This window comes from Gouania willdenowi, chromosome 17 (assembly GCF_900634775.1).
Source record: "Gouania willdenowi chromosome 17, fGouWil2.1, whole genome shotgun sequence".
Lineage (NCBI taxonomy): Eukaryota > Metazoa > Chordata > Actinopteri > Blenniiformes > Gobiesocidae > Gouania > Gouania willdenowi.
This window is the reverse complement of record NC_041060.1, coordinates 23,924,652-24,030,617: the sequence shown is the minus strand read 5'-3', so window position 1 is coordinate 24,030,617 and position 105,966 is coordinate 23,924,652. Positions and strand designations below refer to the sequence as shown.

The 105,966-nt window shown below is 40.0% G+C and overlaps 3 protein-coding genes and 1 long non-coding RNA gene across 8 annotated transcripts; 2 read left to right on the top strand and 2 right to left on the bottom strand.

Annotated features, from left to right (window-relative positions):
* Positions 1–7,653: 7,653 nt before the first annotated feature.
* Positions 7,654–32,389, top strand: amph (amphiphysin). 3 transcript variants are annotated; one of them, XM_028473512.1, is made up of 22 exons: positions 7,654–7,795; positions 11,852–11,932; positions 13,651–13,705; positions 13,888–13,982; positions 14,861–14,956; positions 15,031–15,138; positions 15,218–15,303; positions 16,433–16,508; positions 16,677–16,759; positions 17,017–17,161; positions 20,319–20,429; positions 21,380–21,463; positions 21,682–21,708; positions 21,827–21,850; positions 22,370–22,528; positions 26,203–26,244; positions 26,347–26,613; positions 27,697–27,741; positions 28,433–28,483; positions 29,739–29,927; positions 29,995–30,096; positions 31,599–32,389. In XM_028473512.1, exons 1-22 carry the CDS (start codon positions 7,727–7,729, stop codon positions 31,701–31,703), a joined length of 2,100 nt encoding a protein of 699 aa, XP_028329313.1. In that variant the 5' UTR covers positions 7,654–7,726; the 3' UTR covers positions 31,704–32,389. The 3 variants fall into 3 exon arrangements, with proteins under 3 accessions (XP_028329313.1, XP_028329312.1, XP_028329311.1); XM_028473511.1 differs by having other exon boundaries at positions 20,310–20,429; positions 27,700–27,741; XM_028473510.1 differs by having other exon boundaries at positions 20,310–20,429.
* Positions 32,390–34,144: 1,755 nt separating this feature from the next.
* Positions 34,145–44,347, bottom strand: cyp7a1 (cytochrome P450, family 7, subfamily A, polypeptide 1). Its single transcript, XM_028472762.1, has 8 exons — positions 44,218–44,347; positions 42,101–42,341; positions 41,816–42,025; positions 39,919–40,113; positions 39,633–39,832; positions 36,754–36,884; positions 35,488–35,666; positions 34,145–34,509 (listed from the first exon to the last, which is right to left on the bottom strand). The coding sequence occupies exons 1-8, from the start codon at positions 44,298–44,300 to the stop codon at positions 34,207–34,209; spliced, it is 1,542 nt and encodes a 513-aa protein (XP_028328563.1). The 5' UTR covers positions 44,301–44,347; the 3' UTR covers positions 34,145–34,206.
* Positions 38,738–41,453, top strand: LOC114479206 (uncharacterized). Its single transcript, XR_003675967.1, has 3 exons — positions 38,738–38,858; positions 41,030–41,124; positions 41,192–41,453. It is a non-coding gene; the product is annotated as an uncharacterized LOC114479206 (long non-coding RNA).
* A 17,647-nt stretch (positions 44,348–61,994) lies between the features above and the next one.
* LOC114478778 (cadherin-18-like) lies at positions 61,995–103,438 on the bottom strand. Of its 3 annotated transcripts, XM_028472054.1 has the most exons (13): positions 103,370–103,438; positions 93,028–93,150; positions 89,867–91,049; positions 85,973–86,267; positions 82,299–82,418; positions 72,004–72,171; positions 71,506–71,693; positions 69,208–69,461; positions 65,686–65,819; positions 65,374–65,498; positions 64,891–65,008; positions 64,048–64,317; positions 61,995–62,816 (listed from the first exon to the last, which is right to left on the bottom strand). In XM_028472054.1, the coding sequence occupies exons 3-13, from the start codon at positions 90,719–90,721 to the stop codon at positions 62,338–62,340; spliced, it is 3,006 nt and encodes a 1,001-aa protein (XP_028327855.1). In that variant the 5' UTR covers positions 90,722–91,049; positions 93,028–93,150; positions 103,370–103,438; the 3' UTR covers positions 61,995–62,337. The 3 variants fall into 3 exon arrangements, with proteins under 3 accessions (XP_028327855.1, XP_028327857.1, XP_028327856.1); XM_028472056.1 differs by lacking the exon at positions 93,028–93,150 and having other exon boundaries at positions 103,370–103,396; XM_028472055.1 differs by lacking the exon at positions 103,370–103,438 and having other exon boundaries at positions 93,028–93,213.
* Between the last annotated feature and the right edge of the window lie 2,528 nt (positions 103,439–105,966).

The following is a 105,966-nucleotide window of genomic DNA, read 5'->3' as shown; positions in this document are numbered from 1 at the left end:
GAGGTATAGTGTGAAACCAGGATGGCCAGTTGCTATAGTTACTGCAGACGATGAAACCGGAAACCGCATCGTTACACATCTATTCGAAGGAATTAGAAAATAAATCAATTAGAAAATATAGTAAATACCTCAAATAGTGCAGATTTAATTAACTGTTATAATGAAAGATTGGAGTTATTTTCGGTAAGTCGCATTACAAAGCTAATAAACGTGGAAGGTTGTCTTTGTTGAAATCATGTATATTGTAATTCAGTGATTCTCAATTAGCGCCACCTTCAAATAATGATCCATATACGAGTCGAACAAAGGAAGAAATTAAACATAAAATCCAAAAAAATGAAAAATATAGAGCAGTTCATTACGGAAGCTTATTGCATTCACTTGAATTAAGAAAAAGTTTCTGTTTTTCTGAGAAAAGTTTCGGTTTTTATGAGTAAAGTTTCTATTTTCATGACAGCCTCCATCCACAGGAGGATCACAGCTTAATGTTGCGTAGGCCTTCAAAAGTGGCGTCTCTTTTCCATGCTCTTTTAACTCGTAAAAACAGGATTTATTTTACTCAGAAAAACAGGATTTATTTTACTCAGAAAAACAGAAACTTTACTCAGAAAATAGGATTTATTTTTACTCATCAAAACAGAAACTTTACTCATAAAAACAGGATTTATTTTACTTGTCAAAACAGAAACTTTAGTCATAAAAACAAAAACTTTACTCATAAAAACAGATACTTTACTCATAAAAACAGATTCTTTACTCATAAAAACAGAAACTTTTTTTTATTCAAGTGAATGCAATAAGCTTCTGTAGTTTACAACAGATAATACAGAATCTGGTGGACATGCCAGCCCCTCAAAATTGGAACAAAGTTCGTCGGGGTTTGGAGCTCCAACATGTTTGGGCCTTCAGTAAAGAACTTGGCATATGCCTCAGCTCCTTGTAATTTGATCAGCTTTGAGCTATGTACATAGACTATTCAAATCACTAATGATTAGTCAGATATATGCATTTTGGGTTATACCTATTTTTAATATTTTCATTGACTCATAACTGCATTGGGAAAATGTAGAACATGAGAAATGTGTTTATAATTGAGAGTAGAGTAGAGTATTCTTTATTCATCAGTGGGGAAAATTACTGACATGTCAGTGCAATAAAAAAAAGAGAACACCCGAAAAATAGTGCAATGTAGATAAAATAAAACATTACAGGCACATGTTGAATGTAATTGCATATTTATTTATGTCAATATCTTAATACAATTACTTGACCTTTGAACTGGTACAGTTTCACACTATAGCACTGATCAGTCAATCAATATTGTCAGCACTTCTGATTCTGTAACTGTGCATAGACTTGGTGCTGCTATGGACTCTGTTTTATCTGTAGATTAATCTGGAGATGAATCAATCTCAACGTCTTTTTTGGTAGATGGCCTATTGCTTCCCTGCTGTAGCTGCCTAGAACAGAATATGAATAGTTTTAGTAATAGCCTATTTTTAACGGTTGAATATAGCCTATTAAGGTAAATTCAAGATTACTGCAAGTCTTGTAACATAGAAATAACTTGTTGGTACAAAATAATATAACATAGCTAAAATTGCTTAATGCCTAATTTAGTACAGACAAACCACTAGAATTTAAAGGAACAGTTCAACTTTAAAATCTGAGCTTTAAATGTCCTAAACAGTGAAGATGACTCTTGACTCTGACCTTTAATCTTTATTTTCCTCTTCCTCCTTGCTGCTGCTGGATGCTTTTATCCAGGAGAGCAGAGAGCTCCTTTCCTTTCTAGCCATTATACGGCAATTGGTAAATAAAAAGAGACCAACAGTATGAATAAGACTGTTTGGTATATTTCAACAAAGCACAGGTCTACTTTTTCTGCAGGCAATTTGGAATTGCCTGTTTGTCATTTAGCAAATAAATGACTGCAAGTGTTACTTATGTAGCCTAATATAAACCTACACAACAGCCTACTAAATATTCATCTTAAGTAAGTATACTGATAGATTCACATGCTGTAGGATACCAATGACAAACTCTACAGGTGGTCATCATCAGTGTTGGGTAAGTTACTCTAAACTTGTAATATATTTTTATTACTGTTCACTGGGATGAAAATGTAATATATTTTTAAATGTAACTGAGTTACACTACTTTGAGTTACTTTTGGTCCAGAACATTATTATATCACACTGATAGTGTTTGAATAACATTGGTCTAAGCTTTGTTTCAAATACTTCTGCTATTTCAGGAGCAGAAAGCTATTTTTTGTTCCCCATAGGTTATATTTAACTAAAATTATCATCTTTTTTTCCTCAAATGATTGCAAAAAGTGAGAAAACAAAGCAAATATGCACTTAAATTAAATATGCATGTAACTTGAGTTACTTTTTTAAAAAGTGAAAAGTGGTACAATATTACTAGTTACTAACTAGTATTACCACTTTTCACTTTTGTAATGAGTTACACTGCTGAGTTACTTCAAAAAGGATTATATTACTGTAATATATTACAAAAATAATTAGTTTCTCCCAAAACTGGTTATCATCACCACGTCATATCTATTATTGATTTTTGGTAGCGTCTAGCTTGTTAAGCAGGTGAACAGTCTGCTAATTTATGCCCAGCTTTGTGGCGTTGAGACAGGCTACTTCACAACAGAGACAAGTAAATGCAAGTTATAGCTTGGCAACTGAGGCTTAGAGGGCAAACAACACACTCGACTCGATTCATTTATGTGTTACCTGGCTGTTGGGCAGGGGATGAGGTGTGTTTGGGTTGTAGCAGTGCACTGTCTGCTGCTACAACGCGCCTCTGTTTGTGTCCGCTCTGCGAGTTCACGTTGAGCAGCACAAACGATTGAGACCATTTTCAGAGTTTTGGGTGGGGTGGGGGGCCAACTTAACTTAGGTTGCGAACCGGGGTGGAGGGAATATTAATTGGGGCATTATTATCACACACTTTTAATCGACAAGCACTTACAAATGATCATGTCAGCATGGGCCACAAAAAAAAAAGAACTTTCAAAAGGGCACTTGCTTCGTCCAGAGGGCAAAGGGCAGGTGCTTTAGCACCACCTAGTGTCTACCTGTGCATGCCACTGTTGTACAGTCATTAATCTTACTAGTGAAGTGCCCATAAGAAGTATGTATTGCTATAGAAAAGTGGGAGGTTAAGTAGCTTTTTCATGGATGGCCAAATGAGGTTGTGTTTAGTCATTTGAGTTACCATGACTTTCTGTCACCATTGAGCTGTTCTGCAAAGCTGCATTCAAGACAATTCTATTAAATAATTTATGTACAGTATCATTGCAGTCCAAACAAATCTGACATTGCTCACCCTTGAACCAAGCAGCAGCCATGTTGAAAGTCTCAGCTCTGTCCCTGAATTGCAGAGATATTTGAGCCACAGACACAAAGACAGACAGAGATTCCATGCTATATCGATAGATAGATAGATAGATAGATAGATAGATAGATAGATAGATAGATAGATAGATGTTTTCAAAAATAAATGTTTTTCTGATGCAATGGTTATTATACTTATTATGTTACTAGTGGAAAAACTACTAAACAATAAATATATATAAGAAACAGAGACAAGCTACAATGACCTCATATAAATGATTTTCAATATTTGCGAGTGATGAAATAACTTAAAGTTGGGGTCCAAAATAAAAATGAAGTTGCATAAAGAAAAAAATGTTTTATATCCCAAGAACGAGTCATCTTATACTGTTAATTAAAACAGAGATCAGATTTTTTCTTATATTCCCACATGCAGTTATGGGCTAATGAAAATAGTAAAAAAAATGTTTTTCTTTTTTCAGAATTCAAGAGACTGTCACCTAAAACCAATGCATATATCTGACTAATCAAATTATAGGGAGCTGAGGCATATGCAAAGTTATTTACCTAAGGCTCAAACATGTTTCAGCCTGAAACCCCGACAAACTTTTTCCAAATTTGAGGGGCTGGCATGTCCACCAGATAGGATGTATATACTTTGTATGTTCTAAGAGGGTAGGTGGAGCTGTATTACTATAACAAATTAGATTTTCCTATGTCATGTGGTTCCTGAAATATTGGAAACTGAAAATGGAACAAAAATAGACGCACAAAAATGGACACATACACCCCTCACTAAATTGGCCATATCTCAAAAAGCATTAATCCGATCAAACTAAAAATTTATAGTTTGACAAGTGAATAATCACGGAACAATTGGTAAAAATTCCAGAATTGTTTTAGACCGAAGTGCGTGGGATGTCCTGAAATTTTTTTAAAATAACATTGAATGACCCTTTATTGTTACATATTGGATGTAAAGTACAAAATCTTGGCTTTCAAAAACTGTTAGATTTAATCCAATAAGGGACATTTTTCACAGAGAGTGCCGAGCTTTTATAGAATATATTTAGGTATTCAGTGATTTATTTATTTATGGGATATATATTTAGGTAGTGATATTTATTCATTTATTTATCAATGGCATATACGGTATCTGTAGGTATTTATTATTTTATTTATTTATTTTTAATTATCGCAGAGTTTGTCCTCCATACTCGAACAAGAATTTCAATGACATACACTTTTAAAAGAAGTGTCAGATTGGGGGTCTATCACCAGCGATTACCGGTGGTTTCTAGCGATATTGCACAAGTTACAAGTTTCGAAAAGTCACACATCTTGCCGGCCAAAAGTTTTCCAAAAGTCACTTGTAAAGAGACGGCCAATAGAATGGCCCGGTTTGATTACATACATATTCAGGTCTAAATACAGACACATGGAATGGATAACGCACAGACAACACATTTTACAAATCGTCATTCTACACACACAAATTGAAACACACACACACACAAAGATTAAAGAACAGCCACTCAGATTGTATTACAAAAATGGTCCCATTAGCGGCCATGTTTGGCCGAATGTGACATGTCATTAATTCCGGTGCAGCGTTTACATTAAGCCTGTACTATGAAACTGAGTTTACATATCCAGGATGTCTTTCTGTTAGCTGGGTTGACTTAACAAGACATTCGCAATCCAGATCAGCTGTACTACCAAGCTAGCAATCAACTCGGTAATTTAACCACACACATAAAAGGGGTGGAGTTTGCAGTGCCTGAACAAACAGCTTACTTAAAGGTTTATTTCTGTATTTTTTTAATGTCTGTCTGAAAGGCCCTGACACTCTGTTGCTTTGGCGTGAACACTCACACAAGTGTTCACATGACCTCAAGGTTAGCAGCAGGGGAGAGCTAAGCTGCACTGTGATGGATGGTTCAGAGATACCTGTACCAGCCTCCTTTTGGAGCACGAAGGGTCCAGACATGAAGATACACAGATTGAGGCAGACAGAAAGACACACAGACATGGAGGAACACAGATGTCTTCATCTGGCCACCTGCGCGTGGGCTTATTCTACTAAACTTTGCTTGTGAATAAACCTTATTAAAATAATATTACTCTTGTCATCTGTCCTCGGAGCTGTTGAAGTAAAAGATCCGGGAAGGGGGTAGAGAAAAACCTTACACTACGGTACCATGGAGGAACACCAACAACGTGCAAAGAAGTACCGAGAATGAAGGAAGAAATTAATGAATGAAATAGTTGTGTGGCTCGTTTTACGACGGATCTCACGTGGGATTATAAGACACATTAAGCCTATTTACAAGAAAAGTCTGAATCAGTACAACGACTACTGTTTTATTGATGTGCTTCATTGATTAACCTAAACCTAGGTTAAATGCACACAGTCAATGCTACGGTATGTTAATACATGACTATGATTCATTACATTTGCGACGTATGACTCCCATCAGTTGACAAATGTAGCGCAGTCCATCAGATCAAAGTCTATAGCTTTTGTATGGGACGTCATTGGGTAAATGCATGGAATGATTTGCATTCTTCCCTAAATATTCAAGAGAATTGATTGGTCAGGAGGCGGTGATTTTATACCCACTGATCATCTACCTGCTCCCGACTAGGTTAGCCTTTCAGCATAAGTTACCATGGTGATTTATCTGGTAAGAGGTTAGCCAGCAATAAAAGCTTCGTAATACAGGCCTCTTAATTTTCAGATTTTCGTTTTTATTTAGGTTTTTGTATGGTACTTTTCTCCAAATTTTCTTTAATATATTTTAATAATTTATTACAAACAACCCATGGATGAGGGATGGAGCTAGTTTAGATGTGTATGAAGCTGTTATTGTGAGCTCTTGTTGTGTATCGTAGCACCTAGCTGGCAGACGGCTTGCACTGTTTATGTACAAAACGCGACAGAGATTGCACTGCATGACACAGATGAGTAGAAGAGATCCAAAGAGAGTGGACATACTGAGAGGACATTGACGTGAAGAAAATCCGTATCGAGAAGTACTTTGGAGCCCTGAGTCAGCACTGTTAAGCATAATGCAGCCACCATGTTTTTTTTTCTTCTCCTTCTGGGTGCTCTATACTTTTAATGAAAGTTACCCATTTAAATCTCCAGTAATAAATATGATCTTTTGACATGGCTTGCCATTAAAATTCCCAATAGTTAACTTTAAAGGTTCTGTTTATGTTAATTCGGGGGGTAAGGTTATTTTTAAAAGATCCATGTGTAAATCATTCATGCATAAATTAAAAAATCCCACAACTTTGCAAATTTACATTTCAGAATCACATGAGCAGTTGTAGATTTTTCTCCTTTGATTAGAAATCTGACCAGCATTTCCAGTTTGTTGACACTCAGCAGAAAGAACAGGATCTGCTCATGTTGAACAGTTTGGTGAAAAAGTAAGTGAGACTAGGCTGAGATGGTTTGGGTTTTTTTGTAAATTTAATTTAAATTATTTATTAGTTTATTTGACAGGGACAGTACACACAATAATGAACATTTCTGTAAATGTGTCAGTGTTAGCTGCAAAGCTAGTTTTTAACTGTTGTCCATGGGCAAGGTGTATAATGCCAACAACAATTATAAAACGTATAAAAAAATGTATAAAGTTGAGGCTACATACTTACATAACATAGCATTTTTTTTACACAATTCATACATTGATAACAGCTGAATGTTCGTTCTGTGACTTGCACGATAGAATAGAGATTTTAGTGCAAGGGCAAGGTCATACAGTTCAAACGGAGTACATTATGAGGATAAATATGTATGATTAGTATTTACAACAACACCTGCTTAGAGGATCCTGACACTTAGCTCAGTCATGCACCAGGAGACCTGTAGGGTCTAATGAGCACATTGTTGATTTGATTTTAACCATTTAAAAAAATAAAAAAATAAAAATTCATTTATTTCAGGTTATGTATGTACAGTGTGTAGATCAGATGATAAGTGTGTATGTTGTATGGAGAAGAGAAAAGAAGGGAGGAGGTTATTGAGGAAGGAGGATGTTGAAGTGAAAGGAACATTTCCAAAGAAATTCAACTATTATCTGTTTATTATTGCATAGTAAAACTCTGTGTGAAATTATGGTTACATGACAATTTCCAGTATAAAATGACTTGATAATTAAATTTGGACAGTTTATCCTTGAACCACTCGCTACCATTTAGAAAAAAACGCTAAAACCAGCGCGCGGAAGGTGACTGAAGCCGTCCAATCAGAGAAACCCCGTCAGTTTATGTCCCGCCCACACTCACGCACGCACACAGACAGGCCCCGCCCCCTGCTGTCACCGTCCCTCTCTCCGTTAATCTCTCCCTCTGCTGTTATCATGGCGGAAATTAAGACGGGAATCTTCGCCAAGAACGTCCAGAAACGGCTGAACCGAGCTCAGGAGAAGGTAAGGCGGCTCATGCCGCTGCAGCCATTGCTGATGGAGGGTGGAGGGCGGAGGCAGAGAGCGCTGTACGGCGGTCCTGAGGCTGAAGGCCCGCACACCTCCTCCCTCGTCCTTCTGTCGTCTTCTCGGTCATTTCAGTCTTCAAACCGGCCTGACGACCGCAGTGACGTCTCAGCCCCTGCACCTAAACAGTGAACTCGTTTAATACATCATGGTTTGATGACCTCGTGTGACGTTGTTGACGGATTACTAGCAACACATAGGTGTGACGTCACGTGTGCTGTGGGGTATGTCACGCGCGTGTTGAACTGAAGGGGTTTCGCGAGGAATCCTCTCTCCTCTGTGGGTTAATGACGTCACACCTAATCACACCGTCATAAAAACAACCAACAGCCAAAATACTATGGCCACGTGTTTTACCGAGAGCTCGGAAACATAGATATAGTTTAAGGACAGGCAGGTGAGAGCAGGCGTTATGGTAGTAGCTAACAGTAATAAATCAATAGGAATTGTTTTCCACGTGATTCACTAAAAAAAAAAAAATAATAACTAAATAAAAAATCTGATTACCAATATAAAAAGACTGGATGCTTTTATTTTGTAGTAATTTTGTGCTTTTGAACTATAGGTTTGGTGTCCTTTTGTTGTCCTTTTTGGAGTCACTTTTGTAATTGTGTTTTAACAAGTGTGTTTTTGGAGTACTTTACTGTTCTTTTAGTCGTTTTGTGCTTTTGTAGTAATTTTGTGTATATTTGTCATAATGTGTTTTTTGTAGTCATGTATGTGTTTTTTTTTTCATTTTGTATGGTGTTTTTATTTACACTGTGTATTTTTTTGTATAACTTTTTCATTTTTGCTGTCCTTTTGTGTTTTATTAGCATAGTTTTATATGTTGTCTTGAGCATTTTTACTGTTTTTTAGTGTATTTTATGTTGTGTATCATTGTCCTTCCAAATAACCTGCATACTCAGGTGAGGGATATGGAAACTTAAAGATGCATCTGTGCTATCTTCCTCCGAGACTGTGAAGGATAAATAAATTACAAATAATAGAAAAATAGTCCTTCCTGTGATGTTGAACCAGAGCTGTACATGGAACCGAAATACTGGTCGTCATTCATGTTGTAAATAAGAACAGGAACTGTCTATGGTGCTGAAACACAGCCTTGGGGTTTTTCTGCTTTGCTGCATCTGTTTAACCCCCTTTATGAGTTTATTGAGGGAACAAATATTGAGTTTAAGTTTGTGTATCTCCAATTTGCGAAAAAATATCAAGATATGAATGTTGGTTGATTTTGTCCAGCCTGATTCTGGAGTGCATTTGGAGGCAGAGGTAGAGCTATAAATGATGCTAGTGCTGCTACATATACACCTGGCAGTACACACTCACATACACACACACACACACACACACACACACACACACACACACACACACACACACACACACACACACACACACACACACACACACACACACACACACACACACACACACACAGGGTACAGAGGGACCACACAGTCCTACAAAAATATCATACACACAATGCACAAGCCTCTAAATAGAACTTTGGCGATCTGCATAGATGGTATTAATTACCAGCTTCAAAATGTACATATATGTCACATTTTTTATATAAGTCGCACCCTCAATTTTAAATGATAAAAGAAAGTTGTGGTTTCTACTCCAAAAGTTACAGTTATCTGCATTATTTATCATGCTGCTCATGCTGTGGTTTTTGGTTTTACTAGAGTCACAGGATAAATATGATGTATTTGTTGCCATATGAGTAAAAAATTAATAGATTAATTTCAAAGGGGACCCTGCCGTTTATTGACTTTGTCATTTGTTTGAATCTCGGTCCCAACATTTCTGCTCTACATTTGTGTGTTCTCCCCAAAAATGCATAAATAGCATATTAAAGGGAAGTGGTTCTCAAACAATTTTGGATCTAGTACCCTCTTTTTCTTATTTCTGAATCCAAGTAGCCCCTTTTGTCCAGCTACAACATTTTACTCAGAATACTATGAAAACACCATTATAGAGCTTAATGATGAAATGAATGAGTGAAAACACACATTATAAATAATCTCATTTTGTATATAAGTGGAAAGAAACAGTATTTAGTGGATCCTGAATAGATTTATTTCATATATGTTTGTGCATATATATGTTTCTGTCATTTACGGTCATCTCTCTCCTGATGTGGACCAAGACTGATCCATGTATTTTCAGTTTATGTTCTAATCAAAATAATTTCCATCATCATTTTGTGTATTTTGTTGAATTATGTTTTTTATTTTATTTTTCAGTATATTTTTGGTTGTTGTTTTTGTGTGCTGTTGGTATTATTTAAATGATTCTCTCTCAGCGTGTGTTTTTGGTGACGTTTGGTTATTTCTTATGTTGTTTGGTTGTTTCCTCTGTCGTTTTCTATGTTTTTCTGCTATTTTTGTGTATTTTGTAGTGATCTTGTGCGTTTTTCTCTCATTTAGTGTGTCTTTGTTGTTGTTATGTGTTTTGCTGGTAATAGTAAGTATTTTTCTCTCTTTGTTTGTGTGTTTTTGGTGTCATTTTGTGTATTTTGTTGTTTTTCTGTTTTTTTTTTTGTTATTCAGTCTATTTTTCCACTTATTTTACGTGTTTTTGTTGTTGTTTTATGAGTTTCTGTTAATATTTAGTATTATTATAATTTTAACCAAAATAAACATTATAAAACCCCATTTTTTTTTTTTAATTAGGGATGTGAAGATTAACCGTGAGGCGGTTAAAAATTGATTCATAGGTGTCATGGTTCACATTGATACTCTGAAATTGATTTTTTTTAACAGCAGAGGGTGCTATCTATTTAGAATTTGAAAAATTGAGGACATACCACCGCGTTTTAAATCAGAAGTGTGGAATCATTTTGGCTTCCCCAAGACAAAATGAAAGAAAGAACATGTGAAATCCAAGGTAAGAGAGGCACAGAGAGGAAAGGTAGAAACAAGAGAGAGAATGAAAGCCATAGTTTTATATTATTTCTTTGATTTTATGGGATTTGTTTTAAAGTCCAATTGTTAAGGCACAAAAGACATTTTCAGTTGCACTTTTAAAAAGAAAAGGAACTATTATGTAGTTTTGCATAGTTTACTGTAGAGCCAGAATTTAAATAAATAGGCTTCTTCTTCATTTGTACTATTTCTTTATTTATTTTATTCAGGATTTATTTTTAATTAAATTGCATTCTTTTGATAATGAAAGATAAAAGAAAATAGTACAGTATTTATTTTTCGAAGAAAAAAAAAATTCAGTCCTCATTTGTCTACAGTCTCGATTTGTAAAATAAATCGTGAGAGAACCGTATCGTGAACCCACTATTGTGAATCAAATCGTATCTGGAGTTGAGTGAATCGTTACATCCCTATTTTTAATGCTTTCTTTTGTTAATTTTCCCTTCTCTCTCCCTTCTCTCTCTCTCTCTCAAGTACCCCCTGTAGTGCCATCGCGTACCACTACGGGTACATGTTCTCCCATTTGAGAAACATTGTTATTTAACTGTATGTTATCAGGCAAGTGTGGCTCAGGGGTCGTTTTCTGCTCGAGAGGTTTAGGTTCAATCCTTGGTCTGAGACACAGAACCCAGAGTGTCTCATTGTGGTGGAATAATTCCTTATAAAGCAGCTCTATACCATCGGTGTGTAAATAGGTGAATGTGGCTGATATTTTAAAGAGCTTTGGGACATCTTTCGTAGTAATTAAATTAACTCAATCCATTACAATTTAGCATTAAATGTATGTCTCTGTCTTTGTGTGTCTGTGATTTTCCTACTCGCGTTAAATAAAGATAGAGGTGTTATAAGATTCTTCTCGCTCTTTGTGGCGTATGTCTCGCGTTTGCTAAGGAATCCATAAAATACGCCTGTATGCTTTTACCTGGTTTAGTCAAGCTTGAATCTTGTTTGCTATCCTACATATCTTTATTTGACTTTTGCGAATCACAGTCTCGTCGGTAATCCAAACTAATCCCAACCCCAGCTGTATTTAATCTGAGATTATTCTGTGTTTGTGTCTCAGGTCCTGCAGAAGCTGGGAAAAGCTGATGAGACCAAAGATGAGCAGTTTGAGCAGGTGGTGATTAATTTCCGGAGACAGGAGGTGAGAGGGAAACATCCGCACACAGAGTGTTCATGTTTCTTAATGTTGTTTGAACATGTGTGATTGGGACGCGAGGAGGTCTCTCAGCTCCAGAGCATCTGAAACTAATGAAGGTGTCATCATACAGCTCTGCAGTAGGCTGACAATAAGCCATTTATTTTATTCAGGGAGAGATTTAAGGTGTACATCAGCACTATTACAACCCAGTCTCACAGCAAAATATGTAATAGCAACATTTGTCCACAAGCAATATTGTAAGCATTTTACGGATGAGGCCTTTAGAACGTAAGATGCTAACAGTTTCTTCCGCCCAGTCTTTTCAACAGTCTGACGTCAGGTCATGTGACTGCTGACTCCGTCCCCTGCCTGCAATGAAAAACATGGTATACATCTCGTATATTTTAGTGGCAAATTGCTTTATTTCAAGATAGATTGTGGCTTTAGAATGGTTTTACGACATTTCTAGTGAGAAATGTACCCTTAACTTTAAGTATCCAATCGGTTTATGTATAAGATTCGTAGTTCGGTCGTTTCGGCGTACATTCATCAAGCTTTATGCTGTTGCTATGGTTACTAGCATGATTAGAGCATACCAGAAATTAAAAAAAAATTAAAAACTGGAAGTGATGGTGAATTACGTGTTTACTTTTTAAAACCCTGAATTATGTGAATTATTTATTTTTTAATATCATTATTATTATTATTCCCCACAACAAAGTGTGAAGGGGGATTTAGTTTGAGCTCCGTCCGTCTGCCCAAGTTAAAGGGGACAGCTTTTCGCAGAAACTGTTTAAGATACAATAACCAAATTCGATGTGTGGCTTCAGGGTATGAATATCTTGATAGAGTTCGAAAATGAGAAGTGTGCAATTTTTTTTTCCAGAGTTATTGCCGTTGTGCTGTTTTTTTTTACTCTGTTCTAGGTATCTTCAAAGGGGACAGCTTTTCTCAGAAACCATTTAAAGTAGTTTGTAATTTTATACTCCGATGTGATATTCTCATGTATACATCTAAGTTCTTAGATCTAGGACATTTAGGAAAAGGTTATAATGACAACCAATCTGGTGGGGGATGTTGATGTTTATGTCTTCTTGTTGTTATTATTATTATTATTATTATTATTATTATTATTATTGTCTAGTTCACATTTGAATATATTTCCACACCTCAATGCTAAAGTGTAGTTTAAAAATGTTTTAAATGAAACCTTGACATATTATATAAGATTTTATAGCTTTTCCCTAATAAAGGACTAGTGATGCGTACAATTATGCATTATAATAAAAAATATAATTAAAAAAATGTACTTTTATTGCCAGCATATTGATTATTGTATCAAGTGTAGAACGAAGAGGATTATACCATTAGATTTTTTTGTCCCACCCCCAATCTTGAGACACTTGAGGCAGGACCTCTCCCCTTACCTGGAGTTGGCGATAAACGCTTTACCCACTGAGAACCATGGCCTGGGACTGGGAGGATCTGACTCTCATCAGAACCATTAACTGCCCCAGTGAGAGCTGGAAGTTAACGTTCAATGGTTCCTAGAGAACAACAAACAGCAAAGAAGAACTCCACTCCCTCCTTCCCCTGCTGTGTATAAATCTATGCATCAATGTGGCTCCTGCTCACAGAGAGAGTTCCTGGAGCTTCTGTTGTTGTATTGACTGACAGACACTTACTGTGTATTTTATTGTTATGGTCTTTGTGATTCTCAGTCTGAAGGAGCACGACTGCAGCGGGAGATGAAATCCTACATGGCTGCCATTAAAGGTAGGAAGATCACTGTTAAACTTCACACACATTAAATAATGAAGGAGTTAATAAATCAAAAGAAACCTAAAAAATGTATTTATCTCTCACACACCATTCTGTCTCTGCTGATACAACAAACACACTGCAGATCATAATCTCACAGGTGGTTTCAACTGGTGTGAATGTTTTATTGTTTGCAGGGATGCAGCAGGCCTCCATCAACTTGGCTCAGTCGTTGCATGAAGTGTACGAGCCTGATTGGCACGGAAAAGACGACGTCATGTGCTGTGGGAAGGTCAGATTCACCAATGACACACATTCAGTATCAGCTGTTTCAAACATACGCCTCCTGCAGGCCACAACCGATTCCATTCTGGCCTGTGGATAATTAGGGGAAAAAGAGAGAACACATTATGTGCAATCATTGAATAAAAGTACTGACGGCTTTTTCTCATTTGTGTTAGTATGAACTGTTTTAGTGAGAGTAACAGACAACACACAAAACCAAAGTCCAGAACTGACCAGCAGGTGGCAGCAAAATACAATTAATGCTTTTAAAGTATTGGATTTCACATATTACAGTATTTTTTTAATCAGTTTTCAGGGTAGTTTGTTTTTATGGGTTTGTAGCTTGTTTGTTGGCTGTGTTCATGGTTTTTGGACCAGTTTGATAATAGTTTTCACACAATAGTTTTAGACTGGTTGGTACTTTGTTTATAAACTGCTTTTAAGAATTTTCAAAAGTTTTTTTTAACCACTTTAATGATTCTTTTCACTGGTTTTGTGGTAGTTTGGTTTGGACTGGTTTGTAGCTTGTTTTTAACTGGTTTATAAAGTTTTTGGACCAGTCTAATAATGGTTTCAGGGTCTTTAATTTGAACTAACTTTAGACTGCTTACCTTTTGGTCTGTTATGATTGTAGTTTTGTGACCATTCTGTGTCTCATTTAATTACAATTTCAAACTGGTTATGAGCTGGTTTGGTTCTGGATTTGGGCCAAAAATTAAGATCTGATTTACTAACAGTTAGAATGTTCTTTGTACTGGTTTTGCACCGAAACAAAATAAATAGGTGTGTATTGTGATTAGTTGGAGGTAGTTATCCCATGATTTTACTGGTTCTCTAAACAAAGAGAAGAAAGTAATGGTCCCTTTGAATGGTTATGTTTTTCAGGAATGTGATGCATTCTGGGAAGACTTCCACAACAAACTGGTGGACTCGACGCTGTTGAACCTGGATGCGTACCTCCAACAGTTTCCAGACCTAAAGGCATCTCCTTGTGTTGATTTCAGCATATTTCCCTCTGTAGGACCTTCTTTAACTTTAAATCTGTGACGTTTTAGACACGCGTGGCCAAGAGAAGTCGCAAACTCATCGACTACGACAGCGCGCGCCATCACGTGGAGACGCTGCAGGCATCCGGGATAAAGAACGACCGTAAAATGCTGAAAGTGAGTTTATTATTCCCTCCTTTAAACTGTGATCATCCGAGTGTCTTAGATGATTCAGTGAAGCTGCTGCTTTCTTCAGGCAGAAGAGGAGCTGAGGAAAGCTCAGAGAGTGTTCGACGAGCTGAACGTGGGCCTGCAGGATGAGCTGCCCACTCTGTGGGACGGGTGAGCCCCAGCACAGGTTCACTATCAGCCTCTAATCAACACTTTAAACAACAAACTACTCATTTGTGGAAAATAAAAAGTATAGAATAATACGTTACCAATCACCGTTACCATTTCTCGATGACGTTAGACTATAATAAACAGTTTAGCAGCTCCAGAAAGATAGTGAATGCAGCTGAAAAATAAAAATGATAGGATTAAATCATAAAAAAAGGAAAATAAACTGTGAAAATAAATCAGTGTTATTAACAAAGACATTTAAGATCTTATTGTAAATATGAAATAAATCTAAAAAAAACAAAACAAACAATAGAAACAAAAACAAAAAAATTGATAACAAGCAAGCAACTACAAATAATCTATTAATACAAACAACTAATGAAAAATCAATCAATTCACAATTACACAAAAAATAGTTTACAGACATAAATCACAAATAGCTTAAATCTAACTATATTTATATCTATATCTATATATTTACACAGACACACACACACACACACACACACACACACACACACACACACACACACACACACTACCGGTCAGAAGTTTTAGAACACCACACTTTTTCCAGTTTTTTACTGAAAATTATTCAGTTTATTGTGTCGTTTCACTCTGAAATGAAAGCGTAGAACAAATTAGCAATTTGAGTTGAAAAAGAAATGATGGATCCATGAATAATACTGTTCACCTGATGCTCATAAGGGTCTGGTACCACAGTGTGTTCCAACACTGCTTTTATGCAGACAAAGGAGGTTAAAAGTAACCAAGAAAAGTTGGAACACCTGTAGGAATTAGTAGCACCAGCTTTCAAGGCTGATTCAACCTTCATTGCTGCAGAACAACTTTAAATTGTTAATCCACTTCCTGTTCCCTGAAAAAGGCCTATTTGTATAATTCTGAATGTACAATATTTTTCAGCTTTGGGTAACCAAACCTTTTTTTTTAACCTCTGTTTGTTCAGTGCTTACCTTTGTACCATTTCAAGCTATTCATTGGACTTACACGACTTGAATTGCAACAAATAACAGGAAAAATCATTGTTTTCTAAAACTTTTGACCAGTAGTGTATATAAGAAATATAAATAACTAAAATTTGAATGATTTCTCTCTCTTTTCTGGGCAGCCGGGTTGAATTCTACATCAGCACCTTTAAGAGTGTGACCAGCCTGGAGGCCAAGTTTCACCGTGAGATCTCAGTGGTCAGTAACAGACAGAAAGATGTATCATTAGTGATTGATTTGTGGCTGTCAGTCTCTCTGTGGATGTTTAAGGTTGTGACCTTTGACCTTCAAAAGCACACAAACCTCAGTCCTATGGAAACCAGTGTACGTATACAGTTGTTATATGTGCTGTCTTTATCCCTGTAGGTGTGCAGGGAGCTGTATGAGGTGATGACCCAACTGGCTGAGCAGCACTCCGACAAAATGTTCACCATACAGGGAGCTCCTAGGTCAGCTTTTAGATTTTTCACAGTATGTTGTTTATTTTGTCTGAGGGTTGGATCAGTACGTTCAGATTATTACTGTTTGCACTTTACAAAGAGGACATTTTTAGCTTTAATTTGAGGCATTTAACATCCAACTTTGTTATTTCATTCATTGACTAATTTATTTGTCCCAGTTTACAGTGGAAACAAATTTTCTAAAATCTAATAATCAATATCTTCCAGAACAATTCATCCTTAGTGTTTTCTGTTTTGGTCCAAAGTGACTCAGGTCCACTGAGGCTGGCAAGAACCCCGTCGCCTCCAGATGACGAGTCTCCACCTGACAGTCCAGACGCCCCCTCCAACCACATGCTCCGCCCAGTCTCTCCTGGACCTCCACGACCCAAATCCCCTGCACAGGTTCCGGTACGTCTCAGCCTGACTATGAGCTGAATCAGGCCTCTTATACATTCATCAGCGGACCCCAAGCGTGTAGTTTGTGTTTTAGATATAGCCACGGGCCACTTCATCAGGTACAACCTGCTGCACTTTAGCATCAAATCAATCCAGTCATCCACAGATGGCATATATTTTTTACTTGCATGTAAACAGTGGTATTGTTATACAAGTAAGTCACATCTTCATTTTGGTGCAACCAGAGGAAATGTCTCACTCACAGCAGCTCTCAGAGGTTAAAGGAGAAGGACAGACTGGTTCCTGATGGTAGAAAGTCACCAGGAACTTGTTACAAACAACAGAAGAACATCTCTGAGATAAAACACATGGATCCCAGTAGCAGAAGAACACACCTGAAGCTCCAGTTCCCACACACTCACCAAAACACACATTTTGAGGAAATTTCTAATTGAAATCCAAATAATGCAAAATATTCAAAAACAGTCACAGTCCAACATGATAGCCGATAATGCTACACCAGCTAAGGAACTGTGAGCTGTCAAGATCTTGGACAATACCATAGTTGTCATTAAAACGGCCTGAAGAAAAATTGAGACGTAGCCAATCAGTATTATCGTGAGATAATTGTAGTGATAGATGAAGATGTTAGTGTTTGATAAAGTGTCCTAATAATGATGTAATGCTAGTGATCAATGGATGTTTGCTCTTTAACTCCTTATGACTGTTTTCTTCTCGCTGCGCTCTTTTGTCTGTTTCTCGGTGAGTGATCATGTGATAGCAGACAGTAAACGTGTGGATGTATAACCCTAGTGTTTTATACAGTAGAGCAGCACCTGCATACTAACCTACAGACCCGACCCTCCACACTGATTGTGATCATATCACATCAGTGCTCACCTTTGACCCACACATCAAAGGGATTAGATGGACATACGTGTGTGTGTGTGTGATTGTGTCAGTCCCTGTGTGTGTGTGTGTGTGTGTGTGTGTCCTGTGGAGTTGTTTAGTGTGTTTCTAAAACACTGGTTCACCATTGTAGACCCCCTCCTAAATCATGGAGTTAAAACTAAACTCGGGGGCTTGTCCAGGTCACAATTAAAAAGATGAGAGCGGTACATTGAAGGTATAGGTGACCAAAGCTGGTAAAAACTCCTGCAGGTCTTTCAAGGTCATTTTTGAGTTTTTTAGATTAGGAAAGAGTAGATTACATATATTAAAATATGTATCATATTTCTTGATGTCGGGAAAATTCACTTTTCCCAACAACAGGAATGCTGACTCGCAGGAACTTTGATTAGCTTTGGTCACATTTGGTAAAATATTGTAAATAAAAGAACCTTTTTCTAATATTACATTGTTAGCACTGCATTGTAGGCAAGGCAAATCTATTTGTATATCACATTTCATTCACAAAACAATTCAATGTGCTTCACATGATTAGAAAATGCAACCGAAAAATAAGTAATTTTCAAAATAAAAGCACTAAATGCACTCTTTCTCAACAGAAATGGTTCAGCCACCCACAAGTCTTAGAGCGAGTTATTATTCCAAACCTAAAAACAAACATGAGGATTTATTCCCAATCCAAGTGAGGCGTAAATCCTGATTTTAAACATTAAATCTGATCTTAATCTGACAGGATTAATGAAGGATCTTCAATGTCTTGGAATGGGAGATTACTTCAAACTCTAGTTAAAACTCTAATAACTAATCATCATAATGATTTTTTGACCTGACTCAAGCAAGAAGTGATGTGTGCTGAGTGTCATTTGGACCTTAATGGGAGTGATGGACTTTATTTTGGGAACCAGTGTTGTAGATCCAGTCCCCCATTAATACAATTAAATAGACATCTACAGGAGATGTTTATTCTACAACACTTGTTTGTGTTTATCAGAAATATTCTGTAACATCTCTGATACTCAACCGTTTTACAGGAGAGCGGATGATGATCCATAACATTATGACCACCGACATGAGAAGCTACTAATGCAGATTGAATCTGTCATTAGTGAGACACAAGAATTCAAACTGAGGACACACACATCATCCATGCAGCTGATTCACTGGAAAGATGAAAAACAGTCTGTGCAGCCGCCATTTTATATTCCTTCCAAACGCAGTCGTTTAAGGAACACTGAAGATGTTTTTTTTCCTCTGAGAATTTTTTCTGTGGGTTTTTATAGTCATTTTATAGTAATACTGTATTGTTTTCACTATGTGGTTTCTTTGTGTGTTTCTGGGGTTTTTATTTTTGTCTTTGTTAGCGGTTTGTATGTTTTTTTTGTTGCTTTGTGTGTTTTTGTTGTCATTGTGATACTTTCTGTTGTCATTTTGACAGTTTTTATGTTTTTCATTTTGTGCATTTCTGCCATTGTTTGGTGTGTTGTTCTTGTTTTGTGTGTTTTTGTAATTTTGTGTGTTGGTTTCAGTCATTTTCTTTGTATTTTCATTGTGGCTTTATGTATTGAACCAGTGTGTGGGTCATGGATGGATGAGGCCTGTTGGTGTAATTTGCACATTTTAAGTTCCCACGGAAGAGCTGCTGGAGCTCAGACTGCTGCAGAAGTTGATCTTCAGAACATGCAGAGCAGATTAGAACCCAGTTTGAACTTCACAGGTGGTCATAATGTTGTGGCTGTTCACTGTAGGAGCTCCTTAACTATTGTGCTGTGCTTCTGTGATGGACTGATGGATGGTGCTGTTGCTCTTCTTGGACCTTTGTGGGATAAAGTGTGAATGACAGAGGTTCCATAAGGAGGATGTGAGTGAAACACTATAGTTATGTGTATAACATATACACTCTGCTCATGTGATACCGAAAAGCAAACAGTTATTTAACAAAAAAAAAGAAGAAAGAGACTGGAAAAAAGCTGCAGACTCAATTAAAGCTGGTCTGCAACCCACTTTTGGGTCAAAGCGAGTTGTTTGCTTTAAAAAAAGAAACTTTAAATCTAAAGAGTGAGGGAATATACGTTCCGACTGTGGGAAAACAAAGTGTGTGAGATGCTGAATGGCTCGTCTCCAGCTGCAGATTTGGCATTAGTGAGGTGAGGTAGTAGTTTTACATGTGGATGATTGGAATGTGAGTCGGTGTGTGTTTGTGCGGTGGCAGAAGCAATGTGAGCTGCTAACACGTCTTGATGTTTCCTCGCAGCTGAAAAAGGGACCGCCGGTGCCTCCGCCGCCAAAGGCCACGCCCACTAAAGAAGTGGCAGAGGAGCAGATCATTGATCTGTTCGGAGGAGAGTTTCTACCTGCTCCGTTGCCCTCTCAGGTAGCACCTCACAAACACACGCACGTACGCAGAATGCTCATCATTTCCATGGACAGACTCCTGTTTTCACCATGGACTGTTCAGCATTAATGCATTGACTCTTAAACAGTTCTCATAATAATTGTAAGCATTACATTATCCAAAATAACCAGTTTAGTGTTCATAATAGGGCCCCTCCGATGAAGATTTTTGAAGCCACTCACATTACTTATATTATTAATTAAATTATACTTTTAAGTCATTTATACTTTATAAACGTTTTGCTTTTTGTTATTAAAAAAAAGATTAATTCATTAAATTATCTGTTTTCAGCGTCAGCGTAGGAATTCTACAGCTGCAATAAATCAAAAAGTTAAGCACATAATTAATACATAACTATTTCATGATGGACCATCCTCTATGTCACTGGGCCTGTACTACGGAGCTGGATTACCTCTTGTCACTCAAACTTCCAGGATTTATTCGATGTGTCCTGTACGACGATGCTGGCTAACGTCTTACAGAGCTAAATTACCATGGTAACTTAGGCTGAGCGCCTAACCTGGTCAGAACCAGGTTATGACGTGGATAAGATCTGAGTGAGTTAAATAATCCCGCCTCCTGTAGGTTCTCTTGGAAAATGACCTGGCCATTGTTAGAAGATCCTGGTTGGTGCAGATCTGACAGCTGCATTTAGGAAAGAAAGGATATTAGTGTTTAAATGCACTCCTTTCATTCACCGATGACATGCTTTAGGAAAGATATAGACTCATATTATAACTCATTTTAACTTCTATAATTTCAACTCATAGTTTTCACTCAAATTGAAGTTATTTCATATCAATTGAAAGCCTTATGCGCAGCACAGATACAATAACCAATAGTACATTTTCAGCCTCAAATTCCAATGTTTGGAAATGTGGTGTTTTATTAAAAAGTCAGCCTATCTTCTCTCTAACTCTCTCACTCAGCCCAACGAGCGACCCGGGGAGTCTCTGCTCGATCTGGACTTTGACGCTTTTCAGCCTGATGACAGTGTTTCACCGATTCCACAGGTTTGACACACACACACACGCACGCACGCACACACACAAAAGCACAAAAAATCATCCATCATCCACATTATTCACACTAATCCTTGCATTACAGACATTTTTAAATCATGTTTTTTTTTAATCCTGTTGAACAACAAGAACATTAAAAATGAATTATAAATATTTGTAGATTTTGCATTCTATACCACACTAACAGGCGTTCCCTCTGCTTCTTTCAGACAGCCGTGCCCTGGGACATGTGGTCTGTGAGTATCAGATTATCTAATTCAACTCATTATTTAATGCTTTGGATTTGAATACATTAAACAATTGAATATATGTATGTAAAAGTGATTGCTTTTTTGTCTGTTGTTTTATTTAAAGGGTGATTCCCAAGCAGCTCAGCCTGTGAGTACGAACATCTTTTATCACTTTTAATGAATGAAGTGTATTCATTGATATAACATATATCATTGTTTGTCATTTTAACTGATAGGTATTCAAGACATAGTAGTAAAAAAATAAATGTGTATATAGTAATGTGGTTTATTAATTTAATTAATTAAATTTAATTAAATTAATAGGAAATGTAGGAATATTCCTCATTCTGAATCTCATTGTAAAGTGTTTTTGTGTTTTATAATATAATTTCTACATAACAATATGATTTTATTAAAATAACTTAGAAGAAACTCTGTATCATCAATTGGATACTCTGCAGCCAAAGCAGCAGGTAGACCAAGCCTACCTTTAAACCTGGTTAGGAGCCATTTTGTAGCACAGACTGTATCCATGGCAACTAAAGTGTTTTCTCTGATGAAACGGCTGTTCCAGTTACATCCTGGTTTAACTGAGCCGGACTATCAGGCTTAACCTTGAATCAAATCATCTCCCTTTAACACTTTGACTCCTCCCTTTCTGCTCCAGACTGCAGATGGAGGCTTCGTCGCTGATTGGTCGGCTGATTTTGGTTCCATGGCGGCAAATGGAGAGGCTTCTACCGAAGGAGCGGAGCCTGAGGCGGCAGAGCCTGGCTCTGACAGTGGACCTGCGACTGTACCCACGCCCCCTGAGCCAGAGGACAAGGTTAGAGATCCTGAAACTTCCCTTCCTGCCTCTGAGTCAGGACTGGACCGCAGGAAGTCCACGCCAGGCTTGGTGTTCACCAACGAGCACGGGGAGGAGATTGAGGACCTGACAGAGGACAGGCGGTGGTCCAGATCCTTGGACGGTTCTGGGTCAGAGTACGAGACGGCTGAGGAGGGGGAGGGAGGACAGGGTGGGTGGGTAAGCGCCGACGATGAGCTGTCACATGACCACCAACAAGCAGGAGGGGACAATAGAGATGGAGGTGGATGGGGTGGAGACAAGTCAGAACAACTGAACATAGAAGAAAAATTTGAAAGTCAGGGACAGGGTGTGTTTGATTCTGATCCCTTTGCTGAGACACAGGGACAGGGTGCGTTTGATTCTGATCCCTTTGCTGAGACCCAGGGACAGAGTGCGTTTGATTCTGATCCCTTTGCTGAGACACAGGGACAGGGTGCGTTTGATTCTGATCCCTTTGCTGAGACACAGGGACAGGGTGTGTTTGATTCTGATCTATTTGCTGAGACACAGGGACAGGGTGCGTTTGGTTCTCATTTACTGGGTCAGGGTGTGTTTGATTCTGGTTTGTTGGGTGAGAGACAGGCAATGGGTGCATTGGATTCAGATCCCTTTGCTGAGCCTCAAGGACAGGCTGTTTTGGATTCATATCCTTCAAGTAAAACCCAGACACAGGGTGATTTTGATCCCTTTGCTGAGACACAGGGACAGGGTGCGTTTGATTCTGATCCCTCAGCAAAAACACAGACAAAGGGTGCGATTGATTCTTGTTTACTGGGTCAGGGTGCATTTGATTCTGGTTTGGTGGGTGAAACACAAGCACAAGGTGTGTTTGATTCTGATCCCTTAGCTCATATGAAGGGTCAGGGTGCGTTTGATTCTGATCATTTTGCCGAGACACAGAGACAGGGTGCGTTTGATTCTGGTTTACAAGGACAGGGTGCGTTTGATTCTGATCCTTTTGTTGAGACACAGGAACAGGATGCATTTGATTCTGATCCCTTTGCTCAGACACAGGGACAGGGTGCGTTTGATTCTGATCCCTTTGCTCAGACACAGGGACAGGGTGCGTTTGATTCTGATCCCTTTGCTGAGACACAGGGACAGGTTGCATTTGATTCTGGTGTACAAGGACAGGGTGTGTTTGCTTCTGATCCCTTTGCTGAAACACAGGGACAGGGTACGTTTGATTCTGATCCTTTTGCTGAGACACAGGGACAGGGTGCGTTTGATTCTTATCCCTTTGCTGAGACATCCAGAGGAAGTGCATTTATTGCAGGCGGGTGGGATTCGGACCCTTTCGCCAACAGTTTCCCAGCAGATGCTTCCTGCTCCGAGGCTCACATTCCCCGAATCCCAAGAGAACCGGAACACTCAGACATGTCCGAAGACGAGGCAGCAAACCGGAGGTTGGGAAACTTGTACCAAGAAGTAGATACAAAAAAAGACGAGGTATTTAACTGGTTCTCTTTTTCAGTTTGATGATTAGACCAGAGTAGAGTAGAAAGTAGTCACAAATAGGAAAACCTTTTCCCAGCCAGTGAGAACTTACCATTTGCTCCTGAGATCCCCGTGTCCTCCTCGACTGCTTTCTCCTTTTTCATCCATTCCTTTAAATAATCATTTCACCCATCCCTCCTTCCTCCAATCAGTGATGCCCTGAAGTGGATTCTTCCAACTTTTTTCTACTTGATACATAACTGAAAAGTTGTGAAATTCTATCTCTCTGAAAAGTTTTTTTTCACATCCTTCAGAGCTTTTTCCGACAGTCTATGCAGCGGCCGTTTCATATTCCACACAAAAGCCGCTTTTGTCATCGTAATGTGTTTTTGTCGTGTGTAGATTTGTAGGTTTTTGTTTCCGTGTTGTGTATTTCAGTGGTCTTTTGTGTATTTTTTATTTTGTATTTTGTGTGTTTTGTTTTTTTTTGTTTTTGTTGTTTTACTGTTTTGTGATAGCTTAGCACAAAGCAGCACTAGCTAAGCAGGATCATTGGGTAAAGGGGCGGAGCTACATTATCTGGTCAGTAAAGAGACGTAAGAGTTTTGATGATATATCTTTTTGGAACAACTTATCAACCCATTATCTTTGCACCCTACATAGGAGTAACAGTTTTATCAGTTTTAAACCATAAACGGCTCCTCCACATCTTTAGACGCTCTTTCTGACAGTGTGTGCTGTGAATTTTCATATCCTTTCCAACACGTGTATCTTCTGAGGTAAGGGATCTTTTAGGTTTACCTATTGCAGAAGGTAAATATCTTCCTCTGAGACTGGGAAGGAACTCCATACCAGCAGTCAGGCCCGCCCCACGTTTTGGTTAGCTTAGCACGTAGCTTCTCAAACAGGAAAGTGTGGAGTTTGTTTGATTCAGTTCCTGTTGAAGTGGCTCGTTGCAGAACCCTGAAGTGAATCCCAAAGTGTTGCTTGCTGCATCTTGGACTGATCAAACCCTCAGCAGCTCCTGACTCTGTAGCTCCTTCAGTCCTGAAGTCCCTTCCCCTGATTTTCACCCGATATGACTTAATTTGTCCAAATGCTCCTCATTCAGTGGTTCTCAACTGTCCTTGGGTCCTAGTATTACCAACTGACTTAATTCTGTAATAACACCCACAGTATGTAAATACTGAATAACCCTAAAGAGAACTAAGTACAAAATTACCACCCCCGTGTTAGTGGGTTGTGGTGTCCCGAAAATCAATCCGATATCAGAACTCTGATGCAAGCAGTTCACTGCAGCAGCTGACAGAACTGAATACTGACAGTAAAAAAAATTTAATTTAATTGTTATTTGCACTTTTAAAGTGTCTATTTGTACGGTTGCCGTATGGACAACCCCCGGTGCTATTGGTACGGTTACCGAAGTACACGTACATAGGGTTAGGTTAAGTCTTAGTCACGCGACCTAAACTGGCCAATGAGGGGTTCTGCGTGTCGGTATATTGATACGGCAACCGTACGGATAGCCACTGCCTTGTTTTTAATGTTTGTTTTTAAATTATATTTCAAGGAATTTTAATTAAATGTTTGATTTATTCTGTTAAACAGTTAAATATTCTTATGTTTAAGTTAAGCTAGTGGCTATTTTGCACTTTAAAACTATATTTATTGTTGTTATTGGATTTATTGATGTTATTTTTCTGGGTTTTCAAATTTATGTATTTATTTATTTTATTCAATTGTACAATATCCTTATGTTTAAGGTTAACATTTACGTATCAAATTATTAAAAAAAAAAAATGTTTTAGTTTTTCTCATACCTAGGTCTACTGTTGCTGACTGTTGTTCTCTGTTTGAGATCAGTTGATCAAGCCTTTTCTAACATCTCACACTGCAAAATAAGTAATACATTCATGTACTGTATGATCCATGCTCATATCGTATCGGATTGATATCGGTATCAGCCAATACTTGAGTCAGCAATATCAGCATTGAATCAGAAGTGAAAAGGTTGGATTGGGACACCCCATTTAGTAGGGCTCTATGCTAGACAAATTACTACCCTTCAAAATAAAAGTCTTTTTGTAAACACTCCCATTAAAAACATGTCTCATATGCTGGTTTGGGTCCCTACCCAGCAGTTGAGATCCACTGGTCTAAATGTTGCCTTGATGTGAACGATGACCGTCCTTCTTCTTTGTTCACACATGCAGGATGGAGCAGCACCGTCGTTCTTTGCTGAATTCGACAAGATGGTGAGATCCTCCGCACGCACGCACACAGTTTAATCCTCAGGTTTAATCTGAAAATGTGCATGGAGGAACCATATTATATCTGATTATCATTTTTTGCAAAAGAACAAAGGAAACGGCGAATCAGCTGCTGAAGCATCCGAGATAACAGCTGCTGACCAATCAGAGCCTGCCGTGCAATCAGAGCCTGCCGACCAATCAGAGCCTGCTGACCAATCAGAGCCTGCCGTCCAATCAGAGCCTGCTGACCAATCAGAGCCTGCCGAGGACGGAGATGCTCCGCCTTCGCCAGCCGAGGAGCTAACAAGGGCCCCCACTGATCAGGAGGACACAGAAAAGAGCTCAGAGAGCCCAAAGGAAGAAGAGCCAGCTGTGAGTGGACAGTGCTTGAATCTTCATCCTCATGATCCTTAATTATTTATCATCAACATCGTCAGTGAAAATACATATTATATATTTTTGTATGAATTCATTACCACAAAATTCACCATCCTAAGTATCTTCATCATCATCACTTCATCCTCATCTGCTCCTCATCCATTCACACTCACAGGATAGTTAAAGGTCCCATGTCATGCTATTTTTCACCCATCTCCATTTGTTCTAAGAACCCCAAAAACATAGTATTTGAGGTTTATTTTCCCAAACTCGCCTGTTTTCCAGGATTTTAGCCTCTGAAAAGTCACTTTCTGATCAACTCTACACAAACAGGCTGATTTGTGGCCTACTTATGCATATTCATGAGTGTGCGTGTCTATAGACAGGACATTGACCTCCTCCTCCCCGCACGGTGATGTAGGGCCAGAGGACGGCCCACCCTCCTCCCACCCACTTCATAGCTGAGCTCATGCTGCTTTATAAACACGAGACAGAGCATGGGGGCGGGGCATTCACCGGTACATACATAGACTGTAGAAAATACATACATAGCACTGCGCAAATGATGCTGAAATGCTCACCTTTGTAGGCGTGTCTGTTTACATGTCAATCACAGCAGAGAGCTTCCTGGAGGCGTGGCTTCTCCAGCTTAGTACCGCGTCAAATTCGTCATCAAAGTGGGAACGCGTCATCAAATTGGTGCGAGGTGTTTGGGCTCACCCTGCAGTAAGAAAGGAGCAAATCACCCTCTAACTAACGATTGAGGGAATCAATGAAAAAAACACTTTGGGCCTGTGTATGAAGCCCTAATAACACTTTTATGATGTTCAAAGCACAAGAACGTTGATTTAGCTTAACATGGGCCATTTAAAGTGATTCTGCGTTGGGAAATGGTGCGTTGTTATGTTATGCATCAGGTTCCTTTTCTTCATGGTTTTCATCATAACCTGCAATCTCAACATTGCCATTTTTATCTCATCATCATAGTCATCATCATCGTCATCATCATCTGCATTGTCATCATCTCATCACCAGTGTTATTAAGTGTCTTTTCACTTTTCACATTTTCTCTCTCAGCAGGTCACTAACCCTGAAGCCTCAGTGAAGGAAGAACAAGCTGAGGTATGCTGTCTTTACTTTATTTACACGTCTGACATTAACTTCCATTAACTGAAAATAAGTGAATATTTTTTTTTATTGCGCTGAAACCTTATTTATTTATTGGAAACATGTTCAATGAAGTGTGGGAATAAGACATTAGTGTTTAGAAAGAAGCTGAAGATACTCTACACCTTACAGTTTTTGGGGAGAAAATTGGCTTCACTTGAATGGATTTTTTTTTAAGGCTCCAAGATGTTCAAAGGCCTTTATTATTGTACATGTTTAAAATGAATTGAATGATGTGTATTTTTAAATAAACGAACCCAGTTTCACTCTCAACTCGTCACATATTGATGTTCTGGAAGGACCCTTTAGTGTCAGTATTCGACGCACAGGGTACCCCTTTGGTGTTCATTTTCGACGCTGAGGGTCCGTGAGCTGCTTTTCAACGCAACTTTTCAAAATAAGACTTCGAACCTTAAACCATAACCCTAACCCTAACCATAAGTTATGGGTACATTTCTCACTAGAACAATTGTAAAGCCACAACCTACCTTGAAAACAGGCAATTTGCCAAGGGCCAACCCTTAGCGTCACATATTGACCCCGTGCGTTCGAATACTGACGCTAAAGGGTCCTTCCCGAACGTCAACGTGAACAAACTCTATGATGCGTTTCATTATTTTATGATGTGATTTGTCTCTAATGACAGGATCCTCCTGTTGAAGAGCCAAAGTCACCTCCAGCTGAAGCAGCTCCATCAGTAAGTTCTTGACATCATTTATTATTAACTGCACTTTGATATCAGCCATGTATCCATCCATTCACCCTTTCGTCTTCAGATCATCATCAGTTTATTATTAGTTATATAGAATTATAGATATATAAGTTGTAGACTGTGTGGAGAACTTGAATGCAGTGATGGTGGGTGGTGACCCAAAAGTGGGTTGCGTACCTGTACTGGTTGGGTCGCGGACAGCTAGTCAAAAATAAATAAATACTTAATGTCTCTAATCTTGGACTTGTCTTTACTTTCTTTTGACAGGCATGCTGTGAAATGCATGTTGCACAGGAAAATATATAGATTTATGTTTTTAAAAAGATTATATGTATATGTGTGTTTTTTAACCGTGGCAAAATGTGGGTCCCAGGGTGAGAACTCCTCCTCTAAAGGATGTTATGAAGATGATGCTTATATACAGTATTAGCTGTGTAATCAAAGTTTTTGTACTTTAAAAAAGAAAAGTCTGATTAAGGTTTATTTACTGCTTAATTTATTTTCATAGCGTTCAAAGTCAAATATTTGTTAACACTTTACTTGAAGTTTTATACATAAGGCTGACATTCTGCTGTCATTCTGTTGTCATTAGCAGGAATAAGGTGTCGTGAAGGATATTGTTAAGTGTTGTTTGCTAAATTATGACACCTTTGGAGCTGTTTTGGCATTTTTTGGGTTAGGTGGAGGGATCTAGTGGGGTTAGGTGGGGTTAGGAGTTAAGGTTAGATAGGGTTAGGGGTTAGGGTTATGACAGGGTTAGGGTTAGGGTACAAGAATAAGGCACGGGCGCAGGACGTTTCCAACATACTCATGTTAAAAAGGGTGTCTAAATAAAGAAATTAAAAAAGTAAATTTCACTTGAAGAAAATTATTTTAACCAAATAAAAAAGGCTTGGTTAATATGTTCAAAGATTATATTGGAGGTAGGTGTAAAGAAAAGAATTTCGAATGTCAGCCTTTGTGTATAAAACTTCAAGTAAAGTGTTACCAAATATTTTAAATATTAAATCAATTAAAAAAAAAATATATTTTTTTGTCTTTTAACTTTTCAAAAAATGTTGCATCGTATGTTTTACTCTGATATGCGCGCATATATATATAAATATACAAACTTTGACCATCAGATATTAATCTATTATAGAATTATGTAGATTATCTTTAATTTTTATATGCTAAAATTCAGTGCCTTATGAAAGTCATGTGATGACTGAAATGGTGATTATCTTTTGCTCTTCCACAGGAAAACATGCCCATTCCCTCGGTGGTGATCGAACCCGCCTCCAGCAACGAAGGTGACGACGACCGCGACGTCGACATCATTTCTCCATCTGCAGTCAGCGACAACGGCGTGACGGTCCCGAGTGCGCCCATGAAGCACATGACTCCGTCCGGGGGAGCATCGGGACTCCCCGATGACTACCTGTTTAAGGTGTGACTCTCAGCCAATGAGGGTGGGCGAGGTGACGGGACGGCGCTCATGGTGTCTGTGCTTTTAGGTGGAGACGCTGCACGACTTCGAGGCTGCAAACCCAGACGAGCTGGAGCTGAAGAGAGGAGACATGGTTCTGGTTGTTCCCACGGCTTCAGTGGAGGATCAGGTGAGAGTCATGCCTCCAACCTAGGATTCACTCCGTGATTGGCCGAGAAGAGCTTGATTCAGATTCCTTTGTCGGCGATACGATAAAAATGACTGTTTGGAAAAATATTTAAAGGGGACATATTGTGAAAAATTCACTTTTGCAGTTTTTTTGATTACATATGAGGTAACTTGAGTGTCCACCGGCACACAAAATGTGAAATAAAACCATCTAGTCGTTTGTTTGTGGTCTGTGTAAGTCTTATAACACAGAGAAAATTGCTCCGTTTCAAATTTTCTACATTTGTGATGTCACAAGTGAAATCGGGAAAGAAAATACCCTCCTCTCTGCTGGTAACTCCACCCATGGACTCCACTCCCAACCTGATGAAAACTTTTGGGAAAGTCCCCCGTTGTTTTTCATACCGAACGCGACTGTAGCGACTGCAGTCGCTTCAATCACCCGTGATGTGTCGCTTGAACGTGGTGGTGCTTTTTGGTCACTCCATCACTTCATGGACAGGGGAGATCACTTCTTCACTCAAATGCTACCCATGTCTGACTTTTTCAAATCAGATTCAGGCCACTTTCATATGTGGTCCTGAATCAGATACAGATCAGATCTTTTTCAGTGAGACCTCAGTGTGAACGATCAAGGAGGATTTAATGCGCATTTGATATGTTGACGTCATTATTAAAAGCTGTGAGTGCAGCAGCAGCTTCATGGAGGAGAGAGGGACAGGCACAGTCTTTAAGCATCCACTGTTGAATCCATCTTTTTTCTGCACAAGAACATGGATTATCCTTATATATTTGATACATGGATTATGTAAATAGGTGCACTCTCAAGCGCAGTGCGCCTGTGTTTGACAGGCACTCGTTTCCCCATGCGCTGATTTGATGTTGACATTAACAGTTGTCTGTTAATAAATGCTATGCATACCACTAAAACAAGTGTAAAAATGTACTTTATATGAGGAAAATAATAGGTTTTAATTGTTAGTTTCAGGTCGGTGCAGATATGAATACCTGATGTCTGTCGGACCTGTAGGTTTCAGTTTTGCTCTGTCAGGTTTGGGTCAAAGCTTGAAGGTTTATATAATAACTGGTCTGTGTTCAAAAGCAAATCGACACCACAAAAAGCCAAAACATTATTTTTCTCCCTTTTACCTTTTACTTTGAATACTATTCAATTCAGATACTTTTTATTTGTACTTGAGTATTTTATGTATGATATACTTGTATTTGCACTTCAGTACAATTTCAATCAAGTAACAGTACTTCTACTTGACTAGGATTTATCAGTACCTCTGGTTACAAATAAGTGTAGGTTACATCGAAAACGAAATCAAAAAAACACCCATTACACCACGCAAATCTAGCATGAATCATTAAACCCGGGATTAATAGAGACAAACGTTCCCCGAGTCCCCATTCAATAAAAAGACTCGACTCTTTAAGGTGGATTGGTTTTCAATGTTCAGCCTCTTGCTGAAGAAATGTCTGTGTGTGTGTGTGTTTCAGGAAGCTGGTTGGCTGACGGGGATCAGAGAGTGTGATTGGCTGACACTCGGCGTCGGCGCTCACAAAGGACTTTTTCCAGAGAATTTCACTCAACGCTTGGAGTGAAACAGAGGAAGGGTCAAAGCCATTCACTCAGCATGTAGCCATTCCTCTGTGTGTGTGTGTGTGTGTGTGTGTGTGTGTGTGCGTGTGTGCGCGTGTGAGCGTGTAAGACTCCTCAAGCTAACTGATCGTTTCTGAGCATGATGTGGTAGTGAATGTTATCCTGGGAGTAAGGTAACAAGAATTCAAATAATAACCACTGTTATTCATTCATTAATTCATTCATTCACTCATTCATCTTCTGACCCCGTTGTCCTTGTTCAGGGGTCTGCTGGTCTCCAGCTCTCATAGGGCGCTAGGCGGGGGTACACCATTGGCAGGGCAAAATTATAATTATTTTAATTGTAATTAAACTTTAAATGATTAATGAAAAAGTGACTTGTTTGGGGATGTGGTGTGAGAAAGTGATACAGAAACAGATTTATAATATATTATATTAGTATTTACTTTCAGTTGAGTGTGTTGTCATGGTAACGACACTTTAGTGATGTGCTGTATTTAAATGTTACCAAGTGTTTTTTTTCACACACGTCATCACTGTGTGGTTCTCTAGTGTCAGTGTGTGTGTGTGTGTGTGTGTGTGTGTGTGTGTGCGTGTGTGTGTGTGTATTATGACAGTATTGGCAAACAGCATGAAAACCTGAAACTCCAAAAAAATCCAACTAAGAGAAATAAAGATTATTTCATGACTCACCTCTTTGTGATTTGTTTCTGGACAAGTTGTGTGATTTTAATTTTTAATATATGTTAGATTCAGCCTTGGTCTTTTGACTAACTTTTAACCGAGTTTTAAAGGGCAGATGTTTAATTTCAGTCTTTCCATCAGTGTTTATTTCAGCACGCTTAACAAGTAATGCTTCCCTGAAATATAATAATGTTTGTGTGTGTGTGTGTCTGTGCTTTTGTAGATCACACACTGAGTTTCTAACAACCTGTTTGTCAGAGCGCTGTTTGCTCAGAGGTGGGAGGAGTCATTGTGACATGAGGGGGGGGACCAAAGTTCCAGAGTGGTTGGCCTTGACCCTTGAACCTATTGTGTGTTCAGCCTATAGTGACCTATGTTAAGTGTGAACAGGTTCTCCAGTTTACACACAAATACCCATACATCTTATATATATAAATATATATATATTTATATTATATATTCTCTAACTCTCTTGTAGTATGTATGTATGTCTTTCTCAAGCTCAGTCCTCTCCTCTTAGGGTTCTTCACTTTCAGTGTCTGAGCTGTTCCTAACACTGCACACTTCTGGAATGAGGCTTCAGATTTTGTTCCTGGAATCTATTGAAGCCATTCTTCCAGTTTGAGTGTCCTATTACCACAGGGACCACGTGAGCTTTGACATTATACATCTGATACAGTTTTCTCACCATTGCCCTTTGCTGGTGTTGGTCAACCTCCACTATGTCCCAGCAAGCAGTTCTGTTGTTCTCAACCACTTTTGGTGGTGTGTCCCACTAGGATTTGGGAGCTTCCAGTCCATACTGGGTACAAAGATGTTCCTGTACACACTATCTTAGCCACTTGGGGCCTCTCCATGCATCTCAGATGCACCTTGGGTCTGATCTGCTGTGGTAGGGCCTGGTCCTGTTGTTTTTGCAAGTTTAAAGCTAGGGTAGGCAATTTTCTCCAGATACACTTTTTAAGTTTATGATTGAAATTGTCTTTATATCCTGATAGAATTTAAGACCTTATGTGCTCCGAAAAAGGAATGAAGAAAATCCGTCAACAGTAGCAGCTGTAAATCTGTAATAACTTCGACCAATGGGAAAAAACAAACCGTTTTTTTTTTAACCAATCACGTCTCCGTCTCCCTGCACGTTCTCGATCCCTTGCATGCACGAGCTCACACTGAAAGCGCGTCACCGCTGACAACAGAGTTTTTGGTCACGTTTTTTTTAACATATACTGTATGATGGTAAAGTTTATTGTTTACTTACTGCTGAATGAGACATGAGACAATTAAGTTTCTAGACAATACGAGTGATGAGCTGAGCTCCTCTTCTACAGCAGCTGTGTGCATGTGAGATGGAGCACAGAGGGGAGGGGGGAGGGGGTAAAGGCGGAGCCATCTTTAAGGCAAAATTTCAAAATCGTGCTAGCTTTCGAAAATAACCTACCCTACCTTTAATGGTTATTGATTATCGGTTATTGGTTATTGACCATTATACTGATTCCGAGGGGCAATACTTGAGTGAAAAGCCATGTGACATCAAAGGAACTGTCCTTTGATTTGGGGAAATATTTGTGTAACTTTGAGTGACATTTTCAGAACACTGCATACTCACTTGTATTTTCTCCATAAACACAGTTATTCTATAACGTCACAGGCTGGACAAACACATAGAAAGGAAGGCTTTTCTTCTTCATTTGTTTTCAAGTAAAAGTCACATTTTATTTAGTTTTCATCCTCCATGAGTCCAAGGTCTTTACATGTCTATGTACACATATTTACACAAGCTAATAAATACACACTTTGTACAGAATTAGAGTCTCTTAGAGTCTACTGCTCTGACCGGAGCTTAAACCGGAAGTCCACGTCATAGATTGGCTGTAGAATTCCTAGTCCGGCCCTAGACTGGTCGAGGGGCGGGGCTTTGGTAGCGGGGTCCAGCAGCTCCATGTCAAAGTAGGCCAGCACAAGGCTGAGGAACTGCTTGATCTCGTAAATGGCGAAAAAGCGTCCGGGACATTTGGTGACGCCCGAGCCAAACGGCATGTAAAAGTAGCGCAGACGTCTACCGTCACGGTGGAAAACGCTCTTTTCCTGACCTTGGTCGTCAAGGAAACGGTCATACTTGTATTCCTGCAGGACAGCATAACAGAAGAGACATGTTAGCATTAAAGTTCCTCATTTACCAATTTGTTAAATCAGTTCATCTTTAAGTATATCCTAAAGTAAGATCATCTTACTCTCACAGATTAAAGACGTGAAGTCCTTTAACCTGCACAGGTTTGTTGATTGTTATGCTCACTAACTTTTTGTTTACCTAATTAATTTGATTCATTCAAATGACTATTATTTATGTCGGGGTTCTGAACTGGTTTCACCCTGGGACTCATTAAATCACGACCCACTTTTCTTTTTTTTTTTTTTTTTAGAATTCAACCAACCAAATTTAGTTTTTCAAAAATAGCTGTTGAAAACACACATATAGCATCTTTTTTTAAATGTATGTTGTTTCCTGTGCAATATGCATTTCACAGCATGCCTGTCAAAAGAAAAGTTTATTTCAAAATAAAAGACAAGTCCAACATGAGAGAGTATTTATTCATTTATTTTTGACCAGCTGTCCACGACCCACCAGTTGAGAATCATTGATTTACATGGTCATTGGTCTCTCCATGTATTTATTTTGTATTCACCTATTCCTTTATTTATATATTTATTTGTTTCTTTAGTGTGTATCCTGATGTAACATTTGTATTTATCTGTTTATTGTCTCGGGTTTATTTACCTATTTATTTATTTATTTATTTGTTTGTTTGTTTTCATTTATCTAATTCACCAGTTTATTAATTTATTTCTGGATTTATCTAATTACTTATTTTTACATTAAAATATTTATTTATTTATTTGTCACATTCACTTACAGAAGAGAACAATTATTTATCTATTTATGCTTCTACATGTATCCATTTATTAACTCATTATTATTCAAATTATGTTTCTTCCCTTTAAAAAGAAAATAAATACGTGTGTCTATTAATTCATATACATTGGGTAATTATTCATCCAAATCTTGTTACTTATTGAGACTCTGTGGAGGTGAGTGATGCTTACAAAGGGGTCTTCGTAGATCTCGGGGTCGTAGTGCAGCATGGGCGGGTACAGAGCGATCACGTCGTCCTTTCTGATGCGATAGGCTTCATTGTTGTCCAGGTGAAGCAGGAAGTCTTCTTTGGCCACGCGCACGTTCATGGACGCACTGGACAGACGCATGGCCTCCTTAATGATACTGTCTGTGAACATGGAGACACTGTCAGTTCCTGTGCTTTGTGGATTCATCTCACTGCTCTCACTTCTACCTCTGCCTCCAAACCATGTCATTTGTATATTATTATTATTATCAATATTAATCTTACTTCATTTTTTACTGTGTGTTTTTCTGTAACGTGTGTGTATCTGACCCTTATTATCTTTTACTTAATTATACACTTATTTATTCTTTCTTTCGTCTTTGTTAAACATTTTCTTCTTTCTTTTTTTTTTTTTCTTAAGTGGTTGTAACTAAAGCATTTTCCCCCTGGGATTAATAAAGAAATTATTTTTTAAATAGAATTATTATAATCATTTAATATTAGTTTTATATATATTCAATAGACTTGTATTAAATAACAAACATATACAATATTAATGTAAGTTCCATTTCTTAATATTTGTAATAACAATTATTGTAATAAAAAAAAATAAATAAATAAAATAAATAAATTATAGGAACTTAATTTTCAAACGTTTAAAGGTTTCCGGTAACACTTTACTTGAAGTTTTATACATAAGGCATGACACCTGTCAATAGCATGAATAAGGTGTCATGAAGGCTGTCATTAGGTGTCGTTCGTGACCCTAACCCTGACCCTAACCTTTACCCTAGACCTCTCCACCTAACCCAAAAAAAGCCAACAAAGGTGTCATAATTTATAGCGAGCAACACTCAATGACAGATTAATGACACCTTATTCATCCTAATGACAGATATTGACAGCGTAATGTCAGCCTTATGTAGAAAACTTCAAGTAAAGTGTTACAAAGTTTCCTATACATGTAAACATTGGTTAAAAGTACATTGTACAGTACCTTTACATGCTATTATAAACAACTCCATGTGCTCCCAAAAATCTTGCATATACACGTTATCTTCAGGTGATCGTACACACAACTTAGCAGGCTTGTTTTAGGATGCTGACACTGTGAATGCTGTGTGATGTGGAACATAGAGTGTGTCTTTATCACAATGTACTCTGTGTTTTGAAACGCTGGCCTGTGGAAATAAAGCTTCACCTCTGCATGTGATGACAATGACGATTGATGATGATGAAGGAGTCTTACCAAGAACAGGCATGTTGTCCAGCTGGTTCCTGCTCAGGCTGAGGGAGGGAACGCTAGGATCCACAGTCAGACCTGAAGCTGTCAGAATGCTCTGCACCTCCTCACGGGCCGCTTTCAGCGCGTCAGGACTCCTGTGGACACACACAAATGCACACATTTTCAGGATTTTATTGTGAAAAGATGAAACGTTTTTAAACATTTAAATAAATACACATTTTTAAAATAGATTGTTAAACTTTAAAATGTCTGGAAGTTGCTGTAAATAGAGAATTTAGAGGAATTGTGTTGCTGCAACACAAAGTAGACAGTGGTTTTCAATCAAAATAGAAAAAAATGCAACACTTTACTTGAAGTTTTATACATAATGCTGACATTACTCAGTCATTGTCTGTCATTAGCATGAATAATCAAGGCTGTCATTAAGTGTAGTGCACTAAATTATGACACCTTTCGCTAAATGATGACACCTTTGCAGCTATGTTGCCATTTTTGGGTTAGGTGGGGGGATCTAGTGGGGTTATGGTTATGGTTAGAGGTTAAGGTAACAAATGACACTTAGTGACAGTCCTAACAAAGGGTTAAGGTTAGGGTTAGGGTAACAAAGGGTGAGGGTTAATGTTAGGGTTAGGGGTCTGCAACCTGCGGCTCTGGAGCCTCATGTGGCTCTTTGACTCTTTTGCAATGGCTACCTGTAGCTAAAAAAACCCCCCCAAAATTAAATAATGAGTTATTTCTTTCACAGGGTATTGATGATTAATGCCATTAACTTCAAATTAAATTATGATAAAACCATTGGTCAACCTAAAAATAAATCACATTGTGCAATAACTCAGCCACCTTCCTACTTCAACTCCTGCAACCTCTACAGACCATCAACTGTGGCGAACCTAAAGTTTTAAATCCCTGGTAAGAAAACTAAACTAACAAATGGACTATTCTGGAAAAAAAAGAGATTTTATATGTGTGGGGAAAGATTTATTTAATTGTCAACATGCCGGCTTAATATGCATGCTTGATATGTTGCAAAAAATTAGCACAGACATCACATGATCATGTGTTATCAAATTAAAGTAATTCAAATCTATTAACTCTTGAAATTATTTGATACTATATTAATTAACTGTATAGAATTTAAAACACTATATTGTCTTCATTGAGACGGTCATTTTTTGGCTCCGGAAGGACTTTAATCCAGGCGAGATGAGGCAAAATGGCTCATTTGGGAGTAACGGTTGCAGACCTCTGGGTTAGGGTAACGGATGACACTTAATGACAGCCTTCATGACACCTTATTCATGCTAATGACAGATAATGACAGCGTAATGTCAGCATTATATATAAAACTTCAAGTAAAGTAGTGCAATTTTCGCTATTTTTGGTTGAAAACCACTGCTTAACTTGCGTTGCAGCAATACAATTGTTCTACATTCTCTCTTTGCAGTCCCTTCCAGACATTTTAAAGTTTAACAATACATTTTCTAAATTGTCATGTCATAATAATGTCAGACTTTATGTATAAAACTAGCAAAGTTAACCAAAAAATTAACCAGAAGAAAAAAAAAAAAATGCATTTTTAAGTGTAGAAAATACACTTTTATCATGATTATCAATTGTTACATCTTATAAAAACTTTACTTTAATGTGCACCAATTTTTAATTTTTGCATAGTTTATGTTCTGCTACAACAATGAATCTCCCTCAGGTTGGACGTTTTCCTCGAGTCGGGCTGTGGTTTTCTGTTAGAATTACAGAGAATGTTATAAACATTGGACTACATGCATATAATGTGTAAAGATAATAATGCTGGATTTAATATAATTCTCACTGTTTCTGCATTTGAACACATTCATTCCCCCTAGGGGCACTCAGAAGGCTCAGGACAGGACTCGAACCTGCAGCCTGCTGCTCATTGGTTCAAAGACAGGGTGTTTTTTTGTGTCAGACACTGCTGTCATATTTGTTTTGGAGCATTTCTCTCCAGCTGCTCTCCTGCACAGCACGGGATCAGGTCTGAGCAGGAACAGATGTCAAACCTACAGAACCGCACGGTTCAGTCAGACTGGTTCTTAAAACTGACGCAGCTCGAGTAAGAAACATAACCCTCGGTGAGTAATTAGACACACCCGGCTTCAGGTTGTGTGTGAACAACGGGCTCTAACTACTGGTCGTGTTAAACAAAGGCTCTCATTTGGATGTCATAATGCGGTTAGCTCCGTCTACTCTCTGTGTTTACTATCGCGCCTGAACTTTTGAACCAAATGGCGGTTTTTAGGTTTGCGTCCTATCACGTTTAGCATAGCGTGCTTGACTCACCTGTGTTTTTTGTTGGACTTGGTTAATGAACGAGCTGGGTTAAAGAAGCTAATATTTGTCCTCACTCAGGACGTAAACATTAAAGGAATCAGATGAGTCTGATCACTGACTGAACCCCAGAAACACCGTTAACCATCGGGAACACTCAGGACTCAAACGAACCGATGACCAAAGAGAGTCAATAAAATCGAATCGATTCAATGATCACATATTATTACCTTAAAATGGTAATGGTCACATAAACAATGTGCACTCAAACATTGTGTAAAAACGTTTAAATGGTTGAACCTAAACGTTGGCCATGCACACACTTTTCTTTTTGTTTGCGTGCTCATGTAAACACGTGCGCAGACTTCACATGCACTTGTAAAAGTTTTACTGACATGTGCACGTTGGTCGCATGCAATATACTTCACGTGTTCATGTAACAAGCTTTAGGTTTTATTTACATGAGTAAAAAGTTTTATGTTCACGTTTATCATGCAAGCATTTGTTACGGGTGTAAACGTGAAGTGGCTGATAATGTTCAGGTTGGGAGGATGTTTTGGGTTTGTTGACGTTCATACCTGATCATGTAAAAGAGGCTCCAGAAGGTGGCAGGCAGCGTGTTGGCCTGTGACGCCCACAGCAGAGCCACGTGAGTCCGCGCTTTGCTCACGTCATTGAACGTGGACAAGGAATCGTTCAAGAGCATCCTCATGGAGATGAGATCTGAAACGTTCTCTCTCCTGGACAGGTTTTCAGCGTTCATGGTCTTTGCGAGGTTCTGGACGGAAACATGGCAAACAGAGGATTTTAGACACCAGATATTGACATTGACGTTGTTAGTTATCTGTGTTTGTCTGAACTGACCTCTCTGGCGCTGTAGGCGCTCTTGAAGACGTGGATTGGGAGGCCAGCAACCAGCGCAGGAAAGATCTTGTCGAACTCTTTAAAGTTCTCCAACGTGTTGAGCACAAGGGCTTTCTGTGCCGTCAGCCGGGCCTGGCACTTGTCGTCGCCAAATTCCTTCCCGAACAGCGTCAGGTAGCCAGCCTCGAACATCACCTGCAGGACAGTAGAACGGAAATCAGGGAAAATGCATCCTAACATGGCTTCAAATGCTACTAACATGTATATTTGCCTATATGTATTACGGGTTATTAACGTTTTCAATGAGGATGAACTTACTGCATGTTTACCTTCAAAGTGTTTTGGTTGTCAAGACAACAAGGTTTTTAAAACCAACGTTTACATTCAGATATTGGTGCATGAGACGGAAAGGACACCCTCTGGAAGATGGAGACCCACTAACCAGGGGCCGTGAACCTATGGCTTGCGAGCCAGATGTGGCTCTTTTAATGACCGCATCTGGCTCGCAGATAAATCTTAGCGCTTTAAAACATTCTCACAGATTTTAATCCATCCATCCATTCTCTGCCGCTTGGCCAGGGTTTGGCTCCAGCTACCTGCCAGGCTTGAGCCAATCACAGCTACACGTATTGCGAGGTCACAAAACGCCCTGCCTTTCAATCAAATATTTAGCTCAATAGTTATGTGGATAAAACCCTTTTGAAAAGAAGATTTGAAGGTGGAAAAAAAAAAAAAAAGATGACGAGTACTGTACATTTCCAGGACAAGTAGACGGAGGAATTTGCCTTTGAGGATAAAGCAAGTTCTGCAGTGTCTAATATGCAGTGATAAAATGTCCTCAATGAAACGGTCAAAAGTGAAGCGGCACTTCGACACACGCCATGCAATATTTGCATCCAAAAAGCAGAAAGAAGTCAGCAGCAACTCCATGTTTCAATGCAACATGATGGTAGCTTTGCTGGTTCTTTAGCAATAGCGAGGAACGGAAAACCATTCACAGACGAGGAGTACGCCAAAACATTCATGCTTGATGTGGCCACGGAACTTTTTGACGACTTTTCAGATAAAAACAAGATAATTAAACGAATACAAGATATGCCTCTGTCTGCAGGAACTGTTCACGATTGTACCATCATGGAGGAAACACAAGCTAAGGACGTAAATGAAGTGCAATACTTTTCCCACGCTTTGAACGAGTCCACAGACGTAAGTCATTTATCCCAGTTTAGTGTGATTGCAAGTTATGCTACTGGTAACATTCTGCTTATTTCAGTGTGTATTGATGGTTCTCCGCGTGTGGTGGGGGAAAACAAAGGCTTTGAAACGCTGCTTCGCGAACATGAAATGAGGCCCATCCTCAGTTTCCGTTGGGGGAGGTGCTTTGTGCTCAAACGTGTGGCGCACAGCTGGGTGAGGTGATGTCGCTGGTCATTCGGGTGGTCAACTTTATTGTTGCTACGACCAACCTACGATCACGTTTAACGGATGGAAGCCTCAACGCCTGCATGAAGCTTAACCTCACCACCTATCAACTAGACCACAAAGCCATCAGCAAAACCATGCAGCACCAGAAGTCTCATTAAAAGTAAGAAGTATTTGATTTATTATTGGTTCGCTTCAGTATAATAACGTTATTAAGAAAAATACATTTAGACTTATGATACTCTGAAATGTTTTATCGTAAAAATGCACGCATTTATATATTCAGTATCATATGGCTCTCATGGAAATACATTTTAAAATATTTCAGCCAAAAAGGTTCCTGACCCCTGCACTAGACCAAAGACTGCATGGACGATTGTACAAGATTCGGTTCATGAGGTTGTGTGTGTGAGCTACACAATAGTCCATAGGTTAAGTGTTGGTGGACTTGCATGTTCTCTGTTTGGTTGCTGACCTTATAGCAGAAGGCAAAGATGCCTTCCACTTCCCAGCGGCTCTTGCTGGGTCGGAGCGTGTCTGACTTCAGCATCACATCCTGAAGGTGGTCCATCATCGTCTCTATCAGCGCAGGAAGCGCTTCGCCCTGCAGCGTCTTCAGAAAGGTCTGGTGGAGGTTCTCTGTGGTGTGACCATGGCGAGGGTCGAAACTGTCATGACCAAACGCCTGAAAAAGAAGGGAGCGATTTAGTTGTTGAGCTTTGTGTCACTTCTGAATCACAGGCGAATGTCCGACATTTACCTTGACAGACGTGGCAAAGTGAAACTTCCTCCAGTCGAGGTGTCGTCCCTGTTTAATGACCGAGTGGTAGGAGAAGGGGTCGCACAGGAAGTGGATGTACTGGCCGGCGATCTTGCAGGTAAAAATATGTCCGTGCTTCTTCTGTCGACTGCGGAGGAACTGAAGAGGGTTTGCGCCAAACTGCAGGGCACAGCCCAGGTACGGGATCAGCCCGTTCTCCACCGGAGGTTCACCACTTAGTCTGAGAGAGAGAGAGAGGAGCTCACGTTCATCACTGCAAGCACACCTTACTGCTGTCACACTTATACTCATTCATTAAGATACTGTTTATGTTAACCGAATAGCAGGGCTAATTATTTGCAAAAATATCTCAAAATACCTTATTTTCAGTTATTACGTAACTTATTACATCATTAACAACTTCATTACGTTGATGATTATCTTCATTACCCGACTGCACATATTCATTCTATTTGTGCAAAGAGTTTATGTTGCCAGATGAATGATGACTGTTGGCCTTTGTGACTGTGGATGCGTGACATCATTTAAGATCAATGAAAGCAAAGCGTCTTCAGTCTCACACAGAGGCTCATGGGTGCAATTTGCATGTTCTCACATCCAACCCACTGGAACATAAAGTGCTGCAGAAAATTATGCTTGAATGACAACCATCATAAGGGAGTAACTAAGTACATAACTCACAAACTTTGTAATTGAACAGGTAAATGAAGTTAGTGAGTAAATACTGTCAGTAACTAGGTAAGTGAGGATGGTAACAGCTAAATGAGTAAGTAACTACATTAGGTGAGTTAGTTAGTAACTAACAAACTTACTATTTAGGTATGTAAATAAGGTTAAAGGTGCAGTCAGTAACTCTCATAAAAGTGGCTTTTTGTCATATTTACTAAAGCTGTCACTATCTAAGGAGAGCTTTACATCAAACTAGTAGTTTGTGTAAAAAAAACAGTCCCCCCCGCTGCTCCTGCTGCCTTTGGCAGATTGCCAGAATGCACTGCAACAAAGCAAAAAGAACCAATCATAGCCAGGATTGTGTGTGATGGACTGTCTGACAGCTGTTGCTCACAGGCCCCGCCCCTTTCCCGGGACTGGAGCACCTTTTTTGCAGTGTATGGTCTGGAGGAGAAGAAGATGGAACTGGTGACTTTTCTGCTTGAAAGGCAATTACTGCTGCTTGATTTACATTATGTTTGATTAGTAAGTGTTACGCGAGAACTCTGTGGTGCATGTGTTGTTCGTGTGCGCGCAGCAGCCTCCGTGTGCGCTGCAGTAATATTTTTTTAACAGTGCATGCTATATTACTGTGATGTTGCTGTCGGATTTTGGAAAGTTTGAAGGCAGGACAAGAGAGCAGCGGGGAGAGAGAGATCTGAAAGTTGCGGACTGCACCTTTAATAGATGTCTTGTCTAAGTTTAGACCAAAATTTGCCCGTCTATAAATGGTATATAATTTTGCCCGGATCTAGACAAAAAAGTATAATCCATTAATTATTAAATATTAAATAAAAAAACAACTGTATATTGTATAAATGATGGACAGATGTTGGATAAAAACATTATTAACAGTTATTGATCAATGTACAGTGAGAGTTTAGATTTAGACGTCTAAATCAAGACCTCATGTCATCGTCTCTTTTTAGACCAAATCTTACTTATAAGTAAGTTAGTAACAAAAGTAAGTCAATAACTACGTTAGTAAGTAGTATGTAATTCAGTGAGTAGTAATTAAGTTAGTAGTATGCAGGTCAGTAAGTAAGTATGTTAGAAACTAAGTAAATGACTTTGTGAATAGACAAAAAAGTTAAATAAATATGTTAGGAACTAAGTCAGTAAGTAGGTAACTGGGTAGTAAACTAGTAACTAAGTAAGTAACTATATAAAGTATCTCAGGTTGTCACATGTTGTTGGTCAGTGATGAAACAGCCTCATTTTACTATTTAGAAACACTGTTTGGTAAAATGGGTCAATGGGAAATAGTGCCTCAGGACTAATTAATGACAGCTTTTAATTAATCATATACACTGTAAATGAAACCCCAGAGGGTTTTAGAATAAAGGTGAATGAAGTCATACACAGAGTCAAGGTTCTGCTGCTTTTACCTGTGTCGGATTCCCACAGCGAGCCACAGTAGACAGCAGAATCCAACCAGGACGGCCCAGATCAGAGCGATGCTGATGATCATGATGCTGCTGTGGTGAAGAAGGAAGAGCAGGAAGAGGAGGATGAAGAGCTGAGGCTGTGATGAGTGTCTACAGCCCGCAGCTCTGCTTTTATACCTGTGGAGATTCAGGGAGGACCCGAGGGCGGATTCAGGGCCATGATGTAACCACATGCCTCAGCGGGTCACCAGCTCTACAGCAGCAACACTGGTTTCAACATCTGCCACTGACGTGGACACCCTGCATTTAAGATGTTTTAGGATGTTTAAACTACATACCATCATAATGCAAAAATATCCGAATTAAGCATTAATAAGACCTGCAGTGTGAAGGTATTGACAAATAGTTCAGAGGTGGAGGTTATGATATACTAATATACACACTTCCCTAGAAATTACTAGGAAACACAGTTGATTGACTGTGTGTGTGTGTGTGTGTGTGTGTGTGTGTGTGTGTGCGTGTGTGTCGGCCTTGACCAAAGTCCATCCACACACTGTTACCTGAGGGACTCCTGTGATTTTATGATAGTGTCTGTGAGGTTGGTAAATAGTTTGAAGGTCTTTCTTATGCAGCTTGTGTGTGTGTGTGTGTGTGTGTGTGTGCGTGTGTGAGTGTGCGCGTGTGTGTGTGTGTGTGTGTGTGCGCGCATGTGCATGTGTGTGTGAACACTTTCTCTGGTATGTGGTGTTTTTATATTTTGTTCGGGCTTGCTGTGCTCACAGTTTAGTCCATTATGTTAGTTCAATGACAACAAATCATATTTATTCACCCAACAGCAGTCTGTTGAGCTCAAGCTTAAACACTTAAATAACTAAAATTTTAGACTTTTTTTTTTTTTTTTCACCAAATCAGAAATGATCTTATATTTCCTCTTGTATTCCAAGGTGTCAAAGGTTAGTTAAGCACGTGGCGTATTGTATTCTTCTCAGTATTTGTGTGTGTGCAGCTTGATTCTGTTCTCTCAGAAAAAGCTCAAAAAGCTCATGCACGTGGAGTGCTTTTTAGATTTACATTTGGGCCTTTTTTGCTATCAATCTGGGATGGATCTGAAATGTCGGCTGGAAAATGTGTTAAAAAATGTGTTCCCTGCTGAAGTTTTCACTGTGCAAATTGTAAGGAATGTAGCCACAGTTTACAAAATAAATTTGAACTTTTTGCAATATCTATATCTGAAGCAATTTTTAACAATACAATCATAATTTATATTTATCCTATTTATCCTTTATTCTCTATCTATCCTTTATTTATCCCTCATCCTTTATATTTATCATTATTATTATTATTATTGTTGCTGGGTTGTTCTTTGTTGTTTTGTTTTTATTTGTTTTTGTTGTTTGTTTTGTGCACCAACCACCAAGTCAAATTCCTTGTACTGTCCTTAAAACTGTACATGGCAAATAAAACATTTCTGATTCTGATTCTGATAAATACCTGAACAAAAAAGGAAAAGAAATGATTTCATGTTTGTATTAAACCTTCTGTATTTTGGGCCATTTTAATTTCCTTACACACTTGGAACGTGAAGTCAATCACACTCAGTTAGTGTGAAATCAGTTAGGAAGCAACACTGATTGTCAATTAATTTCAGCTGCTGTTGTGCAAATAGAACAGACAACAGGTGGAAATGTGAAGCAATTAGCAAGATGACCTCTACAGAGATGGAACGTGTCCACAGGTGGTGACCACAGACCATTTCCATCCATTATGGCAGATTTTTGGTCACTTTTGACCGGTGCTCCCAGTTCTAGAGGTAACATGATCTGTCAGGAGAACATGTGTCGTCTCATCCGGAGCATGCCCAGGCGTTGTAGGAGCGCATACATGCACGTAGAGCCGAGGTCACACGCACTAGCTTCATTTGGTTTCATCTTGAGGAAATTCCACACAAGTTTGATCAGCCACTCATTGGATTTCTCCACTTTTACTTTGAGTGTGATTCAGAATCCAGACATGCTTGGTGTAATGATTTTGATTTCCGTTGATCATACTTGTTCTCAATGCATTCCACTATGTTACAAAGATTTTCAACTGGAATAGTTCATTCATTAAGATCTAGGATGTGTTGCTAAAAGGTTCTCTATTTTTTTTTTTTTTTTTGTGATATATATTTCACCCTAACAGGTAGACACAGTTGTAATAAAAGAGACGGAACAATGTCGACTCAATGGTTTCCAAGATGCTGTTGAAAAAGCGAAAGAACTTGCATCGAAGATTGACGTTCCGCCGGCTTTCACAGAACATCGTACTCCGCCGAAAACGACTTCCTGGCGAAATGTCAGTCGATGAGCCTTTGACAGGGGAGGAAAAGTTTAAAGTGAACTTTTTCAACTGCTTGATGGACACTGTGACAACTGAGACAGGGGAGCGTTTTTTCATATTTGGAGCAGTGCTATTGTCTTTTCCTGGTTTTGGAGGACATCAAAAATATTCACCGGATTGACAACCACAGAGAGGCCTGTGAAGAGCTAGCAGAGTTTGTGGGGGGAATTGATGGAGAAGTGGACAGTGAATTAGAATTTTTGTCACATCTGCTCCCAGCTGATGTAAAGAAAACCTCTGAAGTGCTGGATTTTTCAGTCGCTAGTGCAAGAGCGGTCATTCAGCAAACACCTACTTGAGATCAACGATGTCCCAGGAGAGACTGTCTGCGTTGGCAGTGTTATTTATTGAGAACCGTGTCGCAGGACAAGTTGATTACAGTGAAATAATTGCACAATTTTTTACAATAGCCCGCTTCGGCATGGTTAGTTTGTAAATGCATCTTGTGCTGTTTTTTTTATGTTATTTTGATTTGGTTGTTTTTTCTGGTAGGCTTTGAGCACACAGCTGTTTGGTGTATTTGGTGTTTGGTGTAGGCCTATGGTTAGTGGGTGTTGCTAGTTAGGGGTGTGTGTGTGTGTGTGTGTGTGTGTGCTTTTTTTTGTTTTTTGTTTTGCGATGTGGGCCTATGCAATGGTTTTGCTCCCCGGCCCAGAATTTCGAATTTAGGACCGGCCCTGGATTGGACCGTGCAGGAATCATGTTTGTGGTTGATCTCATCAGAGATGCACTGACTTCTCCAACCCAACGCCACAATGCAATACCACCCAAAACGAAAGTCACCACAACACTGAGGTATTTGGAAATAGGGGGAATGCAACAATACAGCGGTGATGACTTGGGTCTGTCAAACCTAATCTGGATCCAGGGAAGCCTATAAACTACAGGCCCATATTGAAGCTTCCCTTCATGTCAAAAACCATAGAGAAAGTGGTTGCTAAGCAGCTGGCCTGGAACAACATGATTTTTATGATAAATATCAATCTGGCTTTAGGTCAATCAACTCAATATATCTCGGACTTATTGTGCCCCTACACTTCGGGGCGCAGTCTTTGGTCTTCAGACCAGGGTCTCCTAAAGATCCCAAAAACTACATTTAAAACCCGAGGAGACCTGTCGTTCCAGGCTGTGGCCCCCAGACTCTGGAATAACCTCCACCAGTTTCTCCAGGAGCTTCACTGTGTGGACACTTTTAAGAAACTGCTTTTAGTTAACTGGCTTTTATTTTTTTTATTATCCTTTTATGATGCGGCTCCTATGATGCAGCCGTGTTTTATTATTCTATTATGATGTTGCACCTGTTGTATTAATTTCTCCACAACTCTGTACAGCACTTAGTGATTTTATCTGCAAAAAGCACTTTATAAATAAATTACTTATTTACAACCCTCCATCAGCAGCGTCATCAACCAAACACTGACAGCATTGTCACAGCCTCATATTCTGACGCAATTTGTTTCATTTCAGCTGGATGCCAGCACTTTACAAGCTCACATAAGGGCATGTATGGACATCGCAGGATTTCCCAGTGTAGTGGGTGTAGTGGATGGGACACATGTACGAAAAATTGCACCATCAGAACATGAAGCTGTCTTCGAGAACAGAAAGAAAAACATGTACATGTAAATGATTGTGTGAGATGGGCATATGATATCACATGATATGAGATGGGCATATGATATCACATGATCTCGATCGCAGGCTTGTGAATTGAATCGAATCGAAATCGTATCGTGACAGACTTTGTGATAGCGGCAAACATTGTATCGTCATCCAAACATATTGACATTGTATCGTATTGTGTTGAATCTGGTGTTTTACACCCCTACTCATATATAAAACCAAGAGAAGATGTAAAAGTACACTGTCCTTTCAGAACACTTTGGATTACAACATGCTCAAATGTGATTGTGGGTTTTTGACCAAAAGCAACAACAACAAAAAAACTTACATACTGCAGCTTTAAGGCGTATGGCAGGACCCCGTTGCAGCCTTCTCACTTTTTCTGGTTTAGTATCAGTTGACCAAATGAAAAATTATTAGTAAACTAGTAAATGTTTACTTTGATTACAAAGTTAGTTTTGGCCTGAGTTTTAACATAAAGTTTTTTAAATTATATTGTACTTATATGGGGTTAATTTACATACTTTACTCTCAGGATGAAGTCAGTTTGTAATGCTACTGCTGATTCTGACAGGAAAGTTTTAACCTTTGATGAAAACCTTATTTACTGTAGCTTTAGTCTGATACACTTATTGTACACTTACACTTAGTTTTGAGTTGATTAAATTAAATCTGGATCAATTTGATTGTATCATTTTAATGGTATTTAATATTAGTATTTAATATGAGTTTTTAGTCTTAATTTGATGTCTTTTGATCTTTAGGGTTACTTTGGTTCAAAAGTTTAATTGACAAAAACTAGAAAAATGTGCTAGTGGACAACGTGAACACTGTTGGTTCTCCGTATGTGTGTCCAGTCTGTAGTGATCTGTCAGATGACTCAGAGCTCACTATTTTAAGATTTTGATGGAAATGAAACTCATGATTGTCTCGGTTTAGCCATTCAACCTTTGTTTGCATTCGATCTAAAACCATTACTTCTGCTATTAATTCTGTGAATTCTGCTTTGTGTTGTGTGTGTGTGTGTGTGTGTGTGTGTTGTTTTTTAACCTGTAGTGAACTGTCAAAGGATAAAAGCTTAGTATTTATTCTCCTAAATGTTGTTTGATGATGACTTGTATTAGATCTATGTGTTTTTATTAAAACGTGATGCATTCAAGTCATTGTTTTGGTAATAATGTTTTTGTTTGCATTAAGTCTGAGTCTAGCTTAGCTTTAGTTTGGTGTACTGACACTGTATTCTGTTTTGTGCCTCCAGAAACTGTTTTTGAAAATTGCTTGTTTGCATTAGTTGGCGCTCTGTGATTTCTGCTTTGTTTGGATTCCCATGATGTTTCATTTTACCAGGTGTGTGTGTGTGTGTGTGTGTGTGTGTGTGTGTGACCTGTCCAGAGGCTGACAGCTCTGGGTTACTGTGGTATGAACTGAAGTTACCTCTGCACAAATTAAGCTGCGTTGCACTAAACCCGTGAGCTGAGCGACGTCAGCAACGTCATCTTTCCACGTTTGTTCCTCAATTAAGTTTTACAGAAAAACGATTCTGGGTCAAAGTCCCATGCAGGCACTTTTAATAACAGCAGCTGCACAACATCAACATGTGTCTCTTTAAGGGACAGCACGTGTGAGTGAATTGTGTAGCGTGGCTGTTGAACAGTTGAACACAGATTACAGATGCTACATCCTTTAGGAACAGCTGGTTTTTAAGCATTTAACACAGACCAACTTATTCTAACACACACACACACACACACACACACACACACACACACACACACACACACACACACACACACGCACACACGCACACGCACACGCACACACACACACACACGCAAGGACCAACACTTGCAGCCTGTGTCTCACAACAAAATGCAACAGAAACTCACAGAACAACAATATACTGTATATAGGGCCTGTACTATGAAGCTGGATTCCCTCTTATAGCGCTAAACTCCGGAATTTATTCAGTGTGTGTTGTACTACGACGTTGGTTAACGTCTTACCGTGCTGAATTAGGCTGAACATCTAATGGATAAGATCAGCGTGAACACAAAAGTCCCGCCTCCTGACCAATGGGTTATCTTAGACAATGACCTGCCCATTGTTAGAAGATCCTGGTTGGGGTGGATCTCACAGCTGGGTTTAGGAAAGAAAGAATATTAATAGATAAATGCAATTCTTTCATTTACCGATGACATCCTTTAGGAAAGATATAGATTACAGTCAGTTGATGAAGCATGTATCGGACACTCTCCGTATCTCAGACGGATCATTCATTCATACAATATGGTCTAATACAGGGGTTCTCAACTGGTCTCACCCTGGTCTCATTTTTTTTTTTAGAATTCAACCAAACAAATTTAGTTTTTCAAACCCATGTATAAGCTTTTTTAAAACATAAATCTATATATTTTCCTGTGCAACATGAATTTCATAGCATGCCTGTCAAAATAAAAGACAAGTCCAACATGAGAGACATTAAGTAAGCCATTTATTTTATTTTTGACCAGCTGTCCGCGACCCACCCAGTACAGGTCCGCGACACACTTTTGGGTCCCGACCCACCAGTTGCGAAACCCTGGTCTAATATACCATGCATCCAGTATGTGTGACCTGTCTGCAGGTCCACAGCTTGGGGTTACTATAGGGTGACCTGAGGTGACCTCTGCTCTGCAGGAAGCTGTTTCATGCAGACATTGTTGCTTACTGTGTAACCTCCGTTATCTCTCAAGGCCGCTGTCGTTCAAACTCCCACATCGTGGGTCGCCTCCCTCCACTTTCCAATCCTGCGTTCCAAGGTCTGAGCCGGCTGTTTTCTGAGCCTGAAGTAAAAGGTGATCAGATAAACAAGTGAAAACCTTGACCTTGACCCAATCCCTGAACTGTGTTTTTCATGGATCATCATAGTCTTTCCTTATCTGCAGGTATTACAGTGTTAGGGAGGTGTGCAATGTGTTACAGCATCTCTGAAGCCAGATTACAGATACATTACCAATCCCACAGGGATTATTACTGCTAGCGTGGGACCCTCGCGGTCCTGAGGGCCTGCTCCAGTGCACTGGGGTCTTTAGTGGGTGCCTCTGTGTGGCAGAGCGGTTTTTGAGGGATGGATGGGATCTCTTTCGTTCCCCTCAGTGCCCACCTGCCTGGCTGGTCTCGTGTGTTCAAAGCCATTTCATTCAATAGCGGTTTTTACACACACATCTGTTGGATATCTTACGTTGCAACATGATGTACAGTATAAATGTTTGCTTTCACCAAATGTCTGTCACACTTGTAAGCACACACCCCCTCCCTCTGTTCACTCTTATCTTTGTCGTATCTGAGCATTAGGATGTTTTTTCCTCTAAAATTATCTTTAGATACATCATATTTATTGGCACTGCATGCAGATTTCTCTCCTCTGCACAATAGTAGTATTGTATCAACAACACGCTCTTGTCCTTCTTTGTCCTGTCCTCCCTAATCCCTTTATCTCGTATCTCCACCCGCACTCAGGTGTAATGCTGCACTTTGTTTTTAAATGATATTTCTCCCTAATAAAGTCTAGCTTACCCTTCCATGGGGAAGGTTGGTGACTGTAATTTTTTTTATTATTTTTTATTTTGAATACAACATGCATATAGTTTTGGTAAAATATTGAACTACAAACATTGCTAAGCTTTGATGAACACGTGCACATATTGGAGGGGGAAAGCAGCATCCATAAAGCTCCACAGGACTGTAAATAAGAGATCATCTATATGATACATATCTATACTATAGTTGCTCGCTGGTGGGTCGGGACCTAAAAGACATGAACAAAAGACAAAGCTTCTGTTTGCTTTTTCAGTTTTTTTTTTTTTTTACAATAGCATCTTTTAATCCTCCTCTAACACTATGAAGATGTATTGTGTATGTTTGAGAGCTTTTGTAGTGTCCAACTACTGATAATATACACTTTTTATCCTTGGAATTAAGAATCAAGCTCATTTTTTATGAGTTTCAGAATAAGTATAATGTGAAAGAATAAATTCCATCTGTAGTTGAGTTGGGTGCAGCCTCAGGGTTTAGTGCAGCGATTCTCAACTGGTGGGTCGGGACCCAAAAGTGGGTCACGGATCTCTACTGGGTGGGTCGCGGACAGCTGGTCAAAAATAAATAAATAAATAATGTCTCTCATGTTGGACTTGTCTTTTATTTTGAAATATACTTTCCTTTTGACAGGCATGGTGTGAAATGCATGTTGCACAGGAAAATATATAGCTTTATGTTTTAAAAAAGATTACGTATGTGTGTTTTCAACAGCTTTTTTTGAAAAACTAAATTTGGTCACAATTGACTGACCGTGGCATATGTGGGTCCCAGAGTGAGAACCCCTGGTTTAATGCGACCCTCCACCATCAGTCCCTCTTCTTCCCTCTCTCCTTTTTCCATTTATTGATCTATATTTTAACTCATTGGTGGCCATAGTTGCTCATGTAGGACATCAGATGGATGGCTGGATGCTGCTTTCTCTATGGATGAGTGATCCTGAGCCTGTTTCTGCTGCTGGAGCTTTAGCTGCTGAGGTGTATTATGTTCCTATTGTGCTTATTAAAGGTTTATACTCTTTTTGAATAAAGAATTGACTCTAGCCAATAATGCATATGAGTGACATTATATGTATGAACAGTGGCTCTGATTTAAGTAATAATACTATGATGTTTTCCACAAAAATTTGGGAGTGGTAATGAAAATGTGGGAACAACATTATATTCCGGACTCTATCTTTGCACAGTCAATTTTAGGGCTATGGATATGTGAAGTTGACTCTAACATGATGTGTAGCTCTCTGTGGTGGCAAAATTGATTAATTATGTATACTCATATATTTGCTTTTTGATCTCATTCAACTTAATACCCCAATTTGTAACTTTCCACTCCTGTCTGATGTCTTTTCCTCTTCCTGCAAAGTCAGTGGACCCATACTCCCATGATACAACTTCTCTAAAGGAATGTCAGTTGGCCTCAGTTTAATCTCCAAGGCCAGAGCACGTCCAAACCCACCCCAGACATCGGAGGTGTCACCTCCGGCAGACTGACCTTCCCCCCCGGTCTCTTCTTTGTTGTCTGTGGAAGGGGGGAGGTGGGACAGTGGGGTATAAATGTGTGTGAAAGTAACTTTTGGTCCCTTCTTCTTCGCGTCTCTCCTCTGGCCAGAGGAGACCACTTCTTTGTCTATCCCGCTTTGTACCTTTTTTATTTAGTTTAGAATAAAATCATTTTTTATTACTTCATCATCCCTCCAGAATGGTCATCATTTATCACCGCAGAGTGTGTTTTCAAGTCAAAGACGAGGTAACCGTAAATTTCACCGTAACACTCTCCTAGGTGAAGAGGATGCTCATTCTGCTGTTCAATGTGTGCAGAAAGACATACTGATTCCGTAGACAGGATACCAGATGTATGCCATAATTACGTTAGTATCTGCCGTTGCTAGACAGGCTTGTATTCCGATCCAAGTTCCAATTTGATTGAGAGACTGTTTCCTCTGTCATATTGTCCAGAGTGAGTTGATTCCCTATAGGGTGACGAGCTATTTTTGAAGTTATGCCTTTGGAGGATACAGTTCGCCTTCCCTGACCAGGCAGAGTTTGCATCGATCTGGCCGCAGCTCTCAGCAGGTCTCATTCTTTGTTACGTGTTCAGGACTCTGTTTGTATTAATAAACCTTGTTTGCATTTTGTAGCAGATGTCGACACATGGCTTTCATCAAAGGAAAGCTTTCATAACTCTAACTAAAACTTCTCATTTCCCTTTTTCCTCAAGAAAATCCCAACATGAAAGACGTGAGCCTCGCCAGAGTTTAAGGCTACTTAGTCACACAGAACCATTTCACAGGCAAACACACACACACACATACATACATGACAGCATCTTCTGCGCTCTACTACCCTGACTGTTTGACCTTTGAGGAGGAGAAGCAGTCAGAAGAATGGTTTTCCCTTGCAAGGAGATGTGTTTCACTTGAATCTGTGAATCATTAAATGTTGGAGAATCAGTGTAGTCGACACCAAACTTTCCATATTTTAACATATTTTCATCACTTTTTCTTGCCATATTTTTGCTCCTTTTAAAGCATTTTTGCTACATTACTCTCATTTATGCCACTCCTACATCAAATTTCAATGCCTTTTATGCACATCTTTTCCACTCTCAAGACATTTTCAGCAGTTATAAACCCTGTCCACCACTTTTCCCACCTAATATTGCATATGTTGACCCATTAATGTCACTTTTAACCTTTTTTTTATTTTTTATACCATATTTCATGCTTTTTTTTGCCAATATAATCACATTCACGATTTTTCATGCCCATTATTTGCCTGTTTAACCTAATTGTTCCTACTAATAGTTCCAATATTGACACTTTGAACCCTTTTCACCACTTTTTTCTGTCCGTTTTTGGCAACTCTAATGTGCAACTTTTAACCAATTTCTGTGGTTTTTAAAATCTAATTTCACAATCTTTTCCACCATGTTTGTCACTTTTAACCCACATTGTTTCTGATTAAAACAAGGATTTACATCTTTAAGGTGACTATATATACTATGGCCTAAGTAATAATTCACTTCCTGGATAACGGTGGATATTATTCAGAAAAATAAATAAATGTGGTTGTACTTGGAGCTCATGTACAGCAGGAATGTATAGGCTAATAGTTACCGGCACTGAATTCCATCTTGTCGGAAGTTCGGAGGACGTTTCCTTCTTTTTGCACGGTTGCAGTGCATTCTGGCAATCTGCCAAAGGCTGCAGGAGCAGCAGGAGGGGCTCAATGAGTCTGTTTTTTTCACACAAACTACTAGTTTGATGTAAAGCTGTCCTTACATAGTGATAGCTTTAGCAAATATGACAAAAAGGGACTTTTATAAGAGTTGCAGACTGCACCTTTAAGGAAATACAATTCCGTGAAGGAAGCATTTGACAAATATTTCAACTGCAAATACGTCATCTATGAAAGAGCTTATTTCAATAGGAGCCAAGAGCCAGGAGAATCAGCTGAATCCTTCATTTCTGCAGTTTATAAGCAAGCAGAAAACTGTAAATATGGCCCACTGCAGAATGAAATGATCTGAGACAGGTTAGTGTTGGCATAAAGCATCATGGCCTGTCAGAAACATTACAGTTGGACAGTGAATTGACTCTGGAAAAGGCAGTAACTGCAGTTCAGGCAACATGAAGAAATTAAAAAGCAGCAACCCATAGTGCGAGAAATAACTACTACTGAGAAAGGGGCAAATGTGGACTTTTTGAAATATAAGAAAAAGTTTCAAACGGGAGACCAATTAGGGAAAATGTCCTACAAAAAGGGTCCAAAGGACTTTCAGAATGATCAAAAGAACTGTAGTCGGTGTGGGAAAGCACCTTTAACTGTGCAACACGAGATGCTGAATGTAGAAAATGTCATAAGAAGGGACATTCTGCAGCAACCTGCAGATCAGGCAGAGTGGGAGAAGTTCTCGAGGATGTAGAGAGGGACACTCTTTTCCTGGGTGCGGTGTCCATCAGAAATAAAATTAAATTGTGGAAAATGACACTGAGATTAAATGGACAGGATGTTACTTTCAAGCTTGACACTCATGTGACAGTCATACCCGCTGCCACCTATTTGAAAGAACAGCATGGTCCTTTCACTAAAGCAGCCATTCCATTGTGTGGGCCCAGCAATGAAGAACTTTTGAAGGTGAAAAGTCAGTTCAATGAGGTCATGGAATATAAAGGCAGGACAACAGCCCAACCTGTATATGTGGTACAGAGATGAACTACTCCTCTGCTGGGGTTTCCAGCAATCTCTGACCTGCAGCTGATGCATCTGATTGACAGTGTTAAGAAAATGGAGGCTGACATGAAAAAGCAATATCCCAAAGTGTTTACAGGACTGGGTTGTCTAAAGGGGGAATATATAATTAAACTGCAAAATGATGCTAAGCTGTACGCACTGTCGCTACCACGCTGTGTACCTCGGCCACTGAATGACAAAGTTAAGGCGGAGCTCCAAAGAATGGAGGACATGGGGGTAATTATTCCAATAGAAGAATCCACAGTTTGGTGTGCAGAAATGGTTGTAGCACCAAAGCCAGGGGGAAAAATCAGAATCTGTTCTGATATGACCCATTTAAAAGAGTTCATCTGTCGGGAGAGACACGGCTCCAGGAAGAGGGTCTGACACTCAATAATGACAAGCGCCGGTTTGTGGTTAACAAGGTTGGGCCACGTAGTGAGCGCTCAGGGCATTCAGGCCGATACAGGTAAAATGAAGGCGATCACTGAGATGCCTACGCCCGAGAATGCTGCAGATGTAAAAAGGCTGGTGGGCATAGTTAACTACATGAAAAAGTTTACAGCCACTGTGTGACCTGCTTGGGATGGACACTACATTAGTGTGGGGGAGCGCTCAGCAGAGAGCGTTTGACGAGCTGCGGAAGGAACTGAGCTCACCCACGAATTTGGAACAATACTGCCTGAACAGGGACACAGTGATTGCAGAAGATACTTCTTCCTTTGAGTTGGGAGGACTTTTGTCACAGAGGCAGCCAAATGTTGAATGGCGGCCTGTCGCCTTTATCTCACGCAGCTTGACGGATACAGAACGCAGATACGCTCAAATTGAAAAGGAAGCGCTTGCGCTGATGTGGGCATGTGAGCGTTTCCAGTCTCACCTGGTTGGAATGCAATTTTTGGTACAAATTGATCACAAGCCACTTATTTCACTGATAGGGAGCAGGGCACTGGATGACTTACCTCCATGTACACTGAGGTTCAGGGTACGACTGCTTCCTTTCAATTGTGAGATTGAGCATGTGCCTGGAAAGAAGCTGATCACAGCGGATGCATTGTCCAGGGCACCAGTCCAGGATGAGCCCACACCTGAAGAAATGCAGAGAGAGAGCAGGAAGTCGAGCATCCATCGACCTTGTGATGGAGCACTTACCTGTGTCGGAAAAAAGGCTGGCACATTCTGGGGTGCACAGGGGCAGATGATGTCGGCATGAGACTGAAAAACATGGTGCAAGCCGGCTGGCCATCGAGCAGAAAATCCCTTCCACTTAATCTTCAACCGTACTGGCAGAATCAGATGGATTGCTTATGAGAGGTGAGAGAATTCTTATCCCTGTATCGATGCAAGAGAACATGCTTGACAGACTTCATGAAGGTCAACAGGGCATAACTAAGTGTAGCCAGAGCACAGAGTTCTGTATGGTGGCCAGGTCTGACCAGACTAATTAAACAGAAGGTGGAGAAATGTGGAATTTGTGCACGTGAGGCTCTCCAGGCACCTGAACCGCTGATGACCACACCGGTGCCGGACAGGCCATGGCAGCGTGTAGCTGCAGATCTTTTTCAGTGGAACAATGCCATGTACCTTGTGGTGATTGACTATTTCTCACGCTATATAGAGGTAGCCAACCTCACCTCTACAACAACTGCTCCCGTGACTGCTAAAATGAAGTCAATTTTTGCATGTTTTGGGGTTCCGGAGACTGTCGTCACGGATAACGGTCCCAATTTCTTGGCTGCGGAGTTTACAGACTTTGCTTGGGATTTTGATTTTACTCGCATCACCAGCAGCCCGCTCTATCCTCAAAGTAATGGGGAGGCCGAGAAGGCAGTCAGAACAGTGAAATCTCTCCTAAGAAAAGGAAAAGATCCACACAAGGCCCTCATGGCTTACAGGGCAACTCCACTTTCACATGGCTCATCCCCTGCTCAGTTGCATCAGGACGCCCCTTCCCGTCAGTCAGGACAAGCTGAGGCCAGGTTGGCCTGACCTCCAAGCTTTCCAACAGAAGGATCAATATTTAAAGATGACACAGGCCTTCTGGTTCACAAAAGACACAAAGTGAAGGTGCAACAAGGGCTCAGACCAGGACAAAGGGTGAAGAACACAAAGGAAACAGGTAGAATGAGGGGTCCGACTCAAACGCCAAGATCTTACCACGTGGACCTGCCTTCAGGAACTCCGAGGGGGAATCGATCTCACATCAAGGTCGTTCCAGAGACTCCCACAATGACTTCATTTGGTCGGGTCGTGAGACCACCTAATAGACTGAACACAGGCAGTCTACCCTGATCCCTAGAGAAGTTTTGAGTTCGATGTTTGAACATTTATAATGTGTTAGTATGGATGTGTAGTTTTCAAAAAACAAAAACAAAAAAGAAGAAGATGAGGAAGATAATTAAAATAATAAAAAGTCAAACAACTAAAAGAGGGGAGATGTACTGGAAGCTGATGTACAGCAGGAATGTATAGGCTGGTAGTTACTGGTTCCCGGAGGACTAGTGATGTGTGTTGTGGTTATGGTGGTTCTCAGAGAGATAATAAGAGTGAACTGAGAAACAGACCTATATATATATATATGCCTGGGCACGGCATTTCACAGTGGTTATCACAGATTCATAGAACAATGGACCATCATTTTGCTGACTTAATGGATGGGCCTCAAAAAGCTCTCCACTTTATTGCCCCTTATAGATGGCCCTGTTTCCACATGACGGTTCTTCAATGTTCATGTCTGTGTTCAACCACCTTCAGGTACAGTAGGGGGTCCCCGGTCTCTGGAGCCTTAATTTTGAAGGTTGAAAAGGTTGAGAACCACTGCTTTAGGCAATAGTGTTCACGTGTGTCTTGGTGTTTATTTTGGTGAAGTATTTTAACTTTTAGTTACAGCTTCTCAGGCCCAAACACGTTCCAGTTGATCTACTAAAAAGTGAGGATTGCTTCTGGTAAATGCACAAAAGAACACCAGCAATCTATTTAGTGCAATAATAAATATGTAATCTGGGCGGAGCTGTTACAGCACGCAAAATATCAGTAGGAGGAGCAAACAGATCAAGGTGATTTATCAATGAGTTTTGGTGTGTATTCAGCCCATTTGACAGACAGATGTTAACTGTCACAGCTTTACTCACAGATGGCTGTAGCCATTGTTGGAGGAAGAGACAAAGTCTCTTTTTTGGGGATCTTAAACAGTCAGGCTCTAAGGCAGGGCTCTAGGTCTGTAAAACTAAATACAAGCAGCTTCTGCTTCAATAAAATCAGATGCTTTGTTAATTTAGTGCAAACTATCATAATCATTTAGTTCCCTCTAAACTCCCACACTATGTCAGACACTAATATATCCTGAGTGTGTAGCAAACACTGACAGTGACAGTTTGAGTGAATGCTTCTGTGTTGGCACAAACATTGACGTTTGACCTTCAGATGTGATAAAACCAAACGTCAGAGAGAAAATAGATGAATGAGAAGAGATAAAAAGTCCAGGTAGAAATCTGCTCACACACACCTTTAATCTGATGTTCAGTCTCCATGGCCTTGAAACTCCAGATAAATAGATTTACAACCATTTTAAACTGCTGATAGAGAGCACAGTTTGATAAAAGACAAGAAAACTCAATTCACCCCTGATTCTGCCTTATTTAAAACAAACCTTTTAGGATTCATTTGTTTATGAGGAACTTAGTTTGAACCCAAATCATAAAATTATAGTGTTAAATCTACAGCTTTTCTCAAGAGGAAAAGTAAATAAGTAAATAATGTTGTAATACATTAACTTGCAAAAAATGGATAAATAATGATCCAACTACAAGAAAAGCAATCAAATCAATCAATAAAATGGAATATTTCAGATGACTATTAATAAACAGAAATAATAAAAAAGCAAAATTAGAGACAGAAAATGTTTTAAACAGTGGCAGAATAAACATGAACAGACATAATAAAGATCATATTAAAAAAAAACTGACTTTTATTCATGATCAATAAAATTTAAAAATTCTATAAAATCTAAATCATGAAATATGGGAGATAATCACGTGTTTTGAGAGACAGCACATTGCTTTCAATAAAAGATGTTATTTCAATTATAAATCTATACATTTATACAATAAAACAACATTATCATATGTGTTTTTTTATTGTAATTAAAAAAATAGCTTTCTTTAAAAAATTTGATTTTAATGTATTTTGGAGTAGATGGAGCATTACTGTTACTAATCCATGTTCCATACATCATTTACTTTCTTATTTTTTATTGTTTTCTGGAATAGTTCACAGAGAAATAGTGCTCCAGGACTAATTAAAGACTTTTTCAATGATCAACTATTAGCAATAAAAACCCTGATCACAACGGCTTTAAGAACAAAAAATACTGTTACGTTACTTTTGGTGACAAATTAAAACAATCTGAGTTAGTATGGTTTCCCCCAAGGGAAATTATTTTAATTCAACGAGTTTCACAAGCGCGCGTAAAAATCTTAAGAAAGCTACACAAATACGTTTTTTACGTGGGAGTGTAATCAGTTGTATGCGACCACTTCAAGTTTTTATGAATATAAAACTTTTGAGTGCTCACGTTAAAGGGGCATGGACAAAGTTTAATACAAAGTTCTACGCAAGCAAATAAAATCAGCATTAAAGAAACAAAAAAGTTTTATGCAAGGGCTTAAAAGTGTTTTTGTTCTTGAATAGATCCTTCATGCGCTTATTTATAAGTTCTGCGAGAGCATCATGTAAATATGCAAGTAGAGTGTTATGCGAGCTCTTAAAGGTGCAGTCTGCAACTCTTATAAAATTTACTTTTTGTCATATTTCATAAAGTTGTCACTATGTAAGGACAGCTTTACATGAAACTAGTAGTTTGTGTGAAATAAACAGGCTCATTGAGCCCCCCATGCTGCTCCTGGAGCCTTTGGCAGATTGCCAGAATGCACCGCGACCAAGCAAAATGAACCAATCAGAGCCAGGATTGTGTTTGATGGACTGTCTGACTGACTGTTGCTCAAAGACCCCGCCCCTTTCCCGGAGCTAGAGCACCGTCTTTTTTACATTGTATGGTCTGGAGGAGTAGAAGATGGAATTGGTGACTTTTCTGCTTGAAAGGTAATTACTGCTGCTTGGTTTACATTATGTATGATTTGTAATTGTTACACTAGAACTCTGTGGTGCATGTGTTGTTCATGTGCACGCAACAGCCTCCGCGTGGCTGCTGTAAGTGACACTGTGTTGTTGCTGCTGCTGCTGCTGCTGAGGTTTGTGCACATTGAGAGAGAGAAGAGCTGCACTAATATGCTTTTAACAGAGCATGTTATATTACTGTGATGTTGCTGTCGGACTAATGCTAGCTTGTAGAGTTCCTCTCAGGGAGGGACTTTGGAACGTTTGGAGGCAGGGCAAGAGAGCAGCGGGGAGGGAGGGATCTGAGAGTTGCGGACTGTACCTTTAATAGTTTTACACTTTCCGTGAAAGTTTTAACATGCTCCCTAAAACTTTTACGCAAGCACACAAAATTTCACATGCTCGGATTAAAGTGTTTAAGAGACCAGCATGGCAGCAAATAAAACTATTGCTTTTTACTTTTTCATTAGCATGTTAAAGTTCTACGCTCGCTTGAAGCTGATATCCGGAGTTTCTGAGAAATCTACGTTTATGTATGATTCTTTTGAAATGCGAAAAAATACTTAACTAGTCTTTTACTATGGTCTACTGCTGGTGGTCATTCATATACAGTACATTAATGTATATAAGTCCCTCCTTCATCCTATAGACCCCTATACAAATGGAAACGATCGCCGAGTGCGTCCAACCAATAGGCTTCGACTTCCTGTTTTTGAGACTGTCAATCAAAGTGAATTGTGCACGGAAACAAGTCCGCGCGTCACAACAACAAACAGGTAAATATGAATTTGGCTCTTACCTGACCCATAAACCTATATCAATGCAACATGATGTGCAGAAAAGTAGAGGCGTGGCTTCTGGTAGATTGGGAGAGGCAGTGGAAGGAAGTGAGGCTGTTAAGGGCGGGACATCGAGACGTTTCTCAGACACTTTGGATAGCAGCTTTAAGCGTAGAACTTTAACATGCTAATGAAAAAGTTTTAAGAGCGTATATAAAACTGTTTAATTTGCATATGTTAAATATTTTAACATGAGCATTTGAAAGTTTTGCATGAACGCACAAAACACCATTCAGAAACCTCTGAATTTAAACAAATTAACTGATGCTAACTCTCTGGATCGTTTGATGACTCAGCATCTTTTAAATTTTTTCATCGAAAGGAGTCAGAAGTAGAAAAACATCTTCTGATGATGCTCTTCAAGACTTTGTGTTTCTCACAGTTTGTTCCTCACAGTCGGGCACAACTGCGGTCAGACCCAAAGAGCTGATGGAGCCCTCTGAGGACCCGCGGCCTTCGTAGGCGTATGTCTGCAGAGAGTCATAAGGCGGACCACGCCTGTCTGCGTTTGCTTGCTCCACCTTCTGCTGCAGGATGTGGAGGATGATGTCCTCGTTCTCTACAGGAACAAACCAGGCTTCACACACATCCTCGTCCCAAAGCTTTCTTCGTTCAAGAATCACCACCTCCTCCTCTTCCTCCTCCTCGTTTTCAGCGTAGGAATAGTCTGAAGCTTTAGGGTTCCTGAGTGCAGACATGTCGAAGGCCTCAGTGTCCTCCTCCCCACCGCCCTCGTCATCGTACGTCACTACGTTTTCTCGCACGTCCTCCGCACCGAGGATCAGCGGCTCTGTGCTGGCCTTCTTCTTATGGAGCTGAGCAAACAGCAACACCATGGCTGAGAGGAGACACAGAAGTACCAAGACATCAGTAATAAAAGCAGTCAGTCACCTTCAAATACAAAAAGTAACTGTCAACTGATCACAAACCAAAGAGTTCTGCAAGTTTAAAGAGAACAAATTCCCAAATGCTGTAGGACAATTTCATAAACATAGTGAATACAAGCACCAAATTTTGCATAAATGATGTCAAGAACCTATATTTTAAGAAAAGTACACTTTCCACCTCGAAATCGAAGATGGCGTAAAATGTGAAAAAAGGTCTTCATATTCATTATCAAAACATTGAAATGAGTGTATGCCATCATTCTTGCCAAGGCTGCTAAGATATTGCGCAGGCACATGGTGTATGTTCAGTTTATTACTTGTTGCCTCCGACCAACGAAGCGTCCCTTTTTCAGCATGTGAAACGATCTGCATTCCAAGCTGCCTGTAAATGGGGGCAGGCAACAGTGCGCAAAATGCATCTTAAAAGCCCTGCCAACTGGGGATGCAAAACGATGGTGAGGCCTTGCAAGTTCTCTGGACCACTCTTCCACCAATTGTCCAGAGTTGTCAGCAGTTGACAAAATGCGGTTGTAAAACTGAACGCCGAGGACGATGCAAATGCTATCGCTTCAGCCTCAAGTGTACACAGTTGTGTGCCTGTAAATGTGAGGACTAAAACAAGATTTAATCCAACCTGCAACCTGTGCATCAACAGGAAGTTGACTCAAACAGACTTGTCATTTTTAATAATGTTGAATTGAACATTGAATACAAATTTAGCTTGTCCTGTATATCAGTAAAATTTAATTAGATTTTGAATTCTCCGGTTTACCTCAGATAAGCCTGACTACATCTTCTAGTATTATTAATGCAATATGCACATTATTACAGTCCTTACAGTTTTGCTTTGTTTTGGATGATTTCATAATAATTTTCAATAATTACAATTTTCTAAAGGCATAATTGGATTTCTTATGCTCAAAAACATATATTGTGATGTATAGATCTGGAAATTAGGGCTATTCAATCAAAATCCAAATCAAATTTAGTTAAAAAAAACCATATTGAATGCTTACTTTTTGAAAGGAGTATGTCCTGAAATATCCAGCATGTATGCCAAATTTGGTGCTTGCATCACCATGTAAAAGATTGTTTCAGCTATCTGCTGCACTAGAAAAAAGAAGTTCAGACCCAATGTAACAAACAAAATACCTGCTGGGGGTTTACGTGTATGACACCTACCCAGTAATATGAGCACAGACAGCAGAACGGCCACAAAGACCCCCCTGCTGAGCCCCGAGGACGACAGGAAGGCCTGAGCCTGGCACACGTTGGGACCACTGAGACCCCAGCTGTCCTCCTGACATGCACACACCCTGAGGGAGAGCGTGACGGTGCTGCTGAGGGGATGCTCGCCACCATCAGACACAACCAACACCAGACTGAAGGAGTCATGTAGTCTGTCCTGACTGAGCCCGTCCCTCCACAGGGACACAATGCTGGCTGTGCCGTCTGAGAGAGAGAGAGAGAGAAAGAGAGAGAGAGAGAGAGAGAGAGAGAGACAGAGAAAGAGAGAGACAGAGAGAGAGAGACAGAGAGAGAGACAGAGAGAGAGAGGGTCAAAGAAGGATCATGGAAAGCAGAGTCATGTGAGACATAATAAGACAAGGTAGAATAAAAGCCATAACAGACCGGTGCAGTTTTTTTTTCCCCCCATGTGGGGTCCCCTGGAATTTAAATATAGTCGTCTGAGATCTCTAGTAATTGATAAAAAAAATAATTAAATATACATTTTTGACCTTTTCAATTACTATTCTTTTGCAACTTAAAACAACTTGCAATCTTAATAATAATAATAATAATAATAATAACAACAACAACAATACTAATAAAATGCAGTAAAAAAAACTCATATCTGAGCTGGCACAATTTAGCACAAATCCTGGCTATTCTATTGGTTATACAGTATAACAAACATGATCCAAAACTAATTCTAGAAAAAAAAGTCTTTAGGGCACCAGAATATCTTGATATCAAAATGGGGTCACGATCCAAAAAAGGTTTGGAACCACTGGACTAACTCACCTCCATGGTCCTTCACTGTGAGCATGATGCTGTCCTTTACTGTGTCGGCAGGAACAGAGAACGTAAACTTTCCATTTGCAAAGTTGTCCAGATCTGCTGCTCGAACGGTCTGAATTATCTGATGAAGACAAGAAAACACATGAAGGAGTTTCTATTTATCAAAAAATGCCTGAACTCTTAATAGGAAACATATTAAACTCAAAGAACTAAGATCACAGCACTGGGAGACATCAGGCGGAAAACTCCACATATGTAGTTCTGGTCTACAACTTAAAATGAAAAAAGTAACAATGGTATATTGCAGCGGTCTGCTCTGCGTAGCCAGATACAGCTGAAAATTCAACACAGAAATGGTTAAAACGATTCTATGGACGTCCTTTAGATGGACTAAACCCAACCTGGAACCTGGCTTCAACAGCCTATAGTATTTCTTCTCCATTTTTTCAATTTTCAGAAGAATAAATACTCCAGTGTATGTCTCACCTCTCCATACTTGGTGTTCTCACACATGATGATGTCTCTGCTGCCCTCGGATATAAAGGGCACATTATCATTAACATCCAGGACCTGAACCGTGACAGAGACGTGGCTCACCATCCGAGGGTTATCTGGAAATGAACACATACATACTGTATTTACTCTCTAAATTCAGCACACCTATTCAACATTATGGTCACAAACTCACACTATAACAATACTTGTGGAACACATATGAGAAGAAAACATTTATATTCATTAGTAACTAAAATGAAATATGACGTTTAAACCTTTAAAAACAAACATTTGTGAACTTACCAACCTCTGCAGCAATCACACTAATGTTGTGCCACGCCGTCTCCTCTCGGTCCAGGACCCGAGTGCTCCTGATGATGCCATTATTCACCCCGATGGAGAAAAATAAAGGCCTTCCTTCTTCTCTAATAAAGTACCTGTGAGGCATGAAATAAAGGTAAAAGAGTACACATTAACACCTCACATCCTAAACACAAAGCTAATTGTGACGGTCCCCATTGCGCAAAATCGCGAAAACTCCTTGGGGTTTTCGTCCAATCAGCGTGAAACTTGGAACATAGAGTCTTCAGTTGGACCTGATCTAAAGTTCAGCAAAGAATTTTGTTCGGGCAAAATATGCGCAAATTATTAACGAGTACAATTTACCAGCTAGCTATAAAAACACAAACTGTTGTATATCTCAGTCAAAATAAATGCTAACAATAGCAAATCTGAGATCCTTGGTTGGCATGTGACTGTGGGCGTATGAGCGATGCATATATGGGATATTTACATCTTTTAAATGGATGGTAAGACCGATTTTTACCAAATTTGGTGGGTATGAACTTGGGTCGCTCCTGAGGCCATTTCTCAAACTTATTCGAAATTGGTCAAAGTGGGCGTCGCTTATTACAACATAAACAACAAATATTTATTTCAGCTGAAGTATTATGTTGAGTGCTGCGAAATTTACAGGGTAAATATAGCAGAGCACACAGACCACCCATACCAAAAAATGCACCACTCAGGGACGCTATAATGGGTGCAATCACGTTTTGGGCTGTAACTTTCACATTTTAAGTCACATCTTCATAAACTTTATAGCTACGTGTTCCCTAAATAGAGTCGCATCTTATGACATAGGCCACGCCCATGGCATGTTTCTCTTTGTAAGTCACAACACATCAAAAACCTACTTTTTCAAACACCTAGTGTTTAGGCTCCATCAGCACCAAACGTTGCACATACAATCTCCAGACTAGCCTGATAAAAAGTTGAGTAAATAATTTTTTTCGGTCAAAATATGCGCGGATTATTAACGAGTTAAGTTTTCTAGCTAGCTAAAAAACGCATACTGTTGCATATTTTCGTCAAAGTAACAGCGATCAACATCAAACTCAATTCACTTGTGTCAGAGGTCAACCAGAGGCTCTGTGACAAATCTGGTGCAAATTGGCCAATGGTGGGGGGGGTGCAATAACCAGAGAAACATCAAGCAAAATGAAAGTCGATCAGATGTGCACGAAATTTGGTGCATTTTGGGCTGTAACTTTCACATTTTAAATCACATCTTCTTAAACTTTATATCCTTGTATTCCCTAAATAAAGTTGCATCTTCTGACATAGGCCACAGCCACTCACACGACATAGTTGTCTTGGTAAGTCACTACACATCAAAAACTCCTCCTCGTGTTTAATCGCTATCTGCACCAAACTTTGCACATACAAATCTCCAGACTCTCCTGATCACCCCAAGCCTGTCATCCTTTGTGACGTACTTCCATGGGACCCGCAAAACATGGGGGCCAAGGCTTGGCCCCCTTTCATAAGTGCTTGCAGTTCTAGTCTATTGTTGTGTTTGTAGTCCCCTGCCTGTTGTTTTGAGGTGAAGTTGTGGGTGGATCCATGTGCCATCAAATACCTGGCACAGCCTTATATGGAGCTGGATGTGTGTGCTGGAGATCGAGAGAGTTTGGTGTCTTTGCTCTTCCTCCTCCTTTCATCTACTACTCCGGACTGAGCTCCAGGCCCACTACCTTGGATCAGTGCTGTGGCTCGGCCATGTCAGGTCACGCTGCTGCGTCCACACTCACTCACAATCACATGTTGTAAATAAAAGTGCTCATGTTGACGTTGTGTCCCCCTTCTTATTTGTTGTGACTCAAACAAGCCTGGGCTGTAACATGTAAACGCATGATGAGTCTTAGAGACACAGTGAGCAGTGACTGAATGTACAAACATGAACCAAATCATCCTTTAAAGCAAACTAACATGCAGCTGTTTAACTAAAAATGTTCAAATCTGTCAGGGCTTACTCTGTATTCCTTCCAAACAGGCTGCTGGTGTCTTTCCAGGTGAGAGATAAAAGAACTTCATGTTTTCACATCTTTGGAAATCTTTGTGTTCCATGTATTGCAGAGTGCTCATTTGTGAGAGTGTTTTTGTTTGGATCGGGGCTGACATTTGGTAGGTATAATCTATGGATGTGTACGCATAGACGCTTCACAAACAAAAAAAACAAAAAAACCAAAAAAAAAAACCAAATTTTTCATTTGATTGCCAGTCAAATATTACAACGATTGGTGGTACCGAATTATTGGCACATACCAATATATAAATGGGGCTCATTACCCCGTACGTGTCACGGGGGCGCCAGGAGGACCCATTTTTCAAATGACTACTCCTCCGTTAATTCTCGTTAGACTGGAGTGCAGTTTGTTATGAATACTCTTTGAATGAATATGATGAGACGCTCGGAGCCCTTTTTTTGAAACAGGGCTCGGGGGCCCACCCATTATTTCTGGTAATTTTCTAATTTAAGGGAACATAGTCGTGTGATATATCATTTCAAAGGTAATTCAATGTACATTACAATTAAGCCTTGCAAAATTTGGTTAGCGCCCACCCCCTTTTTTTTCCAGCAATTTCCATTAAAGTTGTTTATTTATTTGCGAGTCAAATATTGCGACAGTTGGTGGTACCGAATCATTGACACATACCAATATATAAATGGGGCCCATTACTCCGTATGTGCCAGGGGGCCCCATTTTTTTACTGAATTCTCAGGAATGTGGCACGTGCTATTCGGCGCGGAGACTTCTTGTTGTAATTGTCTGGGATTGTATTTAGTTTTGTCTTTTTTCTTTTGTCATTTTTGTCTCTTTGTGTCCTTTTAGCATTTCTATAGAAATATTGATATCAATTAAGATATTTTTGTTGGCATTTTGTGTATTTTTGTCATCAGTTTTATAATTTTGCTGTGGTTTTGTAGTTTTATGGTGTTTTTTTGGGACTTTTTTTTGTAATTGTATGTCAGTGGTTCTCAACTGGTTTCACCCTGGGACTCATATTTTGCTACGGTCATTAAATCGTGACCCACTTATTTTTTAAAGAATTGAACCAACCAAATTTAGTTTTTCAAAAATAGCTGTTGAAAACACATATATTTATCTTTTTTAAAACATAAATCCATATATAGTTTCCTGTGCAACATGCATTTCATAGTATGCCTGTCAAAAGTCCACCATGAGAAACATTACCGGTAAGTATTTATTTAATTTAGACCAGCTTGGGATCCGCGACCCACTTTTGGGTCCCGACACACCAGTTGAGAATCACTGTTTTATAATACTCTGCGTATTATTGTAGTCATGTCAAATGTTGAGTATATCTTCAGGTGAAGGATAAAGAACCTTGAAAATGAATCTTAGTGTTCCATGTTGCAGACAGTAAATGTGGTTAGCTTGTATCTGATGAAGTGGTTATAAAAACCTGCAAAAAGTATTTTCACTTATTGAGGTACTGTACATGTTAAACAGCCTTCACCTGATAGCGCTGTTGGTGCTGTCGGGATCCACGGCGACTACAGCGCCCACACGGGAGCCAGCGGGAGAGTTTTCATACACGTCCATGATGTACACGTCCATGGAGAAGACGGGAGGCTCGTCCACATCCCCGACTATCACCCGCAGAGACGTGGAGTCCTTAAAGGGCCCAAAGCGGGAGAAGCGAGGATCGGTGTGTGTGTTGGAGCCATCGATGCTCAGCGTGTGGACCTTCTTCTTCTCATAGTTCAGAGGCTGTGAAGGCCAGAGGAAATACAGATGTATGGGGGTGTTATGAATTCATATTTGAGTGGCACCCAAAATATAGATTTTATTCAGAGACAGAAAGAACTCTTTAATGCAGTTTGTTCAATAATCCTTAACTTGAATATACTCTCTACATTAGACAATAGAGAATGACCACAATAATCACAGGCAAAAGATGATTTTTGCCATTTATGACCAAATGTAATAGTTCACAGTGAAACAAGTGAGGTAGACATATTTCTATTACAAACTACAACGTGAATTGTAAACAATTTAGTGACGAACTAGTGGTATAGGTTTATATGAAAATAATCTCCTAAGAATAACACTGGATCATGATTGAGCTCACAATGATTACAAGATAAGGCTAAACTACAAGATAATAGTGAATAATTAAACTAAATATGGCAATTAAAGGAAAGAAAATGAAAGAAACAAAACTTATAGAAAAATCAAATAAACACCGTCTGTGTGTGTGTGTGTGTGTGTGTGTACTGTGTTGGTTTGTACGCTTGGTGTGTGCGTGTGTGTTACTATTTGTGATCATTTAAATATAATAAATAATAAAGTAATATTGTGAGATTTATAGTTCTGCTACATATTGTCGCAAGTTCTTCTTCTATTTAAGTGAGATGAGCATTATTTATAATTAGAATTAATTACTCTAAGCTTGAACAAAAAAACTTTTACTAATCTAACAAAAGGAAATTAGACTGAAATGCCAAAGGATGGTGTATAAAAATTGCGGGGCATCATTTTTTACTTAATTAAGTAAATTTAACTATTAAGATTTATCAAAAGTTCATGGGGGCTGTATAATGCATTGAAATAAATACATTAAATAAATATGAAATATATGAAACAAACAAACTTTTTGGTTTTTATACTTTGATTCTTTTATCAAAGTATAAAAACCAAAAAGTGATTTAATTCTAAACATGACCAATTCTAACCAGATTAAAACAAGTTCTAACAAAATGAGCACAAACTAACACCATGTAATAAACTATGTTTTAAAACATGAGAAATGAAATAGCATCTATAAGAATTGTTCAATGACATTTGATGGAGGATTTGGGAAAATTTGCAGTTACATTGGAACCCTTATACCTGGTGGAAGCACTTCAGTTTATGGATAAAACCTGTCACTATATCAGAGAATCAACATGATATATGACCTATACACAGAAACATGGCATTACAAAGACTTTTGTATCAATATTTAATACTCCTAAACTATTCCTTATACCATCAGTGAAAAGGTTGAGTCGGTTCTTCACCTGAAGAGGGCAATGATGGTCTGTTGAACCTCTAATCTGAGGAATTTCTGAATGTTTTATGATTGTCAGTTATTAGATCATACAGAGGTTTGTTGACCTTTAAGTGAACTAGGAGTTGTCCTTGTTTAGCTACTTTTGTCATAAAGTGTGAGTTTAAAAAGCCTGGATGCCTTTTTAGGCATTGTTTTGAGAAAAAACAGGGACAGAGATGGGATGAAGTAGACTTATTTTGATCTGAGGAGCTGCAGGTTTGGGCTTTTATTGTCTTAACTTTATTGAACATCCTGTTTGCAAATGGGAAAGCAATAGTTTTATAACATTTCTATGGAGGGTGATTGTCTGTTTATGCATCGTAATGTTCAGGTCATTGTTTTGTAAAGGGTTTTTATAAACTGCAGATGAAAGGTAAAAGCAGCATGTTTCCTCTACACCAGTGCTTCTCAAATGGGGTACATGTACCCCTCGGGTTACGCGTTAGCACTACAGGGGGTACTTGTGGGAGAGAGTGGAAAATTAACAATTGACAACATTACAAACATGGGGTTTATAATGTTTATTTTTGGTCAAAAATGATAATCATAATAATGATGGAAATGATCTTGATGAGAATAGGAACAACAAATACAAAGTTCAGTCTTGGTTCCACACCAGGCAGGAAATGACTGAAAATGATAAAAACTATAGAAATAAATCTATTCAGGAGGCACTAAATATTAATTCCACTTATTTACAAAGGTTTGTTGGGGACAAACCTGCTTCAAAGAGATGATTCCCTCCCTGCGTGCGGCGTCGGTGGTGATGGTGAAGATGGACGCTGCTTCTGCGTTGGTGATTCTGTAGATCATCTCAGCGTTCTGACCTTCGTCGTTGTCGCTCGCTCTGATCTGACCCACAGCCGCCCCTACCGCAGCCGCCTCTGACACGTACAGCTGGTAGCTTTCTGCCACACAAGCGCATGAGTTCAAACGTTCTTCCATGTTCTGCTTGACTTGTTGACACAATGAAATCATCAGAAAAACATGAATTACTGAAGAAAAGACAAGTCATCCAACATGTCCTAAGTTCTACGCTGATTCAGAAGTTTAAAGGCTATGTGCTTTCATTTATGTGTATACAGATTCATGTATTTGGATATTATCTGGGTTGAACCATACAAACAACAAAATGAGTATTTAGCGCGTTTTTCATGGTATCACTGTAACCCCAGCATGACCTGAAGCATCAGTAGCTGATCTGTGTTGGTCTCTTACTCTGCGGGAACCTCGGCGGGTTGTCATTGACGTCCGTAAGGCTGATGGTAACAGTGGTGGATCCTGAGAGGCCTCCCACTGATCCCGCCATGTCTTTGGCCTGGATCACCACAGCATAGCGAGGACGCGTCTCCCTGTCCATGTTGGACACGGCCGTACGGACCACACCTGAAAACACACAACACAGTCCTGCTTTATACTCCAACTGAGAGAATACGGAGTTTCTGCACTAAATCAACGTAAAAAATAAATAAAGCTATAGCTTAGCCAGAGGTGTAAAGAGCACTGATATAGTCTACTAAAGTAGAAATACTGTCACTTGATTGAAATAGTACCCAAGTACAAGTAAGTCATACATAAAATACTCAAGTACAAGTAAAAAGAAGCTCAATTAAATAGTAGTCAAAGTAAAAGTTACGAGTTACTTTCAACCCCACGTTTGCACTACTGGAACTTAATTAATTTTCCACAAAATAACATTTTTGTCACAGAGGGTACATGAATAAAAATTAAAAACAGCATGACAACAATGGAAACAGGAATATAAATAGAGCAGCAGTCAGGAGCCTCCATCCAACAATCTCATCAAAAAATAAATATATATTAAATTCAGCCAAACACTGGAGGGTTCTGTGCATCCTCTCAACCTCACCCTTCTCATTAAAGTTGAAGCAAGAACTTAATTAATTTTCCACAAGATTAAAGGTTTGTCAAAATGTACAATTCGTTTTTTTTTAAAATAAAACACCAATTAATTAAATTCAAAAGAAAAACTATTCCTAGACTCTAAGTAGAGCTACATTTATAAACTTTTATGAAGAGACCATGAAACGGAAATAACAAAATAATCTAAAAAAAATATGAATGTACTTAGTAACGGTTGTGTGTAGAAATACTGTTATTATTCTTATTACAACTTTCCTGATTTAGAAATATACTCAAAAAAGTACAAGTACCAATAAATGCAACTCAATTACGTAACATGAGTACTTGTAATCTGTTATTTTCACCTCTGAGTTTAGCGATAGAATAAAACACCACAACAGCGTTCTGTGAGTGGATGAATATTTCAAATGCAAGAGGAAGGAGAGAAAAGCCATGAATCGTGTCCATAACGTGTTCCTGTGTTTTAATTGTGGGTCAGTGAGAGGTGAGCAGTGGCCTGAGGGTGAGTGAAGAGTAAGAAAGTTACATTAAACTGAGGTGTTCCCTTACTCCAGGGGTGTCAAACTCATTTTAGGTCAAAGGGCCAAATACGGACCACTTTGATCTCAAATGGGCCACAGATTATAGGCAGGAAAACAAGATATTTCAACAATATGCACTACTTTGCACTTTCACCTTTAAATGACAAGTAATGCATGTGAGGCACCAACAATATCCAAGCAATAAGTGACGGACATCAGTCCCAACAGGATTTTCACCTACATTTACTTGATTTTGTTGTTTTTTCCCTTATTAGTATGAATTTTGTATTTTGATAGCGCTATGAGATGACCTTTGTTGTAATTTGCGCTATATAAATAAAGATTGATTGATTGATACATTTTTATTGAATTTGGGGAAATCTTGTGGAATAATTTGAGTTAAATTGCTGGACTTTTGGAAAAATTGAGTTATTTTGTTTTTTTCAGGCATGTGACATTTAATACATTTTGTGCAATCACATACATATAAAATATTCCTATACCTACACACATCCAAAAATATATTCACCATTTGATGTTAATAAATAAAATGAATTATATCTTATGAAAATATAGTTATAAAAATATATATATACCCTATATTTAATTAGACCCACACATACAATATACATACAGTACCTCATATCTGATTAACATGTCTGAAAAGCGGTAGGAAGAAGTAAACTTATCAAATCTTACCTCTTCTCCAATTTATATATATATATATATATATATATATATAATTGTCTTACTGTATTAAAAATAGTATTATATATGTAAATATAACAGTAAGACATATATAAACACAAAATGTCATGTTTGCATTCATATACATTCATTCACACAGTGCTCCCCTTCCCAATATGCCTTTAAACACCCTAAACCTATATATAAAATTATATCTACAATCACCCGTGTATAATCCTGTTTGCAGTGTAAGAGATGCCCTAAAATGACTGTCATCATGTGATGTAAACATGAGAAATCTATGAACACTGGCGAATATTGTAAAGTTTCATTGAATTTCTGTATTTTGAGGGACTGCAATGTCTACAACCGAATTGGCAGGTAATTTAGACATTGATTTTTCATGTTTGTTCTATCATTTTTACTGTCTCCTGTGAGCCGAGTTCGATGCCCTAAAGGGCTGGAATTTCCCCCCCCCGGGCCTTGAGTTTGACACGTGCCTTATCTGCAAGCAAAACAAAGCAACCTTTTGAAACGCTGCCCTTTTTGATCAAATCTAAGGACAAAATTCACTTCAAACAATTTAAAAACAAAAACATCTTCCTGTACGCTACACATTAATTTGCTGCTATTTTTAAATATCCACAAAAAGAATATTATTGTTAGTGATTATCAGATATAACTCGAGATCATCCTGGCAAACAAACCAACTAATAATAACAATCTCTTCCCACTGTATAAATAGAGTGAATGCAGTGACATCACTCACACTGAACTATTCACACTGTTTTTCCACGTCTCCAACTTGAGAGCTGATAATAAGTTATAGCTGAAAGTGAGATTTGGTTTAAAGTGCTCTCCTTCCAGCTTTAGAACCTGCTCCTGTTTGATGTCACTGTGTAAAGAGTCCTCGTGACATTCAGAAGGACACGTTTCCCTGGCACAGGAGGATGGAGGACAGAGGAGCACCTCTCCCACATGAGCAGAGTTTGAGTGTTTAGCCCCGAGCTGCTGCTGCACTGCATTACTCGCTTCACAGGCTCACAAAACACAGAGCCATCTGCCCTCATCAGCCCCATCGGACCGAGAGGAGGAGCACGAACAGGACAGGCAGCACTAACCCAGCACCTGAGAGGGAGACAGTGACCAGAGGGGAGGGTGAGACTGTTTGGCTGTGCTGTGGAAACACATGCAGCTTCAGTCTCCACTGCACGGATATAAGTGCTTTCACAATAAAACATACGAGCTTCTCCGTCCACAGGGATGTTCCTCAGACATGTAGCTCCTACCTCAGCTGAATAATCACATTTTTATTTATATATTTGTGTGAGAATGAGGCAGAAATGAACACTATCCTCAGAGTGTGTTAATGCAGTGGCTTAATTTTCGTGTAGCTGACACTTTTACACCAACATACAAAACACAAAATAAAAATGACTCCAAGAACAGACAAAATTACCCCCAAAACACACAAAACGATAACAAAAATACACAAAACAACAAGAAAAATACACAAACTAAAAAAACAAAACATAAAATGACCACAAAAATGACACAAATTCACAAAAAAAAAAAACACAAAACAACAAATATAACATAAACACACAGAATGACAACAAAAATATGTCTGTCTGTCCATCTGTTAATGTGGGTGTTTGTTAGCAGGATATCTCAAAAGATTCTGAACATATTCAAATGGAATTTGGTGAGCTGATAGACAATGTCAGAGGAAGGAACAAGTTCCATTTTGGAGATGATCCAGCAGGTATTGTGGATACAGTATCCAGAACAAGTTTTAAAGCATAATGTGGACGTTTGGCTGGTTCTACAGCACCACCTGCTGGTGGCATTTCATGTCTAAAGTCGGCAGAAGTTTGCCCTCTCCAAGTGTTCCTGTTTATATAGTGGGGTACGGGTACCCCCCAGGGGAACGTAAATTAAAAAAGTGATGAATTGATCATTCTGAATAAGATGTTTTCTTGTGTGCTTACAGATTATTATTTATTTAATATTTTTCTTCTATAGGTAAAAATCAGGGACACATTACATTATTGTGTTTTCCAGTGTGCAGGCGTAAGGGGTAGATGGCTTCAGGTTAAATGTCTGAAGGAGTACGGCACTGTGAAAAGTTTGGAAAACACTGGTATAGTGCATTTCATACACAAGGTAATTCAATGTGCTTTACATAATTACAAAGTGCAACAAAATAAATTTCAAAACTCAATAAGAACAATAAAACATTTAACAGGGTTTAAAATCAACAGCAAAAAACATAAAATCAACAATAAAATTATTGAACATCTCCCTCTAAGTCATAGGCTGTAGTAAAAAAAAAAAAAAGGAGTGGCTTTAACTTCAATTTAAATATGTGAACATGCAGCATAACAACTAAAAGCAGCTTCACCATTAAGGGTACAGTAAATAACACTCACTGAGTGTATTTTTCATTGGGATTGAATACATCACACCGTTGACAGGATCTACCACACACAGTTGTGGGTATCCCTGATGACACTCGTGGTTATGCTTAATTAAACGAGAGTTTTGATCCTCCATGGCGTGCTGAGTGAGATGCACCTGAGCCCACAGCGCTGTATGCGTGTGTGTGTGACTGCAGCTGTAACAGTCACGGAGACATCACATTATACCACACAGAGGCATGCAGTCCACAAGGCAATATGGAGAGGACATATGGAGAGGGCAGAGAGTGTCATGCTTTTCCATGAATGTCGCTGCAGCGTGAGGGCAGTTACATAAGCAGGAAAGTCACTAAACTTCAGTTTATCACGTCTCGTCCTGACTGGGAAATGCTTAGAGAGGAGCGTGTTCATGCTTTTATTCAGGATACAGATAGCTGCAAATCAAACACAATAAACAACCTAGAAACATTTACAAACCCATTATTATGGTTATTATCTTCAGGTATGCAAGATAATTTTAGTAAATTGTCCCGATAACATAGCCTTGCCTAGCCAGCGCTGCTGGTTTCTAAGAAAAGCTCCAACAGAGTAAAGAAAAACGGTACAAGGGCAAAAACTCCGTAAAATATAATGGCGCGCTTCTCATTTTCGAACTCCATCAAGGTATTGATACCCTGAAGCCACACACCAAATTTGGTTATCCTATCTTGAATGGTTTCTAGGGATGTAACGATTAATCGTAGGGCAGTTAAAATTGATTCATAGGTATCACGGTTGATATCAATTTTCTGAAAACTGAATCGCAGTACTTTTTTTAAACAGCAGAGGTCGCTATATATTTATCCTTCTCTTGCTGAATGCTGAATCGGCGGGCGGAATCTGCTACTACTTTCTTTCTGGCCGCCTTCTACTCTTACATATGTTCATAAATGATTCCTTACCCCTTTAGCACCGAAAGAATATCTGTATAATTACGTAAATATCTGTAAAAGTCACGTTTTTCTAATAGCTCTGTCTGCTAGCACATAGCATCTCTTCTTCACTGCACAGAATATCTGCATGGCAACCGGCCACTGGGTTACCAGCGCCCTCTGCTGGTCCAAACAAATATCTGACGTGAATACAGGGCAATGACTGTTTTTTTTTGTTTTGTTTTTTTAAGTCCAATTGTTAAGGCACAAAATATATTTTCAGTTGCACTTTTAAAAAGAAAAAGAACTATTATGCAGCTTTGCATTCGGCGACCGTGGCTCAGGTGGTAGTGGGTCGTCTTCTGATCGAGAGGTTGGGGGTTCGATCCCAGTACCTGACTATGTGTCGAAGTGTCCTTGGGCAAGACACTGAACCCTAAGTTGCTCCCAGTGGTCGACTAGCGCCTTGCATGGCAGTCCTGTCCCACTGGTGTGTGAATGTGAGAGTGAATGGGTGAATGAGCTGATATGTAAAGCGCTTTGAGACTGCTTCAGTGTGGTGATAAAGCGCTATATAAAATCAAGTCCATTTACCATTTACCATTTACTATAGAACCAGAATTTAAATTAATAGGCCTCTTCTTCATTTGTATTATTCCTTTATTTATTTCATTCATCGTTTATTTTTGGTCAAATTGCATTGTTTTGAATAGTTTATCAAGGGATTCTTTTGACAATGAACAATAAAAGGAAAATAATCCAAAAAAATAAAGGACTATTTTTTAATCATCATTTTTCTACAGTCCCATTTTGTAAAATAAATCGTGAGAGAATCGTATCGTGAACCCAGTATCGTGAATCGAATCGTATCGGGAGTTGAGTGAATCATTACATCCCTAACGGGATGAGAAAAGCTGTCCCTTTTAACTCGGACGAACGGACGGAACTCAAACCTATATCCCCCTTCCACACTTTGTGGCGGGGGATAATAAAAATCTCCCTCTCAATCATATGCACTAGAGAAAAAGAGTGCCTTTAACTTTGATTTAAAAATGTTCACATTGGATGCTGACTTCAGCTCTGCTGGCAGTTTGTTCCACTTCTTTGCAGCATAACAACTAAAAGCAGCATCACCATGTTTACTGTGAGCTCTGGGCTCCACTATCTGACCTGTGTCCATAGATCTGAGAGACGTGATGGGTTCATACCTGATTAAACATCTTACTGATGTATTCTGGACAAAACCCATTCACAGATTTAAACACCAGCAGCAGAACTTTAAAGTCTATTCTGAACTGGGAGCCAGTGTAAAGACCAAAAATGTGGACATCAACATGAAAAATACAAAATGACTACCAAACCACACAAAATGTCCAAACAAATTAAAAAGTGACTCCCAAAAGACAAAACGTCAACAAAAACACACAGCACGACAATAAAATAAACCCCTGACACATTTATCATCTGTAATATGTGGAACACAAAGATTTCCAGAGGAGGGAAAACATCTTCAACTTTTCCTCACCTGGAAAAAAAGGGCTCAACGTGAGTGCGTTTAGAAGGTCTATGAAAAGGCCGCTGCACAGACTGTCAGAGGAGACATTTTTGTGGAGACATTGCACACCCAGATGTTTGGGAACATCTCCAAGTCCAGACAATGTGCGTCAACAATCATCTCGTCTGGTGAATTCTTTCACATTTTCTCTTTTTGTTTGTGTTATCGACTCACTCGTCCTCGCTCCTTTTTTCCTCCTCTCTCCGTTGGCCGTCTCTACTAAAACGTCAACTGCACTCAGCCCACCTGCCTCTGCCACTGCAGTCATCCGTCAGCTCCGTCAGACGCTACACAGCATGGGAAACGAGCCTTCGGCAAAAGCTGCTGAGGCCGTTTGACATGGAACACCGTTACTGGGGACCGACAGCTGGAGCTGGGAAATCTGCCACTGGTTACTGTGGGAAACGTCTCTCCATTAGACACAAACAAGCCCATTGGTGGCAGAAGAGTAAATAATTTAGACGTGTGGACAGAAGCTCGCACGTAAAGACTATTTCAATCATTCCTGTCACAGTGAGGCAGAGATTAGGGTCAATCAGATGGATGCTACAACAAACCTACACACCCTGAATCTGACACGGGTCACGTGCAACCCCCAAAATAAATCCACGAAAAACTGTGATTAAAGAAGTTAGTTTGACATAATTTCATACAACACATTCATACTGTGCAGTTACATCCGCTGTGTACAGGGGGCACTACACACAGGTTTCAGAAAACACACAGATTTGATTGGTCAGCTGCTCAGATTGGTCATTGTTCTAAATGCTGACATGAGCTCTGATCATGTGATCATCAGATTAGATAGAACACACTCGGCTGTGTTAAACGCTGCTAATGTCTGCTCTTCCACTCTGTAATTTTCATTATTGTGTTCATCTTAAACTCACATTTAGCATTTTAACTGGTGAACACTATCGCTAAAATTAGTAACACCATCACTACCGCCAGGGGACTTTTACCCCAAATATTATAGCCTCTAGTCTAAAATGTAATTATAATCAAAATATGACAATACATGACAAATTACGATTGCGTTGTTTTATTTTGAAGTTCAACTATGCCATATCTAACAAAAATGAAAACAAAAACTACCATGGGTTGGATTCTAAAAAACAATATTACTGAAAAATTAGGAATGCTGCAGGAGAGCGGAACAAAAATGGCCATTTTTCGACTGGGTAAAAACAATCACCTGACTAAAATGTTTTTATCACATAGGAATTTTCTTGGAAATTACCACTTTGTGATAATTATTACAACTACTGGACTAAATAAAGATAGCATGGACATTTCAGGAATACTTTTACTTACTTTATTTTTTAGATGCAGTCAGTACATATAAGGTAGTAGGGGTGTGCCAAAATATCGATACGACAATATATTGCGAGGTTTCGTCTTGCGGAACGTTATCAATTCAATGGCCAAATATTGTTTTTTTTTTTTTTTTTTTTAATATTGCAACATACAAGACATGACAAAAGAAATATATATATATATATATATATATATTTATACACGATACACAGAGATAATGCAGTACATACACAGTACAATGAGACAATAGGTGAGGAGTGGATATTTACACATTTACTGTGTGTGTGTGTGTGGGTCTATCAGAGCCAAGTGACAGCAATTTTTGTCTGTTTGTTCACATTACTTTTTTAAAATGTGACGTGTATCAGACTAACAGTGTTACGGTCCAAATAGTATCCAGATAAACTGGTGACTGGGTGGACTTTTGCTCCTGGTCCGGACATAAAAAGGAACAACGCATAAGTCACATTACTGGTGAATTGAAATGTTATTAATACATAAATAAATCAAAACCAAAAAAATGGATGTCACGTAAAACATGCACATGTGTGGAACCAGAGGTGGTGCAATGAATCTACTGGTGCTCCTCGTTTCTTGTGATCAACTTGTGTGTTGACGGCTGCTGTTAGCGGTATTTATAACGTGCAAAACAAACATTTTTACTGCCCTCAAAAAAGCTGTAATTTTTTTTGCAAAAGTGTCAAATGGTAGTTCTAACATTTATTGTTTCTCACACCAGCCTCACAATAGACAGTCAGTCACCAGTTTATTTGGATACTATTTGGACCGTAACACCGCAAAACAAAACATAAATGTGAGCAGCTTTTCACGAGCTAAAACATCTACAGACTGGATGAAAACATGAGCAGGAGCAGAAAACTGCTGAAATAAATCCTAAACAGTCCTATTGTGTGAGGGTACCTGGTCCAGGACCTGGGAAACAAGGTGCAGCAGACTTCAGTTCTCGCTCTAATGTACCCATAAATATCACACAAACAGAACAAGTTTAAAAAACAAAAAAAAAAAAAAAAAAAAAAAAAAAAAAACAGAAAAATGCTGCTTATCTGGTTTTTCTGTATTTCTGTTTTAGTTTTAAATCAGAAAAACAAAATAACCACACTGTTTATTTGTTATTTTGATTTGGTTTTAAAACGGAATAACCAAAGAACAAAGGGTACATGGAGCTTTTACTAATGGTATTTGCAGTATTTTATTTGTAGAATATGACGGTAATGGAACAGTCGTCTCTCCATTTTGGTTGAAAGCAACGATGTAAAGCTGAAAATAACCGGATTTGCATTGGCTGGCGCTGCCTCACTGTGAAGCTGTCTGAGCAACTAATTCAGACTGAGAGGACTGAGCTCTGACTGAGGACTCTTTGATATTCTCTCACCGCTGTCCTTAATGGACACAGGCAGATATGTGGGAGAGCTGCAGAGAGGAAGCTTTGTGCTGTGGAACTAACACAAAGCCTCTTTTCTAAATTCAGGCCCTCTCTGCACGCTGTCCACATCAGCAGCTGCCTGCTTCACAGTGTGTTCAGAACTTCACTGTAAGACTCACTGATTAAAGCGAACACACACCTGTGAATGGACCAAGAAATCTTCCTTGATTGCCTGCTTAATTTCTGTATTCACCCTTTTTGTTCATTGATAATAATAATAATAATAATACAGACACTGAGAGTTCAAACCAATGCACCATATTTTCCAGCAAATATCGGCACATTTTTTAAATTATCTCTGAACTAATGATATAGCCCCGCCCCTTTGACCCTGCTCATCCGGCGTTGCTATGTGATAAGGCAAGCTAATCAAACATATGGGACTGGTCTCTGGTATGAAGTTCCTTCCCAGTGTCAGAGGACGACAGCACATTTACCAATAAGTGGTGCATAAAGATTCATCTTAGAGTTTCCTTATCCCTCACTTGGAAAAATATAGTACATGTTTAGGAAGGAAATATGGAACGGACAGTGCACAGACTGTCAGAAAAAGCACCGAACGATGTACAACTCACAAAAAGGACTCCAAACATGTGAAATGTGAAAACGTGATATAGATTCAACTGATACTAGTTGTGCATAAAAGTTTAAATGACAAAAGTAAACAGTGATGTTTTTATTGGTTATCAGCCATAGAAATTCAAGATGATCTGTTATTGGATGGGATGGAATAAATCCATATGAGTGCATGACTACATCCAACTGTTGTCCTACCTGTCTTGGGATCCACAGAGAAGTACGGCTGTCCCTGCAGAATGCTGTACACCAGTTTGGCACTGTTGCCGTACGTCGGGTCGTCTGCGTCCGAGGCCGACACCTGGCAAACGGACGTTCCTGCACAAAGAGCAAACACAGGACAGTGATTAATAAAAGATGTGCTGAGAAAGGTGCTCAGATTATTTCAATAACATCCATCCAATCCAAGCTGTCATCCATTGGATCATTTCTGTCACTTTATTCTGAGAAGTGTGTATTTATTTATTCTCCCATGTGCACGGATTCTTGCTGTGCGCCGTTCTCCCCCTCCACTTACAGTAAGTCTGTCTCTGCGCACTTTCATCCCAGTTACGCACTATGGGTGAAGCGGCCCTGAAATGTGGGCATTCCCAGTCAAATCTGACGAATTTTCCAGTCTGCTTAAGTTCTTTGTCTCTTACGCGCTTGTGAACCTGGAGTAACTGTAGCACCCCAGAAAGGTGAAACATTATATTGCACTAGAAGTTTGGACGCAGTTGCAATTTACACCGCATGTACTAATAATATGGCAAAAGAGATCAAAAGGTTGTGTTTTTTTTTTTTTAACATTTCTTTCTTTCTTCCTTGCTTATTTTATGGACAATATTATAAACCTGCAACTTTTTCCACAACACAAATGGTTTAATGATGATTATGAATCAGCCAGTTATGTGATCACTTCAATTGGAGACACCTGGAAACATCGATTGTGATGATAACCTGTGGGGAGGGCATCACGAGCACGCGAAAGGATCATCTATCAGAATTTCTCATATGCTCAACATTTACTAATTTACCAGTTCAAGACAGGACAAAACTGAATAAATTACATACTTTATCCATTAGGGATGTAACGATTCACTCAACTCCCGATACGATTCGATTCACGATACTGGGTTCACGATACGATTTTCTCACGATTTATTTTACAAAATGGGAATGTTGACAAATGACTGAAAAATATTCCTTTATTTTTTTGGGGAAAATACTATACTATTTTCCTTTTATTTTTCATTGTCAAAAGAATCCCTTGATAAACTATTCAAAATGATGCAATTTAACTAAAAATAAATCTTGAATGAAATAAATAAAGGAATAATACAAATGAAGAAGAAACCTATTAATTTAAATTCTGGTTCTATAATAAACAATTCAAAACTGCGTAATAGTTCTTTTTCTTTTTAAAAGTACAACTGAAAATGTATTTTGTGCCTTAACAATTGGACTTTTAAAAAAAAAAAACAAAAAAAAAAAACAGTCATTTTACTGTATTTACGTCAGATATTTGTTTAGACCAGCAGAGGGCGCTGGTATCCCAGTGGTCGGTTGGCATGCAGTTATTCCACCAGTGAAGAAGAGAAGCTATGCTAGCAGACAGAGCTAATAGAAAAACCTGACTTTTACAGATATTCACGTAATATTACAGATATTCTTTCGGCGCTAAAGGAGTAAAGAATCATTTATGAGCATGTTTAACAGTAAATGGCGGCCAGAAAGAAAATAGTAGCAGATTCCGCCCGTCACGTCCGCTTCTGGAAGGATTAATATATCTGCTGGTTAAAAAAAGTACTGCGATTCAATTTTCAGAGCATCGATGTGAACCGTGGTACCTATGAATCGATTTTTAACTGCCTTACGATTAATCGTTACATCCCTATTATCCATGCTTAGATACCGAGGAGACAGAGATGTTGTTCCATCCAATGAAACAGGGTCACTGGCTCTCTACACAATAAACTGTTTTAAAGTGAAGCAGAGCATCATTTCTAAATATGTGTCTGAACCGGTTCAGGTATCAAGTGCATTTCACCAGCCTCTGCATAGACGACAGCTTGTTTCACCTTTTATTTACTCTTACAGTGTGATCAAACTGTAGCTTTACATTGTACATAGAATGGAAATAGTTTGACAACAGTCTGACCAGCGTGGACAGAAGTCTGAGCTCCATCAGTGCTTCAGTTAATGAGCTGCAGCCGACACGCTCACCTCTGGGGTGCGCACTGCTGTTCACCTTGCCGACAGCACTCACCCCCTCTCAGGACAACTAGTAAGACGGCACAGATCAAATATTATGTAGACTATATAATGTAATGCTTTCGGTTTTGGCTCGTCTTAAACTGGTAGATTTTTCCAATGGTGAATGAATTAGAAATGCCATTGGACAATCCTTTGGCGTACTTGTGCAGCCCTCCCCACAGGTTCTCATCTTAATCAATGTTTCCAGGTGTCTCCCATTAAATCACAAAACTGGCTGATTGACGATTATAATTGAACCATTTATGTTCATTTCACATCAATGAACTGTGCAGTAGAAAGAGGAGGAGTCCATTTTGCAAAATTGCAACAACCCTTGTGGCAGTTTTGGATGAATGAGACAGAGTCAAGCTTTAGGGTTGCTGGTCAGATGCAGACACAGGGTTTATTATGTCAAAGGGTTTTGGGGAGCAGACCGGTCTGGGATGGGAGGTAAACAGGCTTTCAGTTTGTGTGCCTCAGTGAATCTACTGTTGTTCAGTGCTCCCAGGGTTATGTACTGTATGTTGCTGATAGCAGTAGTCATAACAGAGCAGAGCCTTCTCTGGCAGAGACCTTGGTGAATGCTATCAGTGTACGATGATGTCTGACCTGCTTAGGGCAATCTGACCAGGAGATAATCCTGTAATTACATATCAATTAGTACATGTGGAATGAATTGTAACTGCATCCACATTTCTAGTGCAATATAATGTTGAAAGTGTCGGGAAGTACGTTAAACGTAACCGAGAGGTCTAAGGCGCCGCACTCACTGCTAACATGGGTTCAAATCCCACATTTGACAATTTTTTTTATTTTATTTTAACATATTTAACACGGCAAATTCCACCTTTTAAAATAATTATTTGACAAAAATAAACATTTTAGGGTTAGGGATAGAGTTACAGTTAGGGTTAGTGCAAATATAAAAGGGTTAGGTACCTAAAAATAAATATGAGCTAAAATAGAAATGACGGAACTTTAAGTCACATGGTGCACCTATCACGTGACCTAAACTGGCCAATGAAGGGCGCTGCGTATCCACAGAGTGGTAGTCTACGGATACGTTTAACGTACCCGTAGCCATGGCCTATAAGATTTTACCATCCCGGGGTGCTGCACTTATTCTAGGTTCAGAAGAGCATAGGAGGAAAAGAACTTAAGCAGAGGGGAGAATATGAGTAATGCCAGATTTGACTGAGAACGCCCATATTTCAGGGCCGCTCCACCCAGAGTGCGTAACTGCGATGAAGCCGTACAGTGAAAGAATTAAGTGGAGAAGGAGAATAGCGCGCAGACAAATTGGCTTTCCGTGCATTGGAGAATAGAGCCCTTAGATACTTATTTACCGCTTCAAAGTATTTTTTTTAACTTAATGACTTATTCATTCTTTTGTGAAGTTACTTACTTGCCTTCGTGATTGCTTATTAACTTATTTATTTACCTGCTTCCACTACACTCAGGCTTTTGTCACCCAACCCTAATATCAGGCTGTGGATCTACTGCTGGCTTTATTCGATTGGTTTTTCATCATCAGGAGAAAACCACACTCATATTACATCATTTTGCTAATATTGTGCCAATAATATCGGTGAGTATAGATATTATCGGACATTCCTTATTTCGTGTGATCATCTCACCAACGTCCGACATCTCTGGCACTGTTGCAGAGATCGGCCCCACGGGGAACGTTGGCGCGTTGTCGTTGACGTCCTGGACCTTTACAATGAACTCCGACTCAGTCTCCAACGAGCGATTGGTCCAGCGATCCACGGCACTGGCATGCAGGACATACTGAGACTTCTTCTCACGGTCCAGGCTTTTGGTGGCACGGATGTCTCCGGTTGTCTCTTCAATGATAAAGATTGATCCCGCCCCTTCGCCGGAGAGAATGTAGCGCACAGTGCCGTCTCCTTTGTCGGAGTTGGAGTGGAGCTGTGTTTGCGAGACAGAAAGAACAAGCGTTGTCATGCCAATTATTAGCCAGTGACGAGATAGGACACAGCTCTCTGATCAGGTGAGAGAAGCCAGAGGAAGTGAAGGATTGATCGGCGACAGGTTCTGTGTGTGATTTAACATGCTGTCACTGCTAATTAGAACAGCAAGTGTGACAGTAATCGTCTGTGACTGCAAGACGCTCAGATAAAGAGACATAAGTGACAATGACACTCCCAGAAAGCAGCACTGGATCATCCTTAGCCATTCTTTAATTATCTGGAAAAACGCATTTAAAAGGAAAATGAAACAACTGCTTTCACAGACTGTGAGGAAAAGGCCTGAAAGACGTGGAGGAGACGTTCTTCATCTTTCTAGTTAAACAGCTGCATGTTAGGCCTTCATGAATGATTTGGTTCATATTTGTATTAGTGCTGGGACTTTATTGCGTTAATTAATCAATTACAGAAAAATGACGTACCAAAGTGTTGTTTTTTTTATTTTAATACACAAAAACAGATTTGTTTTGGAAAGTTAAAAAAATCCAGGAAAGCATGAATACAGCTTAATTAAATTTGTTTGTGCTTTGTGAACAATGCAATCATAACATTTTTTATTCACTTTGCTAATGATGTTAACACACTTGTTTAAGCTCAATGATTGTGTTTTCATTCATTCAGTCATATACCAAAATCCATTTAAATTGAAAAATGTTGCTTCTCGTGTCAAATACTTTTAGGCGATTCATTGAGATTAATTAATAACTAAGTTTCTAGTTATTAGATTTATTTTTTTAATTGGCTCCCACCACTAATCTTTACATTTAGTCAATTCACTTTGACAAGAACAGATCTATTCTTTATACATCTGTGAAAAAGGACAGGAACAAATCTATTCTTTATCTTTTGTTGTTCTCACTGTTTATTTATTGTCGCCCTTGTAATTACACTTATCTATCTTTCCTTTAATGTTTTCTCTGTATCTTTCACCACGAGAGTTGTCTCTTAATTTTGTTGTACTTTGTGTATAATGACAATAAAAAACATTCTATCTGTGTGTAACTAAGAACAGGAACAATTCTATTTTCTTATACATTCGTAACAATGGGGAGGAACAGATCTATTATTTATACGTCGGTGACAAAATAAAGGAACAGTAGGTTTTCTAGTTATCTAATGGATTGGAATGAAAACAGTAACAGAATTAAATAGTTTTACAGTGGGTTTACTGTATGCTCATCCCTATCATCATCCAAAGGTGATGTCTTTGTCTCTGATATGAGCGTTTAGCTCATGAATATTCAACGCTTAGTGACTAAGACGTCAAACACATGCCAGCCTTTACACGCCTTTCTGAGGAGGGCATTAAATGGTAGCTGTCAGGAGAGGACGATGCTGAGCTCACCGCACGCACGCACATACACACAAAATACTGAACCAGCTTTTAAGTCTCTCTACAGATGCTGATAAAGCACCTACTGTGTGGTGAACACTGGTGAAACTAACACCTATTATTCTTATTCTTTTTGAACAATTCCATTTGTGGGAACTGTTTGTGTATTAAAGTATATTATGCTGTTTTTCACCCATCTCCATTTGTTCTAAGAACCCCAACAACAGTATTTAGGTTTATACTTTATAAGGAGACATATCATGCTTTTAAATCCTTCCTTTTTACATAAATCATACAGTTGTGGTCTATATAAAGCAGAACTGCAATGCTTGGGTCTGAATTCCTCATTATTATAGCTCCACAGGCCCCTTTTCTACCCTTTTCTGATGTGCTTCTGAGAGCAACTCGTTTTGGTGCGGTCTCTTTAAATGCAAATGAGACACTTCATACCCCGCCCCCTCTCCAGGTTGCAGAGGTGACACTCGGTTCAACTCCAACCTGTTCGGCCATTTATGTTGATAGAAGAGATATGATTGTCTAGCGGCGCAGAAAATGTTTATTCACACGTTATTTACAAAATGTCAACAACAGAAGACTTGTCCATCCAGCCTTACATGTTCGAGCCAGAGTCAGACCCGGTGGAGCGAGATGAAAATGAAGATGATGAACCTGCAGAACCCTAACAAGTGAGCTAACACAAGCACCGAGCTAACGCTAGCGCCGAGCTAACGCTAGCGCCAAGCTAACGTCAAGAAATGCATTTTAATACAGTCTTTTCAAAGACAAAAATGGCAAAATGAAATGACTAATGAAAACTTTAGACTTAAATTAAACCACGTAGGCCATATCATCAAGGATCTAAAACGAGCACACAGCGCTAACATATGAAGACGGTGCAACTGCTAATGCTAACAAAACAATGACAGAGACGTCTTATCATCACACTTTTTAGCGTTATTTACAGCTTACCGAAGTGCTCTGTTCGTCGTCTCCAAAGATAGAAGGAATTGAACCCTCAATCAGACAAAGTCTTTCGGCAAATCCTTCTTTATACTGGCGGAGGTTGCAGAAGCAGTCATCCTTGAAGTGCTTCGCGCACACAAAAATGACCTTACCCACAGATGTGGGTACATTTCCGTGAAAAATAAAACTCAACCAGGCACTTTGAAAAGGTTCTGATGCTGGGAGACGGTTTAAATAAAGCGTGTGGGTTACTACATCCAACAACCAAACATTTTGACTTATCCTCTCGTAACTTCTGCATCCTGGAGCTTGGACTACAAAATAAAGGCGAGAAATAAAAATGGCGGATTGCTCGAAGTGTTCGACCTGGAGTCGATGTACTAATTTGGCAGTTCCGCTGACGTTATTGTTCAAAAAACGTAATAGAGAATAGAAAAATCAAAACAGATTGAAAAATATGACCAAAACAGAATATAAAGATATCAACAGAGCACCTGAAGAGACTAATTTGAACTTTTCTGTACTTCTAAACACTCTAAATATACAACAAAATGCATTTAAGGGCTAAAAATGTGGATTTAGCATGATATGTCCCCTTTAATATATTTCTGTATAATGTTTTACTTTTAATAAACATTTTTCTCATAACAGACTTTCTGTCAAAACATGTTTTTGACCCACAGACATTAAACAGTCAAACATTTTTGACATTACTGATGTTTTTCTTGTTGCAGATGTTTTAGTCATGACAAACATTTTGTTGTAAAAAATGTTTTCTTAATTGATATTTTTATCACAACTGAGATTTTTTGTCTTAACGGACTGTCTTTGTTGTACCAGTTGTTACACAAGTTTGTCGAAACTCAAGTTTTTTTCATAACTGGCTTTTTCCCTGTAACTAAAGTTTTCATTTGTAACTACAGGTAATGTTTTGATCTGTAACAAATGTTTTTTGTTTTTTTTTTAAAAATCATAGACTTTTTTTTTAAATCATAACTGACTTTGGTTATAATTCATATCTTTCTCTTAATACATATTTTTGATGTAATAGACTTTCTCCTCGTAATGTAATGTTTTTCTTGCAAAGTGTTTTTGTCATAACAGCTGTTTTTCAGCCTGGACCTGTGCATGAGTAAAATTGTGGTAATAATATAACACCTTATGAATGTGGCTGACATTGTTAAAGATTTCACTGGTAATAATCACACGTTACAAGTTAAAGCCATCCACCAGGCTTGCCTTACCTTTCCGACGTACTGGGCGTCCGGTCCGATATGCTCCTCCAGGATGAAGAACTGATTCCAGATCCAGCCTCTCTTGGGTCGTTGTTGGGATTCCTTTTGTGCCTCCGACAGTTTGCTCTGGTTCTTCCGGCCTCTTGTCGTTGCTCTGGGAGTGTTGGTGACTCCCCGAGAGGCGGATAAGGAGTTTGTTTGTGTTGAGGGTGGAAGTTTGGAGAGAGATTTGAAAGAGTTTAAAGCAGACGGCTTGGTTTTCTGGTGAATTCTGGTTCTCGGGGGTTCAGGTGAGGTTAATCTTTGCTGAGAATCAGACAGTGGGAGCGATTTAGTGACCAGTTCCGAGCTCTCGACAGGCTGATACGTTTGGTCTTTGGTGTTGTTGCCAGCTTTAGATTTCAGCCTCGACATGGTCCATAGTCTGGATTTTGGAATGATTTTAGGTCTTGTTTTTACAGATTGCACACCGCCGTTGCTTCTTGCTACTAGTGCAGTATTGGGTCTGTATGATAGGCTGTGGAGTGCACTTGGACTATTTTTAGGGGTAAAATGTGGATTTATTCTCACATTAAAGCTTGATTCAGCATCTAATCGCTGCTCGTTGGAGTCAGGCTTGGATGTTTCCCTCAGGATATGTTTAGTGTTCAAAACCTGGCTTGGTTTCAGAGGTGAAACAAGTGTTTTCAGGCTCGCATTTGGCAGTGGTTTAAAGCCAGGGTGGGATTTTAGTCCTATATGTGTATTTAAATCAGGATCAGGATTAGATTGAGGAGAGTTTGTTTTGACCCAGGAGACAAAACACAAGAGGAACACCAGAGGAAAAAGGCAGGAAGTCGTAGCCTCACAGGCTGTAACTTTCATCGTAAAGAGAAAAATGCTCAGGGACGGTTTCTTCCTCACGCCTCTCCTGTGTCATACCAGTAAGCACACGCTCACACTCTGTATGCTTCCCAGAAAAGTCCAGAGCACCTCCATGTTGTTGTGCAAAGGATTGTGTTGCAGTTTCCACAGAAATATCAAAAGGTGATCCATAATGTCCACACAGCAGTCTAAAATCCAACTACTCAAATGGCAACGACTCCCCTCAGTCACATGGTAATGAAAAGTCTGGAGAAAATTGACAATATTCACATTGTCCTGAGGTTAAATCCTTCAGCAGAGAATCCCTGCTCAGATGAAGACCAGAGGTCTGTAGAAGAAAAAATAAAGTCAGCTTTTAAAAAGGGCAGAGGCAGTGGAGGAAGTGAAGCTGTTTAGGGTGGGACATCGAGACGTTTCTTAGAAACTCCGGATATCAGCTTTAAGGAAAGCCAAACAGAAAAACAAAAAAAAAATGCAAACGGTATATCGTGAAACAGAATGTGGGAACATTTGAAACAAAAAAAGCAAAGTGTTTAAAGTTGAAAGCATCTCCTGATGAGGTAATCAAAACGTAAATGACCCGACAGATTATTTAATTGCTAAAACCATTCCCTCTTCATATATCTTTCAGTTACCAGTTATCCACCAATGAACAGCCATTGTTTCTCCTAATTATGACCATGATATGAAAAAAATCCAGTGAAGAGCTCAACACTGACCCACTAATCAACCAATCACAGCCTTTAACTTCAAACAGCAGCGTTTCACCTCCGTTATACACGCAGATCAGCACATCTTACACTGTTTTGTTCTCCTTGATCCTGTAATAACAGTTGTCCGTTTCTATCCACAGATTTCTGAGTGTAGTGATAATAACGCGCTGACAGAGACGATCGTGTCCGGTTCAGCTGTGAAGCCCCGAGAACACAGAGAACACAGAGTGAACATGTCAGTGTCCATGCCTCGAGGCACACCTGATACGCTTTGTTCAGGCTCCTCTGAACATGTGTGTCAGTCTTTACAATTAATATTTACCAACTTTTATTGTGGACGATTATGGCCTTATAATTATTAAACACAGTATTACAACATGTTTACTCATTTCTCTATTGTTCCAATGAGACCATTTGAGCCTGGCAAAGATTTAATTTAAAGACACTAAATGGGAATAATGTATAGAATATGATGTAGCCCTGCTCTTTTACCCTTTGACCCTGCTCAGCTAACACTGCTACATGCTAAGCTATCCCAAACATGTGGAAGTGGTCGCTGGTATGAAGGTCCATCAGCCTCAGAGGAAGACAACACATTCTGCAATACATAGTACATGAAGATGTATCTTCAAGTTAACTTATCCCTAACGTGGGAACAAGGAAATACACAACATGGCACACAAAGCTATACTAAAAACATCAACATGACACAAAATAAAAGCAAAAACACACAAAACAACAATAACTACAAAAAGATCACACTCCTTGACAACAAATATACACAAAACGATACAATTACAACAAAAACACACAAAACTACACTAAAAATACATAGGGATGTCACAATACAACCTTTTCACTTTCGATACAATACCGATATTGCAGCCTTGAGTATTGGCCAATACCAATATCGATCCGATACAATATCAGCAAGAATCATACATACTTTTATTACTTATTTTGTAGTGTGGAATGTTAGAAAAGGCTTGATCAAGTGATGTTACTCAAACAGAGAACAATAGTCAGCAACAGTATGTATGAGAAAAACTGACCCATTTATTATTAACTAATTGGTTAAATACATTTTAACATTCAACATAATAACTACAGTATTCTACAATTGAATAAATATAATATATATCGGAGATTTTAGATGCAGTCCGATAAAATCCGATATTCGTTTTCTGGATGATAACAGACCAGTAACTGATATCAATATCGGATAGGGACACCCCTAAAAATACACAAACTGACAACAAAAATACAATACAGCACATTTACTGTACCATCTGCAATGTAAAAATTAATCTTCAAGTTTCCTTATCTCTCACCTAGAAAGTTACACATGTACACAAGGAATATGAAACAACCGCTGCACCCATTACCGTGAATAAAGTCTTGTATTGTAATGAATGTTCATTCCTAATTTAAACTTTATCAAAGAGAATGAGTGAGTTCATCTGAAGTGTTACATTGTAAATCAGTAGGAAAATCCTTCCAGTTTAAAAAATTGTGACAAGTTTCCATTGAGCAAGGCAGTTAAACCTGACCACGCATGTTGGGATGTAATGAGTAAACTGGTCTGATACAGACCTTTCTGTTTGATCCCGTCGAGTCAGTCAGAGCTTCTCGGTGGTCGTGCAGCAGCAGAATTTTAAGTCCTTCCTCCTGTGAGCTGGTACTCATCTCGTCAAATCCACCGTCTGTTACATTTCTCTGCGAGCCATCAACAACCGTGCAGGAGAGTGGAAGGAATGTGCATCAGATGCCTGGAGCATGCAAAGGTTGTTTCTAATTCATCAAGCACTTCTCCGGCCGCACCGTCAGCCCCTCCCGAGCGCCACCGTGCATCAACATCAAGCAGAAAGATGCTTTAAAGCAGTGATTCTCAACTGGTGTGTCGGGACCCAAAAGTGGGTCGCGGACCTATACTGAGTGGGTCGCAAACAGCTGGTCAAAAATAAATAAATACTTAAAGTCTCTCATGTTGGACTTTTGTTTTGACAGGCATGCTGTGAAGTGCATGTTGCACAGGAAAACATATAGATATATGTTTTAAAAAACAGAATGTGTGTTTTCAACAGCAATTTTTGAAAAAATGTGGGTCGTGATTTAATGGCCTTGGAAAAATGTGGGTCCCGGGGTGAGACCAGTTGAGAACCCCCCCCTGCTTTAAAGTGAGTTCTTCAGATATACAAACACAAGAGAAGTTTGTTCACATGAGATTGAAGGATAAAGAATATAAAATAAATTGTGTTTAATTTATGGCAGTGGCTATCCGTACGGTTGCCGTATCAATATACTGACATTCTACCCGTACGCTGCGCCCATATTTGGCCAGTTTAAGTCAAGTGATAGGTCAGTCATTGGCCAGTTTAGGTTGCGAGACTAAAACTAAACCGTACCCTAACCCTAAAAATTGTTGCGATATTGGGTTATAACCTAACCCTAACCAGAGCTGCCAAGCCTCACGCTTTGAGCGTGACAGTCACACAATTTGACGCATTCTCACGCCACACGCCACACTTGACATTTCTCACGCTTATATTTCCCCATTCAACATTTATTTTTTCCATGATAATGAACTTTGGTCCTCGCGGCTTGCCGTAGCTCGAGTAACTCTGATCGAGATAACCAATCCATGTCTCCTTGTGCCTAAATCTAACCAACCACGGCAGGCCTCACACAATAATAAACCAATCAGAAGCAACGTATGGCGGGTCTTGACGAGCCGTCTCTAATGACACCTCACACAACACGCACTGACACATCAACATGCTTTCAGAAAGAAAGTCTCTATAGGACAGACGCCGTCTGAGATGGTATGTAACTACTCAATTTTGTTCACTGTGTGTGTGTGTTATACTGTTAGTTTACTCGTCTAAAAAAATTACATTTTGTGTGTGTGTCTCTCTCTCTCACTCACGTGTGTATAACGGTGTGCAATCTGATGATATAAGATCGTTAAGGATTAAAACATGAGATCGCAGAACCGTCTGTAGGTCACATTTTAACCCTTGCGATGTCGTGTCTGCGTCATATGTCTGTGGTCCATACACAGAACAACCAAAGGTTTTTTTTTCTCTGCCAAATCACACCATTTGCTCGTCAGCACGTCAGCATTACAGACACCAAAGAATTATTAAGTGCTAAAACAGAGCAGAAGTACATTCCCCCCCACTCCCCCCCCAGTGCAGGGACACACACAGTTAGCCGTGTTAGCTGCTGTCTGTCAGAGGCTCAGTGCAGATGTCTGTCTGTCCTGTAAAACTATCAGTTCCGAGTGTTAAACACAGAGATGTTTGAGGAAACACTGCATGTGTTTCTCTTCTCTAACTAACTCTCCGTCACTCCTCAGCAGAGAGCTGCTGCAGCCCACGGGGCTGTTTCCATGTTCTTAAAGAGACAGTGTCCTGAATGTGACGACTTTCAAAAACTCAGAGCTGCCCTGAAAGAAGCAACACTACATAATTTAATCACATTTCAGCCTTAATGAAGGGAAAAGTCAAAAGTGACACAAAATGTTGTTATTGTGCTGCTAGTGATTAATAAAAGGGTCTTTGTGGCTCCACTGACTTTGACCCATTATTGTTTTTCTTGTAAAACTATTGAAAAAAAACAAATGGTTTATATCGCCTATTGCCATTGTGAGGAAAAATATAGAGATATGAAAATTGGTCCATATCACCCAGGCCTACTGTAACCAAAGCAGTGTGGCGGTCCACTAGGGGCACTCATCGCCAGATTGGCCAGGGTATGTGTCACGGTGGGATTGGTTGCACAATCAGGAAGTCTTGTATATATGGTGGTGTTGTCTTGTAGTGAAGTCCAACAATAAACCGCTGGCATCTACTCCGTTCTCTCCGCGCCTCTGTCTTGCCTTGCCTTCCACATTGGTGACCCCGACGTGAGTTTCTTTTTCCGCTCTCGACCATGTCGCTTGCCGCTGGCGATGCCGTTCCGCTTGCGCCGGTTGTTGCTCCTGCGGTCTATGCGGCTACTGTTAAGCTTCCGGAGTTTTGGCAGCACGACCCCGAGCCCTGGTTTCAGCATATCGAGGCTCAGTTTCGGCTTCGTGGGATTACTGTGGATGACACCCGCTACTACCATGTTGTCGCTGCTCTGGATGCTCAGACTACGCGTCGGGCGATGTGCGTGTTGCGGGAACCCCCGGCGGACGGTAAATATGCCGCTATTAAGGCTTTGCTTTTAAGGCTGTATCAGCTGTCGGATGCCGAGCGGGCCGACCGGCTCCTGTCCCTCAACGGTTTGGGGGATGGTAAGCCGACGGAGCTGATGGAGAACATGCTGGCGTTGCTCGGTTCGGGGGATGCTTCCTTTTTGTTTGTGCAGCTTTTCCTCCGTCAGCTGCCGCCTCCTGTACGTACTGCGCTGGCGAGCTCGCCGCTGGTTGCTACCAAGGACTACAGGGGTTTGGCGGAGGAGGCGGACCGGATTCTGCTGGCTAACCGGCCGTGCGGCGTGCATGCCCTGCTTCCTGAGCCTTCCTGGTCGGCGCCGGTCGAGGTGGGCGCTGTGGCCGCGGTGACGGACCGTCGCCGGCGGGAGGACGCGCTTTGTTTTTACCATCGGCGGTTCGGTGCTAAGGCTAAGCGCTGCGTGCCGCCGTGTGCTTTTCTGGCTCAGGGAAACGCCAGGGCCAGTGCTCAGTAGCGGCTGTGGGCGCTGGCGGGGTGGCCAAGCTGCTGTTTGTCGTGGATGACGTGTCGGGACGGCGTTGGTTGGTGGATTCCGGCGCCCAGAGGAGCATCCTGCCTGCGTCTGCCGTCGATGTGCTGAGTGACAGCCGGGGACTCCCGCTGAGTGCGGCTAATGGTACTACCATCCGTACGTTTGGCTCCAGGTCAGTGACTGTTTCTTTTTCTGGACGTCAGTTTTTGTGGGATTTTGTGGTTGCCTCAGTCGCTGTGCCTATTTTGGGTGCAGATTTTTTGTGTGCTCATGGGCTGCTCGTTGATGTGTCTAATGGCCGTTTGATTGACCCTGTCTCGTTCTCCACCTACCCCTGCTCTTTGGGGGGGGCTGAACCGGTGGCCCTGCCCCGGGTTCTCGCTGTTGGGGATGTATATCAGCGCCTCCTCGCTGAGTTTCCTGATCTGACTGTGCCGACGTTTTCGGCAGCAGTCGCTAAGCACGGCGTGGAGCACTTCATCCCTACAGTTGGGCCGCCCGTCTTTGCTCGTTCGCGGCGTCTGGACTCTGCTAAGCTGTCCCTGGCGAAGGAGGAGTTTGCAACTATGGAGCGCTTGGGGATCGTACGGCGCTCCGACAGTCCATGGGCCTCGCCTCTGCACATGGTGCCCAAGCCGGGGGGGGCGGTGGCGGCCGTGTGGTGATTTCCGGCGGCTGAATGCTGTCACCACACCAGACCGCTATCCTATCCCGCACATTCAGGATTTCTCTGCGCAGCTCGCTGGAGCTTCCGTTTTTTCCAAAGTGGATTTAGTGCGGGGCTACCATCAGGTGCCTGTGCATGAAGCGGATGTTTCCAAAACTGCTATTATAACCCCATTTGGATTATTCGAATTTTTGCGGATGCCCTTTGGCCTGCGGGGGGCCGCGCAGACCTTTCAACGACTCATGGACTCTGTGTTACGGGATTTACCTTTTCTGTTTGTTTATTTGGATGACATTTTGGTTGCCAGTGCTTCGGCAGCCGAACATCTGGAGCATCTGCGTCTGTTGTTTAGGCGGCTGAGTTCTCATGGCCTGATTGTCAACCCAGCAAAGTGTCAGTTTGGGCTCTCTGACATTGATTTCCTCGGCCACCGGGTGTCCTCGCTGGGGGCTGCTCCGCTACCTGCACGGGTGGAGGCAGTTACGGGTTTTCCACGCCCGTCTACTGTCAAGCAGCTCCAGGAGTTCCTGGGCATGGTGAACTTTTATAATCGGTTCATCCCTCGTGCTGCTCACCTCATGCATCCCCTGTATGAGGCTCTTCGCGGGATGAAGGGGTCGCAGGAAGTGGCCTGGTCCTCTGACAGGTTGCAGGCGTTCGAGGCGGCCAGGGCCGCTCTGGCGGGGGCTGCCTTGTTGGCGCATCCCTCTCCCTCGGCTCCACTGGCTCTCACTACAGATGCGTCGGACATTGCTGTGGGCGCGGTGTGTGAGCAGTGGGTGGCTGGAGCATGGCAGCCCCTCGCTTTCTTCAGCAGGCAGCTCCGCACTGCAGAGAGGAGATACAGCACGTTCGACAGGGAGCTCCTGGCTCTTTTCCTCGCCACTCGTCATTTCCGTTTCCTGTTGGAGGGCCGCCGGTTCACGGCGTTTGTGGATCATAAGCCGTTGACCTTTGCCCTGGTCAAAGTCTCGGATCCTTGGTCTGCCCGCCAGCAGCGGCAGCTGGCCGCAATCTCAGAGTTTACCACGGACATTCAACACGTTGCTGGTAAGCACAATGGGGTGGCGGACTGTCTGTCTCGTGTGTTGGTTTCCTCTGTGCATCTAGGCTTGGATTATTCGGCTATGGCGGTGGATCAGGACGGCGATGCAGATCTCCAGGCCTGTCGTTCTGCTGTGACGGGTTTGCAGCTCGTGGACGTGCCCTGCCATGAGGATGGGACCACTCTGCTGTGCGACGTGGCCACCGGACAGCCGCGGCCTCTGGTTCCTGTAGGCTGGCGTCGCAGGATCTTCGATGCTGTTCACGCCTTGTCTCATCCCGGTGTTAAGGCGTCTGTGAAGCTGGTGAGCGCTAAGTTCGTCTGGCCCAGGTTGCGCAGAGACGTCAAAGGATGGGCCGCTGCCTGCGTGCCTTGTCAGCGGGCTAAGGTCCACCAACACGTCAGGGCTCCGCTGGAGCCTTTTCTGGTGCCGGAAAGGCGTTTTGACCACGTGCACGTGGATTTGGTCGGTCCTTTGCCCCCTTCTCGTGGCTGCACGCATCTCCTGACTATGGTGGATAGAACCACTCGGTGGCCGGAGGTGGTGCCCCTGGAATCTACGTCGACGGACGTGGTGGGCCGGGCCTTCATCTCTGCTTGGGTCTCGCGGTTCGGCACACCTGCGGATTTGACTTCGGACAGGGGGGCCCAATTCACATCGGGGCTGTGGGACGCCATGGCTGTGGGCCTGGGGGTGCGGCTCCATCGCACTACAGCCTACAACCCCCAGGCGAATGGCCTCTGTGAGCGTTTCCATCGCTCCCTCAAGGCCGCTCTTCGGGCCAGCCTCACGGATGGGGGCTGGGTTGACCGTTTGCCGTGGGTCATGTTGGGCCTGCGCTCTGCTCCCAAAGAGGATCTTCAGTCTTCTGTCGCTGAACTGGTGTATGGGCAGCCTCTGAGGGTCCCGGGGGATTTCCTGCCTGCTGCCTCGGCTCCGGCGGTCCCGATGGCCCCTCGTCTGCCCATTGAGGGGGCCGCAGGGGCGCTGGCTCCGGTTCCTGTGCACCACTGTTTGCCTCGTTTCCGAGTGCCGAGGGATCTCCTGTCATCGAGATTTGTGTTTCTCCGGCGTGGTGGCCACCGCTCCCCGCTCCAACCTCCATACGATGGGCCCTTTCGGGTTGTGGAGGCGGGGCCTAAGAACTTTGTCATTGACTTTGGTGGTCGCCTGGAGCGGGTCTCTGTTGATCGTCTGAAGCCTGCTCACCAGGACCCCGACGGGTTGATGGTTCCGGCCCTGCCTCCTCGCCGGGGTCGTCCTCCTGCTGCTGCTGCTACTGCTCCTGCTGCTGTTCCTGCTTCTGCTGCTCCTGCTGCTGCTACGGACTCTGTTCCCCGCCTGGTTTTGTTGCCGGGTGTGCCCCCTCGTCCGGGTCGAGCCCGCCGCCGTCGTGGTCGCCCCCCGCGCCTGCTGGTGTCTGACCCTCCTGGGACTTTGCGAGTCAGCCGTTATGGTCGTCCTATTAGACCTCCTCGGGGGACTTGAGGTGCTTTTGCCCGTTCTGGGTTCATGTTTTGTTTTTTGATATGTTGTCCTTTCTTTGACGTGTTGGTGCTGGGTTTTGTTGTGCCTGGTGCCCATTCTGTCGTTTCGGGGGGGGCCTGTGTGGCGGTCCACTAGGGGCACTCATCGCCAGATTGGCCAGGGTATGTGTCACGGTGGGATTGGTTGCACAATCAGGAAGTCTTGTATATATGGTGGTGTTGTCTTGTAGTGAAGTCCAACAATAAACCGCTGGCATCTACTCCGTTCTCTCCGCGCCTCTGTCTTGCCTAACGTTTTATCTTGTAAAGGATGTGATTGTCTAAACTGTGTGAAATGAGGTGTTCAAACACTGCTTAAAATAGGATTTTATTAATATGAGTGTGTTGCCTCAATAACAAATATAAATCACTAAACTGATATGCTGCCTTGTTATGTAGCAAGTGTTGCTAATGCTACACCACTTTAGTTAAACAAAGTAAAAAGACTGTGTGACTATAAGAACATGTTTGTTTGATGTTAATTGTGCTTGGAACCGGTTTGATAAATTGCTTTCATACAATTTAAAAAAATATTTGAAAATGACCTTGTCTTAAATGATCTTTTATTTCTTTTTCTATTTAGAGCGATGATTTTAAGTAAGTGTATTGGTTTGTTTTATTGGTAAATAACATTAAAATAGTCTAAATGATTTGAATGAAAAAAAATCGTATTGTGATTGTGATAAAACAAAACAAAAAAAAGTGATATGATTTTTTCCCCATATCACCCACTCTTACGTGTGTGTGTCTGTGCCAGACATTAACTTAAATTAATTAAAACTCTTATTCAGCTGAATTGCACTTGTAGGTTACATCAGCATAAATACATAGTAAATGAAACAAATGCCTCGTCTAATCTAATGTTCATTTGAACTGTTTTTATTTGGTTGTTTTTGTATGTAATAGTGTCTTTCTATGGACATTGAGTCTGCTGCTAAAACATTCATTCAATCAAAAATCACTTAATATTGTTTACATGATTTGCTTTTTAATGACCACCTTTCTGTTGCAGACAAGGAGAGCTGAGGTAAAGGTAGCACTGCCTTGGGCCACAGTGTTTTAAGTGGGAGCCCCCTGCCTCTGTCATCAAGGCATCAACATCTGTGACAAACACCTACAATATGAGACATGTCACCAGCTAAATGATGGAGAGTTGGTTGAAATGAATGATTGAGAAATAAACGTATTTTGTCAAAATTCTTATTAGTTTTCATTTCTAATTTCTCGTTGATTAAAACTAGCATTATGAGGCCACAGCGCAGGGAGAGCTGCTGGCATGGAGGTGAGGACGTCAGTCTTAAGGTATAAATCAACGTTAAAAAAAGGCCACATTTTTTTTTTTCGCCGGAACGTATCAGGTCACTAAAGTCTCACTCTTGTCATTTTCTGAAACTTGGCAGCTCTGGTATTGTGAAATAAAAATACCACCAGCGTTGCTGTGTGGCAATAAATACTAAGTCTATGTCTATGTATTGTGCACCGCGAGCTTGAGCGCTGCGCACTTCGGTGGTGCTAGCTAACTGTGTTCGTGTTTGGTTATTGTTAGTAGCTGGTGGCTAAACAGCTGTGTTTAGCAAACGTTAGCTAGAAACAGCATATAATGCTGGCATGAATGGCAACGGTGGCTAACTGACAGCTAACACAACACAGCTATCTAGCCACAAGAACCACCAAAGTGTAGAGCTGCTAGCTACGTTAGCAAGCAGATTGTCGTAACATTAGACGTATCTGTTCAACGTTAAGTTTGCCAATTCATGATTTGCATTAGCTCAATCATGCTGTGGTCGTTTCAGAGTGAAACACAATATTAGACTGACGTTTGCCAGCTTAGTATCATGATTCACTACACGAAAGTTAGTTCGCCAATAAATGTCAACTCACGCATAACACTGACAGGCCTTGCATTTTGCATAACACTGCTTTTATTTTGTGTTCAGCAGAAGATGTTTGGCTTTGGAAAACCGTTGTATAATAAAAGTAATTTATTAAGATTTTTTGGTATTTAATTGAGATTTTATGTTTTTTATTAATCGTGCAACAGAAAAATAATCGTTAGATTAAGCGTCTAATTAGTCGTTAGAATAGTCGACTCTTCAATAAAATAATCGCCCGAATAATCGTTTACCCCCAGCCCTACCTACTAGTATTACATATGTTTTTATAGAGCTTGCAGTATAAAATTCACTCCAAGTACTTAAATAAATGTTGTTGACGTCTTATGTCAACTAATAATTTATTCTGTCATGTAAAAACTGTCCATTGCAAGTAAAAAGTATGTTGCAAAAAAAAAAAGGACAGCTATGTAATATAAAAAAACATTTGTTATGACAGAAAATGATCTGTTCCAAAAACATGTTGCATATTCCGGAAAAATATTCTACACTACAAGAAATGTTTTTGCTATGACAAAAATGTCTTATGTCAAAAATGTTATGACAAAAGTTTATGTTGGGATGAAACTGTCTGTGATGACAAAACATTTTATCACAAAAAAAAAAAAAGAGTCAATTATAACAAAAAGTGTCCACGATGCTGAAAGTATCCGTCATGCCTGTAACGACATGTTCATATACACAACATCTGGATTATTAATTTCAGGAGTCAGGATGGTTAATGAACAATGTGTTGCTCCATACGAAGCAGATAATATAACACAATGTGGGTAATTGGAGGCAGATTTAATCTCCTGTCTTATTATAAATTGATTGTTCTCTCTCTGAAAGCCATACAGCAGTTATTGTGTCTTTTTCACAGCATTTCTCTTTGGTTCACATGAGCAAAAACAAACTAAGATGTCAAAATAACAGACGTTTTACCTTTAATAGAATAAGATCAGAGTAAAAGTTTTTTTCTCAACTGATTTACCCTACTAGACTAAACTTATATCAGTATTTAGGTACTGAAAACTTCTCAAACTACCAAATTACTGCCCCCTGCTGTTAGAAGTAAGAGCAGACGACCATACTCAAAATAAATCTTCCAAAATAAAAGCACAGGATTTATTTTTGGCCGTGGCTATTACAGTATACGGATTACGGAAACGTAGCAATAGACTGCCCCTCTATTAATACGCAGCGCCCCTCATTGGCCAGTTTAGGTGACGTGCAGGTGCACCACGTGACTAAAGTTCCGTCAGTTTTACTTTAGCTCATATTTATTTTTAGCTATCCCGCTAACCCTTTTATTTTAGCCTTAACCCTAACCCAGGATATACCCTAAAATGTTTATTTTTTTCGTATATGTATTTATTTCTAAAGGTGGAATTTGCCGTGTTAAATATGTTGAAATGAAAAAATATATATGACAAAAGTGGTATTCGACCCACGTTAGCAGAAGGAAGAATCCTGGAGTGCGGCGCTTAAGACCACTTGGCCATCCTAACACAACATAAAAAAACACAGGCACATTACACTTATGTAGAAAAGGTCCGGTGTCATAGTCTGAGTTCACGTCGTACTGAGATTGTATATGCGCATGCGTGCACATGCGCCCTACCGAAAAAAAAAAAAAATTGCTAAAAAAAAAAAAAAATTCATTTTTGTTTATTTTTGTCTTCAAAGTGAACGCACACGTGTTTTATCTGTTTATTGGATTATGTTAGGGTTAGGGGTTATAATCTCAGTACAGAGGTAAACTCAGACCGTGACACCGGAAAACGTACGTTTCCGTATCAATAAACACTTAGTTTTTTTGTTTTTGTTTTTTTAAACAGATATTTTGATATTGCAATTTTCCACTTTAAAACTAGAAATACATTTTTTTTTAATTTTTTTTTTTAGAGATGTGCTCACAGCCTCTGTTTTTACCACTGCTGAATATATGGCAATGTAAATACCACATGGCACACTTTTGGGTCCTAAGTCACAATTTAAGAATATCTGAACACACAATCACACAGACGGACACTTCCTGCATGCAAAACTCAGAAGGTGGACAGGAGAATATGTAGAACGATACAGAGGAGAGGATGTCAGTGATTAAGTAAATATTATGCAGGTGTTTACCTCACGCAGATAGAACCGTCCATGACCGCTGGTCCGTCTGTCTCTGAAATGTTTCTCTCTCTCTCACACACGCCCAAACTACGCGCGCGCGCGCACACACACACGCACGCACAAGTCGCAGTAACTGGCAGCTGTTTGTCACGTGGTGTGAGCCAAGGTGGGTCAAACCATATCAGAGCTCAAACGAGGGTGGGTTTTAAAATCATGATAGCGTCATTTCTGTTTGATTCATTAACATTTGGCTTTTTCATTAATACATTTTTGATAAATAATAAACAACTATATAGACATTCAAAGTAACGAGGAGGAAATGTCATCTGTGATCAATATTACCCCCCCCACACACACACACACACACACACATACAGTTGAACAAGAAAAACATGCAAAACGACAGCAAAAATACACAAAATAAGTCCAAAGAAATGCCACCCTCCACAAAGCAATTTAAAAACCACACAAAATGACAACCACAATAACACGATAACAACAGCAAAAAAACAAAACAAAACAAAAAAACACACAAATTGACAGCAAAATAATTACACAAAACAACACAAACAAACCAAAAAAAAAAAAAAACAAAAAAAAACAAAAATGACACAAAAGCAAACAGCGACTCCAAAAACAGGATTTTCAGTTTTAAACAATACATGGACTCACTTGACTCACACTGTTTAAGTTTATTGCAACACGCCAATGACCGAAGAAGAAGAAGAAGAAGAAGAAGAAGAAGAAGAAGAAGAAGAAGAAGAAGAAGAAGAAGAAGCTCATTATATGATACTAAAGGTTCAGTGGGGTTACTTTCTTTAAAAGTCTTTGCAGTCTACCCAGGAGAAGGAAAACCTGGTGTCATGTACTGAGTTCGCATCGTAATGAGATTGTATATGCACATAAAGGCGCATGCGCTCACATGCGCACTACCAGAAAATGATTATTTTTTTGTTTTCAAAGTGAACGGACACATGTTTTATTTGTTTCTTGGATTGGGTTAGGGTAATAATCTCAGTACGTGACACCGGTTTGTGAGACAAAATTTAGAATCCAACAAAATGGTGGCTGCGGCAACTGAAGTAGCCAGGAGATGTGGATTTCAGCCACCTGAGCCATCTGTGTCAACATTTTGTTGGATCACAGATTTTGTCACAACACCTGTCTATGACTTGAGCATAAATAGCCGCTACCGTGTCTCGGGAATGAGCTTGTTGATTCACCTCCTGGCTGCTCTGCAAGGACTATTAAAGGAAATAAGCCAACAGGAAGGCCAAACTAGGATAAAAATGAGCAAAGGCGAAAGAAAGTCATGTTGGTGTAAGATGCTCATCCTCATGTTGGGAGAGAGAGAGAGAACGACAAAAATGGAGAGTGTCAGCTTGGATGAAAGTGTGTCCATCACTTCCATTGTCAGTCCTTCACTCTCATTCCTGTTGAGCTGTAACGTTTGATTGGATAATGATCAGCTGTCATTGCTGCGTCTGTCACTTCACTCACACCCAATCGTGCACATGTTCCTGTCTGTGATTCTATGTTGTTTGTTTTATTCAGTGTGTGTTTTATCAGCAAACCAATTCTAATGTCCCTCTACTGATATTACATGAATCTCTCTTTTCCTTTTACTCAAAGAAAATCCCTAAGGAGGAATAAAACCCATGTATTGTACATATAGGAAGCAGAACCGGGTTTGGATCAGGATCTGCTAACAAGCTGTGGGAGGAACGTACAGCTCTGAACAAGCCCAGGTTCTCAACATGTGGATCTGGACCCACATGTGGGTCACTGAGCCTTCTTTTATGGGTTGCACTGAAGTGGGCACTCAAGACAACTTAAAACTAAAGTTTCAAAAGACCCCAGTGAACAGAGTCCCTGATTCAAACTTATCTAAGTCCACAAACTCTGAGTTTATTATCGCCAACAATGACCAAGTCTTCAAATATACTGATAGTGAGAAGCAAACATCTGTAGTAGATTTTCTTTATTAAGTAACACAAATGAAACTATTTGTAAACATTATGCACCTCAGGCACTTCCCTCTCCACAGACTCCAGCGGAACATAGACATTAGACCTCCAGGTGGAAAGAGTAATTTTAAATGGGCTCAAAAACCTGTTGGTGTATCACTTCAACTGGTCATCATTATGATCAGTGACTCTTTAATGCTGTCATTCACTGTTTACATTTCAGGTGACAGCTATGCTTTCATGTTTTATAACATTTGTTCTTTATTTAGTCGCACAATAACATGATTACCAGTCGAACCATAACACCGGATAGTCTGAGTGCTCAGTGTGATCAAAGTTTAGCATCGTCCTTTTACAGAAACAGGAGAACGAGCAGTTAACATATTTGAACTGTTTCAGAATGTTTCAGTGGCCGGCCGATCAGTGCACACAGTATGCTGATTGCCCCAGGGGCGGGACAATCACAACATAAACCACGCCTACATCAGACTTCTGGGGCCGGTACTACGATGCTGGATAAGTATATCCGGGATATCTCTCCGTTAGCGGGCTTTACCTAACCAAACATTCCACAGAGCACCTGTACTACGAAGCAGGGTATGCACACATTCACTTAAGCGAGTTGATTTCAGACAGTCT

Coding starts and splice junctions, on each gene's coding strand:
- amph (XM_028473510.1), top strand. CDS start 7,727: ATGGCGGAAATTAAGACGGGAATCTTCGCCAAGAACGTCCAGAAACGG. Junction 13,983..14,860: donor ACGTCATGTGCTGTGGGAAG/GTCAGATTCACC, acceptor TATGTTTTTCAG/GAATGTGATGCATTCTGGGA. Junction 17,162..20,309: donor AATCCCCTGCACAGGTTCCG/GTACGTCTCAGC, acceptor GTTTCCTCGCAG/CTGAAAAAGGGACCGCCGGT.
- cyp7a1 (XM_028472762.1), bottom strand. CDS start 44,300: ATGATCATCAGCATCGCTCTGATCTGGGCCGTCCTGGTTGGATTCTGC. Junction 42,342..44,217: donor GCTGTGGGAATCCGACACAG/GTAAAAGCAGCA, acceptor TCTCTCTCTCAG/ACTAAGTGGTGAACCTCCGG. Junction 34,510..35,487: donor AGATCTACGAAGACCCCTTT/GTAAGCATCACT, acceptor GCTGTCCTGCAG/GAATACAAGTATGACCGTTT.
- LOC114478778 (XM_028472054.1), bottom strand. CDS start 90,721: ATGAAAGTTACAGCCTGTGAGGCTACGACTTCCTGCCTTTTTCCTCTG. Junction 65,009..65,373: donor AGAACACCAAGTATGGAGAG/GTGAGACATACA, acceptor TGTCTTCATCAG/ATAATTCAGACCGTTCGAGC. Junction 64,318..64,890: donor CACAGTGAAGGACCATGGAG/GTGAGTTAGTCC, acceptor TCTCTCTCTCAG/ACGGCACAGCCAGCATTGTG.